The sequence below is a fragment of the Thamnophis elegans genome, chromosome Z (genome assembly GCF_009769535.1).
Source record: "Thamnophis elegans isolate rThaEle1 chromosome Z, rThaEle1.pri, whole genome shotgun sequence".
Taxonomy (NCBI): Eukaryota; Metazoa; Chordata; class Lepidosauria; order Squamata; family Colubridae; genus Thamnophis; species Thamnophis elegans.
This window is the reverse complement of record NC_045558.1, coordinates 48,879,064-49,023,242: the sequence shown is the minus strand read 5'-3', so window position 1 is coordinate 49,023,242 and position 144,179 is coordinate 48,879,064. Positions and strand designations below refer to the sequence as shown.

At 37.9% G+C, this 144,179-nt stretch overlaps 1 protein-coding gene and 2 long non-coding RNA genes across 4 annotated transcripts; 1 reads left to right on the top strand and 2 right to left on the bottom strand.

Annotated features, from left to right (window-relative positions):
- Positions 1–35,386: 35,386 nt before the first annotated feature.
- Positions 35,387–46,985, bottom strand: LOC116522795. 2 transcript variants are annotated; one of them, XR_004257002.1, is made up of 3 exons: positions 46,795–46,985; positions 36,005–45,331; positions 35,387–35,430 (listed from the first exon to the last, which is right to left on the bottom strand). It is a non-coding gene; the product is annotated as an uncharacterized LOC116522795 (long non-coding RNA). The 2 variants fall into 2 exon arrangements; XR_004257001.1 differs by having other exon boundaries at positions 36,005–46,985.
- LOC116522796 lies at positions 37,173–123,972 on the top strand. Its single transcript, XR_004257003.1, has 3 exons — positions 37,173–37,257; positions 49,511–49,551; positions 123,795–123,972. It is a non-coding gene; the product is annotated as an uncharacterized LOC116522796 (long non-coding RNA).
- On the bottom strand, positions 47,101–117,139 carry LRRC3B (leucine rich repeat containing 3B). Its single transcript, XM_032237832.1, has 3 exons — positions 116,735–117,139; positions 50,062–50,214; positions 47,101–48,489 (listed from the first exon to the last, which is right to left on the bottom strand). The coding sequence occupies exon 3, from the start codon at positions 48,322–48,324 to the stop codon at positions 47,548–47,550; it is 777 nt and encodes a 258-aa protein (XP_032093723.1). The 5' UTR covers positions 48,325–48,489; positions 50,062–50,214; positions 116,735–117,139; the 3' UTR covers positions 47,101–47,547.
- Positions 123,973–144,179: the final 20,207 nt, after the last annotated feature.

Genomic DNA, 144,179 nt, shown 5'->3' with positions numbered 1-144,179 from the left:
CAGCTATGGAATTATTTTTATTCCAAATCATCAGATCTGAAAAAACCTATAACATATAATAATAAGGTTTGAAGAGATTTGTGGGGGGGATGTTTCCAGGTCCAACTTCCTACTTAGAATAAAAAAGACTTACTGTTCAGCACCAGAAAGGCAAACAAATGACTCAAAAATTGATTATTATAGGTCAGCTATGGATGTCTGCAATAGGTTATGTAATCAGTTTATTATTTGTAAATATACATCATGAATGTTTCTTCTCTTTTGTCTTTTTTCTCCCTTTATAATTTTGTGTATATTTCTTTGTTTTTTTAATTCAGTTAATATTTTTTTAAATGTTCAGGCTATTGTTGGTCATCCAGACTTCTCTAATTTGATGTAGGTAAGGCAGCATTTTTATTCTGCTATTTCACCACAGTGAATAGGTAGTATATTTTGTCCCACTAACTAGCAACAGCAATAACAATAGCACTTAGACTCATATACTTCTTCACAGTGCTTTACATCCCTCTCTAAGCAGTTTACAGCATCAGCATGTTGCCCCCAACAATGTGCTGTATGAATTAAATATCATAATGACTCATTTTATCATATGAATGCTTTCTTTTAAATGCTCAATATACACATGCTCCGTAAATGTAATAGATTTTGTGTCATTTATTCTGCTTTGGACATGGCCTGCTCACACCACCCAGGAGTGAATGAAACTCAAACTGTGGATCTGAAAGAACTCCATCATGTCATCTGGTTATTCTAGCCACATTTTCCCCTCCAAACAACTTTTTTCTTCCTAATGACTTGGGTAGAGGAAGAATTTTTGAAACTCAAAAGCTTTACACAGTTGGCCTCATAAAGTTAAATAAAACCCTGCATAGGTGTTGGATCTATGAGAGGAACTGCTGGGTGTTGGATAAGGTATATTTCAGATATTTCATTCGAAATAGAATATATAGAATATTCTATTTTAAATGAAATATCTGAAATATATATAAATAAAATATATAGAATATTCTATTTTATATTATATATAAATGATAAATATGTTATATTTATATTGTAAAAGAGGTAGGGGACCAAGATTTCAATTTAAGAAATGCAGGAGCATGCTAAATCATTTCTTATTTATTCGAGTAATAAATTCATATCTTGCTCAATAGATATAATCCCCTCATGGCAACTTATATCAGCTTAATTCCTCTTAGATGGATGATCTGAGAAGCTGAAATTGCTCTAAGACAGCAGCTAAAATAAGAACCCAGCTTAATACCATTGATAAAGAAGTACACAGATGCAAAACAAACATTTTTTTAAAATGTACATTAAATCTTATTTACTTAGATTGTGTGCAGATAATATCAGTCAATATGATTCCATTGGTTTTTATATTTAACTACTTACACTATTAAATTAAACTAAGGGCAACATTTTTTTTTCCTATATATTGCTTTGTATGTATCCTTGCCTTATTGGCTTTGCTTTTAATGCCATTACAGTGCTATTAACAATGTATACAATAAATAGGTGGGCCTAGGAATTATTATTTAAAAAGTACAACTTTCTTCATTTACTCAGCGGTTCGACTCCTCCCCCCATGCATCAAATAATAATCCCCATTAAAATCACTAAGATTCACTTTTAAGTGAAGGATTGCATTGTAGAAGTATGCTTTCAAATGAAGTTTTACTTCATAAATGGCCCATCTCGCTCATAATGTTTCAACTAGAGAGACAGAAGGATATGGTTGCCCATGTGCAACCTTTCCATGCTTTCCCCTTGATTCATCTTGTTTTCCCATTTTCTATTAAAAAAAAATAATTTAAGGAGGAAAAAAAGAAACTGCTCAGTATGTTTTGATTGGAAGCCATATACCTGGAAGTGACTTGGCAAACAAATTCAAATGAATTAAGATAAGACCTAAGATAGATAAATGTAAATAACAAACAGAAATAAATCTAATCAGCACCACAAATATAAACTGGTAATACCTGTAATCAGTGGCAAGAATGAAGAGACTATCTATGAAAAAGAAATTCATCAAGAGCTGTATGGACTATCAATTTGATTATGGTAGACTTTAGGCTGAAGGATCAGAAATGTAAAATAGAGTATGAGCATAAATATTCTGAAGTCAGAATGTATGGATGATAAGCTGAAAGTATTCAAACCTTTCTTCCTCTTTTCTCTCTTTCACTTCTTTGTTATTATCATGAATCATCACAGCTGCTTTTTTCTATTTCAAAGTCATATTGACTTAATGTGATCTAAAATTACCATGAAATAAAAAAAATCAATTAAAGTAGAAATGTTTTTAACATGCTTTTACAACACAGTGGGAAGTGGTGGCTAAGATGCTGAGCTTGTCAATCAGAAAGGTCGGCAGTTCGGCGGTTCAAATCCCTAGTGCCATGTAACCGAGTGAGCTCCTGTTACTTGTCCCAGCTTCTGCCAACCTAGTAGTTTGAAAACATGTAAAAATGCAAGTAGAAAAAATAGAAACCATTTTTTCTAATGGTGGGAAGGTAACAGCGTTCTGTGCGCCTTGGGGTGGCTGGCATTTAGTAATGCCAGCCACATCACCACAAAGATGTCTTCGGACAGTGCTGGCTCTTTGAAACGGAGATGAGCACCGCCCCCTAGAGTCAGGAACCACTAGCACTTATGTGCAAGGGGAACCTTTACCTTTACAACACAGTGATTTGGATGTTATACTGAAATCAGATTTTGATATATTTGATTTTTAGATTGCTAGTATAATGAGAGAATTCAAATCTGTTATCTTTAAACTGACTTTGTTGTTGTTCACATATCTTGTGAAAGGTCAGGCAGAGCATTTTTATTCTAATATAACATCCATAACATGAAAACCTATGGGATTTACTCTATGTAGTATAATGTTCAAATGAAAGGTGAAAAAATAGAGTGCTCATGCTGAGATTTATCAGATCAAAACAAAGGAAGAATAAGATGAGGAAGATCTACAATTGTTTCATGTTTCAACATTTAAAAAAAAATAAAAACTAAGAGGGGATTCATAAGTAGTAAGAAAACCAACTCTTCTCTACCCTTGCCATCCTTAAAGTACTAAGCATTAGTCAACTGTGTATTGCTTATATTACTTAATTGTAACATGGGAATCACTTTTACTGGGTTATGTATAAGCTGCCTAACAATTGTTTTCAAAATAGCTGTCTCTTTTTGGGATTATATACTTCGCTGAGTTGCCTAGTGCTTTTTAGTTGCTTAGTAACAGCAAATCATGCTCCCTAAACAAGAATCACAGAATCTCCAGAAGTATCTGGGGACTGCCCACCACAATGCTAGACAACTCATCAGTGCTTCAGAACCATCTCCATTGCTTAGTCTTTACTGTCCTTTTCTTGAAATCTGAAACATGCTGGAGATCCAAAGGCCAGTCATACCACAAGAATTTACAAGAGACTGAGAACAGATCATATCATGTCCCTGCCAAATTTACACCTATGCGTGCTTCTGCTTTTCGTTACCGGGACTCTATTTTTCATGGATCCTTCTGAAGATTAGTTTTGCCTTTTGGTAATATTTGAACTATCTACCTCATAATAAAACATGAAACATCAATGATGGAATAATTTACTTTCTTGCATTTTCTGGTTCTATCATCAGACCCAACCAGGTTAAACTTTTAATTTTTCATAATATTCCATAAATAAAATTTGATTTGGTGGAAATAGGATGCTGGTAGACTCAGCATAAGGACCCACTTCCAACCAAAACAATGGCCTAGAACAGTAATGGCAAACCTCCCCCCCTCACCTCAGAAGCTCCATTTCCGTCAGCAATGGGCAGGATGAATGTTGAAGAGTTTCTGTGGTTGTTCACAAGGGCAAACAACTGCTGTTGTGCTGCAAGATTAGTAGTTTTGGGACTTGTTTATAAACATTGTGGGGTGCTTATCACGTAACTTCAAATGTTCACTAAGGGAATTACATGTATTCAACTGGAATGTTCCTTTTCATGACTTTAGGCCTTTTTGCTACATTTTTCACATTATGACAATCGGAGAAAAAGTCATGATACTATTTCAGGTACTTGAATAAATACATAATACCCCTCCATAGACAACTTTTTAAAAAATCTAATCATAATCTTCAATGTCTCCTGGGGAGATTCTCTTTCCTGTCTACGTGTCTGCTTTTGCTCCTGATCTTCCTCAAAGAGCAATGCCAGAACTGAACACAGTGTGTGAAGTTAGCTATGTATTTATGTTATTTTTCCCAGATGAAGAACATTTATCTCTATTAAATTTTATTTTGGGGTTTTCAATTGTTGTCTCTAATCTATCAATATCATTCTGAATCCCATTCCTGCTTTTTAAGGTATTCAAACAATTAAAGCCCAATCATTTTATGTTATCTACAAATTTGAGAAACATTCCTTTTTCTTAATCTAAATAATTAATGAAAATATTGAACACAGACTAGAACTGTTTCTTCCTCAAACACTTAATAACTTGCTCCATTCTGATTTGGAACTGTTGCCAGCTGTGCACCTCCTGAAATGCCATTTGACCCATGTCCATAGTTTGGAAATCTGAATACACTTCAATTAGATTCTCTGCATCTGATTTAGTGCATAAGTTGATTGATACAGCTAGAAACATTTTAAAGTATTTTACTTTTACATTTGTTCAGTTTTTTGATAGCTCGAACTAAGTCTTAAAGTTAGCAGGCAACAAAAGCATTTCTCTAGTTTATTCCAGGGCATCTGTCTCTCTCCCTCCCTCCCCCTCTCTCCCTCCCTCCCCCCTCTTTCCGTGTTTGTGTGTGTATGTGTGTCTGTGTGTGTGTGTGTCTGTGTGTGTGTGTGTGTGTGTGTGTGTGTAAGGGATCTGTATCAAAAGCCATAGTGGTGCCTCTGATTGCATAATTGCAGCTCCATCTTGATTTTTCTGTGGGTGGCCCTGTTTTAATTCCTTCCATTGATGCTGTAACTACCATTCAAATAGCATTTCCCAAATCTTTTAATATATTTCTAAATATATTTTTTAAAGAATACCTAGAGTTATTCTTCAAAGATTGATTTTAACATTGCTTTTAACACTAATTACTTCAAGAATATTTTTAGCACTAAGCCACTCTATTCAAAATCTATGTTTGTTTTAAGGATATCCAGTTAAGATAAGCTTTTGTGTATCCACCTCTGTTGTTAGGGAAAAAAAGATTAAAGAAACATTGCGAGAGCACAAGAGGATTGCAAATAGATGATGGTGTCATGTCATCTAGTCTGAATAAAGTGTGAGCAATTCCATCCTCCATGATTAATGTAGTATTGCCCATAGGTGTCCAAAACAGATGGGATTATTCTGTCAACTTGACTCCATCTGCTGTTTATGTCACTCAGAAATCCAGCCTCCAACAGATTATCTCCAAATTAGATGGCCCCTTAACAAAAAACAAAAAAAAAGGTTGCCTCCCAATTGTTTATGCCTATGGGTGGTACACACAATGTTTTGACACAGCATCTTTATCCATCAAATTATTCTTTTATGATGCAGAATGGAGGAAGCCTAAATTACTCTCTATTTTTTTATTTCTTTTTTGGTACATTATTTTCTAAAATGGGTTAAGGGTTCATAGTCAAAGGCCTCTCCCTTTGGAAAAAAATCATACTAATTATACACAATATTGGTTCCAGTAGTTCTGGAAAGCTGTATGTCTTTTGATAGATAAATACATCTAATATTTATATTCACATTATTATAGAGATACATAACAGACAAGAATACATTAAATTCTTGTCTGTTATGTATCTCTTTCTTTTTGTCTTTCTCTCTGTATTTTTACCTGCCTTGCATTCTATTTTACCAGGTATTTCATGTCTGCTAGTGTTTAATAAATAAATATTTATAGCTATACATTTATGCAGCATTTGGTTGTAATTTTAAGATACAAATTGCTATCAACTGCTGCAATCCACAAAAATAAAACAAATCTTCCTTGAAATATTGATTTGATCAGATTTAGAGTATTTTTGACTGGTAACTTGGTTTATGTATATACTGTATATTCACGTCCTTGAAGTAGAATTTGAATTTGATGGGACAGAGCATGGGAAGATTATTTCAACCTAAACTTATCTAGAGATGATACTATTATTTCATAAAATTTCTGAGTAGATTTATCCATATTAGACACACTTCCAAATTCCTGGAGTTTTTGACATGTAATACTACATGCTGCCATAGCAAATGTGATTATATCTATATTTTATTATGAAAGGCATAGTTATTACTGAGGGAATGCTGCATTTTATATACATATATTAACCTATGGAACATACATCATTATTAACAAAAGGGATTATTTAGCATATTTCTGATTTCCCAGGTCTGTGACTTTGGTTATGCTTAATAAAATCAGTGTCAATTGATATTTTCCAGTCATTTAATTTTTTTAAACATCAAACTAGAGGGAAATTTTATTTTATAACTGCAGGTACATCCAATAATATGTGCTTCAACCTTGAGATCATGTTATTGGCTATCTCTTAAGTGTTTTGTGTGATAACAGATGGCAAATATTGTAGATGACTGATGAATAATAAATAATAGGATTGATAAAATTAGATTGTAAGAATTATAGTTCGGCAAAATAAGAAGACAATTCTATTCTGCATCACAACCCATAGGAATTGACTTTATGTTAGTAAAGTTCCAGCAATGAGTGAGATAATGGACTTTTTAAAATGTTCAGGATAACAGAAATTCCTTTTGCAAAGATCTGGTAGGGAAATACACATTTATTAAAACAAATAAGCAATGTTAGTTGGATTCATCATTTGCTTTTAAACAAATTAATCAATAAGCTATTTTGTATAAACTTTTATGCTGCAAACATTTCAAGAGAGCTGCTTGTTTTATATCTTATTTTTTAAGAATTGATCAATAAGTAAAAGCTCTTGGTCTCTCTATTTATGGGAAGCCATTTTTAATTTTTATAATTGTGTAATGAGAACCCATTTTTATTTTAAATTTTTAGTGGAGTAAGTTGATAAAATATGTCAACAAGATAATTCAATAATGGTTGAAATTTCCTAAGGATACACAAAGGTTGCATGTGGATAAATTATTCTTTGGGAAGAGCATTATATGTTTATATGTTTTATTATATATTTATATGTTTTCTTATAAAAAAACATTTGAAAGTATCATAAAGATGGTCAACATTGGATTGATAGCCCTAGTTGCATTCCAATATTGCTGATAACTGCACTATCTCTTCACTTAAGAAATATTCAAAAACAACAGCATGAGCTAAATTTATTAAGTGAAATATTTTTCTTTGGCTAATATTTCCTATAGATTATTGGCTGTAGATTCCATAATTTTTTTTAATTTTAAATCCTAGAAATGCACAAACTCTGGTTTTAGTCACTTTTGTCCTTTCAATTGTATGCCTATCATTTAGTAGCATTTCAAATGGTAGGCTAGACTAGGATAAATTTGATCTAAATTAAACTAGTATTAATTAAATTAGTTAATGTAATATTTCATATATGTAACAATTGCTTCTCTATGTCAAGTTAAAATGTAGAAGCTTTGGAAAGATGCAATTGTATACCTTGATAAAATGTATATTGAAGATGTCAAGGCTGCTTCACTCAGTAACCAAGAAAGAAACCACTCAACTCCATTTTGCAGAATTAAGAGTACTTTTACTGTCATGAGAAGATAGTAGTTAAGCAAAGCGAGGTCTGAGGCAAAAGCGCGCGTACAGATATCAATATGTGACCCAACCCCCTCCCTCTGGTAACCCTAGTCCATAGTCCAATCAGTACACACCACAGGTGTCATGTGGGAGACATCTTCAAAATGCATCATCAGGCTGATATGCCGGACAGTTGGTCTGAGCAGCAAATCTTTTACCTGCAGCATGCGCAATAGATGGTGAGAACACCTCCCTTTATTCAGTCTCTCCAGTGCTGACACTTCTCCACCCACAAACAATGCCCCCCTCCCCGTTTCAATGGCAGCCAAAAGCAAGCAGCAAAACAGAAAGATGTTTTAAGATGTAAAATGAAGAAGAAATGTTGAGACATGTAAAGGCTAGTAAAAAGGGATGTTAGTATGTGGCCTCTTATGTCAAAAGAAGCAGCCATGGCTCTATCAAGCAGAGCTGCTTACTTCTGCTTCCCTAGTTAAACTGAAATTGATGATTGGTAGGTCAACATAAAAGTAATATGGTAGCAATGGAGTTCTTAAAAACTAGGTGTGATAAAGCAAGAAGCCACAAGGTCAAGAATGAATGGTTGCTGATGAATATGGACAGAATTAAAAAGGAAATAACTAATATGATAAAAAGGATGTTGAGATGGCTTGAGCATGTAAGAGAGAATGAATGAGAAGTGAATTGCAGAACAAATATATGGAAGTAGAGTGAATGAGTTGAGAGGAGAAGAAAGACCAACAAAGTCATGATTGGATGAAGATGATGTTTAAAAAGAGAGAAGTGAAAGCAATACATGAAGTGGTATATTTGGCACAATTTGTTTTTGAAAGAATGAAAAGATATGGAGCAATACAATGGAATGTATTGATATAAATTGGTTTAGTTGGAATTCTTTTTTCTTCTTCTTGTCTGTCTTTAATTTCACCATTTCTTATTCTTTTTCTGTACCTTGCACAATGCTGGTTATCCAAAAAGTATCTCTAGGTATGTTTGAATGATTAGTGAATACACATACATCTGAAGTGTATGTATGTGCGTGCATGTGCGCGCGCCAGAGAATATGTTGAAGTGCAAGTAACAGAAAGGACTGGTGTTTATAATGAGTTTGAAGTAATACCTAATTAGATAATAGTTAACATATGTAGAAATTCTAGTTGTTTATTATTTAAGACTGTGTATTACTTAAATACTATTTAAAGACAAAAAGCAAAATAAGGATGTGTAATATGGTTTTAATATAGTTAAATAAAAAGTGCTCCTCTTGGTGCGGTGGCTGTGCTCAAAGCCTCACTTCACCCCACCTCCACCCAGCCAAGCGCACTGCACCAAGAGGAGCACTTGCATCCATTGCCTCTGAAGGCGGAGGGCAGGTGCACGGCAGCAGGGAGCAGCAGGTGCTGCTGCTGCTGCGGATGTGGGATGTACCCAACGGAGACAAGTGCTCCTCTTGATGCAGCCGCTGTGCTCACCTGCGCCAGCCTAACCCTCACCCCACCCCACCCCTGCCCAGCCAAATTTGTTTCAGCTTTATTGGTTGTCACTGAGGTAACTCATTAATCCTTTGTTTTAGCTCATCACAACTTCCAGAAAGGTTTCTTGGGTTCAGTGTTGACCTGACTGTAGAATCATAGAGCTGTAATGGGCTATTTGGTTCAATGCCTTATTCAGAGCAGGAATCCAAATTATAACATCCCTGAAAAATGTCTGTCTTCCCTCCGCTTGAATACATCCAGCCAAAGGAAGCTGCCAGTTTTCTTAGTATTTGGTTCAAACTCATAAGCAGCTTTTTTTTTACATTCAATGTCACATTTCCTGTAATTTGATTTCATTATTTTATCTATTACATATAGAAAAATTGAAAATGTTCCTGACTTTCTGCTGTAAGGCATCCTTTCAGAAATTTGAACAATTTAGATAAGTCCACTCAGTTTTCTCTTTCCAAGACAGAACATCTCATCTCTATAAGACATTGTATATGATATTATATAGCCTCTGATCATTTTTGTGCTTCTCTGAATTTATTCCAATTTATATTAATCTTTATTTAAATAGGGTGGCCAGAACCTGATGTAATATTCAAAGTGTGGTAGAATTAATTCAGAATAAAAAAATACCCCTCTTATACAAGGACATGGTTCAAAGATTTGGATTAAAAACCCCTCCTCCAAATGTACAGGCATAATTACTTGCTGAATGATTCTGATACTAATGTAAGCCTTGTTTGTGAATTGAGTAGCATGTTGGATGAAGGAACAGCTTTTCTTCCATGAATATTTAATGGTTCCTGCAGGAATCCTGATAGTAGTTGTGCCTGTGAAAAACAGTTGAGCCAAACACACACATATATTTTTCAGAGAGATCTCAGTTCATATAAAGTGGGACTCAATGAAATTGAGTTTGACACCCCGGTCTAGAAAATTCATTTCATCCATAAGTCTCTGAAATTGTCATGTAACCATCTTTTCAACAACCTTCCCTAGAAAGGGAAAATTGGAGGCAGGATGAAAATTATTCAGTGGGGTAGGAGTCTAATGATGGCTTCTTAAAAAGAAGGTAGAACACAACCTCCTTAAAGTGCTGGAGCACCCAGGGAAGCATTAATCAGTGCCAGACCTCACCTGCATGGTATGTTGTGGGAAGCTTTTGCAAGCCAGGAGGGACATGGATCTAAAACAGAATGTTTGTGCTCATATTCCATAGGATCTTGTCTACTTCCTCAGGAGCAACAGAGCCAAACTGTTCCCAGATAACTGGGCAAGAACCTGTCCCATGTGTCATCACCAACCAACAACCAAAAACCATGCCAACATTTAATTGGGAACTACTTAGAATGATTTTGTTTTCCAGAAAATCATTAAATTCCTCAGGATATCTCTTCAGGTGGACCTCTGTATCCTCCTTTCCCAGATCATCTTAAAGACAGTCACTGACTAATTATTTGCAAATGTGATTAACATAGATAATGCCTGAATTCTGCAGGGAGTCTTATCCCTTGAGACCAACCTAAGAAAAAAGGTCTCACAATCAGGCACTTGTGGAACCATGCCCCTGGAGGCTGTCAGAGATTCTCAATAACCTCACTTTATAGTCTAGTCTGTACCATATTTGATAATCCACTGGGCTTATTTCTGAGAGAGCAATGCCCCAGCCAGGTCTCAGTGACACAAGCTTGATTAGTTGCAAATGTGGGCTAGGTTTTTGTTTTCCAAGATCATACACAAATTGCTTCCCCTATCAAAGTTACAGACCAGAGCTCTCACTGAAAAAGAAAGGGTCAGTTTTTCTGAGAATATCTGACAAAGAAAGAAAAAAATCAGAACCAGATGGGATCAGCCCATTGAGAAGTTGGAAGGACCTGAACTTTCCAATTTCTTTAATAAAAGAAGTCCCAAGTAATGGCCTCAAATTTGCCATAAACCAAAACAAGCAATTTTCATACGGCTCAAAATGCAGAATGATTTATGAAAAACACCTTCCACCCAAAAAAGGTTAACATGGATTGTGCGGAGGACAAAATCAGAGCAGCAAAACAAGTGGTTGTATTTACAGTTGGGAAAAAAGGACAAAGCAAAGGTATCTAGAAGCTGTTCACAAATCAGAGAATTATGCAAAGAAAACAGTGTACTCATGTGCAGCTGAAAGAACCCCAGTATGTTCCTGGTTAACCTCACCAAGAAGTAACAGCCTGTACCCATTGATATTTGGGGGCCTGTCTTGGCACCTGATTTTTCCCTGTTTGACCCAAAAATATTTTTTAGAAACTATTTTAATCAAAAATAGATAGCTGGGAAATTGGTATGCTACAAAGCAAAGCACTATTCTCTAGTATCAAAACATTTCCATGAATGCCTCTGGGCAGCACATATGTATTTTGTTTGCTTTTAGAAGTTTACTTATTTAAGAATTCATTCTGGAGTACATTGTTGAATGTTAGGTCATGGAGAAATGCTATCTGCTTATCTGTCATATATTGCCTTCTGGCTATGCAAGTATTTTCATCCTTGTTGAAAGTCCCCACTCCTTGAGCTTAATACGTTCTCGGCCACCTTCCCTAGAAGATCACTATTTTCCTCCTGTGCTTTTCTTCAAAGCCAAGTCATGAAGCCAAGTCTTTCTGAGCTCTTTCATCCTGCTCTACTTGCAATCTTGAAGAATGCATCAAGAAGATAATGTATAGATTTTACCAAAATAGGCTTCAGGAATGGATAACTATTTCTTGCAGTAAACTGAAAAAGATTGACTATGTAAATACGTTATCAACTTTGAAAACCAAAACAAGAGACAATGTTTATTTTTAAAAACAAGGCATCATGTCTGGAGATGCATTTGTCAATTAATTGGAAATGCTAAAACAGTCACTCAGTTCACTATTTTTTAATCTAGCAAAAATACTTCCAGAAACATGGAAGGTATATATTGGAAGAAATCTCTCTGCTCATTTCTCAAATGAAAACGTCCAGCATTATGTGTAGAGGACAGGCAGGACCATCATTTTCCTAGGAACACTATTCCTCTCTTTTAATAGTTCTTCCGGTCCAGAAATTCTTCCTAATATTCAGTCTCAATCTACTTTGTTTTAATTTTAATTCATTCACTTGTCTAACTCTTACTTTCAAGAGTTTGAAGCTATATTTCAGAACTTATAATAGGTAGCCATGGTACATTCAGACAAGTGAGAAAATTAATGAAAATGGCAAGAAAGACATTTGAATAATTTTTACATAAAGGTAAAGGTAAAGGTTCTTCTTGCACATATATGCTAGCCATTCCTGACTCTAAGGGGCGGTGCTCATTTCCAGTTTCAAAGCCGAAGAGCCAGCGCTGTTGGAACACTTCTCAATATGGCTGGAGGACTAAATGGAGCGCTGTTACCCTCCCACCAAAGATGGTCCCAATTTTTCTACTTACGTTTTTATGTGCTTTCAAATTGCTAGGTTGTCAAAAGCTGGGACAAGTAATGGGAGTTCACTCCGTTACATCAGTGGTCCCCAACCTTTTTATCGCCGCGGACCAGTCAGCCTTTGATAATTTTACCGTGGCCCGCTGAGCGCGCGCAGGGGTGGGGGGGCGTTGTTCGCGACGACACATTGATTGCGTACCTGCGCGGGGCTCTCTTCCCTGGAGCCTTTGCGCACGGCCCAGGAGCCTTTGCGCTGCAGCGATCATGTCCCCCGGCCGCTGCAGCGATCATGTCCCCCGGCCGCTGCAGCGATCATGGCCCCCGGCCGCTGCGCAGCCCGGTGCCAGGTACTCCACGGCCCGGCACCGGTCCGCGGACCGGGGGTTGGGGACCACTGCGTTACATGGTGCTAGGGATTCAAACTGCCAACCTTTCAATCGACAAGCTCAGCATCTTAGCCACTGAGCCACCTAAACTTTACATAGGATAATCATTAACAAAACCTTCTCCTATCCTGGTTGACGTGATCTAGCACTCCCAGATGTCCAACTAAAGTAGCTGCAAACTATAGTCTCAGGACAGCTGTATGTCATTGTATATATCAGTAGAAAGCTAAATCAAAAAGTTAAACATTTTAAGAAAGTCACAAATGTTGATCTGATCATAAGAAAAAAAATCTAATTCATTTATTCTCAACCAAAGGTTTTGCCTACTTTAAAGATTTATTTGTTTGTTTGTTCAGGTATTTGTTTGTTTATTTATTAGAATTGGTCTTAAGAACATAAGAACAACCACCCATAGGGATGAAAGCTATCAAATTATCATGCAGACATAATTTTCATCCTTGTGTGAGTCACAATCTTCCTGATTGTAAAACCATGAATGTAAAGATAAATTCATCCATGCACAAAGTGATGAGAGGAGAATCAAGAGTGAAGATTCACATATTAATTTTCATGGGGCACCTATTCTACACAGTTGCCCAGGACCCATATGCTTTCTTTGGAAGCTAATCCCTTGTGGATAATGAATTTGATGCCCATTGTAATTACGGCTTTAAAGCTAAATATAACATTTGCTAGCCAGTGGAATATCTGAAACAAAACATAGGGCAGAAATTCAGAGCCTCACTTATCAAAGAACAACGAATGACTGTCTTGAGGGTGATAAGTGAGAATAGTTTGATACCAGTTCTTAACCTGACCAGGATAAAGGCTATTTGCTATATTTTTTCTTTCTATTTGTACTTACTTCTATGAAAACATATAAATTATTTTTTATAATCAGAAGAATACTGCTTAATAAATACAAAATTACAGATGTTCCTCTTAACATTTTGCCCATAACCTAATATATAGCAAATATCTGGAAACCGTCAAAGATCCACTATCTTAGATTAAAAACTATTTGTTTCATCACCTGTAACATTTATGAGCAGGCTCTGAATTGTCACAGCTGCCTTTTAAATTATCTTAAATTGATGGTATGAGTTCTGCACCTTGTTTTAAGCAGTCAGATATGATTTGTGTAATTTAATTTTTTCCCTTTCATGTAGATCACCTGTGGAATCCATTCAAAAATGGATGGCTTTTATAAATACTACGAAAGATGCAAACTGAACATTACCTGTGAGTTGGTGATAATTTTATCACATCCTATATCTTTTGAAGATTTACTGATGAAACAAAATTTTCATTTTGCAATATGCTGGTATTACATAAAAAGATGGCAACAATAAAAAAATTAAAAGAGGGGTATTGATAATTCAATAAGTGGGGGAGAAAAAGAATCAGGTTTAACATTCAATGAATTCTTGCCCTCATTTTAAAAAGATTGAAAAAGGTTTTTTTAGCAAAAGAATTTGCTTGGCATTGAAAAGATAATATTTGACTGTTTGTTAATGAGGGTCTGAGGAAAAGCTATCAGGATATTTTAGTTCTGCTTTCAGGGATCTTTGGGTTTTTCTTCTTCAGACAAGCAAAATACTTTATTCAGACTTCAGTACCTAGACTTTGGGATCGATCATTTCAGCAGCAAAATGGCTTAATTTTATCTACTGCAGTGGTTTTCAACATTTTCACTATGTCCCCCTTTAAACACCTTTTGTGGCCATGGATAAGGTGACCAGATTTTCAGATTGGAAAAGAGGGACGCCCTTGACCGGGGGGGGGGGGGGGTTTATTAAAAAAAATTTTTTTTGTCAAAAGGTCACCCCAGGACACTGAAACCAGCATAAATACGAATCTGTTGCCAAACAAAATTTTGATCACGTGACCATGAGGATGCTGCAATGGTCGCTAAGTGTGAAAAATGGTCGCAACGGTCGCTAAGTGTGAAAAATGGTCATCAGTCACTTTTTTCAATGCCATTGTATCTTCCTGATTATTAAAAGTGCAAATTCACTCAGTGTCAATCATGACTCCTGAGTCCATTTCAAAGTATTGTGCATAGAAATTTTAAAAATGGCTTGTTTCAATTTATTTTGGATAGAATCTTTTTTTAAATAGTCTAAGACAATTTAAAAAAAGAATCAACACAGAATACCACTATTTTAAAAAATCATATGCACAATAAATAACATATTATTTTAAAATACATTAAAAAAATAAAAGAAAAAACCCAGCTCACTTAGCAGCAGGCAGGCAGAGTCAGCAGATCTTCGTAGCAATGGATGGAAGCACACAGGGAGCCTATATATACGCAACTGCAGTAACAATGACAATGATGAAGGATTGGATTGAGTTAAAGAATAAAAGAATTCTGATCTTAGAAGGCCATGACCTGCAGGCAGGCTGGCATAATTTCTTATGGAATGAATGACAAACATAAAACGCACAAATACTTTCAAAATCATTTAATTAGAACTTTACTGCAACAATGGCTCAAAATCAAAAAAATCCACTATGTGAAAACCCCAAATTGGCTATCACCAACAGAAAGAACGACACACCCAAATTTTACAGATTGGAACAAAATTCTAAGATACAGAGATCTAATTGACAGACAGGGAAATTTAAAAACAATTGAAGAATTGGCAGATCAGAATATGAAAAGTGATTGGCTAACCTACCTCCAAATTAAAACTAAATACAATAAAGACACTAAAATATATGGTATTGAAACAGAACCACACGAATTGAATAAAATTATTCAAAGTCTGGACAGAAAGATGATAGGGAAAATATACAAATTCCTCTTGAAGTATCAAATGGAAGAGGAAATTGGAAACTGTAAAAGAACCAATGATAAAATGGGCACAGAACTTTGGCTATAACATTGAACTAGACAAATGGGAAAAATTTTGGGGAATAAATTTAAGAATGACACTATCAATCCCATACAAGGAAAACCTTGTTCTTTCAATCTTTCCAATATTTTTTCCTTCATTCCCTTGTCTGTTTCAATATTAAGTACATTTCTTCCTTTCTTCCTATAATTTTTTCCATTTTCTTCCTTATATTCTTTTCCATTTCAACATTGTCTTCCTTTTTTCCTTCCTTCCTTCCTATACGTCTTTCCATTTTCTTCCTTATATTATCTTTTCTGTTTCAACAGTCTTTGTTTCTTCCTTCCTTCCCTCCTTCCTTCCCTTCCTTCCTATACTTCTTCTTTCATTCATTATATTTTCTTTTCCATTTCAATATTAAGTGTAATTCTTTGTTCCTCCTTCCTTCTTTCAATCCTTCCAATACTTTTTCCTTCATTCTCTTTTCCTTCAATATTAAGTGCAATTCCTTCCTTCCTTCCTTCCTTCCTTCCTTCCTTCCTTCCTAAGTTATTTCCATTTTCTTCCTTATATAATATTTTCTGTTTCAACATAAAGTGCCTTCCTTCCTTCCCTCCCTCCCATCCCTTTCTTTATGTTTTCTTCATGCTTTCTTTTCTTTTTCCTCTGCGCCCACGCTCTCGGAGGCGGCGATCCCATTGACGAAGAGGCAGGAGGAGAGGTGGGCGCAGCGGCTGCCGCCCGCAGAGAACTTCCACGCGCTTCAGGGGCTTCTGCCGGGAGGCGGGAGCCCCGGAAGCGAGAGGATGTTCTCTGCGGGCGGCAGCCGCTGCGTCCACGCTCTCGGAGGCAGCGATCCCATTGACGAAGAGGCAGGAGGAGAGGTGGGCGCAGCGGCTGCCGCCCGCAGAGAACTTCCACGCGCTTCAGGGGCTTCTGCCAGGCGGCGGGAGCCCCGGAAGCGAGAGGACGTTCTCTGCGGGCAGCAGCCGCTGTGCCCACGCTCTCGGAGGCGGTGATCCCATTGACGAAGAGGCAGGAGGAGAGGTGGGCGCAGCGGCTGCTGCCCGCAGAGAACTTCCACGCGCTTCAGGGGCTTCTGCCAGGCGGCGGGAGCCCCGGAAGCGAGAGGACGTTCTCTGCGGGCGGCTGCCAGCGCCCCCACCCTCTCCTCCTGCCGTGGCGAGCGGAAAATTCTCTGATTAGATTAGATTACTCACCAACAAGCGCAGCTGCAACCCCAAAAGACGAAAGGAAAATGGAGACTCGCGCAGGCATCCTCAGGCTAAGGAGTCCAGCCAATCAGTGAGCTGGTTGGGATGGAAAATTTTCCATCCCAGCCAGCTCACTGATTGGCTGGAGTCCTGGCCAATTAAATCAGTGAGCGACAGGCTGGGCTGGCTTAGATTTGTAGGTAGCAGATAGAACAGAACGATGAGCCAGCCCAGCAAGCTAGCAGCTGATGGGCGGGAGCTGCGAGCGCCAAAAAAAGCGTGCTTTTTAAAAAAGCGTGCGGGACGCGGGAAAATGCATTAAAAAGCGGGGGTGTCCCGCCAAAAGCGGGACGTCTGGTCACCTTAGCCATGGATCATGACTATGCACTCCCAAGGCTTAAGATCTTCAAGCCTTTGTGGATTCCCTGTGACAACATTACAACCCCCCCCCCCCAGGGGACTGTGGACCACAGATTGAGAACCAATTCTCTATTATACAGCAGCAAAAAGTAACAAGTTAAGAATGCTAAGGAGTAACATATATAAAACAACATACTTAACTTGAAGTAATTTGCAGAAATAGGTACGTGTAACTCCTGAGTTGTTTGTATGATCTTTAAGATCCAGAGGTACCCACTTGCATGGTCTTCTGGACACTGTGAAGACTTGACTTTTCCCTCAGGCACTTGTCAAGACAGGACTTAAGTCCAATACGTATATTGGTGGTATGTAATGTCCTAAATATTTATAGTAGTCTGATGACTAATAGTCACTCAGGTATATCTTGTATAAAATAGTGGCCATGTAAATCTTCTAAATCAATGTTATTTAACCTTGGCAACTTTTAAGATGTCTGGATTTAATCTTCCTTCTTTCTTAAAATTGCCAAAGTTGAGAAACACTGTTATAAATAAATGTGGGCAAGGAGAAGGATGTCAGAAAAATAAGCATGACAGCCACAACGCAAGATTGGAACGCCACCTTAGTTACATGCAATGCCTACAAAAATTGACAAGGCTGTGAGGGCATAGACCCAGCTGCCATGTAGCTTTTTTTAAAAAATGTGTGTATGTATACGCACATGCACACACACAAATGCCTATGCTGCAAATTTGGTTTCTCATTTATTTAACAGCTAAGGTGATGCTAGTTCTGCTGGATGAGATATAGCAAAAAAAAATTTCTATCATTAAGTGATCAAATATAAAGCTATTTTCAAAAGCTTATTTACCAACATTTTGATAAAGCAAGAGTACAATAAAACAAAGAGACTATTGATATACATAACCTCCAGCAATTAAAAAAGCAGGTAAGAAAGTACAGGTTTAGTAATCACACATCAAAAAGGCTAATTTTATAATATTCATGTGGCCCTGTTATCCTGTCAGAATCAATCCTTTTAAAAACATCTGAATAGACAGATAGTATTGAAGAAGGGATTGTTTTACCGATTGTGATTCACTCCTTTTTATTGGCTGCAGCACTGCATCTCATGCCTTAATAGATGGATTCCACAGAATATAGTATGTAACTGATGCAGAAGCAGTGCCATTCTGGAAGCAATTTTCCCAGGGAAATCTAAAGCATACATTCAAATTATTAGAGTTGCAAGAACATTTTTTGGCTTGCTATAATATAATAGGCTAGTAGTGTAGTTTATTATAATAATAATAATAACAACAACAACAACAACAACAACAACAACTCCGCCGTTGCCGGTCCCAAGCCCAGATGAGAAAGGAGGAAGGTTGGGGTCAGGTTGGCATCTGGTCCCGTAAAAAAAACCCCGCCAACCCATACAATATGGTGAAAAAAACAAATAAGAATTCCATACCGCATCGGTCGTTGCGCAGGTTAACAAGGGCCGCAGCGGATGTTGGGGTCCCTGGACATCCGTCGACAAGTGGGCTACAAGTGGACCAGCCAACAAAATGACAAAAATATAGTGCAGATGAAAACCGTGCCATAATGGCCTGTTACTACAACTCAGAGCCAGAAAAAAGAGGCTATTTAAAGCGAATGTATGAATTATGGAAACAACAATATCCAGATTCAAATGTTAATGAACAACGACTAGCAGATCAAAGGCGATTTATTATACGAAATAAAGTGTTTAGTGAAGTTGAACATGAGGAAATTCAGACAAATTGCAAAACCCAAAAAACAATATCACAAGCGGAAATAACTGATATTCAAGACACAGCTAAAGACATTATAGTAGAACTCCCAGAAGAAGCTCTCGGGGAGGAAATAACCTCACCACCACTAGAACCAGTTATCCCTGAACCAACTGATGAACTAACTCAAAAACAAAAAGAATTGAAGGATAAGATCATGGAACATTTTCTACTTAATGAGGAAAGGCAACGTTTACCAAAAACTGTGCCTAAGAAAATTTTGGCCCCTATCATGAAAATGGTTAATGCAGTGTTTTCAACAATTGAACCGGGATCCATCTTGGAAACAAACCAGTTAATGTACAGCGCAGCTGTAATAGTCACTAATGAACTAGGCATTAAAATTAAAGTACCTAGTCACACAACAGAAAAAGCATCAAAGCCAAAGTGGAAAATCCGTTTAGAACAAAAAATCAAAAAATTAAGAGCAGATGCTAGTAACTTAAAGAACATGCATGAGCAACGGCTTAAAAACAAGAAAATCATAGATCGGCTAATCAGAAGATATAGATTGGATACAAGAAACATCAATGAAGCTGTAGAGATTGTAAAACAGCAGATAACAGCAACAGCTAGAAAAATTGAAAGATATGAGGCACGAATCATCCAATATAAGCAAAATCAGCAATTTTGATCAGACCAACGGCGTTTTTATCAAAGTCTTAATGTGAATGGTGACACCAAAAGTGAAAAACCAGAAAAACAGGCCACAGTTGAATTCTGGAAAGAATTGTGGGAAAATGCAAAGGACTACAACAAGGAAGCAAAGTGGATACATGACTTTGAGAAAAGCATTGGCAACAAACAAATGCAAGTATTAGAAATAACAACTGAGATGGTCAAAAATCGAGTTAAAAAGGTAAAGAATTGGACATCACCTGGAAAGGACCAATTACATGGTTTCTGGCTCAAATATCTGACCAGTTTACATGCAATATTGGCCAGGCAGCTGAATGAAATTTTACAAAAGGGCCAAATTGATGAATGGTTGACAACTGGAAAAACATACTTGATTCAGAAAGATGCAACTAAAGGAACAACACCTGGAAACTACAGACCAATAACATGCTTGCCAACAACCTTCAAATTACTCACAGGCATTATTGCAGATAACATGATGGATTATTTGGAAACAAACAACATCTTGCCAGTAGAGCAAAAAGGCAACAAAAGAAGGAGCAGGATCAGCTTCTAATTGATAAAATGATATTAGACAATTGTAAGAACAGAAAAACGAACTTGAATATGGTCTGGATTGATTACAAAAAGGCATTTGACTCACTGCCACATAGTTGGATCATAAAATGCTTAGAAACAACTGGCATTAGCAAAAATATTACATCCTTTACTGAAAAGGCGATGAAACAATGGAGAACTGAGTTGGCAGTAGGGAATGAGATCTACGGAATGGTTAATATCAAGCGAGGAATTTTCCAGGGTGATTCACTTTCACCTCTTCTCTTCATCATCGCAATGATCCCACTATCAGTAATCTTAAAAAAAATGAAATTAGGCTACCAAACAGCCAAAGAAGCTGAAAAAATTTCGCATTTACTATAAATGGATGATTTGAAACTCTATGGAAAGTCAGAAATAGAAATCCAATCATTGACAAACACAGTCCGAGTATTCAGCACCGATATTTCAATGCAGTTTGGCATGGAAAAATGCGCCACTGTATCCATAAAAAGGGGCAAAATCACTGCATGTGAGGGAATTGAAATGCCCAATGGCCAATTAATTAAATGCAAAGAAAATGAAGCCTACAAATACTTAGGCATTCTGCAGTTGGATAACATCAAGCATGGAGAAGTAAAAACTATTGTAAGGCGAGAGTACACCAACAGAGTTAGGAAAATTTTAAAATCTAAATTGAATGGTGGAAATACAATCAAGGCCATAAATACCTGGGCAATACCAGTTATAAGATACACAGCTGGTATAGTTAACTGGACACAAGCTGATTTGGACCTTTTGGACCGAAAAACCAGGAAACTAATGACAATGCACTACAGTTTACATCCACGTGGTGATACTGATAGACTATATCTGCCCCGAAAATCAGGTGGCAGAGGATTATTACAAGTGAAGCAAACAGTTGAAGAAGAAAAACATGCACTGGCTGATTATTTAAAAGAAAGTCAAGAACATCTATTAATCGAAGTAAAGAACAAAAATCCACTGAAGGCCCAACAGACGAAACAAGAATACAGAAAAGATGTGATAAAATCAAGAATGGAGAGTTGGCAGAACAAAGCACTGCATGGCCAATTTCTGGAAAAAATAAAAGATAAAGTGGACAGTGAACAAACTTGGTTATGGTTAACAACAGGTACATTAAAGAAAGAAACAGAGTCACTAATCCTGGCTGCGCAAGAACATGCTATCCGCACAAATGCCATTAAGGCCAAAATCGAAAAATCCTTGATGATGCCAAATGCAGACTTTGCAAAGAAGCTGATGAAACTGTTGATCACATACTCAGCTGCTGTAAAAAAATCGCGCAGACTGATTATAAATTGTGGCACAATTCAGTAGCACAAATGATCCATTGGAATTTGTGCAAAAATTATAATATTAAAACAGCAACAAACTGGTGGGAACATCAGCCTGAAAAAGTCACCGAAAATCAGATGGTCAAGATCTTGTGGGATTTTCGCATACAAACAGACAAAATACTGGCGCATAATACACCAAACATCACATTGGTTGAGAAAAATAAGGTCACAATCATAGACATCGCAATACCAGGTGATAGCAGGGTCGCTGAGAAGGAACATGAAAAAATCGCAAAATACCAGGACTTAAAAATTGAAATTCAATGACTATGGCACAAACCAGCAGTGGTAATTCCAGTGGTAATTGGCACACTGGGTGCTATTCCAAAAGCACTGGAATTACATTTAAAACAGTTAAAAATTGATAAAATCACCATCAGTCAAATGCAAAAAGCCGCACTGCTTGGATCTGCACGCATATTACAAAAATACGTTACAACATCCTAGGCCCCTGGGTGGGGCCCGACTAGTAACCAATGCCAAATCCGGCAAAACAACTGGCCACTGTGATACAATTGTATAATAATAATAATATATTTGTATGGTTTTCTGCATCTTGAAAACCAGTCCTCAGGCGCAGGTGTAAGCTGAAGGCGAACCTTATAGTCAAAACCTTATCCTTTTTATGTGTCTCATGTACATGTAAAAAAACCTTAGAGTTTTGATTGCATGGTTGTGATCTCCATCTTGACTTTTTTTGGCTCTGCCTGTCCTGGAACCTAACACTGTTATACAGTGAAAAACTAAGCATTTAGGATTCTGCCCCCTGAGTTTGTTTGCCCAGTTCATGACAGATAACAGAGCTGACTCCATTTCATATATGTTGATAGTCTTCATTATAACTGGGATGGAGTTTGCTCATTTCAGTCATAAATTGTAATGGTCATAAAGCACATCATTTATGATCAAGCTGATTTTTAAACTTTTTTTTTGCATCATTAAATGGATCACCATGGTTGTTAAGTGAATCTTCAGTAATTAAATAAACACTGTGGTCATTAAACAAAACCATTATTCATTGTGGAACATATTTACAAAACACCAGAATAAATCCTGGTTTGGGCAAAAATGTTGTCAGTCATAGGCAAATGACTATGGGATGCTATTAATGCCCACAAATGTGGGCCAATTGTCAAACACCCAAAATATGGCGAAATGACCAGCTATCAAAACTTTGGAACTGGTACCTTTGGGAGATTCACTTTAACTTCAAAAGATCACTAAGAAACAGTTGTAAATGGAAGACAACGTATAATTGAAAACTGAAAGCAGCTAAGAAGTACAAATAAGTATTGCACAAGCAAGGACTTTCATCTTGGTAGTCTGGTATAACTTTCAGCACCTTTATTTAAAATTTAATCCCACTGATGCAGGAATCCTTGATAGAATATAGAATGGCAGCATATTTTGGATAGGGCAGCATAGCATAGCAAGCTATTTTGTAATTAACTTGATTTTACAAAGTTGGCAACTCTAATTTGTGATTTGCGTAAGTTAAGATTCCCCATGTGTCCTCCCTGAGATAAAAATGACTACATTAAATGAATCCTGGTTTTCTTCAATCTCAGGGATTTTTTATAACAGAAGTCATTCCAGAATTCAGTTGTTATTTCTAGAGCAAGAGATGGGAATCATATGCACATAGTCTCTACATGCCTTGAATTTACAGCTCAAGATGGATGTGCATGCTGGGAAATGACAACAAACCAGGGGAGGAAAAGTAGCATTGGTAAGAGAACGGCAAGGTATGCTGTTCTCATGCCTGTCAGCAACAATATTAAGATGGACATCTGTCAAAGTCTGGTCCTGTCCCTGGCCTACTAACTGGATCCCTAATGCCAAAGAAAGGGAAAGGAGTCATGAAATCACTCAGAAAAGCATAAAATGAGATGATTTCTCCCTGCATCCTTGGCTGATGCTGCTGTAGTTAATTAACCTCTTTGATTTATAAGAAAAGAAAAAGGAATAGGATTTGTTGTTTGACTGAAGAAGAGGAAAGGGACTTCATGCCCTTTATGTTAGTGACCTGGCTTTGGGACTAATGGCTAATCTACCACTTTTTATTCCCTCTGGTCCCAGCCCAACTTAAGGCTGTTAAAGGGCAAACCTAGCAATAGTGATTTTTCAGGAAGAAACACCATATTACAGTATCTATCTTGACAAATAAGAATTACTGGAACATTTTAAAAAATCTTGGTCACTTCTTGGAATATTCCACTTTCAGTTGGTCTCCATCCAGTACACAATAAATGTCAAAATATGATAGGTGAGTTAAGTCTATATTTATCTACCTTTTTATTCTGTTACTGTGTATATTTTTCTGGCTTCCATGTTTCAACTATTTTTAAATGTAGCACCTAGAAACCAATATGTTTTTCCCCCTGATGCGAAAACAGCAGTTTGGTTGTTGGGTGTCTCTGTTTATGTATTACAGAGAAAACAAGATTTATTAAAAAAACAGCATGAAGCAAATGATTAATTTTACTGACATCTGGATTTTTTTCTAAAAGTTCAGTAATGTTTCCCTATTTTACAGAATTAGATAAAGATTTGAAACTTGACATTTAACCTGATATGCAGTAATATGATAAAAAAATCAACTTGATTCATTTATTTTTTAATTTAAGTTAAAATATTTCTAGAGTATTTCCAATATACAAATAGTCCTTATTTATATTCAGTTGCTTAGCAACTATTCAAAGTTACAACAAACTCCCCCAAAGTACTTACTGCCAACTGCCACCCCCATCCCCCCAAATCACACGATTGCACTGGGTGCTCAGCAACTGGTCCATATTACACATGACCACAATTTATTATGTCTTTTGCTAGAAAGAGATATTCATATCTGATTTCTGGCAAAAATTTCACACAACAGGTTGCTTAACAACTGCAGTCTTCGCAGAACCCATGGTGTTTGCTAAATGACTTCATTGTCACTTTATAACTGCCATATTTGTTTACAACTCTTAAATGCCATTGTAAAAAAAGTCATAAAATTGGGTCAGCTACCTTGACATATGACAATAATTCTGAATCAATTACACTTTTAAGTTGAGGACTACCTGTAAATAGCTATATGAACAAAATACAGGAAATCCTCACATAGCAACTATAACTGTGACCAGAATTTTTATTTGTTAAATGATGCCCTCATAAAGTGAGATATTATCTAGCAAAAGCAGTCCCCAGTTACTGTCATTAAGCAAGGGTTTTACCAGGGGTGGGTTTCAACTGGTACAGACTGGTATGGCTGTACCAGATGGTGAAATTTAGTGTGCCTTCCCAAACCCATTGATCCGGAGGCCCCATTATTGGAACATCCCTTCCCTAACTTACCCCCACACTCACTCCCCGTCCGCCTGGTCACCGCTCGCTTGCTCCCTTGCCCCGCCCATCTGGTCATTGCTCGCTCTCCCTGCCCGTCTGCATCATGCTTGCCCCACCTGCCGCTCACTGTCTCACTTGGCCATCAATTGCCCCATCTCTGAGAGCCCTATTTAAACCGTGGCATTGATGGCCACTTACTTCTTTTCCTGTTTGGCTCTCACATCGTCACTTGCTAATAGATCAGATTCTCGCCTTGCTTGCCTTCCCTGCTGTTATTGCTGCCTCCCTCAGGTAAGTAAGTTGCAACTAAGTGCAGGGGGCAGCTGCAGAGGGAGTCTAGCTGGAGCGGCCTGCGGTTCTGTGTTCTAGGCAATTCCAGGGATCACTGTGGCCTTTGCGAGGTCCCTGGGCTCGCTTAGAGCGCAGGGCTGCATGGCTGCAACTAAGTGCGGGGGGATGGCAGTGGCAGGAGCCTAGATGGAGTGGCCTGCAGTTCTAGGCAAGTCCGGGGACCTCGCAAAGATCTTTGTGAGGTCCCCAGGATTGCTTAGAGCACAGGGCGGCATGGCCGCAACTAAGTGCAATGGTGGTGGCAGTGGCGGGAAGCCAGTTGGAGCAGCCTGCCATGGCTCTGCACTGTAGGCGAGTCTGGGGATCCCTTGGGGCCTTTGCGAGAACCTGGGCTCACTTAGAGCACAGGGCCACATGGCCACAACTAAACGTGGTGGTGGTGGCGGGAAGCCAGCTAGAGCAGCCTGCCTTGGCTCTGCGCTCTGGGCAAATCCAGGGATCGCTTGCGGCCTTCGTTCCAGTGGATCCCCGAGCTCGCCTAGATTGTAGGACCACCTAGCACTCTGCTGAGGCCTTTATTGCCACCCGCACCCAGTCCCCAGCCTCGCCTGGCTGGCTAATCCTGCTAGGCGGGTCTAGCTGATTGGGTTGTACCTGTGTCCCTCCAGTCCGGCTTACTTGCTGCCTGGTCACCTGCCTGCTGCTTGCATCCATCGCATTGGAGAGCTGCTGATTATCCCTGCTGGTAAGTGACTCAGTTTTTTTTCTTTATGCTTTTAATGTTTTTTTTAAGGATATTTTATTTATTGTTTATAGAATATGTTCTATTTTAAATGTTCTATTTTTAGGGAGAGAATGGTTTTTTATTAATTGTTTATAGAATATGTTTTTTAATGATTTATAGAGAGGGAACAGTTTTTTAATTTATTGCTTATAGAATATGGGTTTTTTAATGGTTTTTAGGGAGGGAATGTTTTTTATTTGCTGTTTATAGAATATTTTTTTTAATGTTTTTTAGGGAATTTTTTTATTTATTGTTTATAGAATATATTTATTACAAGAAATGTTATTGCTTTTTGCAAATGTTTTATTTGTGATGCAATATGTTGCTTTTAATTGAGCAGGTTGTGAATTCACTACAGAAACACACACTATCTCCCAAACCATGTACCAACCTGCACATTTAAAAGCAGCTACTTTGAGGCACATAAAATTTATGTGCCTCAAAGTGGCTGCTTTTCTATGGGCAGGCCAGGTTGGTGCAATAGCTTTGCAATATTTTGTGTGTTTCTGTGTGATACCTGGTGGTTGAGGTAATTGTGAGGTGGTTGCTTCTTGCAGCAATAACCTTCTACGTGACTCCATGGCTGCTTTCATATGTTGAGTTGTGTGCTGCTTTGTGAGCTCCTGCAGCTTGATGGGTTTTGATGGTTTCTGATTGCCCTGCTTTTTCCCCCCTGGATTAATTTTGGTTCCAAGTCTTTTGTATTTCCTATCCTAGGGGTTAGTTCTGCCAAGAAACAGGAAAAGGGGAGTTCCAGGAAAGCTATTTTTAGCCTTTGTCTTAATGGGTGTACTTAAAATTTACCATTCAGCTGGTGTTTTTGTCTGGTGGTTTCTGGTTCTGTGACCTTCCTGGCACTGTCCTTTATAACTTCCACAATGCCTTGATGGTTTTTATTCCAGTGGCTTTGTCTTTCCTATCCTTAGGGTTAGGGGAAAAACTGGTTTCATCTGCAGTCTTTTGGGGGGAGACTGTTCTTCTTTTGGTGTTTTCCTGGCGCTGTCATAGTTTGGGTGTGTGTGTGTGTGTGTGTGTGTGTGTAATGTCCCGCAGTTATCTATACATTAATAATGATCAATTATTATTACTAATATTTCCTTATACATTTTAGTGACCTTTTGTTACATAATTGGTGTTTTCTTTCATACTTTTAGTTTTCTAATTTTTGTTTCTGTTAGTTAGCCATTGATAAAACAAATCCCATGTGAAAAAGTATTCAAAGCCTTCTTGATTTTAATTTTCAATTTATTCATTCCTACACATTCTAATATTTATTCATTTTCATATCTTTGTTTTTCCACTGTTGTGCAAAGACCATTCCAGCAGCTGTTAACATGTGTAAAATTAAATTTGTATTGTATTCCCTTTGAAATACTCAACAAAATATTTCTGGTTTTAAATCTATATCTTGCTTTACCATTGCTTCTAACCATGGCATCACTAACTCTTGAATAGCTACTTGGACTGACCTAAGTACTGAACCTAATCCATATATTCCTGTTTTTTGAACTGAGGAATAAATTTCAGAAAAAGAAATCTGTACTCCTCTGTGAATCTACCTATGACATTCATTCTTCTTGATCTAACTTCTTAGATGAAAAACTATATCTTTCCTGTTTGTTGGGGGACATCCTTCCTGAAAAGGCTGTACATTGTTGGATGAAAACAGAGGTCCCTTCTGTTACCTGTAGTCCTCAGCTTACAACCACAATCAATTCAAATATGTTTTATTCCATTTGCAGTTAGTATTATTTAATGAAGAAGAGGCAACAGAGTTTTCTTCTCCAAAAACCAAGAGAGGAGCAATCAGCTGATCCACAAGTCACCAGCACCAACACCACCAGCATCAGCAGTGCCAGCACTAGCACCACCACTTTCACCACTTGAAGTTGGAGAAAGCAGGAAGTCCATCTCTTCCACTGAAGTTCCAAAACTTCCTGACTGCTGGAGTTTGCAACAGTACAGAAACTTCAAGGACAAGTATGATGGATTAACAGTATCCGACAAAAAGTTAAGTTTTGAGTACTGTGCGAAACCCATGTTCTCATTAGAGAAAGATATTCATGTTTCTAGAGAGTGGAAAAATTTCCAGGTTGAGGCTGCAGGGACAACTAAGGAGAATCAGCAATCCTCTCTCAGAAAAAAGATTGAAGGACATTTTCAGTCAAAAGCACACCTTATTTGTAGATAGAACAGTAAACAACTGGAGCAGGATGCTTTAACCAAATCCATAGCTAAATCAACCGACAAACATTTAACCAGTACTAGCAAAATATTTTTTACTGTTTACGATCTGGCACAAAGATGCAAACCGAAGACATCGAAGGGCAGGTAAATTTGCTAACTATGGTTGGATTAGATGTGGAAGTAGGCTTGCATTCACGGAGATCCACAGTGAAAATAGTTGAATTCATTGCAAACTAAATTAAAACCACCGTGTTTTCCAGCATTATGGCAAAGAATCTAAAGGTGTGTTTAATAATCGATGAAGCCTCAATGCTATCAATGAAAGCAGTTCTAATAGTTTTAGTTAATTCAGATTCAGAATGCCCAGCAACTATTTTTGTTGACCAGTTGGAATTAGAGAAACAAGATGCAGACACCATATGTTCTGCAGTGATGGGAAGCTTGTGTAAAGTTGGGTTTTCCACCAAATATCTGCAGAAGAATTTAATAGCTTTCTGCTCTGATGGTGCCAACATTATGCTTGGGAGAAAATCTGGAGTCAGCACCAGAATAGCTCAAGACTTCCCAAAAATTGTAATCTGCCACTGCTTGAACCACAGCCTCCAACTTGTGCTGGATGATGCAATAAAAGAAATAAAACAAGTGAACCACTTCAAGATCTTCCTTGATAAGATACACATCACTTTCCAGAAATCCTGCAAGAGCCAGAATGACCTTTTCCAAATCTCCGAACAACTGGACATTGATTGGCAGAGTTTTGGGACCAAGATGGGCTGCCTGTAGTTTAAGGTCAACCATAGCTGTGTGGTGTGCTTATCCAGCGCTACATCGGTTTTTTCTGGGCAATGAAAGATTCCCAGGCATGGTTTCCATTTTGAAATTTTAAATTTTTTGAACGATTTAGCCCTCATGATCGATATTCTAAATGAGATTTCTCTTCTGTCAAATGCCCTGCAGGGGAGAAACACAGATATCATCAAGGCCGAAAAATTAGTATTGCGATCAATTAAAGCATTTGAAATGCTTAGACAGGGAAAAGGCCCATATGAAAAAAAAGGTTGATGCAATGCTAGCTTCAGAAGCCTTCAAAAACATAAAATTAGTTCCAAATTAACCATTTGTTGCCCTTCCTTGTGAAAACCTTTTGGCATGCATCACCACCAATTTGAATAAAAGACTGATGGACTACGACCATCTAAAAACATTTAGCCAATTGCCAGACGCAAACAAATTACACTTTATCACATATTTGGAGCCGGATTATTGGAACATTGAAGATGTAGTTGTTCCATGGGCAGAAGCAGAGGCAGCATTGATTGAATTTGGTGAAATTTTAAATTATGAAATTGATTTGAATGACTACATAGCTTTTTTGGAAAATGTTATCAAGGATCCAAAGACCTACAAAATTCCTGATAGTATCAAAAAAGCTAGAGATATTGTCAGGACAATTTCTGTTAGTTCAGCAGAGGCGGAAAGGGGGTTCTCAAAAATGAACCTCATATGTTCAGAGCAAAGAACCCACCTAATTGTTCAAAACGTTAGTAATCTGATGATGATAAGCATTGTTTGCATGCCTGTTGAGAGATGGGACCCAATTCCTGCAGTGAAAAAGTGGCTCAGAGCATATCATTACATGGCTGATGATCCACAAATAAAGACCAAGAAAAGTGCAACTGAGGAGTCTGGAAGCCTAAGAACAATCTGGAAATATCTTCAACTACAAAACTAATAACACAAGTAAATACTTGAGTGTATCTCTTTCATTGTGTTATTCTTATGTACATGCAATTAAAGTCCTTTCTTGTCTGTTCTTTGTGCAGGTTATTGGAGAAAGGTGATGAGGTGGTGGTGTAGAAGACCAGCAAGGCAGTCATCTTTCCTCTGTAAGTAGCTGTTTTATTGTTTTGTGTGCTGGTTTCATTCTTAATGTAGTGCATGCAAATTGAAGAGTTCATTTCTGTGTCTCTTCTTTGTGTAGGCCATTCATTGGAGCAAATGTGGTCAGTGATATAGAAGATGACAAGGCAGTCATCTTTCCTCTGTAAGTAGCTGTTTTATTGTTTTCTGTGCTGCTTTCATCCTTAATGTAGTAGTGCAAGCAATTAAAGTCTTCCTTTCTATGTCTCTTTTTTGGGCAGGCCATTTATTGGAGTAAGGTGATCAGTGATATTGAAGACTGGCAAGGACAGTCATCTTCCTTCTGTAAGTAACTCTTTTATTGTTTTGTGTACTTATTTTAATCTTATTTAAATAGTAAGTGCACAAAATAATAAATTTCCTTTTTTAATATCTTCTTTTTGTAGATCATTCATTGGGGCAAATAATTCAGTGACATTGACTTGGCCACTCCCACCCAGTCACATGACTGCTGACCCACTCCCACCTGGTCACATGACTGCAGAGCCACTCCCACCTGGTCACATGATCACCGAGTCACTCCCACAAAATAGGCCACACCTACAGAGTAGGTTCTAAAAAATTTAGAAGCCCACCACTGGGTTTTACTTAACTTCAACCTCTGATTTCCTGCTGGCTTCCCAAAGATTTGTAGGAAGCCAGCAGGGAGGTTTGCAAATCATGGACATCTGGCCAAGACATGTTGCAATAGCTGGAAATCTGGCAAGGTTTCCAAATGCCCAGATCATGATTACATAACTTTGATAATCAAAATTTCAAGGACTGCTCATAAGTGCCACTCATTCAGCATTGCCACAAGTTTGAATGATCACTGAACAAATGGCTGTTAAGCAGGACTACCTGTAATTACACAAACATGATAAACACAAGTGTATTCTAGTTTGCAAAATATTCAGCAAAGCATTTAATATCAAGAAGTGCCTAAGCAAAGAGTTGTACCATTTAAAAAAACCCAGAAAATATATAGCGAAGGAGTAAGCATTCACTTGCAGTAAGCATTGCCACTAATTGATAAATTCTCCCTTGATTCATTATTGATTGATCAGATTTATTATATCAAAATATATTGTTACTTGAGCACCAAAAGTATAAAAATGTTTTGATTACTTTCGTTTACAGAATTCAAAAGCATAAGTATTTATGTGACAAAATGATTTGCTTCTAAAAATCTGTAGATTCTCAGTCATCCTGGCTATGGTTGCCCAAAGGTGCTTTTTCAGGAGGCAACTGGACTTTCTTGTTTTTTCTTTTGAAGACATTTCACTTCTCATCCAAGCAACTTCTTCAGCTCGGACAAGATTCCTTTCTATACTACCCTGTCAGAGCTGAAAAAGCTTCTTGGATGAGAAATCAACCTTCTTCAAAAGAAAAAACAAAAAAAGTCCAGTTGCCTCTTGAAAAAGCATCTTTGGGACATTTTTCTATGAATGTTCTTTGCTATGATCTGGATAATTTGTATGACTCTGACCTATGCCATTTATAATTTATTAAAGGATTGATCAAAATGGCATAATGTTCTCAGTAATTTTCCCCCTTAAATGCTTTCTCTGATTATTTTGGTTTATGACCATAAATTGAATAAATGAAAGGAAATACTTCTGTGCTGCTCTGCTATCCCAAACAGATACCCCTTCTTTTGTGAGCTTGTTTCCCTGCAAACAATGAAACAGAAGCTCGCAAAAGAAAAAGATCTTACCTATTGCTGCACTGTCGGTGTTGGGATGTCTCCTCCGGCAGGCCAGCTAGTCTTCAGGTCTCTGCTATGCATACATGTCCGTGCATGTGCACATTTGTGCATGTCCATGCATGCACAATGATTTGCCATCACTGGAATATATATATATATAGGTTTTGCTAATGATCCTTTTTTTTTTTTTACCTCTGGCAATGACTTTTTGCTCCTAACAAGACACAGTAAGAAGGGTCAGACAGTTTAATCATTAGTCTGAACCAACTGCTTTGAAGAAAAGTTGCATGTGATTTTAAGAGTACAAGTTGCTCAATTTTGCTCTAAAAATGTAAAAGTATAATTGCTAGATATAAAGTGTAATTTCAATCTTAAAGAAAATGCATCAAAATTTAATATGTCTACAAGACCAAACCAGTTAAGGGATTGATTCAAACCCATTGAAATACATGGAGACTTATAAAACAAATGACTGTGCTGTACTGAAAGATATAACAGAATAAATGGATGCAATCATTCTGAAATTTGTGTAAATTTCATGCTTTTGATCTCTGTTAATTGTGTTTCTGCTAAGCTTTTGGCAGTTTGCTGCTGTTCTAGCTCTGAGAAAACAGGCTTTAGAAATGTAATGGGGAAAAGTAAATATTGCTTAAAAAGCCACTGTATTGCTGTGAAAGGACAGCATCTTATTAAATTTTATATGTGCGATTGAAGTGTTGTGAAACCCAAGCACTTTCTTCTTTAATTAAACTTGCCCATTTCTTCCTTTTAAGAAGAAAATGTCAAGTTAGAAAAAACAAAATTAAAATTAATTATTCAGATTTGACACTCAGGCAGTAGGAAAAGGCTGCACTTTAAAAAAAATAGTTTATGGTAAATTTATTCAGCCTGCAATTTAACAAAGAACAAAATAGATTTAGAGGACAGGAACCACAGCACAGTAGAAGAATTAATGCTGTTTATATGAAAGGTTGCTGTTCACTTCCTAGCACCCCAGTGAAATAAACTATCAGACATTAACAATTCATTATTGCCATGCATGCTAAGGTAGAAATCATACAATGAACAAAAGTGTGCTGCAATTTTGCATTTTTTACTTTCCATCTCATCTCCATCTATACAGAAAATATTTTGATTTGGGTAATGTAGTAATTACTAAGATATTACACAAGCATTGTGTAATCAGTGTTAGTAGTAGCCAAAAATAAATAAAATAAAATACAATTTGATGACACACACACATACACGAATCAAAGCTTTTTAGCTTAGCATATCATGTACAACTGATATGTAGAGAGACCCAAAGGATTTTTTTCTCCCCAGGAAAAGCAATCTTTAGTATCACTGAATTTAATCCTTGGAAACAGTGCCAATTTGAAATTTCAGGCAATGGCTCAATATACATCCTATTTAATGTTATTGAATAGGTGGGCAATATATGGCTTTATGTAGTTATTCTTAGTTTCATGATCTCAGAGGATTGGCCATGCTGATGAAACCTTGAATTCAAGACCATTTGTTCGTTAGTCACATTCAACCCCCCCCCTTCTTTTTCACCTAAGTGACCAGAATCAGCTTTGCAAGTGGTCAGCTGTTATACTTGTTTGAAAACCAAACAAAATGAGTTGTTAAGCTGAATTTCTTTGCAGTTTTGAGTGAATTGCATTTGGTAAATTAGTCACCAAAGCAAAAAAATAATAATAATCCCAGAAGTTTCTAACTCTTATTTCAATGCCCTATAAAATTGGGTACAAATTATAAATATAATTTTAACAATATTCTTCAAAGTATATTTGCTTAGTTTTTTTTAATTTAAGGTTCTTTTATCAAGATTTTCTTGTTGCTTTTCTTGTCTAATTTCTGACCAGCTTTTTGTTTATAAAATTCAAGATAATTCTTGATTTTGTTTGGGTTCTAGTTTTGATTTTTTTTTAAAAAAGATAATGTACAAGTTGCACAATTTAGCTACTACAGCCAGAGGCATCCACAATGTATATGTGTGGGGGTGTATGTGGATATTTGTAAAAAAAAAACCAAGATGACAGTTTCAATCATGCAATCATGATTGACATCATGAACAGAAACAGCACCTGATGCCCCAGCTGTAACACTTGTTGGCAGCAACAAATTATTCAAGATATCATTTATTTCAAAAATAGGCCTAGGATAAATTGTGATAATTTTGTGCCCTAGTGGTTCCTATCCTTATAGGTTGGAGTTAATGAGAGCTGGTCCCAGGCATCTTGCAAAATGTTATTTTCTTTGATGATGCAAAAAAAGATCTCTTCCAATGTTCTATTAGTTGTGCTAGGTGGCTCGAAAAGAAATATATTCAAAACATATTTCTTCTCAATGCACAATTCTCCAGCAACAGCAGGTAAAGCAGAATTTAACCTCTGGCAATGATTTTGCTCATCTCAGTTGAACATGTAATAATTCCAAGTGTATACAGTGAAATCCTTTGACATTAGCATGGCCATTAAAAGGGGGAAAGGAATGCATGCCATTTTTGTGGGCTTTCACATTTGGAAATCACGCAGTCAAAATAGCATGTCACCCTATGAATAATTCCTTCAAAGGAAAGGATGATCTCCCATGCTATTTTATACTCATAGAAGTCATTCAGGAAGCAATATAATGAGAACTAGTCACAGAGACAGAATGAAATCAATTCTATATTCTTTATATTTAGGACGACATGTGTTGACTTCCAGTGTAATGGGATGGAAACTGAGTAATTAAACTAAAAATAGAAGAGAACAAAAGTTAAACATGTGAAACCACACCAGGCATTTGGAAGGTATAAAAAGCTCCATCAGAGTCTGTATTACCAAACCCATGCATTTAAGCCAGGTAAAAAATCTGAGCTGGTGCACTTATGATAGGACAAAAATAGCCATTTTTCCTTCAATATTTGACAAAGTTAATAAGAGTAAATGGAAATTTTCTAACAGGCACTTTATTCACATATTAGATTAAGACAGAAAGATAAATAAGAGAAAATACAATAGCAGTTATGGTTTAGCATTTAGCCTATATGCTCCAGACACTTATGAGTTGCATTAACAATCTTTTGAAAACAAAAATTCATACAAGAACAATTTTCACAGGCTTATGGGACACAACTTGGGCTATCCCCTATAAATCTAAACAAGTGCATGGTGCAACAAAATACTGCAGTGAGAGACATTTCAGTGTTCCGTTAATCATCTTCTCTTGACCTCCTATAAATTTTAGTTGTTTCTGCTACAAAACTGTTTATGGCAATTGAACACACCTAGTAATTATCTGGGAAATATAACTTTTCAGATTTTACTTTCATGTTTGATTGTCAACAATTTCTCACACACATCATGTCTAGGTTAGACTACCACAGGGCATTTTATATGGAGTTTCTTTTGAGTCTTCTTAGAAGCAGCATTAGGACCAGTCTTCTGGCAGGTGAAACCAATCCTGAAAATATAGCATTGACTTACAATAGACTTCAGAATATTTCTTTTACAGCTCAGCATTCATGTATCTGCAATTTAATTTCTTTCAAATAAAACCAATCCATCAATTGTTTCTGATCCTAAGTAAAGGTATAGATAATCCCACCAATCGGTGAAGCAGAAGACAATGTTCTTCTGTTGTCACCCAATCTCAATTGAATAGACCTATCCAGAGTTCAAGACAGCATTTTCTATTAATAATTTTTAGAAAAGCAGTAAATGTTGAGCCTTTTTGCAGTTTTTGTTTCAATTTCTATTTTTCTTAAGCATTGTCACTGGATAATAGATGCCAAATGAATTAATGGCTTTATCAATTTTGATTAGTATTAATTATTTATTGATTTTATTTGAATATATTATTGCCATGCATTTTTAGGAATTTGGTGGTATATAAAATCTGTCTGTCTTATCTAATCTATTCATCCATCCGTCATCTATTTCTATCACCTATTTATTTCCACCCATTCCACCAAACCTGCTCTTACTTATGTTTTTTTCAAAGGTGCTCCTTTGATACAAAACTGGCTGATACTTACATTTAAACTTTGCAGAATTTGGAATGAGAAATTCCATTCAGCAACCCAAGCTTTGCCACTCATCAATGGGTAGGTAGAGAGGATTTGCTTCAGCAGATGTTCAATGAGGCAAATAATAATGGTTGTCTCAAGCCACTGGAAATGTGATAGTACACACTGGTCCATATGTGAAAATAACTGCTTGAATTGGCCATAGGAATGAATCTCAGTCTATTTCAAAATGTTTTATAGTTCTGAGGACTTCTGCTGTGGACTAAGAGTGAGAAAGCACTGTCAGCAATTGTTTCTGTCATGATTATGTATTTTGAACATGTTAAGATCCCAGCAAAGATCTCTATGTCACTGTGGGATTATGGTTTTTATCTTCTTTTAGCAGACTTCTATTTGCAGAGAAATTGGCACAAGACAGTAAAGGTTATGATATAAGATAAACAGAGCTTCCAAGTTCATGTATCTTTATATTATCAAGTTGCCTCAGCAATTTGCCCATGAATAATAAAAGTGTGTTCTCTCTTCTTTAGTCTCATTCATAACAGACAGTTCCAAGTGCAATGACCGTGTTTTCTTTCCATTAATCATTTACTATTTTCAAGCACAACTCTTGCCTGGAAATTTTTAGAGGGCAAGATGTACAGTCTATGATATGACATCACAACAAATCCATTTTATTTTTATCATACAAAGAGTTGCAGCACCTAGAGACTAATCCATTTTTTGCCATCTATAATTCTACACTGTATGTCACTGCTCAGGTTTCCCCAAACTCTTGCTATCAAGGTGCACTAGATATATTCCATCATACTAGGGTTATGACAAATAGAAAGAAAAGGCTAATACTACTACAGAGTCTTTCTGCCTGCATTTATTTTTTCTTGTTTTCATCTCAGTGACCCAAGAACAACAGAAAGAAGTTACCAAATCCACTTTGCAGGAAAAAGCATTTAATTTATATACTGGCATTAAATATTTGAACGTTATCAATTCATGTTTGAATCTTTTCATCTCATTGAATATATATGTATCCTTTACAGAAGTGTACAGAATAAGTGAAATGATATTAGCAATGCTGGCACAAAACCATATCACACAAAAAGATCTGGTGTCTCTAGAGCTCGACATTCTCTGGCCGTCACATTACACACTGCTGGCTTCAACGTGGTTCCAGTAGCTTCCAAATGGGAAAAACAAGTCTGAACCTTGGCAACTCCTAGGGAAAGCAGAATTCTTTTTTCTCTCCCTCCTACTCTCCTGATGTAAGTTCGCATATACTTGTCAATTGCCTGTACCAATTTTTTTTGAAGAAAAGGTTTCAAATTAAAGTCAATGAGTTGCATGTGGTCTAGAGCTGCAAATTACTCACTTCTGCTCTGGAAAAATAATTTAAAAACATACACAGTGATATACTGTATCTGTCATCTATAATTTTACTCTGGAAAAAATTGAGAAAATGCATCAAAATATAATTAAACTATGTAAGAGAGCCTGATTAGAGTAATGGTTAAGGCAGCAGCCTAGAAAAGGGAGCCCATGAATTCTAATCCAGAACCAAATTGGAGTTTAACTATTGGCATTCTAAATTCCAAACTTTTTCTTAAAACAATTGGACTCATGTTTAGTCACTGGGGTCCTTTAGAGCATTGATCAATCACTGGTGGGGAAATGACAGAGGATTTGTAGGAAAAACCAAGGCTCTGCTCTGGTTTCACTCACTCTGAAATAGGCTCTACTACTGTGTTTGGAAAGGAGAAATTATTTGGAAGTTAAAAGAATGGAGAGAAAATTATGCCAGCTGGTGTAAATCAACAAGCTGCCACTCTGGCCTATTAACAAGTTGTTAATAGCATTGAGCATGTGAATGGCTAAACTTTGTTATGTTAAGAATGTTGAAAGAAAGGAAATACCACATAATTAAAAGTATCAGCACAGCTAGGTGCTACATTGGGGTCTGTTTTGTTGGTGCCTTTCATTGTAAACCCCATATTGATCAGCTAGCAAGGTTTTGGGCACTGAATACTTCAAAACTAACTTATTCATAGGTCTTTGATGATTTGCATTAATATTTAGGGTAAACTTTTTGTTGTTAATATCTTGCACTGATTCTGTCTTAGTTCTTAATGAATATTCTAGAAGATCAACAAAAAACATAATAGTGTTTTCTTGTGGTGATCAACAGAAATTCTGTAGGTCATTAGGTATTTAACCTCAGAAGAGCAAAATTTGTCTCTATCAGACAAAACAGCATTAAAATTATTAAACAAATTCAAAGCAATCAACTTGTACTTTGTATAACCTTCTTAAAAGTTCCCTCTCCCACATTGTCTTCTTCAGCATAACATATTACAAAGTGAACTGGAGCCTCGAAATGCTGTAAAGTAAACGTGTTTATCTTTAAATTACAATAAATCTCTTTGGTTTTTTACAATAATAGAAAGAAATGCTGCCAACACAATCATCTAGGCTTATACAGATCAAAGGGAGAATGACCTTTTCTAACATTTTGCTGCTGTGGCAACTAGAGGAAACAGGCTGCAAGTGTCCCGTGGTTACTTTTCAACTTGTTAACTCAAGTCCACAGCAGGTGGGGATGGACAGGCATTTGGCTGATAGAAAAAGAAATTTCTTCTGGAAAATGTTTAAAAATTGCTCTGACAATGTTTTGAAACATCGCTGCCAAGGCTAGTATTTTACAAATGTTTATTAAGATAACTGCTTCTCATCATCCTAAAATAGTGTTTTTATAATCAATGGAGCAAGTTAGTTAACTTATTCTGCTGGTTATCTACCAGAGTATACAGTAGCTGCAAGAAATTCATCATAAATATGCCTAAACCTGGATTCAATCATTTGTATTTAAGTAGGGATGGGTTGGAAACATAGCTGTTGGTTTGAAACAATAGGCAGATGCATTTATGTTCCCTGAAGCTTGCCCCAGGCTATGTGCTGCAAATAATTGTTCTATGTTTGTCATTCCTAAAAAGTATTCTTCTTACCATAACAATAAGTAATTCTGCCTTCGTCCATCCAGCCAACACAGTGCCCAAAATATTCCATCAATCTTTCCGTTCCATGATTCTCCTTCTTACTGAAAGCAAATGCTTTCCAGAAGTTCTGGACTACAGTTCCAAAAGTTCTTTGCTATTGGGGATATTCTTCAGGGTTAATTGAGTTGATTAGTTTGCCATAATTTAGATTATGCTATTGAATGACATGATAGGAATGTAAGTTTTAAGGAAAAAAACAGAAATCCAATTTCCTTTCCATCTTTGCTATAGTACCAGTAGCTAAGAGGAAAGACTTTCACTATTCTGGAGAATTTTTTTTTATGAGTTGGAGATGAAATTTAGATATTGCTTCTGGTTATATTCCTACCTCTGTTTTTGCTATGCAGTAATGTATTTATTTTCAGGATGCAGCCCATATTTGGAATTTAGTAGCACTTTATAAAAATCGCAGAAGGATTGAAAAGTGGAATTTATGTCATACCAGTGAGAAATAAACCTAAAAATAAAAATACTAATAAGGTCTAAGCACCTAAATATACTATACTGAAAAACTGAAAATATATTAAGGAGTTGAGTCTAGGGAGATTTCAGAGAGATAATGGATTCTATCTTGAAGGGTCTCAAAAGGAACATTGAATTCCAACAGTTGCTTTGTCTTTCATTATTCTGAGAGTTGCCTTATAATTATAGCCTTGCTTTGTTTCGCACTTGATGGTTACACCTCCTTAACTCTCCTGCCTTGTAATCTTTGAACAATAGGAGGCCTGGAAATGTCCACTCTCTTCTGATATATACAAAGATAGAGAATTTTCTAAAATGTACAAAGCCAATCTATATACATTGTATAGCTATAGAAACTATTTTAATGCTATATATACAAACAGAGCAGAAATAACAATCCATTGAAGACAAAGCCAACAAACATATTCCAAGTTTTGTTCCAGGTACATTACATAGCTCTTAACATTAGCTACGGACTAAGTAGAATTTGCTGTGCTCTTCTCTTCTGTAAGATGAATCAGCTTCTATTGCAGTCTTTCAGGACTTAACAGGTAGCACACTCTAGGTCATCCATCACCGATAGAACCAGGAGTAATTCAGGCAAAAATAGCAAGAGTGTTCAATTGTATTTGCTTAATCTGCATGTGAATGTATGTAAGTAAAGCATTTCATTCTGGCTTGGAAGAATTCAGCATTTTCTTATTTTTCCTTTTCTATCTTTTCTTCTGTTATCTTATCTTCTAAATCAGCAGCTTCCAATTTTTTGGGCACCAGGGACCGGGTTTCCGTGGATTGGTGGGGTGGTGGTTTTGCATGCTGCCTGGTTGGGGCTTCAATTGTTTGCATGGACAGGTTGTTGACATGCTGTGTACCGGTGCTGATTCATGGGTAGGTATCCTGTTCTAAATAGTGATTTCTCTTTTACCGAACATATTCAAACAAAAATTGGACAGCTGTTGTGAATGCTTTAATTTGAATTCCTTTATGGAACAGAAGGTTGGCTTGGATGCTTTAGATGCCCTTCCCAATTCTATGTTTTAATAATAATAAGATTCTTTTTAACAGCTTGAGGATAAAGGAAAAACACTTGCCAAACAAAATATACATATAAAGAAACAAACACCTACATAAACGATTCCAGGTTGGTGCAACCAGGATTAGAGATTAAATGAGGCAAGATAGTTGATAGCTTTAAAATAAGAGAAATTATACTTCACATAAGAAGTTTCCATTCAATTCTGCATATATACCAGTTGCAAAGCATCCAAATTTTGATCACACAATCATGGGGATGCTGCAAAGTCATAAGTGTGGAAAACAGTCATAAGTCACTTTTTCAGTGCTCTTGTAACTTTGAACAATCATTAAACCAATGGTTGTAAGTGAAGAATTATCTTAACTCATTCTTACGCTCTTACAAGTAAGAATAAAAAGGAGGTGTTATAAGGATGGATGGGAACCAAAGCTTTCCCATTTCCCCAATTATTCCCAGAATGCAAAGTGTATTACAATGGTGATTATGGATTCTAAAAAGATTAAGATTTGGGTTTTGGGGTGGGGGGAAACTAGCTATCTAAAATCTTGGGAAACTTAGATATGTTAGTCTATCTTAGAATAAGACAACATTCTAATCACTAGTGGAAGCTCAAATGTATTCAATTATTTCAAATGTTTTCTTCTCCTTTGCATTTTAGGTCCTTCTGATTTTAGGGATTTGTTGTTATTATTATCTTAATTGATTTAGAAATACTCTGATCATAATTATCATGTATTTACATCAATCTGATTAATCCTACCTATGAATTTCAGCCCTAGGATCAGATTTTCATCCAATCCCCAAAAGTTGGTTGCATTTTTTAAAGACATATTTCATAGATCTGAGACTAGCCTCTTACATTTCTAGTAAATGCAGATTTAGCAGAAAAGAGATACATTTTCTTCTCAGAAATTTCTCCAATTTGCTCTCTCTGCTGTAAATTACTCAACACTTCTATAGAATTTAGTAATGGGCAGGAGAAGAGGCTTTTGCAAAATCAAACTCCAGTAATATGTTTATTCAGAAATACTAAATCTGTTTATGTTTATACATATTTTCTAGTTAGTCTTGGTAACTTGGTAACAGTCAAAGAACAATAGGATAATTTTATTATCTTTGCTTTTTTTTTTTTAATAACAAGCTAGATTACATTTTAAAAAAAACAGAAAATTAACATGCATAAAGAATTTATATTTGTTTTTTCCTATGATAGTAGTTGAGATTTTCACCCAGACTGCATCTAGATGCTTTTAAAGACTAAAAGTGCTAAGGGAATAATGCCAAATTGGAAGCCCCTTTAATGGAACTGGAAAAATATAGGCAATCGTTGAATTATGAATGTAAGAGAGTCTGCCAATTACATTCATAACCCAAGGATTTGTTGGAGTGAATCACATTGAATAAATGTGAAACTCTCTGCCTTCACCCAGTGCATGGAGGGCCTAGTGTTTTCAACCACCCAACCCAGAGACATCTCATGTTCCCAGCCCCAATCCTGCCGAACTGAGTCCACTTACCTTTTAAAGATCTCAATGAGCTGTCTCCTCTCCAGCCTCTCTGCAATGGTTTCACTTTGATCAAAGTCTTGCCGGAGACTAGAGGGACATTGTGTCCTCCTAGGCTGATCGTCTTTGCGAATAACCTTTGCCGGGAAGAACGGAGCCCAGGATGGATGCACCAGCCTTTTCTGGGCTCCTTTCTTGCTGGCAAAGAAGACAACCCGAGTCTATGGGGATACAATCTCTTGCCCCTGCAGGCTTTGGCAAGAAAAGGGCAAACGGAGGGAAAGCCTGAAGAACTGAAGTATTTGTTTGGAAAGCCTTTGGCCGCAGATCTCCTCCAGGCTGCAATTCGCAGAGAACAGAGGCTTAAAGTAGTGCAAGATCACTAGCATTAGATCTCGTGCTCCTGATCTTGTGTTTTCTCGCACGATTTTAGGCCTCAGTTTTCTGTGAATGCACTGAAGGCCTGAGGAAATGAAGAGGCAAAGAAACCGAAGGTTTGCTAGATCTTCACAGGCCCAGTGCCTATGGAGACCTGGCTGGGGCAGGAGGAATAGACAGGGCAAATATTGCAGTGCCTCTACAGTCATTTGTAAGGGTGAGCGACTGCTGTGGTAATGCAAGATTCATAACATTGGGACTGTGTTGTAAGTACTTTGGGGAGGGGTTTATGTTGTAACTTTGAACAGTTGGCACAAGATACCAAGAAGATAGAATAAGAAACTGATGAGGAAGTGGGAACTCTATTACATCTACAGAGCTTAGTAGTGAGTTTGATTATAGTTCACATGCATATAAATGTCTGAAATGTTTAAATACTTTATGTTCATAGTGCTCACTTCTATGAGATTTTTAAAATTATTAACATGAGGTTTTTTTTTTTTACTAATAAAGATGAGCATTTAAATGCTCCTTTATTTTACAGAAAATGTTTGTAACTGATTTCCCCCACTTCAAAAACTAAGGATTTCAGAGATGTTACTCCCCCCCCCCCACATTTCTTTTAAAGTTATTATGAATTTATTTCATCCATTCTGTTTGTGGGAGTTTGTGGGAGTAAGTGCATGTATGAATTCTGATCCTTTATTTTTAATTTGGAATTCCTGATTTTTGTTTTTTATAATACCAAAATGTATCCAAAGATGAAACTCTTTTCTAATTATATAGATGAGTTTATACACATATCTGAAAAATTAAATTATTTTATTGTATATGCTTTAAGTGACTTAATGATTTTTCTTTCAAGCTTTGTCTTGTTGCTATTTATATTTTTATTACTGTTAAAAAAGCTAATTGATCTAATGAAGAATGTATTTTATCAACAGCAATTGGATTTTATTCCTTTCTCTTTTGTTGACATTCCCCCTTTTTCAAGCATTATTTTGCCTGATCACTAAACTGAGTCAGAAAAAGAAAAAGGAAGGAAAAGTAGAGTTGTGGTAACATAAAATAGGTGTATGAGATGATAAGCAAAGCAATCCCGGATATATATTTTAACTCCTTATATGAAATACAATGTAATCATACATGTAGTCATACATGTAAATGTATAAAAGTGATAAAATATAACAAAAATAATAACTATGTGAATGTATACCTGTAAATGAATGTAAGAGATTAAAAATAAAAAACTTTTCAAAAAAGAAAAGAGAAAGTAAGTTTGAAGGGAAAAAAAACCTAGATGTTTCTTAGGGTTAAAAAGTAGGCTTTTGTTACATTCATAAAATAAAAGGGCTTATTTCTGTTTCCATTATGGAATAGTTTAATTAATTTCAAGCCTGGCAAGGAGAGATAAAGTTCTGAATATAGCATCACAGTTTGAATAGAGGATATGGTAACCGAAAAATGGACACTAATTTTATAAATTGGATGGATATTGTTCGTGATGTATTAGTGCTGTACATTAATAAATGGACAATGCCCCTGCCTTCTTTTGACTACAGGTGGTTCTCAACTTACAAACACAATTGAGCCTCAAATTTCCATTGCTATGCAAGACAGTTGTTAAGTGAAGTTTGCCCCATTTTACAGTCTTTCTTGCCTCAGTTGTTCAGTGAATTGCTGTTAGTTAAGTTAATAAAATGGTTAAGTAAATCTGGGCCCCCTATTCACTTTGCTTGTCAGAAGGTTGCAAAAGGTGATCACATGACCCTGGAATACTGCAACTGTCATAAATACATGCCAGTTGTCAAGCATCCAAATTTCGATCATATGCCCATGGGAATGTTCAATGGTCATTAAGTGTGAAAACTATTATAAGTCACTTTTTCAGTGACTCTAAACAGTCACCAAACAAATGTTTGTAAGTTGAGGACTACCTGTGTTTCTTTTACTAATGAGTCAATTTATGCTGATTTCATAATGTTTTCAAAACTAATATGTAATAAAGCAACTGCCCAGTTTAGCTGCTTTGGGGTGAAGATTACTACTTGTTCCTGACAGCGGGGGAGACAGCATATAATAAATACTTACATCATCCCAATTCAATTAATCAATAAATCAAAACACTAAAACACTGAAACACTGGTTGGATTATATATTCCAAATAAAGGTTGTCTGGAAGGAAAAATTAGTGATTGGTTCTCCAATTTCAGTACTTTGAAATTTCTCAACTGAAATATGCTACAAAATATATGAGGAGCATATGAAGAAATTTAAGTTCTTCTGGATTGATTCAAGAAGTCGTCCGGTGTCTTTTCCTCCCTTAAAAAGCTTAGAAACTGTTGATACCCAGTTGTCAGAAATCAGTATTATAGTATTAAAACATTTCATAAATAATTAACTAACTAACTAACTAACTAAAATCTCAACATTAACTTAATCATGTTAACTAACTAACTAATTAACTAAAATCTCAACATTAACTTAATCATGTTAGTGATTATCTGAATTTGGTTCTGCACCCTCTCCCCCACTTCAGTGAAAGCAGATACCTTCAAAATCAGAACCAAATTCAGATAATCACTAACATGATTAGGTTAATGTTGGGATTTTAGTTCTCTAAATTCACAGCTAGCTTAGGAGTGTGTGAGACATAGCACAAATTAAATAAGGTTATTGTACGCATTTCAAGTTTGTGTGAAGAATTAATTGCACTGCATTGTATGATTGTACGTAACGGGCTGAGGCCCAATGGAAGGCCTGTGTTCCATTACCTTCAGATGCCAGTTCACTTTGGGTATATTTCTTCGTATATAATGAAGAACAAGAGATTCGAAACAGTATAGCTAAAGAAAGGTATTAAAATATTGAATCAGTATGGCCCAGATCCAGAAACACTTGAGTTCTGAAAAACAAATAAACAAAAACTTGTAAAGAGAGATTACCAAGGTGAGAGTACAGTGAGACACCCAAAACTGTAAGAATGGTGGCACAAAATCGAAAGTTCAGAATGAGCTGAAATTAGCAGAGTATTAGAAAAATGAACAGGTTTTCTTAAAGTATATTTAAAGGAACAAAAGCAAAATGCGAACATAACTATCCAAGTCCTCTTTTGACCATATCATCTCTTAACAAGAAGCAGATATTTTGCCAGTCATGAGCATATTGAACAGGAAGGAATGAAGCTCAAGATTGACAAAAGCAAGGTCAGGAAATTGCAATTTCTCACGAATAGTTTAGATATCTAGGGCTTTATGAACTACATGGTAAGTTGCTAATGGTCTGACCAAACATTTATGAATTATCTCTGAAAAAATCCTTGAGACCTTGTGATATGCTAGGTGACTGGAGAAAGTCAAAATTCATATATTTGTTCAATAGATGGACTCAAGAAATTACAGACCAATCTAAAATTGATATGTGGTTGGGAAGACCTAAAGATGAAAATAAAGACAGCAATCTGTAAGCACCTTGAAAACAATGAAGATACTATTTTCAGCATATATTTGTTAAAAATAAATCTTGCTAGATTAAATTTGTCATATTTTAATCAAGTTGCTTGTTAGGTTAAAATGATAGAAAAACAATTCTGACTGAACATTATAAAAAAATTAACAATATTTTGTTAGGGGAAAAATTTACTTTCAGAGCTAGTTTTCTCCTTGTCATTCAGTGAAGCTGGAGGATACACAGCTGTCTGTTAGACAGAAATGCTTTAATTTGGATTTCTACACTCAACAGGGAGTTAGATAATAGTCTGACGGTCCTCATCAGCTCAATGGTTCTGTATAAAAGTGATTCTAATAGAAAACCTCTATATGGTTCCCTTAGCAGGTTGCAGAAATGGTTCGCCACTGCTTTTTTTTTTTAACTTCCTAGTGTCAATAGCTCTGAGATTCCCCTAACCTAATACTGACAATAACTGGGCTTTCAATAACAGGGATCCTGATCTGTTACACAGGTTCTAATTATACAACAAGTTCCTATGGATTTTAAGGAGCTAATTTTATTATTTGATTAGGAACCAGCCCACTTCATCAAATCTTGACAAGATTTTCTATATCTATCTCACTTACAGATACACAGTAAAAATTGAAGATTGAGCCAAAGAACTGCGAACTATTTGCATATGCTCTTTCATATATATGAAAAATAATTTATATAATAATGGATGTGGATTTTCTAAAATTTAGAATGAAAGGAGAGGGAAGAAAAATTATACTTCAATCTCAATTCAAAATAGATTTGTAGATACATTCTCCAATGCTCTCTTTTAAACTAAAACAAATACTATTCTAACACTTCATATACATCTATTCAAATGCAACACTTTATGTTCATTACAATAAACTACTTTCTAATATTCACCAGATATTTTAGAAATCAACTCCCCAAATCCGCAGCAGATAAGACTTGAAACTCAAAATTTCAGTACCAGGTTATAGAAAGCTGCGGTGTTGCATGGCAGCCAGAATAAAAATATATGAGTGCCAAAATCAATAGTAAGTTGATCATTTGAATTCAGCAGATTGGAACTAACCAAACATTAACTTGATAATATCAAAATGACAGTTGTATACTTGGAACATAGAATGGTACTATGTTGTATAATAACATAATCTCTCTCATAAATATATCAATACATATCAAGGTTTAGATATATCTTCAGAGAGCCAATTTCGGGAAATTTGAATTGGCCTGATTCAAAATCACTTTTTGATCAGTGTAAATCTGTGATCTGTCCACATAGCAATAGCCAAACAAGCTTATAAGGCAGTCTTTGGGTCAATAAATTACTCTGCATTTACATGGTTCAAAGTTTAGCTTTTATTTGGTTTTAAATTAAAAAAATAAATTTCATTATTAAAGAGTGGAATGAGTCTAAACTAATGTTTACATTTTAGTTCACTTCGTTTAGAATACCACCAGAGAAATAATAAAAGAGTACTGTTATTATCCCAAAACAGACATCTTTTTTTTAAGAAAGGTTGACAGTGGCAGAATTCAGTTTAATTGGAAAAAGTCTTTAACATATTGACCACGAATGTTAGAAGGAAACAGCTGGTATCCGTGCTCTCCATACCTAATGGCTACCTCAGTCTGTCACAGGGTTTGGGCTCATTATACAACAGTGCTAATGTCATCTGCTTCATCTGGTTTTTTCTGCCTGCTTGGCAGAGATTTCAAGTACTCCAGGTGCCGGCGTGCATCCTCTTGATTTTGCCGCACATAGTAAACTACATAGGATATCACCATGGTGAACCAGCCAAACATGGTGACTAGCATGGCATAATCTGTTGTCTTTTTAGGAATATTACATAGGTCAGCATCAGCTGCATTGAGAAATGGCCTCCCAGCATGTTCATCTAAATCGGAGGTCTTACAGATGACACTGTTGGCTGTTTCATGGTTGGAAGCCATGCTTCTCAAGACTTGCTGAAGGGTGCAATCACAGTGCCAAGGGTTGTTTGCAATTCGAGCCCTAGCCTTCAAGTTGTTAAAAGCATTTTTGTGCACACTTTTAATCCGGTTGTCTGACAAGTCTAGCATTTGCAAGGTTTCTGCCACCCCTTTGAAGGAGTGCTCATCTATGAATTCAATGATGTTTTTGGATAAGTTGAGGACTTTCAATTGGTGCAAGTCCTTGAATATCTCATTTGGGATGGATGTAATCTGATTGGAGTCTAAATAGAGGAGGACAGTTTCAGGAGGAAGATCTCTGGGTATTTCTTTCAGGTTCGCATTGCTGCAGCTGACATTCAAACCTCCAGAATGAGAACAAAGGCAACCTTTGGGGCACATACTGGCAGAATGAAAGCATAGTATCATGAGGACAAAGCTTTGTAGAAGCAGACACATGGAGAGGGAGCGAGTTAACCACAGGTCTACCAAATGCATGCTGGAATGTCAGCATAATCACCCAACCGCTTCTCATTTACCCAACAGTGGTAGCAAAGTGTCTCAGGAACAAAACTGCAACCTCATTCTCACCAACAATGGAAGTCAAGAACAGGTTAGTATATAGACATCTTCATGGTTGGTTTGCTTTTTAAAAGGACATTCCTGGAAAAGGAAAAAAAAAACCTTTTAGAAGACTGTGAGGGGTATGTTTTAAATGATGTCAATATAGCTTAAGGTACAACCAGGGCAAAACTATTCAGAAATAAGTTCACTGGGTTTTGTCCCCAGATAAACATTTAGAGAATTGTAGTCAAATGGGAAATCTTGATGGCAAAGTCTAATTTAGTAAATGTCCAATAGGTTCAGTGTTACAAATGACCTTAAGATGTTCTTTCACTCTAATATCACTATTTCCAAAGCAGACTATTTCTTTTTTCTTTTTTAAACACAGGTTTTCTAGAACAGCGGTAATAAAACATAATTACTTTCTTCCATTTACAGTAGCAGACACATTAACGAGATTTACACTGAGACTCATGCAGCAGTGACAAATTAAGCAACCATTTTTGTGGTTAATGACCTTGCACTACAATGTTCCATATTGCTTTAAATCCAAATTAAACTATTTAAGAAAGGAAGTCCTTTTTTTTTTTACAAGAATGTACTTATTTTTCAGACAAACCAAAATACTGATAGATCTGAAGTCATAAATATGTTTTTGCATCAAGTTCACAGGCATCTTAGTTAGGAAATTATGGGAGGTATACTGGAGTTCCAATCTAGGGAAGACTGAGTGTATTCATCTGCTTGTAAAGAATTTTGCTATAAAAGCTCTAAAAAAATTATCAGTGCTTTCTATGTATATAAAATAAAACCTAATTACTTTTTTAAAAAAACCTGTTTTTTTCAAGGAACTCAATTGAAAGGGGAGAGGGTTGCAATAACTTGAACAAAACCTAAAGACAAATTGTGAAATGTTGCAATACAGTATCTTTAATTTCTTCATTATTAAGTACCTCCATCTTTTCAATCATATGTATCACAAACACACATACTTTTATCAACAAGCTAAGAAGTTTGCATTTTTTCAAGCTATTTAAATATAAATGAAGTTAATTTTAACATGTAAGTAAAATAATACTAGGACTAGTAGTGAGTAAAATATCCACTCTTTTATTTTCAGATGTAATCTGGAGAAAACCATCTTAGCAGTTGGGCAAATAGGTAGGTGACGTAAACGTTTACTACTGATAATGAATAGGTTTTTCATTATTGATACATGATGGTTATCTTACTATTTCTTAAGACAAATGAGTAAAGGCCACTTGGATACTAGAGTTGTTGGGTGCAAGATGGGCAGCAAATAAATAAATAAAATTCTATAAATAAATTAAGGCAGAAAGTATTCATTTCTTATGGTACCCAAGAACAGTGAGAAATGTTTCCCAACACATTTTTTTTGTAAATGGAGCCAGCAGAGATGCTAAAGAGAAAATAGTACTGAACCTCTTTTAATATGAAAACTGCTCCAAGTATATTTTAGCATAGCTTTAATACCCACAAATGGGATGAATAAATAAAATATACAGCAATATAATCTTAGAATTTGAGTTAATTATTATCATATCAAGAGAATGCTATCTCTAACCTAGGATCGGAGTATTGAGAAAATAGCAATTAGCTCTCTATATCATTAAAAAAAACACAATATAGAATAAGATAAGATCCAAGAACCTGTCAACTTATTGTAGTTCAGTTACTTTGATGAAGTGCCTTAGGGATTGGAAGGAAGCTTCTTAATTTGCTCTTTTTTTCTGTCAAAGAGGTAGAAAGAGATCTTGCTGAGTGAATCACATGGTGCCATCTCATATCTTATGGCCAGCAGATCTTAAAGAAAAGAGAAACAAAATAATTGTTTTATAAGGTTGGGCAAACATTGGAAAAATCCTATAATCCATAGGAAATAAGTAAACACATATATTTTGATGATTGGAACATACAGGGTTATTTTGATAGAGAAATCAAAGGAAAGGGAACTTCTAGTTGAATTCTAAGAGAAATATAAAGTTTGATGCTGTAATTACTTTTGAGAACAAGAAATTAAAAGCTTAAAGAATTAAAGATGTGTTTTATATAATTTTGATATAGGTGAGGGGGTGGAGAGAGGGGGAGAGAGCTGGTAAGAGTATGGGGATTTGGGCTGCATAAATCCAGATGACAATTAGAATACACCAACGAATTAACATTTTCTGTATTTCTTTTCTGCCTTTTGAATTATATTTTCTCAGCCAAACTAGTTCATTTTTACAAACACATCTCTAAAGAAAATCCTTGTAAATCCCATTCCTACCAATGAAATTTTACACAAACAAAACCATAATTTCTCCCTACCCTTGCATTAAAATAATTTCTTATTTCTCATACCCCACTTCTGCCATGATATACATTTAAAGAAAAATAACTTTATTTTTAAAAAATTAAACTTAAATTCAACTAAGAAGTTTTCAGATTTTCTATTTGTAAAGGGCCTGTTAACTTTCTGAAAACTGGGCTGTCAGACCAGAATTTTAGGAGCTATGTAGGTGATGTGCTTTTTGTTTGAGGTTGATTGTTTAACTAGGATTTCATGGATTTATTTCCAAAGACACTAGTGTGATGTGGGGACTATAAAACTTACATCAAACAATCAGCATTAGCATTTAGAGACTATATACAAAATTAAATCCTGGCAAAATTCTATGGAAATATATTTATTAATAACTCAGTTAGCAACAACATAGAAAGAAATCAGTGGGATAAGGCACAAAATCCAAGTACAAAAGAAAGAATTAGATGTTTTCCTCTATAGAATTCCTGCAGAGTTCAGTTTTTACTTGTGTGTGTCTGTCTATGTGTGTGCGCACGATAAACATCCAGCATTATTTCTCCCATGCCCCCCAAAATTGATTAGGTACAATTGACTATTCTTCTTCTACAACTATTATATCATTGTTAAATGTATTTTTAGAATTATGAAAAAAAAAATTTGAAGCAGATTTAAATATTTCATTCTTTTTATGAGGCATCAAGAATCTAAATAATATATAACCAACAGAGCAGATTTTGCTTTTAAAAGAAATAGAATCCAAGGAGAGAAAATGATATAAAATGAAATAAAAACAAGGAATGCTTACTAGATATATTTTCCATAATTATATAATTGAAAAAAGTATGGGTGGTTATCTTTCAAGTACAATATTAAATGCTTTCAAAATGTAGGTATGTAGAGTATGTAATGTATGTATGCATAAATAAATAAACAAACAAACAAACAAACAAACAAACCAGAGGGGCTCAAATAACAGCAAGCCTATTGGGAGAAGAAAAATAATAAATAAATAAATACCGAAAATAAATTAGACAGAGGATTTCACATACTCCATTTACATTAATGGGAAAAAAGTAATTGTGAAAAATTTCTTTAGATTCTATTACAGGTAATCCTCAGATTACAACATTTCACTTAGTGACTGCTCAAAGTTACAATGTCACTTAAAAATTGATTTATCACCATTTTTCACACTTAAGACCACTGCAGCATCCCCATGGTCAATCACACGAACAAAATGTGGATGGTTGGCAACTGGTTCATATTTATGAGTTGTAATGTCCTCGGGGTCATGTGATCACCTTTTGCAACCTTCTGAGAAGCAAAGTCAATGATGAAGCCAGATTCACTTAACAACCATGTTCCTAACTTAATAACTGCCATGATTCACTTAATGAATATGGCAATAAGATTGTAAAGTAAGGCAAAATTCACTTAACAAATATCTCACTCGGCAACAGAATTTTGGGGCTCAATTGTAGTTGTAAGTCAAGGACTACCTGTATAGTTTATATAATCTGGCTGCTCTTGTCATGAGCTTTTAACTTCCAAGATACCCAAATAATGTGCTAGCTGGAAGCATGGGGATCAAGACATGTGGAGGAGTTCAGACTAGGAAAGTTGCAGTAATATAAAATAGCAAATTATTCAAGAATACAAAATAGGAATACTTCTACTTAATAATTTAATCTCTAAAAATGTAAGTTGGTTATAATTATCCTGGTGGCATAGATCCTATTAGGGGAATTTTTGGCATGGAATGGGGGGAAATATAACAACAGCCACTTTGAGCTTTTATCCCTCCTGTGTGGACAAATATAAACACAAAGCAAACTGTAAAATTTAAGAAGTAAAATAAATTTTAAGAAAAGAGAACTGTAAAAAGTAGCACACAGATCTCAATTACACTAATAGAAGCAAATACTCAAGGTGGGCTTTGCTGAGGTAAAAATGGTAGTGATCTCAAGAGAATGAAGGCCCACAATCTTGTCATTTAATTTTTAAATATATGTTCCAACTCAGTAATATTCTATATTCTTCACATTTAGAAAAGAATGTTGATAGACATACATAGACATACATACATACGGGGGGGGGGGGGGGATCAATTTGCTAATTGATAGAGTGGCCATACCAGATCAAAAAGGGGGCAGGGCCTCTGTGAATTGTGTGATTGAATTTCCAGAAATCTGATGTAAACCTCAGTTGAACTACAGGAACTTTCAAGTTTTACTGTGGATGAGAAACTACAGTGTTTAATATAACAGAAGATCTAATGGGAGAAATGAGTGTTCTGATTTCTGCTCGGAAATTGGCATGAGAACAGAACAGCTGAGATTCCACAATTCTCCAAAACAACCACAATGATAGGTCTGGCAACAGTGCAACTGACATGAACTGAATACACTACTTAGCCACTAATTCCGTAAAAGGATGTTATTCTATTATCTACCTTTTGGAGGTATTGTACAACTTCATTTGAGGAGTTGCTAATTCGAGTTTAGGAGAGATTGTGCATCCCTCCAATGGCTACAACATGAGAAAAATAAGCTTTGTGGCAAAGAGAAGTGCACTGAAACTTGGCTTTGCAAGAAGATGACATCACATTACTGTTGTGCATACCTAGGGCCAAATTATCATTGTGGCAGATGGTCTATGCCGGGAGCTATATTAAACACTATTGCAGTTTATGAATATAAACAGGACATACATGCTGTGCAATGTTTCCTACAGGTTTTCCATTATAAGTACTAACTTATCACTTTAGAACAAGATTCCTAAACTTCTGAAAAACTGATCAGTTAAAAGGAAGTCAGTTTAGTCTCAATTTAAAGGTAAGCATAACACACAAATGCATCTTCCAATAAGAGGTAGAATTAGGATTCAGAGAGACACAGCAGAAATTTGTTTGCACCTTGGCTGATAATCCTTATAGAAACAAACTCAGTAATGAGAAATTTCTTTATTAAGCCTAGGATGCAGGTCTGTGTCTGAAAAGTAATGCCTGGGAATAATAAGATAAAGTAAGGTAAACTCTTACCATTTAACTCTTTGTTTGGAGCTTCAAGACAGATTTTCAGTCTCTTGTAATTTAATGTAACCAGCCCACCTCCATCATTTTTCATTTATTTTCTTATTAAATATTATTTTCAATTATCACTCAAATGTTCAGCACATTATTACTGTCACACACTCCAAATCCACCAGGACTTGGTAAGTCAGTATAAAAATAGGAAACCAATGTCATTCTTTTAAAAGCTTATTTGTTGGGAAAGAGTGGAGATCTTCTCCCTCATGCCAATTTCACATAAGTAGAGTATTCTGTTCAAAACCATCTACCCAGAAAGAACCAGGTATTCCAGAACTCGTTATCAAAGAGTATCAAAGAAAGTAGAGATTTCAGAGAAAATCTGCAGATGTGTTTGGGGCAAGTTCACCTCATCACCCTTGATTTATAGTACAATAAAGGCAAAATAAACCACTGATACCTTGGACAAATAGAATTATTTTGTCTTTTTTCAGCATTAATAACACATTTAGTTTTCCATATATGAAATCATGGCTACTGCATCAAGTACTGCTATTTATTTCAAGATGTAATTTAAGAAGCACATAATTACTACAAAGTTCCATTCATCATTTCAACGAGGAGTGTAGAGAATTAAGAGGTCTGTTTTGCAACTTGGTTTATTATATAAGGAGCTATGGAAAATACATACTACCATGCAGCCTTCTCAATATGGCTTTGTCTAGCTATTTTACATCTTATCTGTAATTCCTTCAGCTACCGCTGATCATGTTGGCTGGTTATCAAATCCAGCATGTCTGAAAAACTTCTGGCTGGAAACCATAAGATATAATAAAAATAAAAATCATGAAAGTAAATAGCTATAGTAGGTTTGCAGGCATTTTGCATACTGACCATAATTTTCAAAAACAATCCCCATCCCACCCCGTGCCTGAAGACGAAAGTTTTCAATCAGCATGTGCTACCTGTTCTAAAATACGTTGGTGAAACATGGACATTAACCTCACAACCAATACAAAAAATATGAATGGCATAAAGAGCCATGAAAAGATATATATTCGGCATTACAAGACAAGATAGTAAAGCCTCACATGGATTAGAGAGCAAATGAAAGTATACAATATCATTGAGAGCAAAATAATTAAAATGGAAATGGGCCACATAGCAAGATCATCTGATGGCAGGTGGATCAAGACAGCCATATAATAGACCCCACTTGATAAAAAGCATCCACAAAAGAAAAAGATGGATTGATGGCATCAGCAAGTATTGTGGTCCCAGTTGGCAAAAGAAATCTGAGGACCATATTGGTCGCAAACTTGTGGAAGAAGCCTTCATTCTGCAGTGGATAGACAATGGCTAAAATGATGAATAAAATGATAAAAATTGGCTTATTATAATCATAGTTAACTAAGGCAATTTCCCACTATATTCAGAAAACCAGTGATTCAACTACATAATGAAACTGATAATGGGAAAAGGAAAGTTGCATTATGACTTCATAGCAGGAATTCTATATACTGGGCATGACAGTGATGTGCAGTCAGTGGAGGCAGGGCCTCACCACTGTCATCATGAAAAGAAAAAAAAATTAAAAGGAAAAAGGCTGAGGTAGTTGCTGCCAGAGTCACAGTGGATGACTCTGCTTAGTGCTTAACTGTTTAAAAAAGCCTCTAAAAAAAGTGCCCTCTGCAGGAGGCGGCGAGAGAACCACATGCCTCATTTAGTCTATCTTTATGATCACAAGAGCAGAGTTAAGCAAGGGTTAAAAGCCGAAAAATTCCTTATGTAGATGAGGCACGTGGTTCTCTCGCCTCCTCCTGCAGAGGGCACTTTTTTAAGACGCTTTTTTTAAACAGTTAAGCAGAGTCATCCATTGGAGGCTCTGCAGCAGCTAACCCAGCCTTACCTTTTTCTTTTTACATTTTTTACATTTTCATCATGGCAGACAAGAGGAGAGTTGAAATCCTCTGTGAAACAGCTGAAAAAGGTATGTGGGTCGGAGGGAGGAATTCAAAATTATTGTAATTTGTAAGTAATTGTAATTTGTATTATTATAAGTAATCTGTGTGTGTGTGTGTGTGTGTGTGTGTGTTTTACCTGCCTCTGCTGGCGTGTGGGCTGGCACTTTATTTTTTATATAAGCCCTGCCGCTGCGCCAGCCATAGAGCGGGATGCGTCCCACTCAATGGCTGGCGCGGCGTCAAGATTTTAAAGCCATGCCGCCGCACCTGCCATAGAGCGGGACGCGTCCCGCTCTATGGCCGGCACAGTGCCAGGACTTTAAAGCCATGCTGCCATGCCCGCCATAGAGCGGGACGCATCCCGCTCAATGGTCAGTGCAGCGCCGGGACTTTAAAGCCATGACGCCATGCCCACCATAGAGCGGGATACATCCCGTTCTATGGCGGAAAGCCGCGCCAGGACTTTGGCGCGGCTTTCCAAAAGCCCCACCGAAGCCCCAGCGCTGGCAGACATAGGGCGGCAGACATAGAACGTCTTTTGCCCGCTTGCCTCACCACACGTCACTGGGGCATGATTGTATCTTTATTGGTTCAATTACTGAAAAAAATGAGATATTAGGCTGAAATATCAAAGTAAATGTTTTTGATTTGCATATAACCCACTGGGAAAGAAATATATGCTTCAAAATGTCTTCAATCAGTTTACTATACATTCAAATTAAGAAATTATAGTCTTTGGAAAAAGCCAATCAGAGTTGTAAAAGAGGGCTTGGTTTCAAGATTGTCAGAGTTCCCTCTTTACACAAAACATGCTTCTTGTAGTTAGAGGAAGATTTGTTTTTCCACGCTTTGGCTGGAACTTCCCCAATCTACCATACTGAGGCAAAGAAACTATGTTAGTTGTAACAGTCACTGGATACTTGCTTTATAAGAATAGGGATCCCTAAAAATGGAAAAGCAAGGTTTTTTAAACTGATGTTGAGTTAGTTGAGGCCTACATCAGTAGGTGAGAAATCTTAGGAATCTGATTTCCTGGCTATTATTTGTACAATTGACAAAGTGGGCCTTTCAGGAATGTACCAAAGCTGGGAAGTCCAATGTTAAAGAGTTGGAATGTTGAAAATAATAAGGCTGATTGAGATGGAACTTTTCTCTAGATTACAAATCCCTTGTAAGGGCTGGACTTGGGAGCTGTTAAGGAGGCTACTATTCTTTTGTTTAAATGGGATTGCAGGGGGCTTTGTCTGTCTTTGCATCAGAAAGGTTTAAAAACAGGAAAGGTGCAGCTTCCATTTTATTTGCTACATTTATTTTCTCTACCACACTTTGGTATGAGAATGAGGCACAATCAGTGCTTGATTTTATGTCTCTCCAAACTGAGGAATTTATTATTTATTTATTTAGACAATTTTCATGGCCATCCATTCACTCTTAGTGACTGGATTGCTTAAAATGTGAACTGGAAAGAATAAGTGACCAAAAGAGGTAGTTGGTTTATGCATGAACACTTGTAAAATGTATTTGTAAGAGAGTATTTCTCAATCTCAGCAACTTTAAGATATGTGACTGTGGAAGTCCAATTTTAAAGCTGCCAATACTGAGAAACATTGTTGTAAGAGAGGACCAAAAATATGGGCTCATCACCTTATTGGCTCATATACACATTATAAAAGGAAGACATATTGCTCTCCGATTGCTCTTTGTAGTGTAATCTGTTATTAATGTGCTTGTTTCAAAATATATAGCAGATTATGGTGGAAGAAACAAAATTGAAGTTACTTCTTGTGCACAACTGAATGATCATTTGTTTCAAATGCATTCAATCACATAGAAAGCCAAAAGTGAATTACAGCTTTCACTGCTGGAATATGTTTATGAGAGAAAAATAATTAGAGCTATAAAAGGTCTTTGAGCAAATTCATAAAGATACAGTAACAGGGTGTTTCTTCGAGTCAAATTATACTATATATCCCCTTCATGAGGATTTTTTTTACTACAATTGAGTCTTTTGTGCAATCTGAGTTTGTTTGAGATGTTTCATTATCTGATTAGGTAACATCACCATTGCTAAAGAGTGTAGGGTCTGCCTCTTGCTTATACATAGGACCTTGCCCTAGTAAGGTTGTGGTTTTCTTCTTGGTTTTTCCAACAAATGTCTGTTGTTTAGATATATGAACCATGTCAATAGACATATAGAGACAAACCATATTTACACCTATTCAAAAGGCAATAAAAAACTAAGAAGGAAACAAAAAGATCAGAACATATCTCTTCAGCAATCAAATACCAGATGAGCAAGGATTAACATCAGAGAAACAATCGAGCTGAAAATATACATATATACCTTAATCAAGGAATTACCAAGAACCATCAATTACCCCTCCCAACATTGGCAGGAAAAGTTACAGTACATAAACAGGAAACAAAGTCCACAATTACTTGTATAGATGATGTTACATAGTTGGATAATGTAATGTCTACAAGCAAACAGAGATTACCAAGGACTCCAACCAAAGATCCTAAAAGGAATATGATTGCAGGCCTGACACCAGGAAAGCAAGTACTGTAGGCCAGATCAGAGTTAAAAAATAATTGAGTACTGCTTAACAAATGTAAAAGTGTTTTTCTTTAAATGTTATGATAGATCATTCTTCATGGCTAAATTTCAAAAATATGCTTCTATTGGGTGTACTGGACAGCCACTAAATATCTAATATACCCAAATTAAAATGCTTAAAACAATTAAAATGGAATAGATTTTGTAAGATTATCAGAGATCAGAAATAGTGGAATGGTTACTAACACTTACCGTACATGTGATAAACTAAACCTTTGCCTACCATTGCAAAAGAGCTGTTATATTCCTAATTAATGCAGACTGCTCTTGTAATATGTTTAGATATATAGAGAATAAATCAAGAACTTTACAAATGACAACCATTTTAACTTTTACAAAATTTCAGCAGTGAATGATAACACAAAATCTGACCAGAGTATAAGGATTTATGTATATTTTAAATATTAAAGAGAAACCAAACTACTTATTTTTTGTCTACATGCCAATTTTAAAAAGGAAATCACTATATATCAATAAATTTAATGGTCTTACTGTTCTGCTTGACTTCCAACACTTTTTTGGAATTCATTCTAATAATTAAAGACTTAAAGGACAATATTTTACAATATGCTGAAATTTAATATGAGTTGTAAATTAGGTATTCTTTTTCATTGCTTTTTGACTGTAATAAATATTTTGAATTTAAATTAGCTAATGCAAATATTTAGTTGGTGATGAAAACATTTTAATAGTGATTTTACTAATCCAATGTTGCCTGTCCATGTCAAATAATATGTTAAGATACAGAAAGTACCATAACCATGAGATAGTTCAAACCAGCACCTCTCAATCAGTTCTCTTCTATTTAGTAAACTGCAATGCAGATATAGACAAGAGGTTAGAAAGTTAATTGAAGAGATTTTCAGGCCCCAAATGTCTATATATGAAAATGAATGTAGTCCTTTCTTCATATGTAACTTCATTCTGCGCATTTGTATTCTGTGCTATTTGTCACCAATGGTTTGTTTTGTTCTTATAATAATTTTGAGAGATAAGCAAGAAACAGGGTCTGATATAAATTTACCCTTTGAAATACTGTCAATATTTCATCTTCTATGTTTCAAAAGTTTCTTAAGAGAATAGTAATTTGCACAACAAAGTTGTAAACTTTTGCAGTGATAAACATCAATAGAACCAAGATCCTGAAATGGTACTTTTCCAATGATGGAAATGGAGTTTCCACAAATAGATGCTTCTTCTTTGTAGTCTATATGGTATTGTGGTTAAGATGCTAGGCTAAAATTAAGAAGCCCTATGTTCCCAGTCTACCTTCAACCATGGAAGCTCATTGGGGCCATGTACTGGTCATTTTCTCTCAGTCAATCTAGCTTGGAAATGGTTGCTGGGAGAGAAGTGGGGGGATGGACTGGGTGAATTGCCTTAAATTCCTGAAAGAAGAAGGATTGTAAATCTTACAGGAAATATGTTTCCCACTCACACATATCCCATATTTCATGTACAGTATCTTGAATATGATGTGGGTGCATTTTTCTTTCTGTACATAATTAAGCATAAGAACTGATATGCTGCTCAATACTAATCACAAAAACAGGTCGGTACTAACTACACTACTCTCTTGAGATCTGTTAAGAAAGGCTTTGATGGGCCTCACTGACTTACAGAGAACAGTAAAACTGTGACCCCCACTACCTGCAGTTCAAAATGCTACAGTCCAGAAAAACCTGTACTATCATATTGTCTTGAATTTAGAATACTGTTCTTAAATATATAAAATGGCTCTTATTACATCAATGTGGTATTATTTGTAATATTCTAGGTTAAAGATAAGTGTAAAAGTTCCTCTGTCCAGTCGTATCTGATTCTAGGGGGCAGAGCTCATCTCCATTTTTTGGCTGAGGAAACCAGCATTGTCCGAAGACACTTCTGTGGTCATGTGGCCTGCATGACTATATGCCAAGATGCATGGAATACTGTTATCTTCCCACTGAAGTGGTACCTTTTAATCTACTCCTATTTGCATGGTTTTGAACTGGTAGGTGGGCAGGTATTCTGAGTTAGAGGTGAATAAATTGTAGTGTCTGAATAGATTTTTTTCAAAGTCCCAAGCTCATCAGTTCCTAGTAACTGACCATAACACCATGAAGGACAAAACATTAATCAATGAGAAAATGTTTTTGAAAAATGAACAGTAAATTAGGCAGGTAGCAAGAAGTTTAAGCGATCACTAATTAAATGAATAATAGAGATGTCACAATTAATCATGAAGTCTTACTTCCAAATGAGAGAATACAGTCATTATTTAATACAATAAACTTTGGCATTTTATTTGAGATCAAATTTAAAGTGAAGGTCTTAAAAGTCCAGATTTTTTTTTGAAAAAAAATACCTTTATTTTATTTTTAAATTTTAAACTGGGTTTCAGCTTCTACAAAGACTATGGGAAGAAAACATTAATAATCTAATGTCATGAACAATTAACATGAATATGAAATGTAGAGCCTACATGAACTTTTAAAGCTTAAATTAGATTGCTTCACCCCTGGTGATTAATGGATCCTAGTGAGTTTCAGAGGAAGCTGAGGGCTATTCACTTGTCTGTTTCATGGTCTTCATTACTATTACTATTTGGAATAGGGAGCTGACTGAGGCTCTGGATCAGATTGTGCCCATGTGACTTTTTCCCTTTTGTTGATCCTGTCATGAAGGAGTTGAGGAGATGAAATAAGAGAAGAGACACCTAGGCCATTGCTGACACTCAACAAAGGATAAACTTGATTGAATCCAGATTAGAACTACTATTAAGGCCTACTTTGTGGCAGTAAGGTTAGTGAAGATAGTGACTATTATTTCTCTGCCCCTGTTGTGTCTGCAAAATAGTCATTCCGCAACCCTGTTCTGGGTGATATGTGCTTCTTGGGTAGAGGGGGCTGGTAGAATCTCCTGTAGGAAGAATTTGTTCAGAATCTGTTGGACAAAGTTATACAAATTAACTTGAAACTGAATGCCAGCCTTGTTGCAGGAACAGAGGAGATGCCTGAGGATCAGTTTTGTCCAGTTATCTGGGGAACAGAGGAACCTCTGGGCCCTGAGGAAATGGGGAGCCCTTAGGACTGTGAGTTTAATCACCTTGCTCTCCTGACTTGTTAAAGCTACCTGGGGAACTAGCATGAGTGGCTTCTAACAGTAGTAAATTCTTCAAGTGACATTCCTTTACCTCTTAAAGAAGACTTGGTTCACTTGTCCTCATGAAGCCTTCTTTGGGCCCCAATGTATTAAACAATTTTTGTCCCATATCTAATCCCTTCTGGGAAAGGTGACTGAAAAGGTGACTGTGCAGCACCTTCAGACAACTTTGGATAAAGATATTTATCGGGATTCCTTCCAGTCAGAATATAGACTGGATTTTGGATTGTATCACAGCCCCGTTGGAATCCAGCTAAGGGAAAGCGGGGGAGTTGGAACCAGTACCATATGAGGATGGTACATCTTCCCTGGAATGTTCAGAGAGTTCAGGAGCTGACAATGATGCTGTCCTAAGCTCCTGGCATTGGGAAAAGTGGACAGGACAAGCAGTGGTGAGAGACAATAGATGCCCTCTGGCAAGGAACAGCTGCCTCCCCAATACAATCGGAGGTACATAGTGTGGCTCAGAGTGAAGACCTCAGAGGAGGTCTGTGAGGCTGCTTGAGATGAAGCTGCTCCATCCTCATCAAAAAGAACATGTGGCTTGGAGTGATTTAACAAAAGGCCAGGGGCGGGTGCTTTCATTGGGAACAATCGTTGGTTTCAGCACTCAGTCCCCTGAGTTTTGGAAACCTTGACTTCTGGACTTCAACTCGTGTCTCAGCCTCTGGATTTGCAAACCTTGCTTTGTAGGCTCTGACTGGATGAACCTTGTTTTGAAGCCTCTGCACCAAGTTTGTGGACTTCACCTTTCTTCCTATTTGGGGGCTTGGTTCTGGTGACTATTGGACTCAGCTGGCGGAATTGTATTACACCGACTGTGGGTAGTTTTGTTTGGGGGGAAAAGTAGAGTGGAAGTTTACCAACACTCCTGAAGTGCTGTCTGTCTTGGTTTAGCAGTACAATAAAATACTTTATTGGTGCCTGTACCTGCTTTCATGAATTGGGTCAGAACAGATGGAAACAATATTGGTCGCATTTTGGAATAATCTCATGCAAGAGCAGGAGGGAGGTTATGCATCAATCCTTGTCCCACTTAAACGCTCTGAAATTTTTTATATCATTGGACTTGGTATGTTTCTGTATTAGGATTGAGAGTGTGCAGCACTTTGTTATGTTGGTTCATCTTTTTCTGAACTTGATTTCAACTGGTAGTGATTCGGGAGGAGACATCCCACTCTCAGACTTTGCTGTGTGGGTACTGCAGTATTTGGTACTCTCTCCACTCCTATTCAACACCTACATGAGGCTGCTGGGCGAGCTGAACTGTCATCATGGTATGAAGTATGCTGATACATACATACATACATACATACATACATACATACATACATACACACACACACACACACACACACACACACACACACACACACACACACACACACACACACATATATATATATATATATATATATATATATATATATATATATATATATATATATATTTCTGTCTCTAGCAAATTATTATCCTAGTGTCTGGAGGCTGTGAGGGTCTGGATGGGGATCAACAGGCTTGCTCTAATTCCTGACAAGACTGGACTGGTTTTGGGTTTCAAGGACTGCCAGTTCTAATACTATCTTTATTGCTGATTGGGGTTGCACTGTTCCAGACAGATCCAGTGTGCAGTTTAGGGTCTTCCTGAACTCACAACTCTGGTTCAGGAGCAAGTGGCAGTTTTGAATAGAAGGATCTCAGCACAGATCCTTAGCACAATTGGAAATAATTGCACCGGTTTCACCCATTCATAGATCAGAAGGTTCTTCTCAAAATCATTATGCCCTAGGCACGACCCAGCTGGATTTCTGTAATGAACTGTACAGGGGCTACCCTTGAAGAGTATCTGGAAACTTCAGATATATTGCAAAAGATATGTGTGCTTATACAGAAGCACAAGTTACATTTCTGCTCTACAAGCTGCACTGATTGCCAGTTTTGTTTCCAGGTCCAATTCAAGATGCTGATTTTAACCTTTAAAGTCCTTCATGTCATAGGGTTAGGATAGTTGAGGAAATGCCTTTCACTGATTATATTTGGTCACTTCGTCAGATCTATCAGAAAGTGCATGCTACAGATCCTGTTTGGTAATGAACTACATTTAGCAGATCCCAGGAGGTTAACCTTCTTTTCTGTGGTGCCCATTTTAAGAAACATTCTCTCTCCTAAAATGAGGTTGGCATCATCCCTATTTGTTTTCCAGAAGTCTCTTAAGGTCTGGATATGTTATCAGGCTAATAGACCTGGGAGTCACAGGAATGGTGAGATCTTGAGGTGACTCCACTATTGCTGTTAAGATGTCACTGCCTTCTGCCTTACAATTTTTTAAAACTTTTAAATCTCTACTGTTTTTAGTATGTGTGTATGAATATATGTGTAAGTATGGATATACACACATACATATTTCTATCTTATTGTAAGTTTCCCAATATATATTTATTTAAAAAAACCACTCTCTATATTAACATACATACTGTACGTACGTACGTACGTACGTACATACATACATACATACATACATGCATATTTTTATCTTGTTGTAAGTTGCCCCAAATAAGTAAAATGTAGCTCTTGGAGCCCAGTTTTTCCCCCCTGAAGACGTTTTTAAATTTCAGATTGGCTTTAAGCTTTTATGAAGGCTCTGGAAAGAAAACAGTTAATAATCTCATGTCATAAACAATTAACTCTAATAGTTACAGAAATATGAAATGGTAAGTAGAGCCCACATGAATATTTAAAGCTTTAATTATACAATGACTTCACGATCACCAAATATACTGCTCTGTATTAGATTTAAAATTTCCTTAATTATATCGTACGTGTAAATTAATCAGCACTTGTCAACTGATGTGTTCACTTCATGTTCAAAAGGCATTTGAGTTTGCTTTTATACCTCTTGAATCACAAATTATTTTATTGCACTTACAGAAGAACTGATTGGGTAAGTCTTAAGATACATAGAACCATGCACATCCTTAAGCATGGCATGGAAGTAAACAATAAAACACTGTATCTGTCTGCCTGTCTACCATCCAATAAAAATAAATAGTGTGTAGTCTTATTGAGGAAATATACATTGTAAATAATAAACATTCATAATAAAATTATTTAAGATCTTCAAAATAACAATGTCACAAAAAGATTTTAAAAACATTGCCATAGCTATTCATGTTTTGCAAGTTTTATATTTATTTGCAAGTTTTATATTTATTTTACAAGTCTTTCTCAATGTTATTCACTGAAAAACTGAATTGGTAGAGACACTAATAACTATATAGATCAGTGTTTTTCAAACATGACAACTTAAAACGAGTAGACCAGTTCTGGGATTTCAGGTCCATAGATCTTTTAGTTGCCAAGTTTGAATGACACTGATATAGTTTATCATGACTGCAAGACATAATGACCTAAAATTATTTCATTTAAGGATATTGAGAAGTTATTCAGTTTCTCTTGTGCCACAACCTATAAAAAATTTGCGGAGATTCTGGTGAGACAGGGCTATCAGCCTATGAGCAAACTGTCTACTTGCTGGAATCAATAACCTATAATTACACATAAATGTAGCTGATAATCTTTATAAGTTATGTATGGCTCCACCCCTTCAATGTTTAAATTAATAAACCAAAAGTTAGGATAGAAAAGATATAGATCATTTGGAAATTAATAAGTCAGTAGCAATAATTAAAAAAAACCTTTTTGTGATTTTGTGACTTACAAGTATTTCCCTCTGCAGCATTAGGACTACAAAAGCATTCTGCCTAGAACATCAAATTAAGCTTCCACTTGAAGAATCAATTTCTAGCACAATGCTTATCTCAAATAAATTTCTTTTATCAAAGAAATTTCTTTTGTCATTTCTTTTATCAAAATACTGGGAAGAAAAAAATCCTAAAAACTGAAAGATGTATGTGAACAGTGGCTTTTAAAATTTATCTTGAAACTTTAACTCTTAAAAAACCCCGCAACAGAAAAATATTATATATTATATCAAAATATCAAATTCGGGATAATGTATTTTTCTTTAAAAATAAAGCAACATAGAATGAAAACATATACAAAGTCGGTTTATATTTAGAAACCTTGCAGCAAGATAAACATAATCATGTGGAGAAAAGTACACAAAGGAGTATTTGATAACCCTTAAATGCTGCCCCCCCCAACATAGATTCTAATGCCTGTAAAAGGTGAACAAGGTAGAAAAAGACAATGAAAGCACAATGACTTGGCAACAATACCCTACAATTCTACTAGCCATTCTATGTGGCATGCATTGTTAAAATTCAATTTATAAAAATAAAAAAGTCCACTTCAGCCCAATAATCAACTCTTAACTCAATTGAATTGTGGAGTCCACTCACCTTTCCTAGGCTATTTGGCCATCTATGAGAGTGCAAGGGGGAACAAGTGATGAAATCAGTTTTGATATCAGTTTCCTTCCTTGTATTGTGACATTGCATGCACATGCATAATAAGTGGAGCTAAGCTGCAATGCTTGTTTTGACATTCTGATAACATTTGTTAGATTCTAATATCTGAAATATTACTTCTGCCTAATCTTCATTTTTGTAGAAAAAGGGAAAAACAGGTGGTACTTGACTTAGAATCATTTATTTAGTGACTCTCTGAAGTTACACCACCACTGAAAAAAGTGACCTTTAACCATTTTTCACTTATGACCATTGCAGCATCCCTATGGTTATGTGATAAAACTTCACATGCTTGACAACTGGTTCATATTTATATACTTGCAATGTCCAGGGGTCATGTGATAATCTTTTGTGATTTTCTGACAAAGCCAGATTTACTTAATAATCATATTACTATAAGGTGACCAGATTTTCAGATTGGTAAAGAGGGACACCATTGACGGGGGGGGGGGGGGGGGGACGGGACTTGTTTATATTTTGTCAAACATGACCCCAGGACACTGAAACCATCATAAATACGAATCTGTTGCCAAACATCAAAATTTTGATCACGTGACCATGAGGATGCTGCAACGGTCGCTAAGTGTGAAAATGGTCATCAGACACTTTTTTCAATGCCATTGTAACTTTGGTCACTAAATGAACTGTTTGAGGCTTGCATTATAATGCCTTATGCCAGCTTACATTTTCAAGAGAGAGAAGCTAAACTCCTTGTTAGAATTGAAATAGAAATGAATAGAGTAGAGTAAAATAGAATAGAATAGTTTATTAGCCAAGTGTGATTGGACACACAAGGAATTTGTCTTTGGTGAATATGCTCTCAGTGTACTTAAAGAAAAATAAAATAGTAAGATAGCGGGATCCTTGCTGCACCAAGCCTTCACTAATCCTCTCACTTTCATCAAAAACAGTAAAAATCAATCATGCTTTTTTATTTCTATTTATTATTTTGCTATGGCCACATATGAAATATATATGCACATTCCAAACAGATTTTCTTACTAAACAGCCACCATTCTCATCCATAGGCCACTAAATGCCTCACCAACCTTTTCAGTATTCTTTCATTTCCTTCCATCCATTTTATTTATTTAATACAGAGTAGATTAGGCTGTCAGACTTAGTCATTCTTCTAACATGACAACAATTCTTACCAACAAGGATGGTATTGGCACATTTTAGCTAATGCAACCTAAACATAACCAAAGCCTATTTCACTTCAAGTATGCTAACTTTATTCTATGCCTTCCCACGCATTACATGGCTTGAACGTTCGCGGATCGCCACCAAATTGCACAGGTGGTTGTTCTACCAGATGGATATCCTTACTTTTTCTCAAAAACGGGAGAGAGCCTGCCTTTCCTAGTCTAGCCCCGTAACAACAACCCTACGAGGTAGGCTGGGTTTTAAAAAAAGCGAGTGTTGGGGAATTCTGTGACTGCACCACCTCTTCGCTGCTCTCGCTTCTCAGGGAGCCCCCTTTCCTCTTGCCGAGCAGCCCGTTGTCGGAACAAAACGCCTCCCCGCCACCGCTGTCCTTCCACCAAAACGGAGGGAGAGAGCTTGCACGGTCCGCCGCACGCCGCCCTTTCCCAGCGCAACCCCTCTCGGTACCGTCCCCACCGACTGCCAGGCGTATCTGCCTCTGAGCCTCTCCGCGCAGTCACCCCCTTCCCCGTCACGCCCCCCACCCCAAAAACAAACCACCAGTGCTCCTCCCGCTCCCCTACTCCCCAGGCCTGCAGCGCCCTGAAGCGCGCCTCACTCTTCAGCTGGACGACGCCGCGCATTTCCCCCCGAAGTTCTGCACGCGAGGGCTCCACCCAGCTTCTAGCTCCGGAGACTGCCGGAGCCCGAGAGCCGAGAAGGAAAAGACCGGAGGGAAGCGCGCTCCGCCTCCAAGCCTAAGACTTCTCAGCAGCTGCCCGCCTCTGAGTTCTCGGCGGATGAGCAAGAGGAAGCGAGCAGGCTAGCTCGGAGCGCAAGAACCACCCTCCGCGCCGCAGCCGTGTCTGGATCAGCCCTCTGGAATTCTGCTCACTTTCTGCCTACTTTCTCCTCCGCTGGACCCCAAAGTTCAAATCCTCCCTGCTGGAGGAATTCCTCTTATGGCCTCAGGTCTATTTACCAGTTAGAGGGTCTGGAATTGACCGGTCAGTTGGGGGGCGCAGAGGAACCCAGCAGACAGATGGGAGACCGGGGGAGGGGGGAAGGAAGAGATCCCGTCCAGGGTAAAAAGAGGGAAAAGTGGAGAGCCTACTCTGGACGGGATCTCTTCCTCCCCCACCTCCCGGTCTCCCGTCTGTCTGCTGGGTTGGCTTCCTTGGACACTCAGCGTCCACTCCCACCCCCACCTTCCCTCCGACCAACTGTCAGTTTATTCTTCGCTACAAACAAAACACGAGGAAGCCGGCATCGAGTTTTCGGTGACTCCGAGGTGCGCTAACTGAAATGCGGTCTTCCTTCAGTCTCTGCTTGGAGCCTCTGGGATGATCGTTGGCGGGTGGGGGAAGCGAGGGCGCAGCTGAGCCGGGGAGGCAGAGATAAGAAGTGAGGGCTAAATGCAAAGCGCGCCGAAGAGAGCAAGCGAAGCATCCCCAAAGCGAAGGACGGGCGGAAAGTGCTTGGCCAGTATGTGAGAAGGCAGGCTGGAAGTGGCTGCGGAAGGGAAAAGAGGCAGCCACGGGTATCTGTTCTCCTTGCAGTAGATAAGGGAGGTTCGTAGCAAGGGTCCACTGGCAGGTAGGCTTGCGCGGGGCGAAGGCCTCAGGTCGGGGGAGCGAGAATTGGCGGGGAGGAAACAGAGATGGCCGAGCCTGGGGAAAGCACCGGGGAAAAAAAGAGATCCCGTCCAGGGTAGGCTCTCCGCTTTTCCCTCTTTTTACCCTGGACGGGATCTCTTCCTTCCCCCCCCCCCCCGGTCTCCCGTCTTGCTGCTGGGTTCCTCTGTGCCCTGCGATGCCTGGCGCCTCGTGAACATGGGTGGTGGCGATGTGATGCCTTTGCAGGTGCCTCAGTTGCCCCTGATCGTGGGCGGATCTCAATTGACGAGGAACTCAATAATCCTGGCACATAAAGCTTTTTTCCCCCCTCGGAAACTGAAGCTCATTTAAAGAAAAAGGGAAGGGCGGGCAGCTTCACGTGAGTGAGTAACTCCGGCGGTGGGAATCGGGAGGCTTTGGGTGGGCGGCGGTGCTTCCCTTGCAAACGGGGATCAGTGCACTCGCTGCCTCCCCCTCCCCCTGGAGGAGCTCTGCAGCGGGACAGATGAATGGAGGGGGAGATCGCCCCTTCCTCCTCCGAGCCCCCAAACCTCGTCTTCCCTGGCCTGCACCCCTGCACCCAGGCTCCTTTGGGTTTGGGGATAATCCGAATGGGTGGAGCGGGGGATCCCCGGGGCGGAGGCCTCCCGGTGCAACGGTCTTCCGCAGCTCCGGAGCGAACCTTCGCCTTCCCCACCCAGGATTGCAAGGCTGGAGGCCTCGGCAGCAGCCACCCCCACCCCCAGCCGGCCAACCCTCGCCCGTACCATGAGTTTACCGGCCAGGTATCCATTGAGCTGGAGGGAAGGCACCGTGGCTTCCTCGCGGCTAGTCTCGCTGCTTTCCCCGGACTCGGCTCCGTTTCCTCCCCGCCCATTCTCGCTCCCCCGACCTGAGGCCTTTGCCCCGCCCAAGCCTACCTGCCGGCGGACCCTTGCTACGAACCTCCCTTATCTACCGCAAGGAGAACCGATACACGTGGCTGCCTCTTTTCCCTTCCGCGGCCACTTCCAGCCTGCCTTCTCACATGCTGGTCAGGCGCTTCCCGCCCGTCCTTCGCTTTGGGGATCCTTCGCTTGCTCTCTTCGGCGCGCTTTGCATTTAGCCATCACTTCTCATCTCTGCCTCCACAGCTCAGCTCCGCCCTTGCTTCCCCCACCCGCCAACGATCATCCCAGAGGCTCCAAGCAGAGACTGAAGGAAGACCGCATTTCAGTTAGCGCACCTCGGAGTCACTGAAAATTCGATGCCGGCTTCCCCGCTGCGACTGGCGGGGACGGCAATGAAAGCTCGGGCTTCGCTCCTCCGTCTGGGGCTGCGGCTAACAGGGACGGCCAAGCGCTTTCCTCAAAAACCCCGCCTTCCACACACACCCAGCTTCCAAAACCCGGGGAGTTGCAGGGAGGGACGATCTTCTTCCCCTCTCTCAGGTTGCCTGGTTCCCCCCCCCCAGTTCCTCTCATGAGTAGCTCGCAAGGGAAGGCCTTCCCTTCCCTTGCTAAAGGCCGCCGCCACCCACCTGAAGCGGCGAAGCCTCCCGATTCCCACCGGCACCGGAGTTACTCACCAGGGCAGTGCAGCAAAAACAAACAGCGAAGGTGAAATGAAATGGAGACTCGTGAGAGTCACGACTCGCGCGGCGTGCTTAAGCGGACTCCAGCCAATCAGTGAGCTGGCTGGGATGGAAAATTTTAAGCACACCTCGTACGTGCTTAAAGTTTTCCATCCCAGCCAGCTCACTGATTGGCTGGAGTCCAGGCCAATCAGTGAGCGGCAGGCTGGGCTGGCTTAGATTTTTAGTGTAGATAGAATAGATTGGGGAACAGAACGAGCGAGCTAGCAGCAGCTGATGATGGGCGGGGGAGCCAGCGAGCGCTAAAATAAAGCGGGGTTTTTTGAAAAGCGGGCGGGACGCGGGAAAAAATGATGAAAAATCGTGCCTGTCCTGCCAGATGCGGGACGTCTGGTCACCCTATATTACTAACTTAACAGTTTCAGTGATTCACTTAACAACAGTAGCAAGAAAGGTTGAAAAATGGGGAAAACTCAGTTAACAATTGTCTTGCTTAGCAACATAAAATTTGGGCTCAAATATGGTTGTAAGTCAAGGACTACCTTTAAATAGGAGCTCAAATTTATTATAAACCTGGAAGAATTGAATTAGCTTCCGTTTTGCCATTAACAAATTTAAATGATGTTGCCCTAAGAAGAAGTTACAATTTTCCATACCATTGCTTAACTTATATGGAAGAGAGAGATTAGAAACAGTAGCTTTTGCTTGCAGCAAATCTTTTTTAAATCAGCCTTTTTTCTCATTATCAACTGTATTTTTTTTCTGAGATTGTCACATATTGATTATATAGTTTTATCAACTCTACTATAGGTTTTATATATAGAATTCCATTCCCTTTGATGTTATGGTCCATATGTTTGCTATATAAATACATTATATAAAGTCTAACTTCTGAAAAAAATTGCAATTGCAAAAATGGCAAAAATTAAAGAAGAAAAAGAAATCAAACAATAATTTTGTGGCAAAACAGAATGGAAATCTTTGCAATATGTTCCTGGAGTAGTAAAGAGATACTCCAATTGTCTTTTAATTCAGGGCGTGTCTGAAAGCTTTTTCTGCTTTTTCTTTTTCTGCTTGAGCATGCAATTCTGCTCTCAATAGCAAATTGTGTATCTCCCACTAACATGTAGAATATCTATGCTTGGGGAGAGGAATGATTTATTTACATCTATACATAGTTACAATTAAATATATTCTTTCTCTAGCTGCCTATCAACATTTTTTTTCTTTTGACAAAGGCAATTTGGGAAACCAGATTCACTTATGTTACTAACTTATCAGCTGCAGTTATTCACTTAAGAACTGTGGCAAGAAAGGTGGTATAGTGACCAAAGATACAATGGCATTGAAAAAAGTGACTGATGACCATTTTCACACTTAGTGACTATTTTCACACTTAGCGACCGTTGCAGCAGCATCATGGTCACGCAATCAAAATTTTGATGTTTGGCAACAGTTACAATTTATATTTGTAAATTGTAGTTATGTTGAAATAAAAAAAAATATTACAATACTATTTTTGCATTGTATAAAATTTTTTGTTGCTCCGTATAAAATTTTTAATCAAGCCCTGCCCCCCCCCTCCAGTCAAAGGTGTCCCTCTTTACCAATTTGAAAATCTGGTCACCTTAGTCATGCTGGAAAGCAAAATACCAGCCTCCAGCATCATTTTTACTTCTAAGATTGCCCCTGGGCCTTAACAGCACCTACAGATATTCTAGGTAATAGTATTGGGAAAGGAGGGTAGCTGCAACCCTGTGTTTTCTTTGGACACAGGATCCCCTGCCAAGAGAAAAAAGAGGGTAATAGAATGAGGTCACAGGAAATAACATTCACCCCCAATTTGCCTGTTGCTAAACTGATGCTGTCTCACTGTGGAAAACCATTCTTCTGTGAATACATAGCCCACTCCCTTTGCATGAAGAGAAAAAGTAGAAGGGAAGAATAGAAATAAAAGGAGATTTTAAAAATAAAGCACATGGCCATCCCAAGTATAGTTTTGGCTACACTAAGCTCCAGTTTGGGCCCTTCACTATGAAGAATGTGATCACTTATAGACCACAGAATGCAAGAGGAAAATAAAAATAAAGTTCATCCCTTCTGTTTTAGACATACCAGTTCTTTTCTTTTTCTGTTTATCGTCATATAAACCTCATATTCACTACATATTGCTTAGTGACATTAAATTATAAATAGAGAGCCCAGTGAAAAGTTGAGATTCTGGAGATAAAACTTAAGATGGGATAGATTTTATCACCTGAGTTAAAAAGAACTGATAACAAACAGTGGGAGACAAATCCTCCCTAACTAAGCAGTGAATCATCTAAACAGCCTTCTTTTTCCCCCTCTTCATTCTTGTGAAACCCAGATGAATCCACAAATAAAGGAGACTAAGGGTAAAACTATACACTTTATAGCACTGCTAACCTATCCTAATTAGCACATGTTTAATACAGTAAGATTATTTGGAAAAAATATTGAATGAGAAGCAGATATCAGAGTTGCTAAATAGGAAATACAAGAAAAAGCTTCATTATAATTAGGCAGAGGAAGTCTGTTGATAATAAGTCAGCATAGTGGAAAAGGTGTAAATTCCAGAGGGACATATATCCAGCAAGCAGCACATTAATACCAGCTCCCTAAGAAACCTAGTTCATTCTGGTGGCAAAAATTGTTCAAGAAACATGGTCTCACTAGCCAGAAGAAGAAATAGAGGTGCTATAGAAAAAGTGGTTAAAAATGTAAAGGTACTATTTCATCAAAATATCATAAGGAGGATTATTATATTATTTCTGTTGGGCTTGCTTGAATCTGCATAATTGTCACCCATTGAAGCAGGTTTCTGAACCTGCCTATCTTGCTCATTTGGAAGAAAAGTTGAGGACTTAATTCCACTAAGCAGTTCATATAATCCCACCAGTTCTTTCAATCAAAAAGGCGGAAGTGGTAATTTCTATTTCCTAATTCAGATAGTATTTTCTTCTCTGTATAACAGACATATTCTTTTCTGATTTTTACAGAGTTAGGATGAAATTATGTATCTATACTAAACATTTACATATCTGACAATTTATTTTATTAATTTTTAAAAGATTCTATGCTTGGTCGTACCCTGTTTCACTGAAAATAAGACTTCCCCGGATAATAAGCCCAATCGGGTTTTTGAGTGCATGTGCTAAATTAAGCATTCCCCAAAAATAAGCCCTCCCTGAAAATATTGCAGCACAGCAGCAGCCATGAGGTGACCATGCTCACCACCTCCTGCACCTCAAAAATAATAAGACCTCCCCGAAAATAAGGCCAAGCAATTATTTTGGGAGTCAAAAGAAAATAAGATCCTGTCTTATTTTAGGGAAACATGGTAGCAGTGGTTTGCTCTCTTCACTTGCATTCCCATTCGGTAAAATCTCCTGAAAAATCGTATCCCATATGATTTTTAAAAAGGAAGATGAAAACTAATACAAGCTAATATAAAGAAAAAGATATCAAAGAGAATCCATCTTACAATATTCTCACTGTAATTATTTTATTAAAAACAAAGTGCCATGACATTTTACAACTATTTGTACATCAATCCCAAAAGAAAAACCTTATCTCATTTGTATCTAACTGTTAAAATCCTCTAAATCAGTGTGTATTTTAATCAAAATTTAATAGTTTTGTTGCATATGTACCAAACATGAAAAAATATTCCTTCTAGTTCACCTTTCCAACATAAATATGAAGTCCTTTTATGCATTTTAGACAATTTCTCTGTGATATATACCAAAGTTATATGTCACATCAACTTATTAAAAACTTCCTTTATGATTATGATAAAATGTAAATTATAATTCTTTCAACCATATGTTTTTCCATTGTTCCATCTCTATATTATACCAAGTCAAAGTTTATGCAATTAGCATTACATACTATTCCAAACTCAGTTTTACAATGTTCAAATGATGAAATGCATTTGCTAAAATATATAAACTTGAGAGTTTATATATACTGGAGAGCCATATTGCCATGACTATAATAGTATGGACAATCCAGGAAGTACTGTTAAAATACAAACGTGAAGAAAGCCTTAGGGCTCAATATTAGTATTGAGAAAAATTACAGGAAAAATGTTTTGTATTCTATCTTGCACGCAAGAGAACCATGATAGCACAGTGGTTAGAATGCAGTGTTGCAGGCTAATTCTGTTGATCCTCACCGGCCCAAGACTGATTCAGCCTTCCATCCTTCCGAAGTCAGTAAAATGAGAATCCAGATTGTTGGGGGCAATATGCTGATTCTGTAAACAGTTTAGAGAGGGCTGTAAAGCATTGTGAAGCGGTATATAAGTCTAAGTGCTATTGCTATTGCTATCCTTATTGGAACATCTATACCAGGGGTGTAAAACAAGGCCTGCAGGCTGGATTTGACCCACAAGTGTGCTTAGATCTGAACCATGGGGCCACCCTAGAAACAATGAAGGACCAGCCTGCGGTGCCTCTGCCAGCGAAAATGGAGCTCAGGAGATGCACACTGTATTTTCACTGGCAGAGGGCTGCAAGAGGCTTCCATGGGTGAAAATGGAGCCAGAAGCGGTGCACCCACTGTTTTTCCTGCCATAGGGCTGCAGGAGGCTGTCGTGGCCAAAAGCTGCATGCGCCCGCCCGCCCCATGTTCTGTTTTTGCTTGCAGAGGCTTCAGCAGGCCATTGCAGCTGAAAATGGTGCTTGAGCAGTTTCCGTGTGGTCCTTTGGGTTCCATTTTCACTGCCAGAGGGCTAGCAAAATAAACTACTAGCAAAAGTGGCATTTGACCACAAGGCAAGGAGGCATCGAGAAATATTTCCCCCTTTACATTTGAGCATTCAAGAAGGGACAGGAAAGGAGAAAGGAAAAGAGGAAAGACAAAGAAAAAGAAAAAAGAAGGAATGATAGGAAGAGAGCAAGAAAGGAAAAAGAAGGAATGGGGAAGGAAGAAGAAAGGAGAATGAAGAACGGAAAAATAAGAAAAGGAAGGAAGGAAGATTATAATGAGAGAAATGGACTGTCTAAGGGAAGTAATGCCTTAGCACTTGGCCACCAGTAGCTCTGCTGCCTTTTTGCCATCCCCTTGTCTTCTCCTCCTGATCTCTCCTGGTGGTCTCCCATCCTATCACTGATGATTCTTTGATTACAAAGCTGGAGTCTTCTTCTGTGGAGAGGGAGTAGGACTCCCTATGACCCACACACTTTGCCCTCCTGCACACACCATGTGCCAAGGAGAGCAAGTACAGCAGCAGCAGCCTTGAGGAGTTAAGTGCAACTGGGCACCCCCACAGGGAAGCAGGCTGGGTGTGGGATCCCAATGCCCTGTGAGCTCGAGGGCTGGGGTGGGCACTTGCCCTCTGCTGCCTAGGACACTGGACCTCCTGTATCACCATCCGGAGCTCACCTGTGTGGGCTGAGAGGGACAGTGAGGCTCCTATGGAGGACAAGAGTTTGGCACCCTTCCTGATCTCACCTTCCTCCACTGGAGACAATGGATACCCTCAGCCCCACCAGGTGCCCCCGACATGAGTGACATCAAGCTGGCCAGGCCCATCCTGGCCACACCCACCCTGGCCACGTCCCTGTACCCACCAATGTCAAACACAACTCTGATGCAGCCTTCAATGAAATCAAGTTTGACACCCCTGATCTGTACCATATTGGAAAAAGAAATTATTTTATTCTTTTCCTTTATTTTCTTTCATATTATCTTTTTCAGTCTCATAGAATGCTGATCATTGAATTCTTGTGTAAGTATCTGTGTTAGTAAAACCAAACATTCAAAAGGTTAATAAGTAATGGTTATTTTCTAACCATGGATTTAGAAGATTAATAATAGGGTAATGTGAAATATTGTATTATGGAAAGGGTATAAGAAAAAGAAAAGAAAATTACCTTTTAAACTACAGAAAATAAAAATTGAGAATTACGAGGTATTTCTTTTTAATGAGAAAGAATAAAAGGAAAACAATGTCTAATTAATAAGAATATTGATCTTTAGAGTTGTGACTGTAATAGAAACAAGAAAGCTGAAGTCTAAGGCAGAAAGCGGAAAAATTAACATTCATCACTTTTTTGATCTTGAAGTCTTTTTTTTGTCATGCCTTTCCTTAGAAGTCTTGAAACATCAGTGTAATGACCAACATCATGATAGAACCATCAAGAATAGTGTGAAGCTATGACACTTAGAATATGACATGACATAATGCCCAATTGTTTTTAGAAATCTGACAGACTCATTCTTTTCCCTGCTTATCCGTCTGCTCTTTTGCCCTGAAATCTCTTCTTTAAATTACAATAAGAGAATCATTAACCCATTTTACAAAAATATGGAATAAAACATATGGAATTTTTCACAGTCAATTTCTGTGTGAATGAAACTAATGCTTGGAAAATAAATGAAATTAGTTTTATGCAACTATACTCAGAAATGAGTCCTCATACCTTCAATATTTATTTCTGGGTAAGTGCACAAATTACTAGATCTAGGTATCCTAAATTTATTCCTGTATTTCTGTATAAAGTAGCAAAAGTTGATGGTTTATACAGAAATACATTGAATTCTTATACTTTTATGATTTTTATACTTTTATAGTTCAAATCTCAGGTAAGGCCTAAACACAAACTCATTGTGTACAGGTTCTGTTGCATTTCGCAGAAATATACACATACCAAGTGCATTTTCATAACAGAACTATATCCATATTGTACAGTGTTCATCATACCAAATGCAAAAACAAAAATTAAATGTACAGGTACAGAATATGTCTAGCCTAATAAAAAGAAGAATTGGGGATGCATGATGCTGTCTTCCAGTACTTGAGGGGCTGTTCTGGAGAAGAGGATACTGTCTTATTGTCCAAAGCACCTGGGGGTAAATCAAGAAGCAATGGATTGAAGTTCTTCAAAGACAGATCTGATCTGAAACTAAGGAGAAATTTCCTAATAGTAAGGAATTAATCCATAGAACAGCTTGCCTCCTGGAGTTGTGGATGCTCCATTGCTGGAGATTTTGAAGAAAAGGTTGTACAATCATTTATCTGGGATATTAAGGTCTCCTGCTTGAGCAACTTGTTGGATTAGGGAAACCTCCATGGTCTGGCCCTATGATTTCTCTTGTGTTCTCTTTTCTCCCTTCCCTTCCCTCTCCCTCTATTCTAATATGCTGTAAATGAATTATTTAACAAGATTAATTTAACTCAGTGGCTTATTTTGAGAATAGAATATCATTTACAAATCCAAATCTGATACCCACAGCATCAGAAAAGCTGCTTTTTCTACTTAAAAGCACAATTAGTAGTCCCAAAAAGAAAAAGTATTTTATAGCAATGAATAAATCATCTGCTGAGAAAATCCAAAGTTTCTAATTAATTTACTGTCTTGTGTTATCCAATTATAAGCTATTTGGGGTGGGCAATAGATAGATATGGGCAGATAAGAGATGAACAAAATATTTTTGATGCAAGCTTTTATCACTTCTTCAGATGAAAATTTTCATGGTGCTAGAAAGTTGGCAAGCAAATGTTTAAACTGAAAGATGAAAAAAATGTTCATTTCCATATAGAACAGAGGCAGGAACATGCAGACAGGGGAAGCAGGGCCTCACCACTGTCATCCTGAAAAGAAAAGAAAAAATAAAAGGAAAAAGGCTGAGGTAATTGCTGCCAGAGTCACAGTGGATGACTCTGCTTAGTGCTTAACTGCAGGAGAAGGCTATCACCACTGTCATCCTGAAAAGAAAAGAAAAAATAAAAGGAAAAAGGCTGAGGTAATTGCTGCCAGAGTCACAGTGGATGACTCTGCTTAGTGCTTAACTGCAGGAGAAGGCTATCTTTATGATCACTTGAGCAGAGTTAAGCAAGGGTTAAAAGGCGAAAAATTCTTTACGCAAAGGAGGCACATGGTTCTCTCATCTCCTCCTGCAGAGGGCAATTTTTTTAGAGGCTTTTTTTAAACAGTTAAGCAGAGTCATCCATTGGAGGCTCTGGCAGCAGCAGCTCTTGTCTTTTTCTTTTTACATTTTTTATATTTTCATCATGGCAGACAAGAGGAGAGTTGAAATCCTCTGTGACACAGATGGAAAAGGTGTGTGGGTCGGAGGGAGGGGGGAGGAATTCAAAATTATTGTAATTTGTAAGTAATTGTAATTTGTATTATTGCAATTAATTTGTGTGTGTGTGTGTGTCTGTGTGTGTGTGTCAGCGTTCCAAATATCATGCAGCATTAAATCAGAGTCAAAGGCAAAACTATGCTTAAAGTTCCAATTTAATAAAGTAGGCATGTTGGCATCGTGCTATGGAATCCCAATTCTGGAAGTTACATCAGGATCCCACCCAGTTAAAAGTTCATGATCTTGTCCCCACACCCACAGTCCATCACATGGTCCAATCTTCTTCTTCCATGCCAGCACCTACGCCCAACTGCTTCTAATCAGGTGCAAAAGTTTGGGGGACAAAAGATGACCTTGAGCTTCTAGAAAGGAATTTTTTATTTTGAAAACAACACATTCAGCCCCTGAAGAGCATTCGGAGACTTCAGCTTGTCCAGAATGCAGCCACATGAGCGATTGTGGGTGCACCTCGGTACACCCACGTTACACCTATCCTCCGCGAGCTGCACTGGCTGCCTATCGGTCTCCGGATACGCTTCAAGGTGCTAGTCGTCACTTATAAAGCCCTTCATGGTATTGGACCTGGGTACTTGAGAGACCGCCTACTGCCAATTACCTCCAATAGACCGATTAGATCCCACAGACTAGGCCTCCTCCGAATCCCATCTACCGACCAATGCCGATTGTCTATCACCCGGAGGAGGGCCTTCTCTGTGGCTGCTCCGGCCCTCTGGAATGAGCTCCCCGTGGAGATTCGGACCCTCACCACCCTTCAGGCTTTCCGCAAAGCCCTTAAAACCTGGCGGCCATATAGCGGGACGTGTCCCACTCTATGACGAAAAGCCGCTCTGGCACTTTAAAGACAGCGGTGTGTGTGCACCCTCATGATTGCCTGCCCCCATCGCAGAGACTACTGAGACCGCGTGAGTCACCCTCGAGGGCTGCCTGGGAGCTTCCGGCAAAGGGGCTGGCCAGATGGCCGAGCTTGTTCTCTGCTTTAAGGGGGCTTTGCGTGGGAAGGGGGGCTCTGCTTGACTTTCCCCCCTCTCCTCAGGTGCAGCTGGGGTGGGAGGTGGATGGCGCATGCACACGCACTATTCCGGCGGGCAATGGGAGGGAGGCAGAATGCCACAAGGAAAATCCTGGAGCACGAGGGTGGGTGGAGGCAGGGGGCTCTGCCAACGCCAGCTGCTGATGCCCTACCTCAGTGCTTCTGGTGTGCGAGGCTGCTCCAGAGGCTGGCTAGGAGAGATGATTCATTTCTTGCGGGGAAGGTGTTCAGATGCTTGGCTTAACCCCGCCACCGCCGCCCCCTCACCCAGCTATAGCGAGCGAGCGCGCGCTCGGAGTGGCAGGCTCCAAGGTGAGCCCTCCGATCCTTATGCAGCGGGGAGCTGAACTCCGCAGGTTGTCCTACCCCCTTCCCCAAGCTGGTCCCCCCCTCCTCCTCCTCTCCTTCAAAGGCAAGAGGCGGGCGGGGGGTTTTCTTTCCGGAGCGGCTTGGAACGGATGCCAGAGGACGCGACATTTGACCTCCTGCCCCAGCGGTCCTCTTGGAAACTAGGGTGGCCGCGTGTCATTGAACTCTGGAGAAGGACTCCTGGCTCTTGAGCAATCTGGCCTGGCTTTAGGACTGCTCAGGGAACTTTTTGACCCTGCCTAGATTGGAGGGGTGGGGGGAGGAGAATATAGAAGTCCTGCCCACTTGCCTCACTGGCTGTGAAACTCACCGCACGTCACTGAATAGAGGTATGCAGAACATTATATGATACTGCACTAATATAAAATTAAGAAAACGATATATCCAGTTGATTAGAAAAATACAATGGAGCATAAAAAAAATGAGCCAGTGGTTTTCTACCCTGAAGTAGACAACCTATGGCAAGGATTATAAATTTTCTTCCCTCCTTACTAAAGTTTTGCAGTGCAATTGCTAAAAATCAGTAGTGGTTTCCTACCATTTCAGGAAGGAAACATAAAACATTTAATGGGAACTCCTAAATCAGATATAAGACATCTTTAGAAATTGAAAACAAGAACAGCAGCAGCAACAACAACAAAAACAATCCCAGTTCTTCTAAACAGAGTGGAGGAAAGGAATATCCCAGGCAGAGGTATTTATTGGGTATAAGTAATGGATTCCATTACCTATACCCAATAAATACCTCTATATGGGTGCCGTCTTTAGATATCTGACACCTCTTTCAATAGTCACCTCCAGTCCCATTTTTGCATCATTGCCTTTCCTCCTCATCCTCAAATATTTGTGTCCTTCACCAAGTTTTTCTCACATCTATTCTACAAAAATAGTAAAGAAGCAAGTATATGAAAAAAGAGTGCTTTTTAAAATCTAAACCTGAATAGATTGTAAGTAAAAAGAAAAAGCTTAAATATTAACTAATTCAATTTAAAATAAAATTCTAAAATTTCATGAACAGGATTGCACAATCAGCATGATGATGATCAATATAACAGCAAAAATCATTTGCAGATCCAAAGAACTGTCTTTCAACCCCCGTATATAATATTAATAAAAATTATGTCAATGATGTTTTCAGTGTAAAGGTTACAAGTTACTGTGCCAAATGTCTTTAAGCTGACGAGGCATGCTTATTTTCTCAAACTAGCTACTACAAATCTATTTTTAAAACTCTGCCTCAAACAAGAGACAATAGAAGTCTTGGTATAGTTTATATTTACTGCCTGCTGAAAATAAAGTTGTTATACAATATGCAAAGCTTAATTAAGGGCCTTTCCACATAGCAATTTTTCAATTTCAACCTGGGAGTTCTACCAAAGGAAATTCTTACACAATGGAAGTCTTTTGAAAGCCTAGTCCTATCCCACACACCTAGTAAGATTACATATTTCAATTAAGACTTGCATAATGGCTTCTGACCAAACATGTGATTTAACTGCCATAACAATACCACAGTTGTCTGAAAGGAAGGCAAATTTAAGATACTGATTCTATTTTCAAGGAAGAGAAGTTAGAAAAGCTACAAATACATTTGACAAACTAGAAGATTAGCTGATGTTTCAAAAGGAATCTTTCCCTGGGGAAAGTACGGGTTTTTTTCTTCTAAGGCCTAAGCAGGGCTCTAACCTCTGTTGCTCTTGTTTCATCTCTTTGCAGTTCTGCAGTCCCATTCTCTTCTCTTTCCAATAAAGGATACCACTTCTTATCTCAATGCCAATCTTGGATTTCCTTATTTCTTTCTGTCAGAAAAAAAGGGGGGAACCTGGATGGGTGCATCTGTGTGCACTCCCATGTGTGTTTCTGTAGATGAATATGTCTTATAAAAGTACTCCTTGATTTACAACCATTCATTTAATGATTGAAGTTACAATTGTGACTTATTACCAGTCCGCACACTTATGACCACCGCAGCATTTCCATAATCATGTAATCAACATTTGAATGCTTGGCAACTGGCATATGTGTATGATGGTTGCATTGCCCTGGGATTATGTGATTGCCATTTGCGACCTTCTGAGCTGGTTTTTGACATGCAAAGTCAATGGGGAAAGTCAGATTCACTTAAATGATGGCATGATTCACTTAACAATTGTGGCAAAATGGTTGTAAAACCAGGCACGATTCACTTAACAACTACCTTACTTAACTAGCAATGGAAATTCTAGTCTCAATTGTAATTGTAAGCCCAGGACTAACTATACAATTATTTATAGATGGGCTCAAATCATGAACACCTTCTTTTACTTAATCATCAACTTTAATGTTATTAATTCCATTATTATTATTTTTGTTAGATTCTGGCTCTTTTTATTTTGGGAGATGTGATTATCATAAATTGTGTTTACTTAGCACTAGTGATAGAGCTACTATTACCTATGGTGCAAAATAAAATAATAAATAATAAAATCTAAAGAGCAGTGCCAGACCAATACGCAAAATTAAATTGTACTCAAGCAAGTTCTTAACATTATTCTGATCCTTCAATTAAGTTTTTCCGCAGAATTTTAATGTCCCAATTCTTTTTGCCTATAGGCTTATTTATTGAAAAAGCAGAAACTGAACTAATATTAGCAAATTGTTCCTTTACACAGTTCCTCTATGCCAAACTATATAATTTTATTTCAAAAACCAGGGATGGATGTTTTAATTTAAGCAATAATATAAAATAATTTTTCAACAAAAAGGATATAAAAGGACTATTTGAGGAAACTTCATTAACTTAGGAAAAATAAACCATTTTATAATTCTTGGTTTTTCATACTGTACTATTATAAATACTGCACCTTTTGTGGGGATTAATGCAGACTTCTGTGTAATCATAAAGATTGATTTCATTTCACTGCTTTTTGTGATGAGACAATATAAAAGGCTCAATGCAGCCCTAAACATGTTTACTTATGAAGTATACAAATGTAGACGAATATATTTGTCCTAGGTAATGTTGCAGGATCCAATCTCGATCAATCACCAGGACCAAAAGTTTTATCTTCCGAACTTTCAGACTTGTGTTGGAGGGGCTCCAGCAGGTGTCCGACAGCCCGGAAGACAAAAACCTCTGGTCCTGGTGACCCAGATTGGATCCTGCGCTATACTGAATATATTTAAAAGCTGACAACTGATGTGACTGATTTTGATTGAGGCCCAACTATATCCTATAGATCTTGCTGCTGAGTGAGCAGAGAAAAGGTTGAACTATGCATCCACAATTCTGGACATAAACAATGACTATATAATAAGTTACAAAAATTAGGACAATGAATTTAGATAAACCTTATCCCTCCTATAGACCATGACATCCTCAAAAGAATTCAGGCCTCCAAAAATGATCAAATTGTAGTTTTCAATATAAAAGAAGAGGAAAATATTCTTTACAATATATTTTCGTATCAACTCTATTTAATTTAAAATAAGTGAAGAAGATGGAATTAAATGTAGATATCCTCCTTTTTGGATTGTAGCTTCCAGCATATTGTTCAAAACACATACATAATATCTATTTCAGGAACCACATTCCTAGCGGTACTGAAAGATCTCTTTGCACAAACAATAGTGCATGAAGAGATTTCCAGATCAGCAGGTATTTAGTGTAACCAATGTTTTCACACAAGTTAACTTCCACACTGTTATGATGTATGATAGGCTTCTCACAGTGAAAGCTTGGCAGAGCTTTAGAAACAATGGTATAAGTATGAAGTGTTATCTTTACAACTATACAAGTTGTCCTGGCCTTATAACCATTTATTCAGTGATCATTCAGAATTACGATGGTGCTTAAAAATTGACTTATAACCTGTGCCCAAAGTATGGCTGTTGTAATACCCTGTAGATCAAAATTCAGGCACTTGGAAGACCTCTGCACTTATTATTGCAGTGATTTTTATTTTCTACTCTCCCCTCCACACCTGCCTGTTTCCCCCATCAATGCCCTTTGGTTTCTCTTGCCCCCTGCTTTGTAGGACAGTAAGCAGCCCCAAAACATTCTGGTGATATAGATACTATTCCTGCTCTTTTGGAATAAGATGATAGATATATTATCCCATATTTACAAAAGTATGCTTATCCTGTGGTTATGAGGCTTTACATGGAACTCCTGCTCAAAAGTATTCTTTTTTCACTATCTTTGCCTTCAAAAATATTATTGCAAACCCGATTTTGATGGTAAATCCAGGTAGAAGAAAATGTATGTCAGTAATATTATGGTTTGGATCACACAGCTGTTACTCTTCAAATAAAAGCAGTCAGTAGAAACATGTTCTATAGTTCTTTCCACTTTTTCTTCCTGAAGCTATTCCAACTTACAAATGTTCCACTTGAGCACTTTGTTGTTCTTGGTATTAGTTAATGTTTCTTACTATTAACCCCACTTTGACCACTGGTACTGGTTACAGTGTTGGTTAGTTTATAAGTTTGGTAAACTGGATCATGGCAAGCTCTGGCTCCATGCTCCTTAAAGATTCAATATTGCTAAATTGAAGCACGGCTTGATTCATTAAAAATGAAAAGAAAGATGCCTCAAAGCTTGGGAAGATTATACAACAAAGGTTAAAGAACAACCCCTATTCGTCTGGGACATTTTTGTCACTAAAGAAGACATGTGCAAAATACAAAATTACAACAGATGCAAATTGTCACCAATAAAATGTAGCATTGGCTTACCTGGTACGCTCGTTCTCTGAAGAAGTGGAAACAGCATCCCTGTGTGGGTTATTGTCACGTACATCCAACAGAACTGAGTTTCAAAGTTTAAGTCCCACCTCTTCCTGCTGAGCTTCCCCAGCTTTTTTGACGAGACTAATACGCAGATAGATGTGCATGAACAAAATGATCTCTCCCAGAATAATGGCCCGGACCTAAAGGGTGGGCTGGATGCTGTCTCCACTTCTTCAGAAAATGAGCATATCAGGTAAGCCACTGCTACATTTTCCTGACTCAGTGGAGACAGCATCCCTGTGTGGGACATACCAGAACTTGTCCAGCATCACGGGAGGGAAACTAGGACGAATCCTCTTGACTAACCCTGACCTGCTGTAGGACTCTCCTCCCAAAGGCCACATCAATTCTGTAGTGCCTAATAAAGATGGATGGAGATGACCACGTGGCTGTCCTGCAAACCTCATGCCGTGTGCCCCAGGCAGCTGTAGCCGCTGCACTATGCGTAGAGTGTGCTGTAATGTTACCTGGCACAGGCTGATCCTGAGATGAATATGCTTTTGCAATGCATGCCCTGATCCACCTTCCCAGGGAGGGAGACGATGCTCCGAGGCCCATAGATTCTGGTTTAAATGACACAAACAGGGCCTCTGTGCGATGGAAAAATGATCTTCAAGGCTCGACAGATGTCAAAGGTGTGCCAGCTGTGTTCAAGGTGATGAACCGACTGTGGGCAGAAGTTGGGGAGAAACAACTCCTGCTCATGGTGAAAGATAGAGTTCACTTTGAGAATGAATGCCGGATCTACCCTGAGAACCACCCGGTCCGCATAGAAGGTGCACAAGTCCTGTTGCATGGAAAGGCTGCCAGTTCTGAAATCCAGCGAGCGGACATGATGGCTACTAGAAACAGAACTTTTTGTGACATGTAGAGAAGAATAGTGTCTCACAATGGCTCGAACGGAGCCTGCGTGAGCATCTGAAGGATGAATGGCAAGTCCCAGGACGGGTAACGGTGCATGGTAGAACGCATGTTGGAGGAACCTCTTATTAATTGTCGAATGAGTGGATCGGCGGCCAGCAATCTGTCAAGGCTGGATCAGAGGACAGAAGAAAGGGCTGCTACCTGACGCCGAAGGATTTTGGGAACCAAGCCAGCAGTCAACCTGCTCTGCAGGAATTCAAGAATGTGGCACCTCCATGCCTGGAATGGGACCACCCCTTTGGACCTGCACCAGGTGCAGAAGGCCTTCCAAGTGGCGTCGTAGATTCGAATAGTGGAGGGTCTCCTGGCCGCTTGGATTGTCCAAATGACATCTGGTGAAAGACCCTCTGTTGTCATTGAGCGCTGCTCAGCCGCCATGCTGTCACCTTGACCCACTGCGGGTCCAGATGCGTCATGGCTCTGGCGTAGAAAGGTCCTGGAGGGGGGGGACCCTCCACGAAGGAGCGACTGATAGGTACAGGAGATCCTGAACCACGGGTGTTGCGGCCAGTAGGGAGCCAGGAGAATCAACTCTGCCCATTCTTCCAGCATCGCTTCCTTCTGGGCCCGGAGACCCATACCGAGGAAACTTCTTGTTGCTGCTGGTGGCGAAGAGGTCGGCTACTGGAGTTCCGAACTGCCTGGTGATCTCTCGGAAATGGGCAGGATGGAGTTCCCACTCCACCTGATCCACTTGCGATCAGCTCAGCCAATTCACTGTGGCGTTGTCGGTGCCTGCAATGTGTTTGGCTCAAATGGAGAGGAGGTGTTCCTCTGCCCAAGTCAGCAGCAGCTGGGCCTCCTTCATCAACCATTTGGACCAGGTGCCACCCTGTCTGTTGACGTGGGCTTTTGCCGTCATGTTGTCCGTCAGAACTAACATGTGTCTGCCCACCACCGACGAGTGGAAAAGCTTAAAGGTACACTGACAGGTAGCCTCAGAATCAACACAGAAACTTCTACAGTTAACAGTACAACCAGTCAGGAAATGATATTTGCGTCATCTCTTCCAGAAGGAGGTACATGGAGTCTCTTCTCAGGCAACAAAATAACTCTTGCTAGCAGTTAGATCACATGTCATATCATTTTCATCTTCACGGAAACCAACAGTAACATTTTGCTTTTGTGGCAAACAAAACTTTTCTTACCAGCTCAATTTTCCTCAAAAAGTAGTCACCCTGTGTATATTAGCACTTTCTCCACTGCAGTACAGCACTAAAACAATATATTTTTATGTTTCCCATCTTTGCATTATTCCAGATAACTACAAATTTTCCAACAAATTTTCCTCATTACCCAGAAGCTGGGCCCTGGTGTGCCCTTAATTGGGACATCCACATTTGTTAACCTTCAATATCTAGTCAGATATATACAGGAATGGACAGAGGTTCAGGAGAGGCCTCATCCCCTTTGTTGGATGACCCTCTGGAAGGTCCATCTACCCTTCACCTACCCAGCAGGCATAAATTCCCTCCCCCCAAGAAGGGAGGTAGAACCAAGGGCAAGTCAAGGGCCACACAGAGAGCAGAACTCAGGAGTGGGGGAAGGCGCTCATGTTGCTTGCCGCCTTCGGGATACCGCTAGGTTGGGGAGTGGCGTTCTGCCTGGCCGAAGGGGCGAGTTGCCGGGCGACTGCTCCCTTGTGAGCGGGCTCCTGAAGAGTCGGGCACATCCTCAGGGGCGAAGCAGCCATGAGGTGACCATGCTCATGATCAACCGCCCAGCAACTCTCCCCTCCGGCCAGGCAGAATGCCACTCCCCAACGTAGCAGTACTCCAAAACTCCGCTGCTGAGTCTTCCAGCATCGGCCGCTCTAGGAGTGCTCTCTATGGTGGGCTGGCTGCCGAACAGAGAGTCTTCCAGCAGTTTTGAAGTTTGGAAGTTATGCTTGGAGTGTGGTGGTGGCAGGCGATGACAACCGGCAGCAGTGCCCTGGGAGAGCTGTGCAAGGGCTTGATGAGGCTGGGGACGGAACAGGTGCTCACACAACCCCCCTCTCCAGCCGGGCATAGCTCCATGCACTGACCTAGGGGGTATCCCAAGTGTGCCAAGCCGTGGAAGCTGGGAGGACGGGCAGAGCGCCACATGGCTTGGCGCCTTAGTGATACCCCCCTAGGCCAGTGAATGGCACTCTGCCCGGCTGGAGAGGAGATTTTCCCGGTTGCTGCTCGTGAGCATGGTTACCTCATGGCTGCTTCGCCCGAGGTTGTGCTTCAGGAGTCTGCTCGCAAGGGAGCAGCCACCCAGCAACCCCAAAACAATAAGCCCTTCCTGATAATAAACCCAAGGCCATATTTCGTGGGGCAAAAGAAAATAAGATCAAGTCGTATTTTCGGGAAAACACAGTAGCTAGTTACACATACAGCCGATGGCATATTTCTTATTCTTGTTCATTATTGCTTACCTAGTAAGAGTGAATGGTTAGTGTTAAATATCCCATGGAAAATGTATGTGTTTAATCAAAAGTTTCCATATGAGTTATTCAATGCTCCACATCTGCAAATACAGCTGTGTGAAAAAGTCCTGCATGCTTTATGGTTTACAGTTTGTGACATTTTTTGGATAGGCCATTGATTTTATGATATTTTATGCTAAATGCTATGCAAATATTGATATTTAAATAAATACTGGTGGTTTTTAAGTGAAAAGCATAAGCTTTTTGCAATTTGGTGCTGTTTGGATGTGGATTGTGAATTTTCTTGCATGCTTACAATGACTATGAAAACAGATTAACTGATGCATACTCTATGGCATATGTGTTGCAATTACTAAGGCCAATGCTAGTGTTTGTTAACATTTTTATTGTTTGTGGCCCTGAAAAGGACCGTTTAGGTAACCAAACATGGTTACTAATATGAAATTGGCCAGCCCTTATTGCTTATCACCAGGCGGCATCACTTTGGCATAGACTGTATAAGCCTTTCCACATGATCTTTGGTGACAATGTGGTGCCAGGCTGCAATAATGGATTCAATCAGCTCCTGCTTCTTGCTTATTTTGTAACCAATCTTGGCCAACAAGTTCTCAATTGGCTTCAAATCCGGGCTCTGAGCTGGCCAATCCAGGAGTCGAACACCATGGTTCTTCATCCACTGCTGGACAGACTTGGCTCGATGACAGGGAGCATTGTCATTCTGGAAGTAAACATCCTTCCCTACAAGTTGCTGAGCTGAAAGAAGCATGGTCTTTTCCAGGACTTCAACATACTGCTTGGAATTCATGATTCACTATATGATTTGTATCCAACCAATACCAGAAGCAATGATACAGCCCCAGATCATCACGTGCAATGGATGCTTCACAGATAGATTCAAGCAGTACGACCTAAATTCTTCAGCTGGAAATCTTCTGACATAGTGAAGAAAAAATTGTTCTTGTCACTGAAGATGACCTTGGCCCACTGTTCGTTGATCTACGTGGCATACTTCTTGGCCCACGTACATCGATGAGAGTGGTGAGCATCTGTGAGCAAAGGTTTACTTTGAGCCCTGCAGCCTTTGAGCCCTCTGCGACACACTGTGCTTGTGCACACTTTTATATCACATGTTTCACCCCAAATTCTTGTTATCTGAGGTGAGCTGAGTTTTCTGTCAGCCATCAAAATGAGTTGCACAGCCCGATCTTGCTGTTTTGTTGACTTTCTTGATCTTCCAGAGCGGAGTCTGTCATCAACTGAACAGTTATTTGGTATTTTTCAACCACTCTGTTCACTGTGGTGTGATTGCATTTCACTATATTGGCTATTTCTGTATAGAAGTAATCATGAAGCACAATGATGTGATGCCGCTTCTCAATACTGGTGAAAGCAAAGGCCTTCATCCTTGCACGCAGCCAGAGCTAAATTAAATTTCTCAATGCTTTTCATGCCTATTTATAGTCAGAGAGTATGACAACATTGATTGGCTCATAGATTTAGCCTCTGTGCATTTTGACTGGTCAGTCAAAGCTCGCTGCTGATTGGCTACTTTTGATCCTAACATTCTTGAAAATTCAAATTGTGTTTGTTTTGACACATAAACTCACTCAAAATCTTAAAAAGACTTTGGATATATTAATAAAAATTATGCATCTCAATCCGACTACATAAATTTTAATCAAAGTACTAATTTTGCGTGGTTTCTATGAGTGAAAAGTTGATTAAACATCAACTTAATACAGCTTAAAACTGAAAGCGTGCAGGACTTTTTCACACAGCTGTAATTGCTAAACTTGCAAATAACTGATTATGCAGTGACATTACTGAGGTGAGATCCATATGCAAAAGGAATGCCTAAACAGGATTATCAATGATACATAATAGCTAGTATGGTAATAATAAGGTGATGGATTAGATAGGAATGAGTTCCAAGTTCCAGTCTTCTCTTATTCTTCGTTTTGGTTTCCTGGTCTGGACTTTCTTGAAGGCTGAGATCAATATTGCAAATGTACTATTCTCTTTTTAAAGAGTCAAAAGATCCTGTTTTGGTTTTTAAAGCTATCTCCATCCCCAGGGTATAGCACTATCTGCTGACTGCCTTGCTATAGTATTGTTGCAACACCAGCAACAAGTGAACAAAATGCCATTATGTCGCCCTTCAAGGTATTCCAGACTAGGACATCAAAACCAAGAATGCTAACACTACCCTTATTGTAAGGTTACAGTAACATAATCTTTACATTCCAAAGAACTAGGGAAGATCAATTCCAAGATGCATTCTCCATCACCATTTCTACTTTGGACTCAGATATCTCAGATATACCAAATACATAACTTATACCAAAAACGTACCTGTAAAATATAGACTAGGAATACAAATTAAAACAAACTAGAAAATGATAAGAGAACGCCTGTCCACACTACATGAGTTCAAATCACTGGGACCTGACAGATTACATCCCAGAGTTCTGAAGGACCACTGAACCATATCTTTATTTTTATTTTAGACTCATAAACACATCCACAAAAACAAACACATGACTTAAAAGAACACAGGAACTAGAAGTTCCATCATACCTCATACAACAGTTTCGTATCGGTGTGCCTTTACAGTCAGTGTTTTTCCTCCTATACATTCTATATCTATACTTCTATGTCTTACATTCGTGGTCCCCTTATTCATTATCCATTTTTATGTACTATTCCATATTTATTTATACTTAGCTGTTTATATCAAAATATTGTTTTACCTATATTATACTTTATGTTCTTACTATCATTTAATTACTCTATCTTATCTTTACAAACTTCTATATTATCACTATGTCCTAACTTTCTACTACGTTATTTTATATTTCCCTATTTCTTATTTCTGTCCTCTAACCATTTATACCATTTTTCCCAAATTAAATAATATTCTGACTCCTCCTTTCCTTGTATTTCTTTCATCAATTTGCCCTCAGTGCATTCTAAAATCTTTCTTATCACCTTTTCCTTTGGTACTGCATTGTTTTTCCAATTTCGGGCATATGTTATTCTGGCAATAGTAATAATATGTAAGATTAGATACAGAATTTCTCTGCTACACTTTTTTGTGATTATACCTAATAAAAATACTTCCAGCTTCCAGCCTATATGATCCCCTGTTATTTCTTCGAGCCATTTTTAAATTTTGGTCCAGAATTGTTTCGCCATCTTGCATGTCCACCATGTGTGGTAATAAGTCCCATATGATTTTTTGCACTTCCAACACGTCAGTTATATATTTGGGAACATCTTTGCAAGCCTCACAGGTGGGAGGTGTCATCTATAAAACATCTTGTATTGGTTTTCCTTGTATGCCGCCGACATGGACTGAACCATATCTTTCAAAGATCCTGGAGCACCAAGGAACTACAGAGGACTGGAAAAGAGCTGATGTGAAGAAATAACAGGGGATCATATAGGCTGGAAGCTACTGACTGAAAGGGGGAGGGGAGATCAAGGCTTGCCATTATAGTTCCTCCAAGATGATCTCTTCCACTCATGTTAAGCCCACCTAATGCAGAGCTCCTGGAAAGATCTATTATTAATACCCATCACTCCTACTATTTATTTGTAATAGGTGAATGGAGGCCCACACTGGTACAGATATGATGGATCAGATACTCTAATGTTAGATTTCAGAAATTATTAAAAGTCGATCTATTTAAGATGACCTTTCTTTTATATCACCATTGACTATTAATATTTCCTCTGTGTTTTTTATTGTTATGCAAAATTATGAATGGTAAGGATGTTTTACTATTGAGACTGCAAGCCTATGGTAGCTTTACAACTGTGGTAATACAAACATTGGATGGATGGATTGATGGATGGATGGATGGATGGATGGATAAATAAAAAAAAATATTTTAAATATTTCCTAATGAAAAATAATGTTAAGTATAAATAATTTACTTCTAACTTCTAATATTAACTTTTTATACCTATTTTCCATGTTCTTGAGTTTTAATAAGGTCTGATAAAATAAATGTAATATTAAATCACTCTGCTGTAATATGAGGAAGAATACATAAGGAAACAAACTATGGAGTAAAACTTATTCATGTTGCCAATGTCAGTTATATATTGCATCTTATATTGCTTTGTTTCACTTCATCACCTTCCATTCAAAACTGTGTTGTTTTAACAGAAGCACTTTTGTTAAATGGATGGAAAATGAAGAACACAAATTTAGACTCAGAGAGAAGATTACTTTAATGCACTGCTGATCTCTTCAAACTCAAATTAAAACAAGCTCCAAAAGTAAAGGATGTAATGATAACCAGCAGTGGAAACCACAAAGTTATTTTCAGATAGCCAGTGAGTTAGTTCTTAACACAATAATTCAAATAAACGAAAGGGTTTCAAAATGCCAACATTAACTGTATTGTGCTACAAACCCATACAAAGTGTTGCTAAAATAAACTATATGGGTATATTTTTAAGAGTCTTGATTTAAATTGTTTCTGTCTATTCTATAAGTCTTCAGTGTAGAATAGCAGATATAAGCCTGCTCATAAGATATCTTGTTAGCTCGGTATAATTTGAATTTTATTCTCATATTGCAAACTACAGTGCTTTATTTCAAAGGGCTATCTGTCTGCAAAAGATGGAGTGGGTGCTGGGGGGAGTAACTAAATTGGCAGCCTCTAATAAAATGGGTATTCCTGACATATTACTTGTATTCAGTTAATTTAGTTATGATAGAAGAGGCATGAAAATAGACCTCTAACAAGTATTGGCTTTTATACATGTATGGGCTATCCATTATATATACTAATCTAGTCTGATGTTCATCTCATTCCAATACTTAATACATATATGCCTAACTGGTATTGATATATGCTCTATGTGAGTTAATGTTATCTTCAATCTAAAGACAGTTCCTTGGATTCAAATAATATACTGCCTCCAGAGGAACTTTCTGTATTGGGATAATCTTATCACAGCTAATTAAAAACAGCTTTTTCTGGCAGACTGAAATGGGTAGATAGAACAAGAAGAAAGATAGAATAAGGTGGCCATCCAGAACACCCACTAATATTCAAATATTTATTTTATACTAATGATTTTTAAATAAACAAATTCAACAAAATGAATTAAAAGGATGTTCTTTCTAAAATAATACTCTTCCAGCCCAATTAGCATCAAGTACTCTCTGAACACTTTCTGATCTTGTTGAAAAGCAAAACAAAATGGATGATAAAGGATGACACTTTAAACATCTTCCCAATAGAGAGTTCATGCTCTTTCTGCAGTAGATTGATTTTATCTGTTATGACTTTACCAAATCAATAATTGCACTTTCAAGAAAGAATTGCAAGAATTGTAATATGTGGCATAAATTTTTGTGTGTAGCTTCTGTAAGTAAATAACAAGAAAATTATGAAAGACTGTCAAAATAGCCTGCTCCCAAACTAAAATGACAACAAGTGATCCTCACTCAGGATAGATAAAAATGAATGGTTTTTAAAATTTTAAAAAAATATCATATTTTTAAATTCTAAATTGATTTATTTAATTTAAATCAGATTTTGTTTATTTTTACTAAATGTATTTTAATAAAATGCTTTTGGAGTAAAAATCTATCTAAAAATCTTCCATTTAAGATACATTAATAATTTAATTTATTCAGCACGAAATGGTGCTTAGTTATGTAGCATAAGGGTATATATTTTGCAATATTGTGACTGTCGATGAGCCAATTGCAGGTCAGAGGAAGAGCCTCTGCAGGACAGAGATGACAGTTGCTCTTTAAAAATTATGATTTAAATTTAGTTGATTTAAATCAAGCATTTTTACTAGTGGTTTAAATCATTTAAATCATGATTTAAATCAACTTGATTTAAATAAAATTCACCATGCCCTTACTTACAACCATTCAAAGTTACAACAGTGTTGAATGAATTGTATTTATGGTCTATTGCCCCTGCATTCACTTGATCAAAATTCAGATGCTTGTCAGCCTGCATTTACAATCACAGCATGTCTCAACTCCCCGCACATATCTCCTAGATCTCTGCCCTTTTGGCTGTCCTGCTCTCTACTGTCCCTGAGGTCCTTCCCGCTGACTTACAACTCCACAGCCATTTGTCATGAAGGATCAAACATGGATTTAATGGCACATAATGCACTAGGGACAGGTATCCTACAAAGAAAGACAATTCTAGAGGCTGAATGAAGAAAAACAAATACCTTTGAAATGTAGTGGTGATAATTTCTGAGAATACGTTGAATTGCAAGAACAAATCATTTGATACTAGATGAAGTAAAACCAAACCAGTAACTGCAAGCATTAATAATGAAGTTAAAGCTTAAATATCTTGATATCTAAGGATCATGTCCATAGAGGCATAAAGTCAAAAAGGAGAACAATGAGATTGGTACTTACCATATTTTTTGGAGTATAAGATGCACAGGAGTATAAGACATACCAAGAAGAATTTTTTTTTAAAGTAGCTAGGTAGATAGAGGGATAGAGAGGAAGAGAAAGAGAGAGAAATACAGTAGGTAGGGAGAGAGGGAGAGAGAGTAGTTAGGTAGGTAGATAAAGGGATAGAAAGAGAAATAGAGAGAGATAGAGAGAGAGAAATACAGTAGGTAGGTAGGGAAAGAAAGAGTGTAGGTAGGTAGTTAGGTAGAGGGATAGAGAGAAAGAAACACAGAGAGAGAAATACAGTAGATAAGGAGGGAGGGAGAAAGAGTAGGTAGATTGGTAGGTAGAGGGAGAGAAGGAGAGAAATACAGTAGATAGGTAGAGAGAGTAGGTAGGTATGTAGGTGGCTAGAGGGGGAGAGAGAGGGGGGGAGAGAGAGAGAGAGAGAGAGAGATACAGTAGGTAGGTAGGTAGATGTTTCCAGATGTATTTATCCATGTGCTGGAGAAGGAAGGAAATTGCTGACAATCTGCAGCACCTAAGACTTTGTTTTTGCTGGGACAGCACTTGATCAATGTAATTCTCATCAATCAGTTAAAGAGCTTTAAAAAAAAAGTTTTTGCATTGTGCAAACCTTGCGAAAACCGGCCCATTTTTTAAAAAGCATGAATAGCCTGGGGGGGGGGGGGGTTTGCAGAGTGCTCCTGAGGGACTTGAGGGCCAAAATTGAACAAAAAATGACAGGTTTTTCAAAAAATGGGCCCGTTTTTTGTCAAAAAAATTGCATGCATAGCCTTATGGGGGCTTATAGAGTGCTGCTGGGTGCTGGGGTGCAAAAAATGGCCCATTGTTTGCTCATTTCTGCCCTCCCCAGCCCCCAGGAGCTCTCTGAAAGCCTCCATAAGGGTATGCATGGCCATTTTGATGAAGGGGCGGGGCTTCGGGAGGCAAAAAATGCTGTATTCGATGTACAACTCAGATTTTCAGCCTCTTTTTGAGGAAATAAGGTGCATCTTATACTCCGAAAAATACAGTAATAGGTTTTTATAGATTTCTGAAAGCTAAGTGGAATAGGGTTTGCTTAAAATTTGGATGAAAGATAGACCAAAATAATGGGGCTCCAGGCAAGTTAGAGGAAAAAAAAAGAAAAGAAAATTCAAGAGGAGGAGGAAATGAAAAACTATTCCAGCATTTTTGCCAAGAAAATTACATAGCCAAATTAATAAAATCATCAATAGCCAAGTCTGAGCTGAAAATATTATCTTAACTTTTCATATTTATATTTTAAATTACATTTACAGAAAAAACAGATCTGTTAGGAGTATTCAACATACACAATTGCTTTATAAAAAGAATACCTAGCAATTTTAGCCAGATTCACAAATGCCAGCCTCACAATGATACATATAACATCATACCCACTAACAGGATGGTTGGGAATTTGTATATCATGTAACAGAAATCTGCAAATGGAATAACTTTTAAGCACTTGCACATTCTGCAAGTTAAAATGTCTATCTAGATGCTGTTATTTCTTCCATTCTGTTAGGATGTGGCTGTTATTAATAAGCTTTGGTTCAAAACAAGATTCAGAAGTAGGAAAGTTATGAAAAGCAGGCTAATCAACTACAGGTAGTCTTCGACTTACAATCATTTATTAAGTGATTGTTTTAACTTACAACAACACTGAAAAAAATGACTTACAAGTGGTTATGACTATTGCATCATCATGGTCACGTGATAAAAATCTAGACACTTAACAATGAATTTATGACAGTTGCACAGTCCCAGGGTAATATGATCACAATTTGTACCTTTCCCAACTAGCTTTCAACAAGCAGAGTCATGGAGGAAGCCAAATTGCCTTAAGAATTGTGATGATCTGTTTAACACTGTTGTAAAAAAAGGTTATAAAACGGGGCAAAACTCAATAACTGTTTTGCTCAACAATGAAAATTTTAGGCTTCATTTTATTGTTTATTAATTTAATGTTCAGGAAAGCTGTAAAAACTTGGCTGTTCCGGCAGGCCTGGGGCTGTTGACCTCACCGTTGAGGTCCAGCCCCGATTAGAATGAATGTATGAGGTGTTGCTATTTTAAACCGTTTTTTTTGTGTTATGTGTTTGTTATGTGTCTTTTCCCCCCCTCTTTTTTGTAAGCCGCCCGGAGTCCTTCGGGATTGGGCGGCATATAAATTTTATAAAAATATAAATAAATAATGTATTTGCCACCCATCTTGCCACAAGGTCCATTATGGTCATAAATGGAGACCACCTGTAACTGAGTTAAATCATCAACCTAATTGGCATCTTGAAGAAATTTTACAATAGGTCATATCCTATAGATTTGGAAGGGAGAAAGCCACCAGAGTCCTTACTGCTCTACTTCCAAAACTATAGCTATGTTATGCAATGGTGGACAGCGTTTTTGTGCTTCCATGCCTCTTTGCGGACTGGCGGTGGTGGCATTGCAACGGTGGCGGCGGCGCGCGAGCGGTGGGCGTTTTTTGTTTGCGCTGCTGGTGGGGGACTCTAGACCTGTGCTGAACCTGCTGGACCTGTGCTGGGTGGAGGTCTGCGGCTCGCCCCGAGGACGGAGCGGTGAGTCATTACAACAATGGGTGCCGGGACTGGGCAGCTGGTCTTTTGCCGCCGCCGCAGTTCTTCTAGGCCTCCCCCCTCCTTCTCTCTTGGTGTGGCCTTCTTTTTGCTTTGTTGTTGCCGCTGCGGGGCTTTCACGCTGCCTGATACTTTGCTGCTGACATTTTGCTCGTTTTACTACGACCAGTGCGGCCGGCGGCATCTGGTGCTCCCGCAGGGGTACCATCTTTGACAGCACTACTTTTGGGACAACGTCGAGAAGCGGTGAGAGGCGAAGCCGTGAATTTACCATCTTTCAAACTGGCGCCTACCCCCTCCCCCTGCAACCGCTCCAGCCATTTTAGACTCTGGGCCCCTGGGCCCCTTTTGCACTTTCCGGACTTACAAGAGGGAAGAGGGATTGAGGAACTCTCCCTCCTTCATCATTATCAGTTCCGACCTCCGAATCTGCACGAATCCGCTTGTGCAGAATTTTAAGATCTGCACAATTGTTTGTTTGTTGATGGAGTATGTATGGTATGAATGACGATGAACGAACCCACTTAATTTAATTAATTTTATACTATTGTACCATTGTATTTTCTATGTTTTAAATGACCGTAGTGGGTTATGTATGAGGGAGTGACTGTATGTATACCTGAGAGGACCGAGAGCGCAACCTAGTGCCTCCTCCACTGAGTGCATAAGCAGAAGTGGAAGGGGGCCCGGGCCTACCTCTCGTCCTAGAATGAATGATAGATGCAGCCTGCCGGGAAAAGTGGGGGCCATGGGAGAGGGGGTGGGTCTATGGGGATGGGGCGGGTTGGAGCATCCTGGTCACGATTGGGAGGGGCAGGTATGGCGGGAGCTACAGGGCTAGCCATTACTGGGGAAGAAGGGCTCGCTATGTCACAGCGATCCCTTGTTCCGGCCCTGCAAGCTCAACTCAAGAGAAGCCAGGGCCCTGGTCTCAGATTGTTGCTGCTAAATGCCAGGTCTGTGATTCATAAAGCTCCCCTTATCCGGGACTTAATACTTGACGAGGAGGCAGACCTGACATGTATTACTGAAACCTGGCTGGGCCATGAGGGAAGAGTCCCCCTCTCAGAAATGTGTCCAGAAGGGTTCCAGGTGCTCCACCAACCACAACACCAGAAAAAGGGGTGGGGGAGTGGCAATTATTATCCGAGGATCATTAGTTCCTCGCAGGATCCCTGCTCCAGAGATTGTGGGGTGTGAGTCTCTTCTCTTGAAGTTGGACCTAGGGGTTCAAGTGGGCTTGTTTTTGATGTACCTACCTCCCAGCTGCGTCACAACAGCCCTGCCTGCGCTCCTGGAGTCAGTAGCCGAGTTGCTGGTTGAGTTCCCCAGACTGATAGTTCTGGGCGACTTCAACCTGCCATCTCTAGGCGAACGCTCTGATGAGGCTCAGGAGTTCATGGCCTCCATAACAACCATGGACTTGACCCAGGTAATTCAGGGTCCGACTCAGAGAGCGGGACACACGCTCGACCTAGTATTTCTCTCAGGGCAGTGGAGACATGATCTGGAGCTAAGGGGAATAGAGATCTCACCCTTGTCATGGTCAGATCACTTCCTGTTGAGGCTTGATTTTCGGAAGCTACTCCCACACTGCAGGGAGGTGGAACCGATTAAATGGCACCTGATAGACCCGCTCAGATTTCAGAAGGAGCTTGGAGAGATACCTGACACTCTTGCCCACAATCCGACAGAGTCCTTAGTCGCCGCCTGGAATATAGCGGCGACTGAGGCGCTAGATCGGATTGTGCCTTTGCGGCCTCTCCACGGCAGTGGATCCAGGAGGGCACCTTGGTTTACCGAGGAACTCCGGGAGATGAAGCGCCGAAAGAGACGCCTAGAGCGACACTGGAGGGCGAGCAACTCTGAATCCAACCGAACATTATTAAGAGCCTTTATTAGGACTTATTTAGTGGCGATACGGGCGGCAAAATGTGCACATTTTTCCGCTCTTATTGCGTCCGCAGAATCCCGCCCAGCCGCCCTGTTTAGGATAACCCATTCCCTCCTGAAAGGGGAAGACACGGGGGATGCCTTACAGGGACGGGCTGAGGAGTTTGTTCAGTTTTTGTCGGACAAAATCACTCAGATTCGGACAGACCTTGACTCCATTTGGACAATACCAATGGAGATGCCGAGGGAGGATCTTGCTCAGATTTCCTGGAATGAGTTCCAGCTTGTCATGCCTGAGGAAGTGGACAAGGCCATGGGAGCGATGAGTGCCTCCACCTGTTTACTGGATCCATGTCCCTCCTGGCTGGTCTCGACCAGCAGGGAGGTAACACGAGGCTGGTTCCAGAGAATTACGAACTCATCTTTGTGAGAGGGATCTTTTCCACAACCTCTGAAGGAGGCGGTGGTAAGACCCCTCCTCAAGAAGCCCTCTCTGGACCCAGCTATTCTTAAAAACTATCGTCCAGTCTCCAACCTCCCTTTTTTAGGGAAGGTTGTTGAGAAGGTGGTGGCCCTTCAACTCCGACGGACCTTGGATGAAGCAGATTATCTAGACCCTTTTCAGTCTGGTTTCAGGCCTGGTTACTGCACCAAAACCGCTTTGGTCACACTGAACGATGATTTCCGGTGGGCCAGGAATAGAGGACATTCCTCTATCCTAGTGCTCCTTGACCTCTCAGCGGCCTTCGATACAATCGACCATGGTATCCTTCTGCGATGTCTGGAGGAGGTGGGAGTCGGTGTTGGTTGGGGGGCAGAGGTCGACCCCAGGCCCCTTAATTATGGGGTGCTGCAGGGGTCGGTCTTGTCCCCCCTCCTATTTAATATCTACATGAAGCCACTGGGTGAGATCATTCGTTAGCACAGGATTAAATACCACCAGTACGCGGATGACACACAGTTGTATCTTTCTGCCCCCTGCCAACTCAGTGTAGCGGTGGAAGTGATGTGCCAGTGCCTGGAAGCTGTTAGGGTCTGGATGGGAGTGAACAAACTCGCACTCAATCCTGACAAGACCAAGTGGCTGTGGATGTTGCCCCCTAAGGACAGTCCAGCTAGTCCGTCCCTAAGCCTGGGGGGGAGAAAATTTACTCCCCTCAGAGAGGGTCCGCAACTTAGGGGTCCTCCTGGATCCGCAGCTGATGTTAGAAGATCACCTGTCGGCTGTGACCAGGGGGGCCTTTGCCCAGGTTCGCCTGGTGCACCAGTTGCGGCCCTATTTGGACCGGGAGGCACTGCAAACAGTCACTCGCTCCCTCGTCACCTCAAGGTTGGATTACTGTAATGCGCTCTACATGGGGCTACCCCTGCAAAGTGTTCGGAGACTACAATTAGTCCAGAATGCAGCCGCGCGAGCGATACTGGGTGTACCAAGGTACATCCACACTACACCTATCCTCCGCGAGCTGCACTGGCTCCCTATCGGTCTCCGGGCACGATACTGGGTGTACCAAGGTACATCCACACTACACCTATCCTCCGCGAGCTGCACTGGTTCCCTATCGGTCTCCGGGCACGATTCAAGGTGCTGGTTATTACCTTTAAAGCCCTACATGGCCTTGGACCCAGATATCTACGAGACTGTCTTCTGCCGCACACCTCTCAACGACCGATAAGATCGCACATGGTGGGAAGAAGGCGGGGCTTAGCAGTGAGAAGATGGAGTTTCAGGCTACTCCTGAAATTCCTCTATACCGAAGGATTTTTGGACGGGTTCTTTGAACCCTAGCTGTCCCGGAGACGACAGTGAAGGTGGGGAGAGACCCAGGACCTCAGAGACACCTGCAAGTCTCTGGGGGGGGTATTAACTCCTCGTGCCAATTCCTTTTTGGATTAGCTGCGTGCTAACTGAAACTGCAGGTTGCCCCTAAGAATGGTAGAAGTGATGTCATCTGGTAAGCTGATTTTATTATCCAAGAGAGACTGTTCGCGTTAAAAAATTAAGCTAACTGAAACCAAAGAACAGGAAGATTTAGCGGCGAATTGGCTTTTTCTAATGGATTTATGACTGGTGGTTACTTTACTTCTTAAATGCTTCAAGAAACTCCTCGACATCCTCCCCCCTCTGAATCTCCCTAAGTGGATCGTAAAATTTATCTTCTACTAATTAGCCCGTCACGATTCGACATTTTTATTACTTTATTACTTTGGTTCTGTTTAGAATTAGATAAGATTGACAGCCTGTAAGAGACTAAGAAAAGTGTTTGGAAGTCTGTGGAAAAAAAAAAAGAGAGAGCTTGTAATTTTTAACTGCGACACATCATGGCGTCCCTATATACCTCTAAGATTTCATTTCAGATTCTTTTTTCCGCGTGTAGAGGACTTTTTGATTCTTATCAAAGGCTGGAAAGAAAATTGGATCAACTGATTTTAAAATATGAAGTTAAAACTGAGATCGTTGAATGTTTAAATGTTCCTGAAACACAAATGGAAAATGTGAGAAATGGTGTCTGGTCTATCTCAGAGGAAGAAAGGAGTGGGGGAGCTATAAAGAAGACTCATTTAAAGAGACAGAGTGCAGGAGGAATGGAAAATCCACCCTTGAGAATTAAAGTTAATTTGGAAAATTTTATAAACCCAGGACAACATTATTATTTCATCACTGACATTCAGAGTCCAAAGGTGCCAAAATATCTTTGTCTGGGTTTGCTTATGAAAACATTTGGTAAATTTATCCAACGAATGGCTATTGGACTGAGGAAATCTCGCTGTTGGAGGGACACAGGCTAACAGATGGGAGAATACAACTTAAAATTAGCTAAATCTGATTACTTCAATTTGTAATAGATATAGCTGAATAATGACTGATATGGATAGCAATATATATAATTTGGAACTGGCTGATAGATTGATGAATACAATTGAAAACTAGTTAAACCTAATTGCTTTTTCTTGTAACAGATATAGCTGAATAATAATTGATATTGATAGTAATGCATATAATGTGGAGTTGATATGATAACTAACAATTGGATATGAGAAAACATCTTTAGATCATACATAAAGAGTATTAACTACAATAATTATCACTATTAAAAAACTAAATAAAATACATACAATCAAATGTTAATCAATACTGGGAAAATGTTATGATATATGATATAATTAAATATTATGGATGTTCAGCTAAAATAGGATATGAGGATTTGATGATAATAGAGGATTTTACAAATAAGTAAATGAATTGTCAGCATGTGTTATGGATTAATTCTTTAGCATAGCTAAGGATGAAGGATGTTTAAATAACCATAGGTAATTAAAACTGGAGGTATAATGATGTTGATATGGTAAATATTCGAGTTAAGATATTTGAATTAATATGAATTAACAGAAGAGAAGCACCAAAACATGTTGTAACCAGTTGATATACTTCTTTTTTTTTCATAATAGACACCTGTGTTTTGTTTTGTTTTGTTTTCCTGCCTTGTCTCTTGTCGTTTTTGTCTTTTTTTGTATTATTTACTATTTTTTATTTTAATTTTTATTTTTTATTTGTCCTTTTTTCCTTTTATTTTTTATTTTTTTTCCTTTCCCACCGTTGTGGGCAGGTATTGTTCAAGATTATTACTCTTACCAATATTTCTAAATAATAATTACAGTTAAATGAAAATGGATATATAACAATGCTTTAGTTAATATGAGTTATGTTGATTGACTGTGGAGGAGATGTACCAAAACTTATCTGTAATTGATTGATACATTTTCTACAGATGTAAAGAAAGATGCTGTACCCGTTTTAAACTAAAATTAAAAAACATTTATTTTTTTTTAAAAAAAAAAAGATCGCACATGGTGGACCCTCTCCAGGTGCCAGCAGCTAGACAATGTCGGCTGGCGGCGCCACGGGGGAGGGCCTTCTCTGTAGCTGCTCTGGCCCTATGGAATGAACTACCCCCAGAGATCCGGACCCTACCCACTCTCATGGCCTTCCGAAAGGCTATTAAAACCTGGCTATTCCGGCAGGCCTGGGGCTGTTGACCTCTTAACCGAGGTCCAGCCCTGATTAGATGGGTGCATGTTGTGTTTCTTTTAATCCGCTTTCTTCTGTTTGTTTTTAACCTTTCTCTTAAAAATTTATTTTTTTAATATACTTTATTTTCCATTTTCATAACATACAATCACATGTATACTATTACATAGCCAGTATCCTATTATATTAAGTAGCAATTACATCAGTTCCTCTTGTCATCAACACCCAAAAGATAAAAACCCATTATTAGCTCTTCTGCTCTCCATACACCTCTTTCTTCTACCTCTCTACCTCCTTTCTTCCCTCCAGCATCCTTTCCTACTCTACTTCCCCTTCCTTTCTCCTTCTCCTCTCTCTACATTCCACTCCTCCTTATCCTCCTCATCTTCCCCCCTTACCCTCTCTTATCCCTCTCTTCCCATCTTTCTTCTCCCTTCTGTTTCCCACTCTTCTTCTCATTGGTGTATTTCCGCTTCTGAGCATACTCCAATCTATGTTGATGGTATTTATACTTCCATAACAATATACTTAACATATCCTAGTTTTAAAGAAAAAATAAGAGAAGACAGTATACGTGTGCAATCATATTACATTAAAATCTAACACCCCTCGTCAAACCTCCCTTCCTCCCACCCAACCCCCCCCAGCCTTCCCTCCCCCGACTTCCCAGAACCCATACACGGTATAAATCTTTAACAAAAAGAGTCTAAAATATATTGGAAAAAAGAATAGAAATTTGATAACATCTTTACATTGAGCTTAGCTCCTCCTTGCTAAACTAACTTTAAACAATTTATATCATTCCTGATCTTAATCATAAACTATCTGGAATTTCTTAGTCCCGTATTTATTTTGTATATAATCAGTCCATTTTTCCAGTCTCATTTATATTGTTAAGTGGTACTTAAGATATGCAGATATTTTACCCATCTCAGCTAAATTTGTGACTTTCAGTGTCCATTCTTGAATTGTAGGCAAGTCCTCCTTCTTCTAGTATTGCGCCACCAACAATCTAACGACAGTTATTAAATGCAAAATCAAATTAATCTCTACAGCTGTACAATCAGTAATTATACCTAACAAAAATAACTGAGGAGTGAACTTTATCCTTTTTTTAGAACATTTTGCATAATCCTAATTTCATCCAGTTCTGTTCACTTTCCCCCTTGTTTACGTCTATGTAATCTATTTAAATTTATCAAAGCTCCGCTCATATACGCTTTACTTGCATCCCATACAATTTCCATAGATGTACCCTTATTCATATTAAAAACAAAGTATTCTGCTAACAATTTTTACATTCATTAGTATATTTCTCATGTCTAAATAAATTTTCATTCAATCTCCAAGACCTTCTTGCTTGCGTCACCCCTCCCAACTCCATCCAAACTGGATTAAGATCCAATAAAACTCTGGAATATATCTTTATCTTCTTCACCCTAGAAAACAAATCATTGGTAATTAGTTGATTGTTGTTTTTTTAATTGTTGATCCATTCGTCTGGTAATCACACGGTTTTGTCTTTGTTCCTTGGCTCCTTGTACTTCTGAGGGAGAAAGATGATCCATCCTTGTTGATAGTTGTGTAGTTTGCTGTCTATCTTGTCCTTCTTGTCCTCTTTCTCTAGGTCCAAGTGGGGCGGGATGTCCGGCCTTCAAGATATTATGGTAAAAATCTCGAGCTTTCCATACTGATTTAATATGGTATCTTTGCCCCTCAAAGATGAATGTTAGCCCAACTGGTGCCTCCCATCTGAACTGTAGTTGACGATTTTTAAGCTCTTTGACTAAAAAAGCATAGTCTTTCCTGGATCTTAGCATTTGAGGTGGTATCTCTTTCAGAACAGTCACTTCCTGACCCCCAATTTGGAGCTTGGTTTTATAGGACTCTTGCAATATCATATTCCTCATATCTCTTGTAGTAAAATAAATCACAATGTCCCATGGAAGCTGGTTCTGTTTCGCCAGCCAGGAGTTAGCACAATAAACCTTATCAATTTGCCAATCAAAATTTCCCCCTGGCCTTCCCAATAGACTATCGAAAGCTTCTGAAAGAATCTATATCAAATTCTCCTGATTGGTTTCACGCAAACCTCTTATTCTTAGTGCAAACTCCATTTGTCTATACTGTAACATAATAATTTCTTTTTCAGCATTTCCAACTTTTTGTTGCACCCCGTCGATTTTCGATACCAAATTAGTATTGGCATCATTAAGATCTTCTAATCTGTCTTCAATTTCCGAGACATATTCTGTTAACAAATTAACAACTCCCAACATATCATCCCTGATCTTCTGAACCCGAGTTTCAAATTTATCAGACAGTTCTTTGTGCGCGATGAATATCTCCTCCTTAAATTTTATTTCCATCGTAACTACATGATTTTTAAATGCTTCAGCCAATTCCTTCTGAAAAATTTCTTTAGTTAATGGCTCCCCTGTGGGGGGGAGAAAGTAATGATAGTTTTGTGCCAGGGGCAGGCGAGCCTTTTGAAGCCGGGGGGGAGGGAACCTTTTGAATAGAGTTTTGCTTAGAAGCCATTCCAAGTTTTAATCTTCTTCAACCAATTAATAAGCTGGTCGATGGTGCAGCTGTTACTGATTAATTTAGTATTAAATCACTCCTTCCCTTTGAAGTTTTAAACTCCATAGAAATTCAAAGTATTCGAACAGTGTTATGAAGCTGCTCGGCACCATTTTGAATATCTCTTTAGCAAGTAAGATATCAGAAGGAGTTCTTGTAAAAGAATGAAGCTAAGGATTAATACAAACAATTAAAAGTTCACATGTACAGGGTCCGCTCGTCTTGGATTCAATAAATCAAATTTTGTTCCGAAGATTTAAGGGTTGCTTTGTGCTGCTAATGCAGCAGAAATTCCTGGCACGGAGACAATTCTGCCATCGGCTGGCCTCCCCCCCCTCCCAGAGACAATCTGTGAGAGTTAGTTGGCACGTTGCCTGGCACAATCAGCTCACCTTATCTCCTTGGCCCGAAGAAAAGGTAAACAAGCTGTCAGATGGCTGATGGATTGCTCATCTGACAGTTAAACGCGACCAGGATTCTGGAGCTGTAACGAGCAGATCCCACCAGCAAGTTCCCTCAAACCGGAAGTCTCTTAAAAAATCTTAAGAAGTCTCTTTTTTTCTTAAAAATTTATTTTCTGTAAGCCACCCAGAGTCCTTCGGGATTGGGCGGCCTATAAATTTAATAAATCCAAATCCAAATCCAAATCCAAATCCAATGATACTTATCCTTCCCTGTTAAAAATATCTTCAGCTTAGGATACTCTTATTTATTCAATTCAGCTGTCTTTCTTTTTAACAGCTGACTTAAAACATGATGGATGCAATTCACCTAAATTTTAAGCAACCCCATAAAGTTCAACTGATGATGTTATCCAGTCTGATGACAAAATATTTGGAAATTGAAGAACAAGCTGAGAGAAAAACCAGCCTAACAGACAAAGTATGGAAATATTGAGCTATTCCTATTTCATAGGACTTAAAAACGCTTGTTATTAAGTAAATTGTGACCATTCTAGTAATATCTCACAGCTTTTCCCTTCACCGCTTTGCTTATTATAAATATTTAAATGTTTTACCTTTTTTCTATTTTCTTTATCAATGCTCTTTTTATTTCTTATTGCTTGGGGTCAAGAGCTAGGAGTGCCCAGAGAGATGGAAAAAGATGAGAATGGCAACCAGAACTGCATGCAAAATAGATGGGGCTTTGATTGTGTGGTCATGGCTACTTTCTTGACTATTTTATATTTTCTGAAAATGCCCCTGATCAGTGCACTCATCATAAACATTGTTTAAATGCCCCAGGATGACTTAAAACCAGATACTGACATTCCTGTATTTACAGATCTGATGTGATGGAGTCTTCAGGAGAGCACACACTAAGGGAAAGTGCTTTAATAGACTTGTTCCAATCCTTCCTGGAACTCTCTTGTTGAATATGATTTCATCTAGAGACCAATTAGCAACTAAGGTACACTTGATGAGCATATAATAAGGAAAAGGAAAGATATACAGAACTCCTGGGAAAAGAGAAGTTTAAGAGAAAGCCCAAACTTAAGACAGAATGAATCTGAAAGGGGTCAGTTGAGATAACTGGGTAGCAGAAGCCAACATTTTTTTCAGAGTATATATGCTCTAGCAGACCAAAATAACAACATACTTAAGACTTATAATATGTTTAGTATTAGCTCATATTCAAAATCCTTTGCTGCTTAATAGTCTCCAATTTGCAACTCAAGATAATAAAAAAGTCAACAATGCTGGAAACTACATCTTTTAGATACATTACACAATTTTGTACTATAAACTACCACATAAAGGACATGGAAATGTTACTACATTCCACTTAAAAACTAAAGAGTCATTTGTAACAAAAGTCAGCATTTTCCTCTACAACATTAAAGCAATTTAATAGTAATTATATTCTGAATACATATCATCCAAACTGTTTCTATATCAGATATTCAATGCAAGGTGACTCTTCTGAATTGTCATTTTAGTTAAAGCTCTACATGCATTAAGAGGATTAAGAAGCTATTAATCACAAGTAGTTTATCTGGTGGAGGTTTATGAAGATCTAATGCCATTCAAACCTCTGTCCAAATCACATTCAGACCACTCCCTTTCCTGCCTCACCATCTGTCATATGATGCTCCAATGAATGCCTTTCATATTCTTTTTATTAGAATTAAGATAATGCACATGTATATCCTAGTTGTAGTAATAACAAAATCTATTCACTTCTAAATTAATACTTAATATATTCCTCTCACCTCCCCCACTGCAATTTTTCTCTGAACAGCAGGGCCTAATCTTATGCTTCTTTTTAAAGTAAGGTATTTCTTTGTTAAAAAATTTAAAGGGAGTCCACTCTGCAAATTAAAAAGTCAAAATATTTTATAGATATTTTATTAAACAATCCCATTATTTCCATCCCCGTATTGAGAATAAGATTCTCTTTTCTAATCCTTAAGTATATAAATGGAACATTTATAAGAATAATCAGATGACAGGTTGTTTTTTTAAGCATTAGTATTAGCTGAAATATCCATGATGAACCATACTCATTATATTCTGATGTCAAAATGTATGACCAGGAAAATGAACCCAATCAAGGGGGGGGGGGCTCTATAAACAACTTGTTATATCTGCAAAAATGACACAGCTGTCAACCCAGCAGGTCATCCTATAGAGCTGATGAGTTGCCCTCAGTTCTATAACTAGACAGAACTATCATCATTTTGCAAAGTCTTCTTGCAAACCCTTAGGCTCAGAAGGCTATATTTTGATTGGAAAGGTGAATAAAGACTTAACAAGCTAGCAAAAATAGCCTGAATGTTTCAACACATTTTCTATTGAAGGAAAAGAGAAAAAGACCTAAGCCATATGTACACTATTTTTCCTTTTATCCCTACATTGATCAAAGACAAAGTATTGACTGCCTACTGGAAGCACTAGCATTTCAGATGTTATTTGAACAATAACGAATAATATAGTCTAGATATTTCTTTTTTTATTAAGTACAGTATGAGTCACACAATCTTTGGGTGGAGGCGAACATAGCTTGATACTGTTTGCCATAATCACCTGTCCCTTATTAGTTCTTTAATCTAAGTCAAAATCAATATTTTCTTTTCCTTTGAAATTTTAGCATGATTTCTAGAAAAACTCAATTTCTGGAATAATTTTTCATTTAAATAAGTTTGTGGAATTTACTCATGAAATTCAACTCTATTCAGAATGCAAATGGAATTTCAAGTGATAATTTAATCCAGGTGCTTTACAATATTTCCTTTGACATTGCAAGTTTTTCTACCCAACCTAATATTTTATATTAAAAAAAGAAATGATTAAAACAAAAATAAAACAGGAAGCTAGACTGCTAGTAGAGGAAAACAGTTTAATGGGCAGGTGCAGCTCAGGGCATTCTTTATATAGAGCTTTTCTGCTCAGAAAAATGAACAAAAACAATCTGCAGTTTTGAGGGGACTGGCAGGTAATCTAGTGTTCCGTAAATGGTTGGACTCTGTAAGGCAGCTAGTCTATGCAGTAATAGCCAGTCTATACAACAGCATGTAACAACTTCCCTGAATTCTACATGTGCCCAGTAAAAGGCAGAAAGTATTTTGGCAGTACTGACCTAGTCTAGAAATTTTGAGTAGTTCAGAGAACCAGTAAATACTACCTCTGACTGGCCCTGCCCCCATCTATTCTCTGCGTCCCAAGTCCCAACTAATTGGGAGGAAATAGGGATATTGCAGTATCCTTCCCCTGGAGTGGGGAGGGAATGGAGATTTTACAGTATCCTTCCCCTGCCATGCCCACCAAGCCATGCCCACCAAGCTACACCATACCCACCAAGCTACGCCCACAGAACCGGTAGTAAAAAAATTTGAATCCCACCAGTGAACTGGGGATATATGATACATCTAGAAAACATTTTGCTTTCTGGACATTGATATTAGTATAAACAGATTATTTTCCTCCAGCAGAAAATAGTTCAAAGCACAACTGTTCATAATCTCATATAGCCAAAGTATATGGCTATATGATATACTTTAAGTATATGCCAAAATTTTATGTCGATTAATTATTTGCAGTATTAAATAAACATGATCAAATATGTGAGGATTTTGTTTTTATATTGCATTTATCCCTGGCATTGCCCAAGGTAGCATGTATGGCATCCCTTCCATTTTCATTCTTACAATATCCCCTTGGGGTTGAGAAATAATGATTGGTCCATTATACAGTAAGCTATAGAGTATCCCTGTGCTATACTCTACTATTCCATGCTACTCTCAGTACAGCCTGTTAACTTATAGTTTGGGTTGGTGATATGTAATAAATAGTTTGGTTTGATATTAACTTTTATTGATTTCATTAAATTTACATTTCATGTACTTTAGTTTGTCTTCTGGCCCCATCCATTTTTTTTATCCTGGACTATTCTATTTTGGAGTCTGCCTCTTTTCATATCAATTGCTTTGTGGAGGGACCTATTCCTTTAATATCCAAAAAAAACATCTTACAATGTACAGAGACAGCGATCACAAAAAAACCAGATAGTTTTTCTTGAGGTAATAATTTTGCAACCTTCCAATAAAGCACATTTTATTAGGCTTGAAAATGAAAGAATAAACAAGAAGCATCCCACACAAAATTTCGTATCCATTATGTTTTTTGCCTTAGGGAAACAGGTTCCTTGCACTTTACCACTGTTTTTTTTTTAAGTCCATGGCCTTTGTAATTGTCCTCCATAGTCACACACTAATTAACAAAAAGATGACTGTTGAGTGTTGAAAACACAAATCTCCTAGCTGGGTCAGTGACCATCAGCAAGAAGCAATATGACTCGGTTCACAACAGCAGAACATTCTATCATTTGACCACAGCATGACTGATGGTTTGGCCATCTGGTAGAGGAGCATAGCAGCTGAAATAAAACCTCCAGCATTTACAGTAGTTTCACTATCTGAAAAGAAGCATGTTGGAACTCAAATAAGCTCATAAACCAGAGTTTCTGATCCCAAAATATTGTTCTTTAATTACCAGTGTGCAAAAATTGATTGCCATGGGCATCAAAGTGCTGCTTCACATGTTCCAAAGATGGGCATTAACGAGATGATCAATCTGAGTCCTGTCAACTTTCTTTCTTCGCTAGAATAAAATTCATTCTGTACTTCAGAACTCCAACATTGCTTTAATTTTCATAAACAACATACAAATCTTCTAGACAAATATTAGAGTTCTTTTTTTAAAAAAAATGATTTTATCTTCCTGAATTCTACATGGGACCCAATCTAAATGATTAAGCAACTAATCACAATCATATAATACAAAATAAAATGTATGTAATATTTATGATAATTAGTAGGTCTGCATTGACTTTGGATTCAGCCAAAAGTGCTTTCAAGCACATCTGCTCAAAGGAGTTGCAGACAGGTACAGATAATCCTTGACTTATGACCACAATTGAGCCCAAAATTTACGTTGCTAAGTGAAACGTATGTTGAGTTTTGTCCCATTTTACAACTTTTCTTATGCCAGAGTTATTAAGTGAATCATTACACTGGTTAAGTTAGTAACATGGTTGTTAAGGAATCTGGCTTCCCCATTGACTTGGCTTTTCAGAAGTTTGCAAAAACTGATCACATGGCCCGAGGACACAACCATCATAAATATGAACCACTTGCAAGCATCTGAATTTTGATCACATGACCATGGGGATACTGCAACAGTTGAAATGTGAAAAATGGTCATGTCCCTTTTTCCAGTGCCATTGTAACTTTGAACAGTCACTAAATGAACTGTTGTAAATCAAGGATTACCTGTACTTCATTTGGAGCCCATGTGCTTCAAAGTATTTCTTTAATCTGATTCTGAAGCATTGCCCAGCCTTAAAGATTAGCCCTCTGGAATGGCAACTTTGCTATCTTATCTACCATCAGGACATGATCCACAGTCTTATTGATATCTTCACAACTTTTTAAATCTCTTTTTGAAATGCCTATTTTACCTTTCTTGTAATATCTCTTGGTATTTTCCAGTGTATCACATTACAATACCTCTAGTCTCTTACCAACCAAATGGGTTGGTCTTTTATCCCAGGGGACTTTTTTAAAAAATTGGACCACCCTACCTCTCCCTTCTGCTATAAGCAGAATTTAGTACGGAAATATGCTTTGTGAACATTATGTCTTAATTATAACATTTGCAACACATAAATACACACACAAACACATACACACAAACTGATTTTTTTGAGACAAAAGCCCAAAATGACCAAAATTTTGCAGTTCAGTTCTATCTACAGAACATTACTGCTAGACACTGGACCATAAATAGAAAAAAACATTGCATGCACCAGTGTTGAGTGCATTAAAAGCTTTTCCCTTAGTCATGGTTCAATCATAAGATAACAAACTCTGAGCTTGACAATTCTTTAAATCAAGAGTTATGATACAGCACTCTCAGAAAATTTGGCTTGGAGAAAAGAAACCTTTGTGTCTAGAAATAACAGAAGGAAAAAAGGTGAAGGATATTTTACATGAATTGGAGAAACAATCCTGAGAATAAAAATAAATTGTTACATATGTCAGGAAATGATATTTTAATGTAAATATTGTTTGTTTGTAAATATTCTCACAATTTACTAACATGGAACACTAATTTATTATTTGGGAATATTTTTCAGTGAGCAAATAAAAATCCTCATATATTAGAACAGAGCACACAGCTTTTGCTGTGAGCAAGGCCGTATCTTGCTAACCAGATACAATCAACAGCTTTGATTGTACAAATCACCTGAAATGAGTGATTTTGTGCAAAGTTGATGTTGCATGCTGTGGAATGTCTGTAGGCCAGAACCAAAGTTCTAAACTATTTCAATTAAATTTGAAGAATAAGTAATTGAAAGGACTTATATTGGAAGATTATAAATATTAGCATAAGAACAAATTATAAGAAAGACCTACCATCAGTGAGAATTTAGTCTGGATTTACTTCTAGAGTAGAAGGATCCTGCTGGATCCTTACATAACATTAATCCAAATTATGGCTTCATTTTGGCTTCATTTAGTAGTGTGGACTGAGTTATAACCTAGTATGATATCCAAAGACAGGCAATCCAGATATGTTCAATATATCATATGAGTCGGGCTTGGTTTACAGTAGGAAAACCAAGGATGGATGTGTAACAGTGGTGGGTTTCAATTTTTTTTAGAACCTCTTCTGTAGGTGTGGTCAGCTTTGCGGGAGTGGCTTGCTGGCCATGTGACCGGGTGGGAGAGGCTTGCCAGCCATGTGACTGGGTGGGCATGGCCAACTTGTAAAATGTGGTGAAACTCACTTAACAACGCTCAGTATCAATCAGAATTAAATTACCAAGCCATGATTATTTCAAACTCATTTTTTTCTCCAAACTAGACGACCTATCCTAAAACCTATCCTAAAAATTAAGGGATGGAATGAGGATGCAATAGGATCAAAGTTGGTGATGGCAGGGTGGTAGCACATGAGGTAAAGACTTAATTCTGATGATCAAATCATGGTATGGAAATAACATTTGTTTCTATGAATACAAACTAAAGAATGTGGATTGAAAAAATATACTTCTACAATTCACTCTACAGTGAATGTAACATTCTACAGTGGTGGGTGCTTCCTGGTCAAACATATTAAGTAAGAACACTTATGTATATATATATATTATCGGTCAATTAATACTAATTTTAATTAAAGGCCAAATAATTGTTTATAATAGGAAGTTTATAGAGAAAATGTTGGTGGTCCACAGAAAAATTATTTGCATTTTTTATATTGCACTAAATCAGGGATCCTTAACCTTCGGCTCCTGGGCCAGATACATGCAATGAACATTTGTGCTGCTGCAGAGCCTCCCCCTTCAGGGTGGGAGAAATTCTGACTTGGGGTCTGCTTCAGCCTCTTGGTGAGGGGCTTTGAGTGAAGGCTGGAGGGAAGTGCCACTGGTGGTGAAGAACCAGAGGGTCTTGTTTTAATGGGACTTCATCATAGTCTGGAACTGGCTGAGCATCTCAGTCCACTGAGCCTCCAGGCACCGGTCCCTGGCCTAGCACTTCCACAGGTTTTCCCTCTGCTTGGAAAGCCTATGTTCGTAGTTCTCAGTGAGGTGCTTCTGCTGAACCTCCTTCTCGGTCAGAGCCAATTTGAACTGAGCCAGCTGTTTTGCCAATTCTTTCTCATGGTGGCTGCTTAGCTCCAGCAACTGCTTCCTGTTGGGGCCCTAAGGAGTCCGGGTGCACAGGCAAGCAGTGGATGGGAGTGGAGGAGCGAGTAGAGTCTGGCAAGGCACCCTTGACGTGAGTGATATCGAGTTGGCCATTCCCACCAAGTCACATGACCACCTAGCCACACCCGTCCAGCAGGTCATTAGGCAGATCATGTTAGTGGTCTGTGGGATTTAAAATTATGAAGTTGGTGGTCCCTGAGGTCTGAAAGGTTGGTGACCCCTGGCCTAAAGCAAGCACAAAACATTCCAATATTTTTGAAAATTATTCTATAAGGTTCTGAATTATGTGCCAAGGTTGGATGCTGAATTAATCATGCTTAGAATTGTCTGTACAAGTATTGGAATAATGAGGACAATGTAGGAAGTAAGCTCTTTAATTTCAAGGTATCTATGGTAAGGATCCAACTTACTCAAGAAATTGTCTTTTCCTCTAAATATTCTTCTCTGCTCTTTTTTTTTAAAATTCACAATTTCTCCCCAAGAAATCCATAGAGAGATTTGATCTGCTCAGAACTACAGAAAAGTCTAAATAAAAAAAAAAGTTATGATTAGTATTCTTGAAGCAATCTTTACCATAGGTATATTGATTTACCATCAGTCAGCTAGTGGTCATAATGATGGTAAAAAAAAAACCAAGAAAGCTCAAGAAATTATGCTATTTTTTAAAAAAAAAATCTCTATATTATAGTTTCAAATAAATAATCAGAAAGTAAGTTCTGGTATTTAATAAAAACAAAAGATCATCAGACTAATACTGGTGCGCCTCAACTATTGAAATATCCAGAGTTCCTCCCTGGATAGACATGCATAGAAGAACAGTTCAATTGCTACATGATTTTAAGTATATGCCTATATTTTCCCCAGTGAATGACTTAATTGCACTTTCATTTTTACCAATAGAGCAATCCATGGAAAGCTATTCCTATGACCTACCAAAGGCAATGACAATTCCTATAGCACATAATAACCATAGATACATTTAATTATGCTAAAGATTTTTTTAGACCAAATGGCTACAGGATCACATTTAATTATCTCCAAAATTATCTTTACTCTAAATTGAGAAATTATTACATTTGTGATTTAGCTTCTATTTACCTTCCATTATCATTAAATTCTAATAGGGATTCCCCTCTACTATGTTGATTCAAGAATCCTAGAATGTAATATTTTAGAAATATATTCTTGTTCATGGTTTTACATTATTTACATATTATCATTGTGTTTGCCTGAAACAAACCACTGCCCCTCCCAATGTGTTACAGAGAAAATAACCTTGCTGGGTTTAAAGGGTCATTTAGTTTGGGTGAAAAAAGCAAGTGACACTGACTTAATAATTAAAACTTTGATTTCACCTTAATTCGCCCCTATAATAGTAAACAAAATGGGAGATGAAGTGAATAAATGGATTATGATCACTAGATTTATCATATAAATAAGCTTTTTTATTATAGATGGTCTTGTTTTTCAGTGGCATTGGCATTAAAGGGCTTATTAAGATCAGCATATACTGTTAAGCACAGAAAGAAACTGTATGTTAGAATGGCTGGAATGCTGGTCTCATTTTCTTGTGAACTGCTTCACCTTGAATCTATGTGTGTGTGTGTGTGTGTGTGTGTGTGTGTGTGTGTGTGTGTAAATTTCTTGCAATGTCTTTATTTCCTTTATGATATTCTTCAGATATAAAATGGATATAGTCTCAAAAACTAAGTTAAGAGTTCTGCAATACTAAGTTCTGCTCAAAAACTCCCAAAGTATTCCCCCCCCCCAAAAAAAGTTCAACACTATAAAAATATTAAATGTGTCTAGATTGGATTTTTAGCAATTTAGAAGAAAAGAAATTTAGATAAGAGTGGAACATTTTTTTAACTTGTTGGGAAGTTAAGCACAAATCACTTTTAGTGATGAGGAGCAGTACATCCAAATTCTGAAGATAAATCAAATCTCTTAAAATAACTGCAGATCTCATATAATAATATAGATATGAAATTTAATACCTATAATGTTCATTTGTGATTCAGAATAGTTTCTTTTACTAACTACAAGGATTATTCAGTTGGCACAAACATTCCTGAAATTGCTCAGCCACAACAGTACTTTCAGAACATCCAGTACAGAAATATTCAATAGTGTCCCTTAGTTAAGAGAAGAAAAAGCCCATTTTACATTCTAGCATTTAACCACTTCGGGATGGTGGTTAAAAGTACCAATCTAGAAACCAAGCAGAAAGATCATTAGTTATAGTCTTGCCTTAGGCATGAAACCAGCTAGGTGACTTTGAACCAGTCATTCTCTCACAACCCTAGGAAGCAAGGGCAAAGCCAGAAATGTTCCTGAGAAACTGTATAGTATCAACTTATTCACAGATACACCAGGATTCAACAATGGTTTGAAGGCCCAGATAAATAAATAAATAAATAAATAAATAAATAAATAAATAAATAAATAGTTTCTTCTTTATCCCCAATTCACACACTCACCTGCATGTATCATTTTTGTCAAGAAGTTGCCAAAGAAATAAGGAAAAGTATGTTAAGTATTCAGTAAATTAAAAAAAAAACTTTCAAGATTCCTGTTTTTAATTACCGCAACTTATCTAATACTCTAATACAATAGAATTAGTAGTTAACTCAAGTTTTCCATTCAATACCTTCCATTTTCCAAACTAGATTTTTATTATTTGAATACTTGAATATCAACAGTTTTTATGATTCTCTTTTCCACAATTGGTTTTTTCTCTGTCCTTCCTAGTTAAGCAAATACACGATCAGTAAAAGCTTTTTACTTAATTTATTTACTGTCTAAGCCTCTCAACAGCTCCTAGAATGTATTTTTGTCCCCTTCCTTCTTCAGAGTTTTTCAAGGTGATTGAATTTCTATGCTCCCTTTAGAAAATCATACCGAGATACACATACTGCTATTTCCCACTTGCGGCGAATCTCTGCACCTCTTTTACACAGCCATTAAATTGCGTATTTGGGGTCGCGACCACAACGTCCCTCAGGACATTCTTCCGTTTTGGATTGATTCATACATTAATTATTTTCTCCCTTTGAAACGGGACATTCAACTCTCATTCTCGGCTTTCGCGTTTTAAGGCTTTGAACGGAATGTGCAAAACCAGAAAAAAGAGATTCTCACCCGGGCATGAAGTTGACTCCCTGATTAGCCTACCCGAGGCATTCAAGGCAGGGAGTTCAAGCACCTTACCAGATGCAGCGGGATGACTCAGAAGGAGGAAGGGAGGCGAGGCGCAGGCAAGCAGGCAAGTATGGAGAGCCGCAGCTCGCGAACTGGAGTCTTGCGCCTCACCTGGGAGCTGCTATCGCCGCCACTGCAGCCTGGATTAAAGATCTGGCTGCCATTTGTTGCACGCCTTCTGTGAGAAACCGCACACGAGTCATGTAGGATTAGCCTTTCCTCCCCATGACGATCTTAGGGAGGCTAGTTCCTTTCACTGTAGCAAAATCCCAATGCAAGTCGCGGCGCTTTCCCCCGCGGGACTCAGTTGCCTGCTCGCTCTTCGCCTCATGTTGCACTGTCAGCCGTCTAGCACGTCCAAATCGCTCTCCTACTTGGTTTCTTTCGCTTACCGAATGATGAGCGGCGCCGGGCGTTACAGCAACGGCTCGGTGGCGTCCTGCAGCCCGGGCGTGGCAAAAGCGGCGGCGGCGGCGGCGGGGGGGTTATAGGGAATGTTGAAGAAACACAACAAGCTCAATTGCTTCGTGCTCCACAGGTGCAGCGTAAAGGGTCGGGAGGGGGAGCTGCCCATTTTTTCTCCCTCCCGGGAGATTTGCATTCTCCAAGACCTCCAAGCCTTGCTTCCTGAAGAGGCGCGCGCGCAGCCTCTGCGATCCGGGAGATGACTTGCTTTCTAACGGGTCAGGCTACGAGAGTTTTATTTTACGTGCTGCAAGGGAATCTCAGGCTCCTGGTGTCTAGTTTGAAATTTCCCATCCCCACCCTGCTCTGTAGCTGGAACATCAGCAGAAAGAAAAAAGGCATTCAATTCCACACGATCTCCCTAAAGGGGTAACCCCAGGTTTTCCCTCCTCCCGGTCGGGAAGGGGCTTGCGTTATCGTATCCGGGCTCCCCAAGCTTGCCAAACCAATCCAGGACTCTTGGTTCGTTCGCCTGCTATGCAAAAACCTACTCCCGGCCAACGTCCAGAATAGCTTCGGATTGCTAGTTTCTCTACAAGCACCCGGCCTCTCGAGATTCATTTTAAATGTGCTCAATCGGAGAAGCCTTCCTAAACCTAGAAGCGTTTTCCTATTCTATTGCCCCAATCTTGTTAACATCTTCCCAGTTTTACCGCAGATTATGTCCCATCCCAGCCTCCTTTCTGACTGTCAAGTAAACTGTTGCTCTTGCAGCTTCAATTCTTCCTCCGCTAATCAGGACTCCCACATAAGACCCAATGTGTACATTTAGATGTACCCTCGTTTTATTCGGCCGTGATAATATCTAGTAGCGTTTCAGTGTGATCATTTCCAAATTGCTGTATAACCCCCAACTCCGAATCGCTACTATTCTCTTGCTTTTTCTACGGATGATTTGCAGTGGTACAGCTTTGCCTTTCTAAATCTACCTAGAAATCGTATATGCGCAATTTATTTTCTTTCAATCAGACTTTAAACACCTGGAAGGTGATGCGGGAGAATACATTTTGGAGAAAAGGTCTGCAGGCTTTATCACCGAATGGTTTATGTTGTGCCCTACCAATAGCTAAAACATCATTTGGGCACAAATTAAAATTCTCTCTCCCTGCCTGCGACCTCCGTGCTTTCCATTTTTACGAATTGCATCCTGTAACTTCGAAAGATGTACTTGAGGAGAGCATATCTACAAAACAGTGTTGTTCACTTACGGGAGGAGAATATCGTCTCTGCAAAAAAACCCAAGTCTCTCCTATCAACCCTGTCCTCTGTCTCGTCCAGACCTTGGAAAAACCTCCTTTCCGGCTGTCAAGTAACTGAACGGCTAGCCGCTAGGAAATAGCTGCTCTTGCCTTGTCAAGGGGGAAGGAACGCGCGCCCATTCTATGCAGGAAACGCAACAGGCGGCGGCGAGGGCTTACCTTTTCCCGAGCTTTGAGCCTCGGTGACAGGCTGGCGGGGGGAGGGACAGGCTTCAGGTGTAACAGAATGGATTTTTTTTTCTTTATTTCCTTTTAGGGAGGTGAAGGAGAAGCAGAAATGAAATAGCTATTCAAGGACTGCCCCCTTGGCTTCGGCCTGCTGAACGCAACTGTTGCCTGAATCTGCCTTGGTCCAAAGGGCTTGTGCAAGATTGAACAGAGGTCAAAACTCCCTTCCATCTCGGAAGGGAAAAAGGAAATAAGAAAAAGAGCAGCAGAAAAAAATACAATATAATTGTCATTAAAATATTATTGTAATAATATCATTATGTGATCAGTTGTAGCCTTATAAACCTAGAGCTACATTAGGCTTACTTAGTGTTCAGTTAATGTAATTAATTCAGTGAAGAAGGGTGGGCTTCCAAAGATCTAGTCCTGCCTTAGCCATGAAAGCTGGCTGAGTGACTTTGGGCCAGTTTACTGTTTCTCAATACACCTCGCCTCAACAAGGTTGCTGCGAAGAAAATAGAGAGGAGAGGGTGGTATGTTAGATATGTTCATGGGCTTGAGTTATTTATAAAATAATAAAGGTTAGATACAAACAAATTAATATAAAATAAATAAATGATACTGTACTTATTCTAGCTGATCTGCATAACACAGTGGACTTCAAAGAGATTGGCTAATTTATAGTTCAGTATGTTTATGATTGGCCCTAAACCAAATCATCTTTTTCTTCTGCCCCCTCTTGGTTTACTGCATACTTATACATTCTCTTCATTGGAGTATTCTTGTAGAAACCTGCAACTTATTTAGAAACCAGTTGAATGCTAAGTAAAGCATTTCCTGAGAATATAGGTTATATATTTTATAATACATGCCACCCAGTTTTATTTGTTGAAATGAGCACTTTGAACTCAAATGTTAGAGGGCTACATGAACAGGTAAAACGTAGACTAGAGAAAAGTTATAAAATCACCAGCAAGAAGTGACATTTAACACATGAGCCTTATACATCCAGAACTTTTAACATTTAACCCCATTATTACTGCTTCCAGTGAGGAGTATGTATATACATCATCCAATATTGAATTATTTATTCTTTCATTTCAAAATATTCTCAAAAATTATCACCAGTATAATTCAAGGATAATACATTTTTCTTCAGATCTATTGTCTTCTAAGTTAATAAGCATTGTTAAAAAATAAGGAAGGCTAGCCAAATCCTTGTGGTGGGTTGGTGCCTTGGAGAAAGCATCTCTGTGACTTGTACCTTGGAGAAAAAGATGGAGAGAAAATGTTGGAATGGCAAAAATTTTAATATTCATTTACAAATAGGTAAAACATAGGGCAGACATATACAACTGTATATTAATATGATTCCTCAGATCAGCCTAGATTCAAATAACAGCTGATCCATTGTCTAGATTTGTTGGTGTATAATGCCAAGAATCACCTTAATGCTTATGGGTTAAGATTGAACTGTTTGCTTATTTCAAACCTTAATGCGTTTCAACTTACAAATGAACAGGGAAGGGGGAAATGGAATGTGAAAAGTGTGAGAGACATGGAAACCATCAAGGTTACCACTGCAGGGGTTGGAGAAAGAGATGGACTGTTCCTGTAACAAAAAGACATTTCATAATTGGACAATGTGATCACCCAGGGGTAGGGAGAAAGGGAAGCTATTGTTTAACTGAGCAAGCATTTGCGTGGGAAAACCAGAGTTGGTTTTGTTTCTTTAGCATCAACATGGTGTATTCAATAAACATTTACATTTGGAAATTCAAATCTTCTGAGAGTGTTTCCTTATTTTCGGTTTGCTAATTGGACCTTGACATAATTTTTAGAAAATGGAAGCCCCTTTTTACTGAAAGGTTAATTCAGTATCACAGCATTGTATTCACTGGTAAGAAGTTGAAATCTTTTGATGATATCAGGAACAAATGTAATTATCAGGAACTGATACAAATTATGGAAAAATAGTTACTAATGATATTATATAGTACAGTATACTTTTAAAACACCTATTGAGATTTTAAGGGAGAAGTAAAACATAGTTAAAGTGGTAGTGTGAAATGCTTGCAAAATGCATATATTTTTAAATATACAGTGAGAATAAAAAGTCTACATATCCTTGGTAAAATGCCATGTTTTTGAGATGTAAAAAAATTAGACCAAGGTATATCACTTCAGAATTTTTTTGATCTTTAGTACAACTTATAAGCTGTACAATTCAATGGAAAAACAAACTGAAATATTTCAGGGAGGAAATAACAATGAAAAAATATAATAATGTGGTTGCATAAGTTGCACACTTATTTAAAAGTAGGGATATGGCTGTGTTCAGAACTAACCAATTACATTCAAACTGATGTTAAATAGTAGTCAGTATCTGTCATCAGTTAAAGTGACTCTGATCAAAGCCTTATAAAGTTCAGCTGTTCTAATAGGATTTTTCTGACATTTACTCAGTTGCCACATACAGCAAAAGCCGTGGTTTTCAAAGAGCTTAAAGAGCATCAAAGGATCTCATTGTGGGAAGGTATCAATCAGGAGAAGAGTACATTGAAAAATATTTTGTTCCTCCAACTTTCCCAATAAGCCTTGTCTTAACATATTGCTAGGATATTGACTATATTTTGATATAGTCCAGGGATGGGAAACGATCCTTTTATGACTTGTGAACTTTAACTCCCTAAATTCCTGAGCCAGCTGTGGTGCATTAGCAGATTTCAAGATTAATAAACAAAATATGATGTTAACAATAGATATGCAAACAAAAGATCAAATAGAATTGATGGAAACATGGTTTAAAGATTGAGATGAATATGAACAAATATGAACTGTATGCAATTTCAAAGTATGTATAAAACATAGAATGAATTTTTAAAAGTCATGTTAAAATGAGAGAAACTATAACTGCCATTGTAAATAATGTCTAGATAAAAATGAATGTTTTACTTAGAATTATGGTTTTGTCTCAAATAATATCTTTTTTGACAGTTGATGCAACATTTAAACAGCAGTGGCAGAAAAATATATTGTGTGGCAATTTGCCATTTGGTTTGGTTGAAAGAGTGTTGGTTGGAATTAGGATTTGGGTAGCTGGAAATTTGCGATACAACAAAGTCAAGATTAATGTGGATTTTAAAAATATTATGTTAAGCATACCTTATTGACAATATGGCATCGATACAAACTAATTTCCAAAAATTGTGGCTGTACCTTTGTGACTCTCAATATAAGAAGCATTTTACACAACTAAAACGATAACTAAACAAAATAGCTAAACACAAATGGCTAACAATGTGAAATATTAGAATTTTGTCAAGGGGAATGTAAAATAGAAGTAAAAGAAGACCTAGTAGCAGAAGGTTACAGTTATTGGAAAGATTTAAAGTAGGCAGTAGAGTTTGTTTGTTCAAGTTGGTTACTTGAAAAAAATGATTGAATATATGATAAAATGTGCTAAAATTTTTGGTTTTAATATAAAGATTTTCCCTGTCTGGTCATGTCTTAATTTTAAGGGTCGGTACTCATCTCCATTTCTTAGCTGAGGGAGACAGCATTGTCCCAATACATTTCTGTGGTGATGTGGCCAGCATAACTCTGCCAAGATGCACAGAATATAATATAGAAATGGATCGATGAGAAAATATGTGGTTGAATGAAATGAAGTATACACTATGTTAAAAACTTAAGAAATTTTTTATAAAATGATATACCATTGGCACAATAAATAAACTTCAAATTTATAGTGGAAAATGAACAAAAGGGGACATTTTATCATGTTTGATGGACATGTTAAAAAACTAGACATTTTTGGATCCAAACACAAATATTGATTTAAAGGTCATTTATTTGTCAGTGTTGTAAGAAACTACGATATGCAAGATATCCTTATAACTTACTGTTATGATGAGGCTAGTACAGAACTTTTTTATTTTAACTTTATATTAAAATATAGTAGATTAGTATCTATCAATATTTAATAGTCAATTATGAAGGGTCTAATAACTCAATAAAGCAGTAGTTTTAATTTCTAAATATTAAATAAAATTATTTCCTGGGCTTATTAAGGATCTAAGTCATGTAGTGTTTTCATTGTATTCATCTTGGAGTTTATAGCTTGTGGATAAAAACAAGATTACATAATCCTTTAATATGTGAAAAACTGTCAAATGACTTTAACCATTCAAGTTATGCACTTTTTAATAAAGGATTAATCCATTCCCTTTTCATAGTGCTATAAAATTCATGAGAGGTTGATACATTAATTAACTAATCTTCCCATTAACTTATCTATACTGAAGAAATGGCAGAAGTCATCCTAATTTCAACAAAGCAGTATTTCATACAAATATGGACTAGAATCTTTCTGTGGTGATAATACGATCTATATAAGACTAATGTGCCTTTTGTTGAATGTAATTCCTGGGTAGAGCACATATGACTGACCAAAGCTTGGTATTGGCACACAGTCATCTCGTGAATCTGAATTTCCATTTAATAATTGTTTATGCTGAATTTATAATGTCAATGCCATACAGTAGTGCACAGTCACATTATTATTTTGCTTTATATATTTACTTGTATTTTACAGCAAGATAGTTTTCACAATATTTACAGTATGATTATAATAAAATCATAAAATTATTATGACCATCTTGACTATAAAAACGAAGCAACCGATGTGAAAAAAAATTAAAACCCTGAGTCAGTTTCTGATTCATCCGTAAAACTGAAATTAAGCTTTCTTAAACTGTTTAAAAATATAGGAAAGAGGCAAACAAATTTCCATGGCATTAATATTGTTAATGTTTTTTTATTTCTTTCAATTATAGCTAAACTTTATCAAATATGTATCATGGAGGGATGACTATGTATTGATTGCTCTTGGGCACATAGCCAATTACAAACTACCTCTATAGCTAGCTAAAGGCAAATTGGCTAGCTAAAGGCAAATTGGCTTATTGACTTTTGTGTTCCACTCTCAAATTTTTTACTACCGTATTTACTTATTTTACTATATACTTACTGTTTTTTGTAGGCAAAACAGCACACACCTAACAAAGCACTAGGCTACAATCTGCCTCATATAATTTATTTTTTAGGAGTGCCAATTGATAGCCCAAGGAGAACTGGGTGGAATGTGAATGGAGACACATGAGAGAAGCCCCAGCTGACACAAGAGAGAAAAGGGACCAGCTGCACCAGCTTGGAAAAAGATGGAGTGAGGTGTGGTATGACAAGCACCGTAGCAAACAAAGTTGGGTGGCAGAGCAATGATAGTAGCAGGTAGGTGGCTAGCCAAAAGGACAGAGATGGAGTAGAGCTAGGTGGATGGGGGCAGCTGAAAGGGAGGCAGTCCTTTACGCAAGTATGATTTGGATTTGACTGGGTCCTCACCTAATGACCATACAGGATCCATTCAGTGACAGGAACTGGGATTGCCAGTGCTGCTGTCGCTAAGCAGGATGGTCATGTGATTTTTTTAACAACTGCATTGCTTATCAATGGAGTTGCTAGTAAAAAGTCTGACAGCTGTCACTGTTGGAATATGACTTCCCTTTGCCTTTGCAAATATGTTAATTTTGCAATAGATTTAAGTAAGTTTTACCCAACTGAGAGGAAGCAAATAAAAACTGTGATTAAAAATAGTGGAAAATTGCTGCCCTGATGTTTCTGATGATATCAGTGTATTACCTCTATGCCCCCTGCGGTTCTCAGAGTTTGAAAAATAAATAAATGCAATTCCCAATACACGAAGGTAGTGTGCCTGTTGTTTCATTTATTTAATGTATTGTTACTCCTTTTTGTTAAAATGTGATTACGTAAGCAATCAAGATATCAAGTACAATTAAAATTAAACAATAAAAACAGCATAAAAAGGTAATTGATAAAATAGAAGAAGCTAAAATGCTAAGAAGATGAAAATATTTTATTCAGAAAATGTCAAATAATGCCAACTAATAAAATAATCAGAATATTTTTAATTTTGGGGGAAATGCATGAATAAACAATAGAAATAATATAAGGATGCTATTTTGGAAATCCTCATGATTCTTGTGCATTATATTTTAAATGTTTCTTGGTTCAATGAATCAATGAAAGCAAATAATGTTCTTTTTCCCTTACGCCTTTTGGAACTTTGTTCTTAAATACATTTGTTGCTCAACAAATGACACCAATAGATAAATCAGCACCTCTCTAATCCTAAAAGGTATCAATTGTACTTATGTTCAATTTCAGCAAGCTAAGATGTTCCTGACAAAATAACATTGATAAACATCCTCCACTATTGGATTGTTCATTATTTCTCTCTGCAGTTGTTGTTTAAAGATTATTATTTTGCCATTTAGCTTACGTGCATTAACAAGAACATTGGGTTATAAAATTAGTAACTTTAATTGTCCATATACTAATGCTCAGAGTATGGAAAATAAACAAGATGAAGTAGTGTTCTTAGAATAATTTAATAGGAATGACAAACTTCTGGCAGAATGATTCTCATCGCTGGAATATAGAAAGTGAAGGATACATTTAGTCCAAAAGAAACAGATACCTTAGAAAGGAAGGAGGAATTGCTATGTTTAAAAAAAATTCCAGATCTGAAATCATGATAAGTAAGTTTGGCCATGCTATAGAGAGCATCTGTATTGAAATAAGTGGACAAATAAATAATAAATAAAAGTAATATGATTGTCTACTAACTAACAAATATGTGGATATTTGCAAAACACATTACAGATCTTTCAAAGAAGCAGATCAAAAATGAACATTTTGAGCAAAAATTACATTAATGTTCTTGTGGGATTAAAATTTTTTATATTAGAATAATTGAAAGTGGGGTCATGGCAATGACAAATAATATGGGTGATAGTGTGTTATCTTTCTCTTAATGTTGACACACTCATATTTTTCATTTTCTGCCATCAATTCTGCCTTCCACTGCTTTTTTTTTTCTATAAACATTCTAATGTTTTACTGAAACCAGTTGTTTCCAAACATTTGATGACCCACCTATGTGGTAATGAATCAAATATTTTTTTATAAACCTTATCTAAATTGGCTTTTTGGCTTTTACAATTCTCCAAAACTATTTTATCTCTCAGAACTTTTGCACTTCTGATGGTATGATGAGTCTGTCCTTTAGGTTTTTTGTTTGTTTTTGTTTTTTTAAATGTATTTATTACTTTCATTATTAATTTTCTTTGCTTTTTATTTTATTTTTTAAAAACTTTTGTTAGATGATAGACATGTGTTTATTCCAAGCATGTTTAAACTTAGTTATTATGATTGACCCACTACTTCCACTGGAAGTTGGTTCCCAGCTTTTCCTACACTTTCTGTGAAGTAATCCTTTCTAAATACTTTCTAGCTTTTGAGCTCCCTTCCTGTGGGTTTCTGTGTTATTGATTGTTGCTTAATATTGAAAATACTCTTTTCTAAGAACTTATTCATATTTAATATATTTAAAGTTTTCAATAATTGTTCCCTTTCTCTTTTGTCCTCCAGGGGATACATATTGAGTTCCTCCAATCTCTCCTGTGATGTTTTGTTCTTCACACCATTGTGCACTCTGAATTGCTCAGTCCTATTGATAATATTTTTAAAGTGAGGTCTCCAGAACAGGACAAGTGGAGTCTAACTAAAGCCTTATATAACAGTTTTAAAACCTCCTTTTTTCTGCTGGTGATCACTTCTAGGGATGCACCCCAGAATTTTGTTCTTCACAGTTTCCTAGCCAGACAATTTACTCAGAATGACTATTCTTCTATAAGCGCACCTCAATCCTTTTCTTTTGCTGTTCTTTTGACACTCTACCTTCAATACTGTAATCTGCCAAAGGATTATTTTTTCCTAAATGCATGGTCTTATATTTACAAACATTGAGCTGCAGTTTCACATTTTTGATCAATTTTCCAGGAAAGTCTGGTGATGTCCCTTTCACTGGATCTTTTTGAATCAGATGGATTTTTCCAGTTATTAACCATGCTGTCTCCTGTATGCAATGTTTTATTAAGGCATTTAGCTATAATTTGCTGTAAACTAATCAGACATTTAAGCCAAAAGCCATGCATTGTTCATTGTTTCTAAGTGATGTCCAGTTTTAAATCCTTTTCATCTGATTGTTAACAATTTCTACTGTTATTATTAATTCTTCCATTTGATTTTTTACCAAATCCATCTTTAAATTCTTTTATCCATCCGATATTTTTCTTATAGATTTCCCATAGATATTTCCAAAACTGGATTGTTTCCTTTTTGTTTGATTTTCCATTTTTAAGAATGTCTGTGGCCAGATATATTTTCATGGAATTGCTTCTGGTCTGATTCAAATAGCTAAAATTGGATGATTTGTCAAGCTATTGCTATTATTTGTTGCTTTATGATTTCCAAAGCTTCTGAGATTTTTCTAGTGCCAAGTCATTTTTTAAAATTAGTCTTACTTGATCTTTACAGTCTTTAATTTTGTTCTCATCCATGTTCTTTAAATTACTCATAACTGATCTTAGTTTCTTTATCATGGCCTCCAGCCTGTTCTTCCATTTTGTGATTCAATATGATTTTGCTTATGTTTCCTAATTTTAATAATCAATTATTTTGAAACTACCACTGTTACATAGTAGGCAAGCTGATTGGTCTGTTCAATAGATGTTATTTTAATCCTTGCAAATGCTTTATTCGCATCATTCATTATACTGTGAGGGGGAATTACTTTCAATGCCATCAATGTTTGCCTTTCAAGTAAAATTGTGCATATACTATAATTTTCTCTTTTAATTTTATTCAAAAATAAAATGGGTGAGGAGGTCAGTTTTATATTTCTACTTGTTATCCAGATTCTCCCTACTATTCTACTATTGTTTTGGATATTCCATTTTCACAATTTTTCTGAATATCTTGTAATTCTACATGAATATTGAATATTTTATTAATGACAATGAGTCACCTTTCATCTGCTAATTATTGTTCAGAGTTTGGATAAATTATTTTCCACAATTCAAACCTTCTCTTTAAGTAGCTTTGCTTTCTTGGTTTCAAATTATAATAGTAAGTCATAATGGGATGATTTTCTTTTATATATATAAGATTTTTATTAAATTTCAAAAACATGAATAAAACATAAACAAGGAAGAATGGGAAAAATGAAAGAATAAAATAAAAAACAAAAAAATCAAAGAAGGAAAAAATGAAGAAAAGCAAAGAAAAAATGGCTTCCTGCTGTCTTTCGTACAGATATAGACAAAAAATGCATTTAACTCTTATTCTAAAATAAACTATTGTTTATATTAATTATATAATTCCATGCAATTCTAATTACCAAATCCAAAAATCAAGACTTCATTAGCATCATATTGCTTTCTTAAAATTCAACCAGATACTTCATTCACCCTGTTTTCTACAAACAAATCTTCAGCTTCCTTATTAATCAACAAAGATCCTGTAAAAATTAACAAAATATCTAATAACATAAATGTATATCTCCCATTTCCATTTAGCCTACTTTCTCCTCAGCCTTCTCTTAGCATTTAAACATTACAACCTCTCCCCTCCCCACTAAAATATAAAACATTACTGTCTGGTGACTCTAAGCCAGTTGCTGTCTCAAAGCCCAACACATCTTACTGAGCTGTTGATGTGAAGAAAATAAAAGGAAGAAGCATTAGGTATATTTGCTGCCATTAAGTTCCTATAAAATAATAAAGATGGGATAAAAATAAAATAAATAAATTACCAAAAATAATCACTCCTTATTTGGATACTGTAGGAAGTTGGCACCCAGCCCTCTCCTAGAAAAATGAAATATCCTAGGAAATATTGAAAAGGCAAAATATTATATTTCCCTGGATCAGAAATGGAGAAACATGTTTTTAGGCAGGAAACAGACTCACTCTTAATAACTCTCACTTTCCTTAATGGCCCATTAAAATGCCCAAGCCAGTCTATTCTACATGATAAAGAATTCTCCCCTTCAGCTCCAGGGTGATGGGATTAAGGCATGATAATATTAGCCTTCCACAGAAACTTACCACATGGCATCTAGAAATTCAAAACTTGGCCCCTTGGCCCACAGAACTGATTGGTTCTGACAACCAATCAGAATACATTTCTTACATAGGAACAGGAAACAGAGAGGTGGGGCCGAACAGAGGGTATAAAGCCAGGAACTTTCAGCCCTTCCGTCTCTTTCTTCTTCTTCACCCAACATTGAAGCATGTGGTCACCTTTTCTGTTCAGGACTCAAGCCATGTGGTCCTGTCCACCATTAAACCATCTTTCCAAGCAGCCTCCATGTCTCCAGTGTCTTTTTCCCCTCTTGGAGCTGAACCCAGAAGGACATTTCTTCCAACAATACCAAAAACTAATCCATTACCCCATTATATTTTTCCAACATTATTACTATGATCTTTGGCTGCACATTCAGCCAGATATTAAGTCTGGATTTGATATTTGTACCCACCTTTCAAGACCTTCACAATATCAGTGATAGCCAAATGTTTGATAGTGTGAAAGCTATTATCACAGAATGTAAGCTGTTCCAAGTAAAGCTGCCTTTTGTAATTGACTGATTGTGATTTTGTCAATACCAGGAATATTTAAGTAGTGCTCCAGATGTTTTGAGATTGCACCCCACATGCCATCAGCAGCTGCAGGAATCCCTCAGTTATTTGAAAGCTTGATTACTTAGTGGGTTTTGTTACCCAGGACAAATTCCATGGCATTTCTTCTTTTTGCCTACCTTGCTTTTGATCTTACTTCCTTTCATTCTTCTTTCCCTCACTCATCAATTCACAGCTGTTAGAATAATATAGACTATATAGCCATTTAAACTGCAAATAGAAAGAGGACAATAAGGTTGTGAGAGTTTCTGTTAGGAGCTTGCCATCTTATTTATTCACTACCAAATTTCAGTAGCTTTGCATAGATAAGCAATACTTTTGTAAATCTATTAAATTATTCTTTCTTTTTTACACTATCTTTTATTTATGTAATCTTTATGCACTATAGAGTTTAAGTATTATAGTGGGCATCACTGCAGACATAACATTGCCCCTTTCTCATTGCAAAAGGGCACATGGCACATCTAAAAGCCCTACATGTAAATGTAATAGCCAAACCATGTGTAATGTCAGGAGATGCAGGATTAGCCTCTCTGTGGTTTTTTTGGTGCATATATTTTGTCACCACAATGGCAAAAGTGCTATGGATCATCAAGAATAAGGGTATTGTTTAAAATCAGGAGCGCCTTCTTTTCAGCCTCAGATAAACTATTAGCATTATTCCTATTGTAGATAAATAACATTTAAAATGGTTTTCTTCTAGTGAGCATTTTATATTTGCTGTAGTGCAGTATTGGTTTTTTTCTTGAAAATACGCCACAGTGAATTATGTTAGAAAATATATATTAGAGTAGCAAGCTGCTTACTTGTTATTTTCTCTCTTATGTGCTATAGATGTAAAATTATGTCCCGAAACCTATGAAACAAGGAGTGCAAAAACACCAACAGATCAAACCTAGGCTTCCCAACCAGTACAAGTGTCCCACAGGCTACTTGGCAGGGTTTCTTGTCAAATGATTGCATTGTGGCAATCAATTGGAATACTTTAGCATCTCCCTCAGAGATCTTGTTGGCAGCCAACTATAAGTAGAAGTTTCCCAAATACGTACAAGTTCAATATGTAACAAACAAATCTTGTGAAAAAACTATCAGTAAAAACAGTTTTAGAAATAAAGTTTACAAAAGTTTGCATGTAATGTAACTTGATTATTTGCAAGCAAAGGAGGGAAAGGCACTTGTCACTATACTTTAAATTTGAATTCCAGCACAGAGTAATGGCTGGACTCAAGGTTCCCATCCAACCTAAACTCTGTCCAGTAGCAACAAAAGACTGAGGATAGGGATACAGATCTAGATCCAAAGCTTGTGGTAGCTTTTATTTATGTATTAAATTTAGATTGAGAAATCAGATCTGGCACACATATTTTCTGGAAACATCATTATAAAACTGAACAACAAAGAATGTTAATTAATAGTTAAATCCAAAAAAGTATTTCACTTCCCTCAAAATAGTGTTTTTCATTTCATTGAGGTGAATTTGAATGTGAAACAATGGAGTTGAAATTAAAAAAAAATGATTTATCAGATTATACTCTAACATCACACAATACAATGCTGATATATTTAATTCCTTTTTAAATTTGGAGTTTAACTTTTTTTTCTTATCCCTTCCAAAACCAAGACCTTAAAACATTTCTCTCAGGAAATAAAAGAAGATAATAAAACTGTGGTGATTAATGGACATTTTAGCTTTTGAGACTTAGCAGGAATATTTAAATTTGAATAATCTAAAAATGACATCCTATTGAAAATGAGAATGCTGGTTATTCTTGTTATTTTAATTAATATTCTAAGCATTTTTCTCTTTTGTTAGCATGGGCTGGTATTTGGGTCACATGACTAATATAAATATCATTTATAAAATAATGCTAATGATCAAAATAAATATTTCAATACAGTTGAAAGCATATAGACTGTGTTTAGCTGGGATTTGATATACCGTATTTTCACGACCATAAGGCACACCAAATTATAAGGCGCAGTATCAGTTAACGTTAATTTTTCAAACTTTTTTCATATATAAAGCGCACCGGATTATAAGCCGCACTTTTTTTTGCAATTCATCCGCGCGCAACTTTCGCAAACAAACAAATTACTAACGAAATCACAACATCTGCCACTCCTCGGACTCCGCACTACATGATACACCCCCCCACACACACCGTTCGTCCAGTAAGGTCGGGGAGGCGTTGGGCAGAATTGGGAGGGAGATTTTCAAAGATGGGCACCAAATATCTCCCGCGAACTGAATCGGCTTTAATAAAGCAATTACCTGCTCAGCTTTAGTTCCCTTTGTGAAAGTTAGAATCCGCAGCTTGAACCCGAGAAACTATTAATCCTTCTCCCATTAAGGGTCCTAATCTTGCCTCTCTTCGCAAAGGAGGCGCCCTCGGTTACATCTCGAGCACTCCATGGTCTCTGCGCCGTTGCCCCGGATGGAAATGTCTTCTGCTGAGCATGCTCGGTAGCCTCTGAGGCTTTTGCCCGTATTCTGCCCTTACTCCAGCGAAAAGAAAGGAGCGAAATTCAGAGTCTGTTGAGTCCTTGGGAAGCTTTTCGAACAGGATGATAAGCATTAATATAATCTGACTGCATTTAAATTGCAAAGAACTAAATAAAAGCAGGGTGTGGGTTTTCAGTAAGGATCCTAGTGACGGTTGCACGGCTCTTTTCTATTGTTTTGAAAATTACTTTTGAAGTCTACAATGTTACTTAAATACATTCTTTATTAATTTAAATACATTAAATTAAATACATTAAACACTAAAAAAATATAGAGAACAATCAGTCACTTTTATTAAACTTCATTTGCCATCTTTTTAAACTTTTTAACTTTTAAACTTTTAAACAGCTTTATTTTATAGTCGGCTCTATTCATCTTCCATGAAACCTTCGAACTCTTCGTCCTCCGTATCGGAGATCATCAATTGGGCGATGGCGGCATCCAGCAAACCCGAATCCGTATGGCCCGTATCTTCATCGTCAGAGTCATCAGTTTCGATACTCTCAATGCCATCGCTGGTCAGTCCAGGAATGAAGTCGGCCTTCGCGAACCCTCGGATGACAGTTCTGGCGGATACTTTATGCCAGGCATCCACTATCCACTGGCACACAGTGGCATAACTGGCCTGGCATTGCCTCCCGGTCTTCGTGAAGGAGTGCTCTCCTTCCATCATCCAGTTTTCCCACGTGATTCGCAGTTTCGCCTTGAAGGAACGATTGACACTTATGTCCAGTGGTTGCACTTCTTTGGTCAGACTACCCGGTATTACAGCAAGCTCCGAGTTGGTCTTTTTCACCAGGGCTCTCACATTTTCTGTTTTGTGGGCACGCATGGAGTCGTACACCAACAATGCCGGCGACGCACGAAAAAATCCATCCGGTCTCCGAACGTAAACTTCTGATAGCCAATTCTTCATTATCTCCTCATCCATCCAGCCTTTAGGATTCACTTCAACAATTATTCCAGCTGGAAATGTTTCTTTAGGCAATGTTTTTCTTTTAAAAACTACCATTGGGGGTAATTTCTGCCCATTTGACAAAACACCGAGAACTAAAGTAAACGATACCTTTTCATTTCCTGTGGTGCGAATTGATACCGTTGATGTTCCGGTTCTCTCTACAGTTCGGTTCACCGGAATATCAAAGGTGAGGGGGACTTCGTCCATGTTGATGATGTGGTCAGCTTGTATATTTTTTTCAGAGATCTTGCTTTTGCAGTAACTCCGGAAGTTGGCCAACTTTTCCTCGTAATCCGCCGGCAACTGCTGAGACACCGTCGTCCTTGTACGGATAGAGAGCTGCCGTCGTTTCATGAAATGGAAGCACCAAGAAGGCCCTCCTTTAAAGTCATTGATATCCATTTCATTTGCCATCGCTTTGGCTTTTAACCGAATGGTGACAGTTGAGATGCTTCTGCCACCTGCTCTTTGTTCCGAAATCCATCGGTCAAGTCTGTCTTCTAGTTGCGGCCACCTTGCTTTATTGCCGCGGAAACTTTTCTTCATCTTCTTTGCAAGACGTAGGTCATCTTCTTGCTTTCTCCACTTGCGCACCATGGACTCATTAATGTTGAATTCTCTAGCTGCAGATCTATTTCCATGTTCTTTTGCATGGTTGATTGCTTTCAATTTAAAATCTGCCTCGTAAGCAAGTCTCCTTTGTGGAGCCATTTCGAAGTCACTTTGGATTTACAGCGTCTCCCCGTTAACACCCCCCTCAATAACGCCGTATTCGCGCGTACTCGGAAGCAATGAGATAAGAATTTCCCGAATGGAAGGGGAATGTGAAACCTTTTAGGAAGGTGAAGGGTGGAATTCAACTGAAACACTACCGTCTTGCTTGTCCTTACGGCCTGAAAAGGGGGTAAAGGTCATATAGCGTAAAATCGGGAGGGACAGACCCGAGGGACGTGTGCGTGCCTGCTCGCGGTCATTCGATTGCGAGCTTCAAGTTTGTTGCTGCGCAATGTGAAACAGAAATTGTTTTGAGATCCCTTCAATACTCAAGGTTCATATAAACGGTAAATTTTCATACTTTTTCCATATATAAAGCGCAACGGGTTATAAGCCGCACTGCCGGTTTTTGATCAAATTTTAGGATTTTCAGTGCGCCTTATGGTCGTGAAAATACGGTATTTTGCTTTGAAAAATTGTACTGTTATTACTTTATTTCATTTATTTGAAAGTCAGCTCAAGACAGAAAACATACTTAATATTCCTGATTACTATTTTTCCCAGAACCACAAACCTATGAAGGGGGTTGGGCTGAGAAGGTCTGGCTGAAAATCACCCATATTGAGACCCCTCCTCAAGAAGCCTTCTCTGGATCCAGCTATTCTTAAAAACTATCGTCCAGTCTCCAACCTCCCTTTTTTAGGGAAGGTTGTTGAGAAGGTGGTGTCCCTCCAACTCCGACGGACCTTGGATGAAGCAGATTATCTAGACCCTTTTCAGTCTGGTTTCAGGCCTGGTTGCTGCACCGAAACCGCTTTGGTTGCATTGACCGATGATCTCTGGCGGGCCAGGGATACAGGAAACTCCTCTATCCTTGTGCTCCTTGACCTCTCAGTGGCCTTTGATACCATCGACCATGGTATCCTTCTGCGACGGCTGGAAGAGGTGGGAGTGGGAGGCACCGTTTTACGGTGGTTCTCCTCTTACCTCTCCGACAAGTCGCAGTCGGTGTTGGTTGGAGGGCAGAGGTCGACTCCTAGGCCCCTTAATTATGGGGTGCTGCAGGGGTCGGTCTTGTCCCCCCTCCTATTTAATATCTACATGAAGCCACTGGGTGAGATCATTCGCTGGCACGGGATCAAATACCACCAGTATGCGGATAACACACAGTTGTATTTGTCCGCCCTGTGCAAACTCAGCATAGCGGTGGAAGTGATGTGCCAGTGCCTGGAAGCTGTTAGGGTCTGGATGGGAGTGAACAAACTTGCACTCAATCCTGACAAGACCGAGTGGCTGTGGATGTTGCCTCCTAAGGACAGCCCAGCTAGTCCGTCCCTAAGCCTGGGAGGAGAAAATTTTCTCCCCTCAGAGACGGTCCGCAACTTGGGGGTCCTCCTGGATCCGCAGCTGACGTTGGAACATCACCTTTGCCCAGGTTCACCTGGTGCACCAGTTGCGGCCCTATTTGGACCGGGAGGCACTGCAAACAGTCACGCCCTCGTCAACTCAAGACTGGATTACTGTAATGCGCTCTACTTGGGGCTGCCCCTGAAAAGTGTTCAATTAGTCCAGAATGCAGCCGCACGAGCGATACTGGGTGTACCTAGGTACGCACTACACCTATCCTCCGCAAGCTGCACTGGCTTCCTATTGGTCTCCGAGCATGATTCAAGGTGCTGGTTATCACCTTTAAAGCCCTACATGGCCTAGGACCCGGATATCTACGAGACCGTCTTCTGCCGCACACCTCCATAAAACTGATAAGATCGCACAGGATGGGCCTTCTCCAGGTGCCATCAGCTGGACAATGCCGGCTGGCAACACCTCGGAGTAGGGCCTTCTCTGTTGCCACTCCGGCCCGATGGAATGAGCTACCCCCAGAGATCCGGACCCTACCCACTCTCATGGCCTTCCGAAAAGCTATCAAAACCTTGCTATTCCGGCAGGCCTGGGGCTGTTGACCTCTGGATTGAGGTCCAGCCCCGCTTAAACTGGGTGCATGTTGTGTGTTTTTAAATCTGTTAATATTTTTGTTTCTGTAAGCCGCCCGGAGTCCCCGGGATTGGGCGGCCTATAAATTTAATAAACATTAAACAGCAATATGACAGACTCAGAACTCACAGTATCCTGGTTTCTAGGTCAGTAGTTTTACCACTAACAAATAAAAATACCATTAAAAATCACAGTAGAAAAACAGCAGAACCACAGATTCAAATGTTCCTGAGGGAAACAAAGCAATAGCCAAATATTATTAAGCCCAGGAAAAAGATTATGAAGTTTTTAAATGCAAAGCAAATAAGTGAGTCAGCTGAGTCTTCTTGAACTTGAATTCTCAGGGAGAATTTCAAAGACACAAAATCTTTTCTTTGTCATCTGTTAACTTCCAGGTACCTTAAAAATCAAAAATAATCTAATGCCATTTGCAAACAAAACACATTGTTTTTGTAAAATAATAGAAACAGTCATGGTGGTCATTAGATTGCATTTTAGAAGACCCAGCAGAAAGCAGAGGAAATCAATGGATACTTAGAAATAATTTACCTAAATAGTAATAGAAAGATGGCTTTATACAACTATGTGCTCCCTTAAGAATAATGGAGTACTTGTATATACAGATATTCCCTGCAGTTTTCCCCATTTTAACTCCATTTTAACTTCATCTAATAAGTAGTGTGTCCTGTTATACAATCACACCCATTTTCCATTGCATTGATTTGTCATCTGGAAGATTATTCCAAGCTTGCCTAATGCTATCAGTCTGGTTGATAACAAAGGAGGAGACAGTCCAGAGACTAGAAAGTAGTGAATGAATGGAAAAAGAACTATTTGTAAATACATTACTCTATTGCAAGAAAGATGGAATATAAATTTAAATCACCTGCCATAAATTAGTTAATTCTATTTGTTCATTTGACTCACTAGAAATGACCTTCTAGTTGCCATGGCAATGGTTTTCAAACTATGTTATATAAATTATCATCTTCATTTTTGCTAAAAAGAATACTTTAGATCTTTGGACAAAGACATGCATATCAAATATAAATATAATCTTTTAATGAATAAATGCAAATCATTTATATCTAGATTTATCAGTGCCCTTACAGTACAGCCATACTGTGGGGTAGAAAGTCAATATCTTGTTCACTCTTAGCATATAATTAGATATCATCCTTGCAGAAGAGATGGCTGGGGTAGTTTCCCTCTTGAATTGTTTCCATATCCAAACCTTATGATTACCTGGCTTTAGGAGTTGGGTTGAACTTGAAGCCTAAGCAAAACAGCAGTCTGGGCAGTGCATCATCTTGATAAATTCCACACTTGATGGCCATTTGTGATGTCTTGAGTTGACTTCCAGTGTTGTCTTCCACAGCCCAATTAAGATCTTGAGGAAGTTATTTAGTGTCCTGTTAACTTTGTATAGTGCTAGGTATTCACATATCCATGTGTGTTACATTGAATTATAAACTTTTCTTTATTAATTCAGACTGTGGTCAGATTGGTCTGTCTAGACCTTGAGTTTGTAACTTCTGTGCAACTGGTGTTTTGAGCATATAATGTTGTTTCCAATGCCCATTGAAATTGTACTCATGTGCTGTCTCATATGGTATTGTATAGCTATGACTTTCCATGTTATGTGAAAAGGTTTCCAGCTTATTGATTGGTAATTGGACAAGGCTTTCCCTTGGGGGATATTTCATGATGAGCACTGACCTTCCTTGTATCAGCCAGTATGGATGGGAGCCTGCTTCTAACAGCTGGTTTATCTGTGCTGTTAGACATTTATGCACCCTGCTATTGTTTCTTTATCCAATAAGTGTGGATCATGTTTGGGCCAAGTGCTGTCCAGCTCTTCAGGTTGACCTGCTGTTGGATGTCTGCTACTATGATGGTGACTTTATCACGTTCTGATCATGTTCACCAAGTTGTGTAAAAGTGGGAGATAGGCGACAGCTGAATGGCTTACCATCTGACAGCCCCGAGTATAAAAAGAGAGCTGTCAGATGAGAAGCCTGCTGTTTAAAAAAGCATCTAAAAAGCACCCTGTACAGGAGGAGGCAAGAGAACGACATTCCTGACCTGTCAGGAATTTTTTGGCTTTTAACCCTTGCTTAACTCTGCTCGAGTGATCATAAAACGCCAGACTAGATGAGGCACGTCGTTCTCCTGCCGCCTCCTGTAGAGGGCACTTTTTTGGAGGCTTTTTTAAACAGTTAAGCACTAAGCAGAATCATCCACGGTGACTCTGGCAGCAGCTAGCTCAGCCTGATGTCAGCTCTTGCCTTTTTCCTTTTACATTTTTTTTCTTTTCATGATGACAGTGGTGAGGCTCTGCCTCCCCTGCCTCCCCTGACCGCAATCCCTGACTGTCTTATTGCACTATAGTTAGGTATATAATTTGGATGGTACTTTGGAGGGCATTTATCTTCTTGGCCTCTGCTTCTCCACTGTATTTTCATAGCATGGTAATTATTACTAGAGCCTTTATTTAGCAGTCTCAAGGGCTTCAAATGGAGTCAGAAACTTGTATTTTTTCAGTAGTTGAGTGTTATCCTTTAACTTCACACCCTTCTATAAATCCCTGAACTAACTAATCTTTAAGTTACCTTGTTCTTAATATCTGACTTCATTTTCCGTGTGTGTGTGTGTGTGTGTGTGTGTGTGTGTGTGAGAGAGAGAGAGAGAGAGAGAGAGAGAGAGAGAGAGAGAGAGAGAGAGAGAGAGAGAGAGAGAGAGAGATGTGCTGTTGTTCTTGATCATGAAACCAAGCATTATACATCACCTACATTAGGTACACTGTGGTAGTAACATTCCAAGGTATCTTGTCTCTTACATGCATGATTTGTTTCAATGCCTCAATTATTCTCAGATTCAGCCTGTTTTTCAGCCTGTTTTTCAGTCCTTTTATGGCCCTTTTAGTGCCCTTTGGGGCTCTTTTTGGGCTGTTTTTGGCCATTTTTCAATCCATTTTTCAGCTCTTTTCAGATAGTTTTCTGGGCCATTTTAGATTCCAAAATAGCCTGAAAATGGCTAAAAATGCCCCCAAAATGGCCTGAGAACAGCCTGACAATGGCCCCAAAAATGGGCAGGGGTGGGGCCAGCCAGGGGTGGGTTAGCCGCTTCACCAAATTGGGCAGAATTTTAACCACTGAACTGGTCCGAACCAGCTGAAGCCCACTTCTGGGCAAATTACCCTTATAGAATAATTATTATTATTGTTTTATAAACATTCTTTTTAACATATAGTCTTTTTTTAAAAATTGATGCATCATTTCTTTTACTTTCTCTTAATACAGGTACTCTCAAGTATATTTTCTTTTTTTTAAAAGTTTTTTTTATTTTAATTAAACAAAAACACAAAAAAAGAATCATCCTTCATTACATCTTGTAGAAAGTGTGTCAATTGGTTACAGATAACTTTCGTGCATTTCTTCCACAATCATTACTTATAGTTCATATTAGATTATACACTTTAAATTAAAAATCTTTGTATATCTTACTATCAATGTACCACAATTTTCATTTGACTACAATTATTTGAATGTGCTTTTACCTCAAATAATTCATACTCAAAGACACAACCACATAATGGCATTCATTAGCTATTTCAAAAATCCTACAATAACTTTACACCTTTATGACATGTTCTAAGTAAAAGTCAATTAATAAAGTTTCTAAACCTTCCCTCTTTTTTTCAACTCGCTGTTTAGAGTTTGTATCCAAGTTTCTTTTGCCAAAACCAGGGCATATATATATATATTTAAACAATATCCGTTGACATTTCCTTGTTGTTATTATAATTGGCTAAAAATCATTTACTATTTATATCCAACCTCCTCCCGTCAAACCCCCAAAACATTACACCTTTATGACAAGATCTGAATAAAAATTGGTTAATAATCACAATTTGCAATTTATGTCCAAATTTCTTTTACTAGTTTGCCAGTACATGTATATATCATTAAGCTGTATCCATTATCATTTCATTATTGTTATTATAATTATTTGTTAACAAATAAACATTTAATAACAATCTAAAAATTACTAAATTCCTATTTATTGATCACCAAAGTTAACTACTTTTTTATTATCAACTTTCATTGTCAACCTGTATCTTTCCAGTAACAAAGCCGTCATCTCTCTTGCCAATTGTGGTGTCAGTCTTCTTTTTATCTCCTTTATAAGGTTTTTATATACTTCTCTCCGCACTTTGTTGCTTGAAGGATCTCTGAGGTAATCTCATTGCCCTCCATCTGCTATTAAAATTAGCTTGCCTTTGGTTGTCAATTGGACTTCTGAAAAAAATTCTCTTCTTAAATTCATCATCATTATTCTTTTTTCTTCTTCTGTATCTTGAAATCTGAGGTAGAGCTCCAGTTCGTTGAATTCCCCTTTCCATATTCCCTTCTTTCCACTTTCACCCACATTTGCTCCATTAATAAAATCATCCATTGTCTTGTCTTTATCTTCTATGTCTTCATTCTCTCCTTTAATTTTTGGGGCTCCAACCCCTTCATCTTTTGCTGTGAGGAACACTAATTTTTCCAACTTCTTCTCAATTCTCCCATATCCTTCCAGTATATTTTGAATTTCAGCCAAGATATTTTGGAATTTTAAGTATTCCTCATCTGAGTATTGATCTATGTTTCCAAAAAAGAAGGAGGAAAAAGAAAAACTAATAACTATTGCTACTCTAGCCTTCCAGGCCTCTTTTATTTTTTTATTTTAGATTGACTTAAACACAAGTTCTTTTATGTTCTTCAAAGGAGAAGGGTTCTGTTTTTTTCCTTTCTCTCCCCTACCAAAATAGTTCTCAAAGAGCACCTATGAAAACAATTTGTGCCCTTGGCTCTTTATCAGTTTCTGTAAACAAATTGCAAACCCTTCAGCTACAAAGTTAGTAAGATCAAAGAGGAAAAGAGAAGAAATACATTATTTCAAAAACTCCAGCCTCTGACTTCTGAGTGGCACTGTTGCTATCTTTCTTTTTCTAATATTTATCTCTAAAGTTCTTTAATGAAATTTAATAACAAATAATAGGAATAATTGTTAAAATAAAAAGGAAGGTTTTAATCCAAAAGTCAAAAAATAAAGTAACAAAAACAGAAGAAAATTTATCTGTTCACTTTAAGAGGTGAAACAAACAATGTTGTGAGCACTTCAATCCACAAAGTATAGTTACAAAGAAAAAAAAGCTTTCCACAGCAATCCAATATAGGTTAATTTTGCCGCTTAATTCTTTTGCTTAAGGGTTTAATTTGGCTTTAAAACAAAGTTTCTTTGGGCAGTCTTAAAATAGAAAAAATATCTCACCAGTTGGCCTCACTTTCTCTTTTCATTTCCTTCCTTCTGGAGCCGTCCCAACTTCATCAGCCTGGGGATACCTGTTTACCACCGTCTTGAAGAGCTTCTCTTGTGTCAATCAAGGACTTTGCGGTGTTCCTGAGACCAACAAGGCTTTGTCTTCCTGATCACCATCTCTGCAGGACAGTTTAGGTCCAAATGGACCGTCCAGTGGCAAAAGTATCAACGGCGGTCTCGGAGTGTCAATACCGCACATTGTATCATCGTGACGTTGGCTCCTCCTTCTCTCAAGTATATTTTCAATAGCTTTTGCCTACTTTAAAAGTTAATTAAGCATTATATATATATGTAAAAATACATTTGAAAATTTGGGGTTAAACCTTTCTTTCAGTTGCACATATCAAGCAGAGAGAAATGCATCTTGATTCCAGTTAATCCTTAACTTTAAGTCATGACCTCCAGCTTATCTTCATGGAGTAAAATCTTTTTCTTCTTTGGAAGTATCAAAAACTATATCATGAGATCCTCAATTTGTTGATGTCCTTAAAGAAAAAGACCCAAATGTCTCTATTTTCTCAAAGCTTTTCTTTCAGTTGTGTTGAGAGATTTACATTTGAACCATAGTAATAGTAATGGGTGAAAGTGAAAGTTAATATCTGGCTCTTCCGAAGCTACTATAAATTCCTGAGTATTTACAGCTATTTGTGAAGTTGTCTCGGCAGTTTTGTAACATTTGCCACATTTTTGCATCTCAGAAGTACTTTGAGAGTATTCTTTTTATCCTCAGAGAACAACTGATTCACAAATTGAAGCATTTTATTTAGAGAACTTTCAAATATATCTCTAATACTTTGCTCCACCATCTTGGCTTCCTCTTTCAATCAGCATCAGAAGATCTTAGCCACCCACAGCTAAGAAGATCAAGCTACCAGTTACTAAAATCACAGCTTTCAATCTTTATCTTTGTTAAGCTTTTTTTCTCTTCTTACCCTACTACTTTATTTGGCTTGCCTTAGCAGCCTTCTTCCTTGTTCTTTAAAAGAAAACAAAAATCCCTAAAATGGCACAGGTCTTCAAAAAAATATAGAAAGCTGTTGCTGGAAAGAGTCTCTTCTACATTGACTTAAGATAGAATAATAGTCTTTGACGGTGATTAAGATAAGGAAAGCATAACTTACAATCAGTTTTAAACCTGAATTTTAAATCTGAAATGATGACTCTTCAGCCCCCAAACAGATTTTGGCATGCAGACAGCTTAGGAGTTCAACTCCAAAAGCAATCTGCCAGCTTACAGCTGTATTGAAGGGTCCTGATGGGTATGTTATAAAAACTGATGGGATACCAATCCCTTCAATTAGAAGGCAAAAGAGCAACACCCCAGAGAGAAATCCTGTGGAGATCTCTCCCCGTGCATGTGTTAAGTTAGCCACGTTCACAGGAAGTAAAGATCTATCTGAATATTGAGTATTATTTAAAGTGTTAGCTATTTTCCCCAGCTTGGTGTCATCTGTAAATTTGATTTCCCCTTCTCTTTCACTATCTAGATAATTTATGAAAATATTGAAGAATACTGGGCTTAAATAGTTTCTTGATGCATTCCATTGCATGTTTCCCTCCATGTTATGTAATTCCTTTGTGGATTACCTACTGAGTGCAGTTGGTCAGCCATTTGTTAATGTATTTAGTGGTGGTATGTTCTATTGAATATTTTTCTATCTTCCCAAGAAGTAAGCTGTGGGAAAATTTGTCAAATGTCTTACTGATGTCTAAGTTAACTATGTCCACAGCATTTTTCTAATCCATTAATTTAATCATTTTGTCAAAGAAAGGAATAAAGTTTGTCTGGCATGATCTGTTTTTGACAAACCCATGCTGGCCACTAGTAATTGTCTTTTTCATTTCTAGGTGCTCACAAATGTGCTGCTTGATTATCTTTTCTGATATTGATGTTGAGCTGATTGATCTGTAGATTTCTGGATTTTTTTTTCTTTCCAGTAATAAAGCCAGCATTTTGACACTGAAGAAATAAAGCCACATTGTCTGAAGTAATATGAGAACAGGCCAATGTCTGAGAACAACAGCATAAGAATTAACACAACAGAGATGATGAAATTCGGAGATAAATTTATAAAAATGATAGGGGAAATATATAATAGCCAAACATCCAAAATTCTTATGAATTGAGACTCAACAGAAAAGATTGAAATAAGGAAAGCAGTAAGACAAGGATGCCGCATTTCCCCTCTGCTGTTCCTATTAACATTGGAAATACTCCTAAATAAAATCAGGAAAGATCAGGAGATAAAAGGATTAAAGATCAAATATGAAGAATATAAAATACAAGCCTTTGCTGATGACCTAGTATTTATATTAGAAGACTCTTTGGAATCTGGCCCTAAATTAATCAAAGAATTAGAAGAATTTGGAGAAGTGGCAGGTTTAAAAATTAATAAAAACAAAACAAAAATAATAACAAAAATGTGGCAAAAAACCAAGGTAATGAATTGGAATTTATGACCAAATAACTAAAAAAGTAAATACTTGGGGATCTGGGTAACTGCAAAGTGTTCCTCAATCAAGGAGGATAATTATAATAAACTAATAATACAAATAAAGAAAGACCTGGAGAGTTGGAAAAATATACAATTACCGCTAATGGGGCATGTAGCCACAATGAAAATGAATATTATCCCAAGAATATTATTTCAGTTTCAGGTAGCACCAATTAATCCAGGCAAATCATTTTTTTCAAGAATTAAACAAATTAACATCCAAATTTATATGGCAAGGGAGAAAACTGAGGATCAAATTAAAATCAATGCAAGGTGGTAAGGAGGTTTAGCACTCCCAAATTGGGAGTTATATTCTCAAGCAACAGCATTAACTTGGCTGAGGGTATGGATAGAACTGAAAAATAAAAGAGTCTTGGCCCTAGAAGGACATGGTTTGCAAGTGGGATGGCACGCATTTCTATGGGATGGGAAAAATAAAACCCACAAATATTTCCAAAAGCACCTGATCAGAAATGTGTTGCTTCAAAATTGGCACAAAATTTAAAAAGCCCATTATACTAAAATTCCTAATTGGCTTTCCCAAACAGAGACGATGACACACCCAAATTTCATAGATATAAACAAATTGACAAGATATAAAGATTTAATTAGCATAAAAGGCATAAAAGTAGATTGGCTCATGTACAGGCAAATTAAATACAACAATGACATCAAAACATATGAAATACAATCAGAACAACATGAATTAGACAAGGTAATCCAAAGCACAGAAAAGAAAATGATTGGGAGAATATACAAATTTCTACTAAAATGCAAAATGGAAGAGGAAATAGTAAAATAATCCATGATAAAGTGGGGCACAGAAGTTTGGCTACAATATA

Bases quoted from the DNA above. Each gene is read 5' to 3' on its own strand.
- LRRC3B (XM_032237832.1), bottom strand. From the start codon at position 48,324: ATGCATTTGGTAGACCTGTGGTTAACTCGCTCCCTCTCCATGTGTCTG.